Source organism: Pezoporus occidentalis, unplaced genomic scaffold (genome assembly GCF_034315485.1).
Source record: "Pezoporus occidentalis ecotype Australia unplaced genomic scaffold, CSIRO_AGI_Poc_V1 ctg4, whole genome shotgun sequence".
Taxonomy (NCBI): domain Eukaryota; kingdom Metazoa; phylum Chordata; class Aves; order Psittaciformes; family Psittacidae; genus Pezoporus; species Pezoporus occidentalis.
The window spans coordinates 19,580,045-19,718,386 of record NW_026915724.1 but is presented as its reverse complement, the minus strand read 5'-3'; the positions used below and the strand labels follow the sequence as shown (position 1 = coordinate 19,718,386).

The window sequence follows — 138,342 nt, the reverse complement described above, 5'->3', positions numbered from 1 at the left end:
AGTCATAGAGAGAGAATTACTTCCTCTCTCACTCAGCTGTGTTGTCACCGAATGTGGTTTGTGTCTTCACTTTAATGGATATGTAGTTATTTATACAAAGCTCTATAAAGTTATTTAAACAACTTACCTAACAGAGACTTACCCAACAGTCAGTGTTACACAGAGTTAGAGACCCTTGGTTTAAAGTCCGGTTTAAGAGCCTGAAACAATCTTCCATGGTAGCTGTAAATAACTGCTAAGCTAATAGGAGAAGTGCTATACATACATACAGGGAGAAAGGTCTTGTTTTGCCTTTTGTGAGCATTACGTGTAGCTTAGGGATGTTCAGAGCTGACCTCCAATTGTCCCTGTGAACATGCTGGAGGAAGAGCCTGCTTGAAGGTTTCTGCTTTGAGACTCCAGGGGTTTGTTTCAGTCAGTGATATACCTATGGAGTAATGCTAGGAGGGGTTTGAGAACATCAGATCATGAAAGTGGACTTACCTGCAGGGTTGGAAAGCAGCCTTTGCAGAAATCAGTAGTGCTTATAGTGGACTTAGTCATCAAGTATCTCTTGATGTTGGATTTTTAATACTGTGTTTATATGTTGTTTAAGTTGGAGTTACTGATACAGGGAAGCATTAGTTATATATGTCCCCGTATTGTAATTTTAGAATGAAAACCAAAAATGTAGGATTGTCCTTGAAGCATTCATGAAAGTATCTCTATTTCTTAGGGAACAGATCTAAATAACTATTTGTATATCTTTAGGTTCTTGTTACAAAGAAAGAAACATTTATTCTTGTTCCTAGATGCTTCTTGACCCATTTGAAAATGTGACTAGGAAAAGGACTGAGTGACTGCATTTCAACTAAAGATATGATCATAGTAGGCTTGGGGGAACACCTACCCCCTCCTTTCCAACAGGAAGGATTTAACAGTCCGGATTTCTTGCTCTCAGGATCATTTTCATAGACTCTGGAAGACAGGAAAATATATAGGCTTTACATCATGGGCAGATCAATAAAACAATTGCTTTATTTCAGTCTTGGCAGGCAGTGGGATGCTGAGCAACCTTTCTGGAGAAACCCAGAAAACTATACTTGCAGCCTGGTAGATCCGATGGCCGCACAGAGCTCTCTAGAGCAAAACCAACTACTTAAATTCAGTCTGCTACTGAATAAGTAACCCATGCAGACTCAATGCACAAACCTTTGGTGCTTGTAAAAACTGAGTTCCTGTAATTAAGGAGCTGCTCAACTCTGCGATAGTTTCAGTGCCTGGATATGTTTAAAATGCAATGTGACATGAAGGAAGGGGAAGAACAGTTTTTGAGATCATACTTTCATTTGTGCTCCTAAGCCTAACCATTAATTTAGTACCAGGTCTTATTTCATTCCAGGTTTTCATTTTCTCAGTTACCTGGGGTAAATATGAAGTGGGTTTAAGCGCCACTTAAGCGGCATTGTTTCAGGCTTGTGCTGAATTAAATCAGGATGTGAAATCAGGATGTGGCCTAAACTGTAGCAAGTACAACATATTTTTCCACAGTTCTGTTTTCAGTGCTTATGTCAGTTTATGCTGACAAATACTTCATGCTTTATCTACTTATCTTTTTTTTTCACTGTTGTTTTGAAAAAAGTATGGTTGATATTTAGGCCTGACTTAATGAATTGAGTTTGAAGGGTTTTTTTTCCTTGTCTCAGCAGCAGCAAAGTAGTTAGGACAGGATTAAGATACATAATTACGTGTAAAAATAAATCAGTTCAGTCACTCTTTTGTGAAGGCACTGCATTCTGCTCCTTATTATATTTATGCACATGAAGTTATCATAGTTTCTAACATGAAGGCTCACAAGCAGTCTCCTTCCTTCTGATGGCACTTTTGAGCAGTGAGACTGCGCAGCCATGCTGCTCTGGTACATCAGGTAAAGGCTAAGACAACGCAGTTTTCAGTTAAACCTTAAAAGAGCCCTACAGCATCCTTCATTTATGCTATATGCATGTAGGAGTCATATCTGCAGTTGCGGTTTGGGGAAGGGCTTCTTTATCAGTCTGTGAGTGGGGCATTTTTCCTGGGGGGTAGGCAGCAAGGCTGGATGAGATGTTTACAGAACGGGGGCTGAAACGGTCACAGACCAATGACCATGCCTTTTGCATGGAAGTCAAAACCTTACAAGCAGTGTGCCACTCCTCCTCTGCAGCAGATCTATTGCTCTGTGAGAGCTCGGAGAGCCAAGTGGGAGCACCTCACATGCAGCCTGGCAAAGGGAGGGTATGTACCTCCTGCTAGAGGGAGCAGGTTTGGGAGAAACCTGCCTAGCCAGGGCTTTCCCTTCATCTGGCACACTGAGCTCTCCTTCACCAGTAGTGGTCTTGTCAGTGGTTCCTCATCTGTGCAAAGGGCAAAGTACAGTGGCATTTCAATGGGGAAATTTCTTCATCTACCAAAGGGGAGAGAGAATAATAGGGCCTGAACTGCTGAGTCCATGTAAGAAAGACAGGTGTTATAAGCACGGCTCTGCTTTAGAGTTACATTGGGTGTTTGGCCTGGTGATCATGAAGGGTCTTACCTTCCCTGGTGGGACGCTTTTGGTGATGTAGGAGGTCCAGCCAAAGCAACAAATCCAGCAGCACTCCATTTGACATGTGTGTCCCCTTTGCCCAGCACACCCAGCTCCACCAGTGAAAGTAACCTTGTCAGTAGTTTAGTTTGTGAGATGACTCCAGTCATGTGGCATTGCAATAGACTCAAGACCTTAGTTCCTTTGAGTTCTCTGTTCTGAACCTGGGTCTTCCCCAATATTCAAGGCAGCAGCCTTCATGGTGCAAATCGAACCCTGTGACCACCATGCCTCAGCTGACTATGGAAGAGAGGGTAGTTTTGTCAATGTGAGACCTATGCCAGCAGCTCTCACAGAGGAGGGCTTCTCACCCTGATATAATGGGTACCGGGCATTTCCAGATCAGAAGGTGCCACTCATGATCCCTGTTTAACCAGATATGCCTCCCAGGTACCAGATTTGACGTGGCTGTTCTAATTTCCAGTTCTATGTGAAAAACTTTGTTTTATTAAAGAACCCTTGTCTGCTTAAAATGGTAATTAGCTGCCTACCACCACCAAGATTTTGATGGAGAACTTTTAAGTAAATATTATGGAAAAAGTGTTTGCGTAGGTTCAGAATGCTAGTTTAGTAGAATGGCAGTGTAATATATTAAAGAGGTTTTGCCCAGGAATGCTGGATGCATTAAAGATTACTTTGATAAGTTGTTAAGCTAGATGTCTGTGGAAAGAGAAGCAAATTCTGTGTTTGGTACCTTGGTCTTTGCTGTACAGTGTATCCAGTAACACGAATATTTACCTTGTACATTATTTTCTCTGGCTTGAGAATTCAAATATGTACTTACAGCTACACTTACAGCTGTATAGCTGATCATGTTAGTATTATAAGGACATTCAGTTTACCCAGTCTTGCAACTAGACTGTTGCCAAGGTTGTGACTTAGAGTCAAAGAGGAGAAAACAGGACTCCAGTGAGATTGGTCAAATACACAGTAGGTGAGGCCTTAGTGAGTCAGAATGATTTGGTAAGTGACATGTTTTTCATGATGCCTGTATAACAGAATGACTAAAAAAGAAACTCAAACTCCAGTATGAGTATGAAAATGAAATGGGAAAACTCTTTGCTCATATCCTGACCGACTGGGAACAGTCCAGGTCCAGTATTTGAATCCCCGTTTTGCCAGCCCTTCCTCTAATGTTCAGGGATCTGCACCAAAATAAATGGTATTCTATGGGTCTGTTCCAGGCTGTCATCCACAACATCTGAGATTAAAGAACAGTAGGAACATTGACAGCAACAAAATACTTCCAGTTTGAGATAGAAATAACTTTTAAACAAAAGGAGGAAAAATATTTCTCCCTGGAACTCAGCCCACAAATGGGACATCTCAAGTACATGAAGTCAGAGTTTAAAATGAAGATCTGCAAATAATTTTAGCTATATGGCTTTTGCTGCACATGTTCTAACACAGAGTGCTTGCTGCAACAATAGTGCTGTGCAATAAGTACTTGCAAATATGACTTCTGTCTCTGTTCACATTCATAAGTCATCATTAAAAGGCTCCTGTAACATTAAGTGCAAGTCTGCTGTTAAAGTGATGGTTGTAATGAGAAAAGGAAAAGATACAGGGTTAACATTTAAACAAACAGGAGGAGGTGATCCATGAATGATCAATCAAGATTATTTTCACCCATCATTGATTTAATGTGCAAGTCAAAAGTTTTCTTAGTAAAGAGAAAGCAGCTTTGGGAGATGATTGAACTTGCAGTGAAATGTCATTTTAATATTTGGCTAAGCAGAAAAGCCTTATTTTAAGTTTGGAGGGGGGTAGCAACCTATTTTGCTGCTACTGTTTCCGCTCAGGCAGACTTTCAAAGTGTAATCAAAACTGTATCTATCATATAGTGTGTCTTTACCATGCTCTTGCCAAAAATATTTCTATGTAAATCAAATGTTTTTCTTTCTAATGGGAAAGAGTGCTATGACCTCCGGAGGGCACACAGCCAGAAACTCTTCAGTTTTAATCTCAGCTCCCGTGTGGTTTTTTAGCTGGTTTCCCTTCTCTGAAGAGCAGCAATAGCTGCCTACATAACTTCTCATCTCTCAGGATGGGTCCTGGTTGTTATCTGGAATGTGGAAGGGAGCAGGGAACCATCAGGGCCCATTAGGTCCAATATTTGGTCATCAGTGGAGGAAGGAGGAGGAGCTGTCCTATTGAAGCTCCACTGTGTCAGGTTCTGTGCACATCAACACTGCCAAGCAGTACCTGATTCAGACCTCAGTATTATTCTTTTCTGGACTTGGTTATATATTATTTGAATATGGGAGGATTTCTGCCTGAATGCCTCCAGTGGATCTGCTTGCCAGCTACCTTCAACATTTTCTTCACTGGTAGTAGCATTTGGCCTCTCCTGAGCCCTGATAGTTTACTCAATATCTATATAAAGCTGTCTGCTGTAAGTATAGGCCTCTCTGCCAGTGAAAGCCCGTGCAGGGTAGCAAAACAGTCGCAATCAGCCTGAAGTCCTGATCTTAGTCACTCAATGATGTTGCAGCACAGCCTTGACAACAAAAGCTATATGCAGAAAGGTATTTTGTGGAGTGAATGTTTATCTTGCATATTACTTTTAGGTCACTATTTCACCTTTAAATGCTCTGTATGACACATTTGTGTCTGTACATTTAGTATCAGTATTGAAATCTGTAAGGTCACTTCCAGGGAAAGAATGAATCTGCTTGAGTAAGGATGACAGATGGCTTCAAAAAATTCAAAAGGCAAAACAAGAGAAGATTAGAAACAGGGCAGTGCTGCCCCTTGTCAGGTGAGTCTGTCACCTCTCACCAGCTGCAGAATTTTCCAGCTGGTTCCCAGCCTACAATGCCCTGGCTGCAGCCCATAAGCTGTGTTCACCTGGTCCCTCCACAGTACTTGTGCCCTGTGCAGCACTGTTGATCGAGGCTGTTGCTTCTTGTAGTGCCAAACCATGAGCTCCACTGGCTCTTTCTCTCTCCTCGTCTGCTGGCACCCTCCAGTTCATAATACCCCCTTTCCTGCAAACCTTTGCCTTTAGCTTTCCCAGCCGCCATCCCCTGTCCGGGGGCAGCACACAGAGGACAGTGCTCATTAGAGGGAAAAGAGGAGTCTTGATCTATACACCTCTTTCCCAGGTAGAAAAAGCAGGGGGGCACAGAAGACAATAAAATTTGAACTTGATGGTGTTACTTCAGTTTATTTTTTTTGTGTATGTTCTGTACACATCTGAATGGATTGTGCCAGGTGTATCAATAGCAAGATCTCTGATTTCCAGGAAGTTTCCTATTTTTGCTTTAAAATGGCTGTCAGAGTTCTGGGGTTACATTATTAAAACTGACTACGGAGGAGTGGAATCAATGCAAACTCTTGATTTCTACATGAAATATTAAGTGAACTTCTTGATGAAGCAGATCAGCAGAACTTGAAGTGTGGTTTGATCTGAATTTTCCTTCGGGTATATTTTTTTCTTTTATTTTTTTTTTTTTTTTGGTCTCAGTCTGATTACACTCAGTACAGTCAGTTCTGTCTTGCCCTCTCTGGGAATGATTCTTTGCTTGTCTCCTAGAATTGCTGCTGACCTCAGCTACCTGATGCTGCTTCGTTCTGTATGGTTTTCCATCATCTCATCACTCAGCAAATGAGCGGCCAGTGCCTTTCTGAACATACTGTTCCTATTTCAGCCAGATTTCACCATCTTGTTCCACCTGTTACTAACCTTTCTCCTCTAGCTATTATGAACATGAGCAGTTATATTTGGCCTATTAGTATCTTCTTTCAAGACCGGGAACTTTCTCCATGTCTCAGAGAATTGCAGCACAAAGTAATTTGGGATTCTAAAGTAGAAAATACACAGATAATAGCTTTCCTCATCTGTCAGATATACTGATGCCACCGTATTCTACACTGCTGTCAGCAGCACACTGATTTCTGTCATTCACTGCTATCAGAAGACGCTAATAATCTGTACTCCATTTTTAAAACTAGTAGCTTTCATCTCTCTAGTCAGTTTGTTTTCTCCATTTGGCCTTTGCCCTGAGCCCAAAGCAAAGAATTTTGATCTTTGTATTAACGTAAATTCTCTCCTTCCGTCAAACACCTCCCCCCTTTCCCCCCAACTTCTATTACTACTAGTTTGCCTCCTTCTAACTCATACCAGTAAGATCTTAATCCTTCTCATCACTTAAGAAACCCCCTATAACATTTGGTCTGGGCTCTCCGTCCTCACTATTATTGCCCATCGCACAGATTTCCTGCGCTTGCTCTGTAGCGGGAGCCCCTCTGCACTCTCCTCTGATCAATCGCTCCTTTCATGTTGACAGTCCGACTGCTTCCTGTTAAATCTCAAAAGCTCCCTTTTCAGTGGGTGAATCATGAAAGCACTGTTGTTTCATCTTCCTAGGTTTTTCACCAAATACAGTTGAAATTTTAATCTTTATTAATCTTTTTCACTAAGTAATTAACAACACAATTACTAATGCTTTCCTTTCTTTTGATATTTTTTTGTGTGTCTTGAACTTGGTACCATCTTGTGTACTAATTACTGCTTATATACTAGTTATGCAGGCATTTTCCCTGTTAGGATTCTTGCTTCCTTTAGTCGATAGTGATTCCCTTTCAGTACCATTATTTCTCTTCCATGGCAGCCCAGAAAGATTGAATCAGACAGTGATGTTTGGTCCCAATTCCTTCTGCTCTGCAATGGTGTCAGCTTGGACCAAAATTATTTCAGTTGGGTATATTCTGACTGGATCAGGAGCTGTGAACAGATTGTCTTGTGCTGTTCTTGGATTCATGGAGCTTAGATAGAAACTGGGACTAGAAAGGTGTGGAATGTAGCACAGGCTGACATTGCTGAAATTGGCTTAGAAAGCTGAGAAGAGGCAGGCTTGTACAGAAATGTGCCAGGAGAAAGGGAATGTGCTGACTTGCATAGCCCCAAAGCTAAGAGCAGGATGTCTTGGGATGCAGCAGATACACAAAGGGTTGCCTGGGTCAGACAGCTTAAAACGGACCTATCTGGAGTGTGGAATAGGCTCAGTTCCAGACAATTTAAAACAAGAGTTGCAAACAAGCAGGCTTGTTGCATAACTTACGCACATCAGAGAATGAGCCACTGGATCAATGCCTTGCCACTGATGGAACCACAGATGTGCAGCCAGAGCCAGTTCACTTTCATGACTTGCCATACCAATGCTAATTCTGCCAGGATCTGGGGTAGGGACAGATGAATCCTCCCACAGGATGCTGTAAAAACATCGACAGAGCTACACAGCTTACTGCAGTGTTATAAACCCTAAGCACTACATCTGGAGAAAATGAAAGAGTGTAAATGCATGACTTCACTCATGCAGGCACTTGTATGCTCCCTTTCTCCCCATGCTTGACCATTATGCTGTCATTCTCCATTATGGTAAGCAAAAACAATGGGAGTGTATTGAAGGTGCCCTTCCGTCAAATTAATCCTACACCAGAGAGCCAGTCTGGCTGCGAGCTGAGGACAGGGAAAATCCATGGCTGGAAAAGTAGCACTATTTAAAGGCGTGGAGGTCTGTTTGTTGGCATGCTTGGGCTGTGGCATAACAGCTCTGCTGAGAGGGAGCTAAAAATTGGCGAGACTGGTATTTGAGGGTAGGGTCGGGCAGGAACCTAAGCAGGAGCAGTCCTAATGTGTAGTGCAGATTTGGTATGTTTTATGTACCACCTAAGCAGGAGCAGTCCTAATGGGTAGTGCAGATTCGGTATGTTCCTATGTACTACCCCTACTCCCCCTACCTTCTACAGTTACTTAGGTTTGGCAAATGCTAAACCTCTAAATTAGGCTTAAAACTTGAAACATTGCTTTGGGTGCTTTGGCACTGAAGAGCATTCTATGGAGCCCAAGGAGCTCTTCCACAATTCTCCACATGTCATAGGCCTAGGCTATACCTGCTATGTAGGGCTTTTATGTACAGCCATTTTTCTGTTGAATATTTAAAGACTGTTAAAGAGGGGGCAGGTCAAGAGAGAGAATGCATAAAAGTTGTACATTGCAGGTGTTTCACCAGGAATGGCAGGTCCAGATTTGTCCTATGACCTTTCCTCAGCTGGGGGAATTTTGATGTGCAGTTGCTTCCTGAGTTACGTAGTGAAGGAGTTCATTCCTTGCCTGCACACACTGCAGCCCCATCAGCGACTAGTTATAGCTGTAATGGAGGTTATACTTGTGCTCTACTGGATGTATAGTGGAAGAGCCTGTAGATGAAGGGCAGAAAAGAGCCTCATTGCCTATGTGTTCTCAAAACCTACAGAAATTCACCAGCTAGAAGTTTAGACCCAAGTGGAACTGGAGAGTGTAGACAAACTCTCTTAGCTATGTCCTTGCAGAACACAGTACCCAAACCTAATCAACAGGAAATCAGGAAACCAGCAGTTTAACTCTGAGTTTCCATTAAATACAGATACAACAGTTGCTCTATTAAGAAAAAAAAAAAAAATAATGCAATAATCCTTAATAACTCAGGCCCTATATTAGTAATTGCCATTACAACTAATGCAGCAGATGAAGTCCCATCACCTAGTTTGTGTCTGCAGTTCACCAGTAGTATATCCAATAAAAAGATAAAATTTTGTATACAAAAATGAGACTGATGTCAACCATCATACTAGGAAGGGAAACCTCTTAACTGGGCAAAAAGAAACACCAATAATAAAGGTATGTACAAAATATAAAAGGAGGTGGAAAAAAGAAAATACTGAACCCAGTTTTACAGTTCAGTAAGAACACTTCCTAAGAGAAAAGGCAGGCCTGGCTTCTTCTGAGGAATTTTTTGCTTTACCAAAATGCGCAAAGTGCATTGGGCCTTACACTGAAGGAGCCTGTTGTCAAGTGCTTCAGAAACATTTGAGTTACAGAGCCAGGCACACATGCTGTCTCCTTCTGTCTTTCCTTGTCCTTCCATGAATCTGACCCTCCTTTAGAAGTCCAGCTTCAACAGGAAGAGCAGAAAAAGGTCTCAGTCTAGAGTAGCTTCTGCTGCAAGAGCCTTCAGCTTTCTCAAGCTCAAAAAGAAATTGCACGCAGGTCTCTACTTGCTGTATGTAAGCTCTGCGTACTGAGATGGAATGCAAAAGGCATGAATCTTATCAGACATGATTCTGCACTAGTTGCCACTGTGCTTGTGCTTAATTCAATGCTGTCCACCTTTGCTAAACATGTTCAGCAGCTGGAATCAGGCTGTGAAGGAGTGAGACAAAAGTGAGGCCCAAAGACATCATCGCAATGTAGACCACATATGACTTTAGGTTGGAAATAACAATGAAGCTGTTAAGCTTAGCCTAGAACATTAGCTATGGTATGTATCTTCTAGGGAAAAAAAAAAAAAGATAATAAAAGGCCACTTCAGAAATCAGGCATGTAAGCACTTAGGACAGTAAAAATACAGTTCACTCTGTAAAGAAGCCCAAGTTCAGGATGGATTGAAACATGGAAGTTTTTGCAAAACCTGTGCACCCTTGCTTATAGGACATTGGTAGATGATGAAGTCATTTGTTACCTTAGTTATCTCATGTTCTCAAAAACAGAAGTTCCTTTCAAACACTTTAGGATGGAAACAGATCTTCACTTGTTAAAAACTGAGTTGCAGGCATGGAGCCAAAGTTTCCCTGTCAAACTTGTATGAGTACTGGATTTACTTGTATGGATGTAGACTGGGATTTGGCCAATACAACTTGTCATAGTCCCAGGTGTTTCAAATGGCAATAATGTGCTTTAACTCTGGCTAGCCATTAGGGTGAGGACTGTCTTGGGAGTAAGGTCAATATAATGTCACTGAACTCAGTTCCTAGGCTTATAAAACCAGTCTTGCTGAGTCTTTGACACTACTTTCACCTATGTGATTCATGCTTACATGGGCACCTGCAGCTATAATTACCTGGGTTGAGAAGCTCTTTGGGAACTTCTCTGAGGGCTCTTAGTAGCTCACTAATTTGTGCTACTCTAGGAATTGATTCAGACTTCATTTCCGCTTTCTCTGTGTGGAAGAACTTAGCCTGCTGACACATTTAACCCAGTCACTTCCAGCAAAGTGCGTGTGTCGGTTCTGTCCCTTCACGCATGGTGCCAAAGCAAGAGTCCAACGTAGAATGTACTTCTTTTGCAAGACATATTAAAAGCTGCATAAGATGAGCTCATTTAAGCCACAGTTTCAGACATCCAAATACAAGACAAGTTCTCTGAGGGGGCATTATAGCTGCAGACACCAGCGTACAGAGCTGTAGGCTGTGCAGCATGACTGACGTGGAACAGCTATCTTACTTATTCATCTGTGTCTGGGAGGGTCAGCAGAAATTCCAGCACTTCCATAAGGGAACAAAATCCTTCTGGTACTTTAAGAGAGGATTTCCCTGATTCTCCTCACAACACAGCAGTGTGGAAGCCTTACTGCTGCTAAGGCAGACCGCTACTGAGGCTGGAAGCTAGCAATCTCACCTGACTGCTTGGAGGGTTCTACTGGGTGTGCATAAGTCAGCTCTAGTCAGAAGCATGCAGACCATATGGTGCCCAGATGATGCATAATAGCGTTTATTTAGTGGCCTGGAGATATGATGATGCACTGACTGGCAAAAGGAACAACTTTGCTCTAAACAACAGTTATGCTTGTGTTTGCTCTTTTGCGATACCATGCCTGGGTAATGCAGCCAAGAGGTGCATGGAGGAGCTGTGCATACTGTGTCACAGAATGGTGATTAGCAACTTGGTGACAACATAAGCCAAAATGCAAGATAGAGCACAGCGTGTAGTTAGCAAACAAGGCACAGTTGTCTCCTTTTGTCATTAGGCTGTGGGATAAGAAAGGATGAGATGGCCATGGAATATTCTGTTTGCCACTTGTTATCTAGAACACTGCTAACAGAAAGCTGCTAAATCAGCTTAGCCAAAGCCAGAGGTGAAAATGATGTTCTGATGAATTAGAGAGGGCCCAGCAAAAGCTGTTCAAACAGAGCTTTTGTCACCCCCACTGGAAAAGTGCTTATTACTTTTATTATGGAAATGCCTTAAGACATTATAATTTCACATGCACACAACCGCTGCCTGTTTTGCTAGACACTGTACAAACACTGAGAGAGAGACCTACTCACCTGTCTGGAGCTCTGGGAGCATTGTGAGCATTGGCACAGAAGTTGCTCTTCAGGCAGCTTTTTGCAATGTAGTAGTAGGAAATACGTCAGCCTAATAGCAAAATTCTTACTGAAGTCAACTCAGGAGTCTCTCTCCCAATAAAGACATAGCTTATTTTAGGAGTCCACACTACTTCTGACTATGTATTATAGGACAGACTGGCTTTGCCCAAAGTTTCTATCTTAACTCTGCTTTTACATATTAGTTGGCTATGGAAATAGCATATTGTATAAGATTATATAAAACAAGATTGTACTGTGCAAAGGGCCCCAATTTATTTACTCAATATGTCTCATGGTGTCTGGATGATTACATACAAAAGCCAGGGGCAAAAAAAGCAATAAAAGCCACAAGACAGTAGAAGTATTGTTCAGATAGCTGTGTAATAATATTAAGCAATTTAATTTTCTGTGTTGAAAGTTAATTACTTACTTTAGGGAAAGGCCAATTTAACGTCTTCAATCACCTAAGTGGCATAGATTCATTAAAAGGAACCCATATTAGAAATAACTTCATGCCACACTGCTTTTATTTCCAGGGATAAAACTTCTTGCCCCCTACCCCTAGCCAACTTTTGTTCTAAACAGATTTTTTGCTGTCCTTTTCTCCATAGCTTCTGGGAGGTGAAAAAAAGCGCCTGAAACAAACCTTTGTGGACCGTGTAAGGACATGCCCAGATATTACAGGTGTCTGACATCAGCCACAGATAGCAGATAAATGCAAGGAGATTCACCAGATGAACATTTCAACTGCCACAGAAATAAAGTGGGGCAAACTGTATAGGAAAGTCACTAATGTAATAGTGATTAGAGGCTGAAACTCAAGGAAATTGTACCTTTAAAAAACTACAAAAGTTAAAAAAATAAACAAATGAAAGACCAAAAGAAAACTAAGAACAGCAGAGTCAGGAAATGAGCCAGAATTACTATTGGTACGTTGGAAACTCACATAATGTTGCTGAAATGACCTTTTTTAGGTGAGCCTCACTGAATTCAGTACAATGCTCCTGTAAAAGGAAAGCCTGTGAATAGGCTTAAGGGAGGCATGGAGGGATTGGAATAAGAATAAATAACTAAAATAAACACACCCTAACCTGTTCATAATAACAGCATCTCCCAAATGCTTTCCCTGCTTTTATAGTCACTTTCAAAACCACCAGTAGGTAACAAAAACATTCCTGCAAAGGGTGTGTGCGAGCACTAAATCTGTCACAGGTAAGAATAATCCAGAATCAGTCACATATGTGTAAAGTACCCTTGGAGTCTGGAAAGTGTTTGTGAAAATAAGCAGCCAGCACCCCTTTGTTTGATATTTGCTCTCTCATAGTAGTACTTGAGATCAGTGGTGGAAGAGGCACAATTGCCAGCCCTGAAACCCTGGTGTAGGGTAAGATCTTCCAGGTGTTGCCAATAAGAGTATCAGCCAAAACAGTCTCCTATTTTCCTAGCCTCCTTACCTACTGCCCTCAGCTGACAGTTTTGTCATGTGCTGCCCTACTGCCCTGCATCCAGCCATGTGCACAAGAATCTGGTTTGAGCCAAGAGCCTGAAATCTATGAGGTACTGATGTCCCATTTAGATACTGCCAGCATTTTCAAAGCACTGAATTGCTCCTTAATCCCGGAGGTGCTTGAATTTTTACTCATCAAAATTTGCAAAGCCTGCCTTACAGCTTATTAGCTGCTTTGAATCTTATCTCAAGCTGAGGCCCAAGGTGTGGTACACAAAGCAGGGAAGGGAATGCCTTTCTCACTTCAGGGCCCCAACCCTTAGGCATGTGTAAAGCTTGTAATAGGAGGGGTTAGACCCCTGTCCAGGCCCCTGGACATGTGGAAGGCATTTGAGTGTTTGCATAAAGGACAGGAGGAAAGGGGGGTGAGAAGGGGAATGGGTGAAACATCACATATAAAACAACCCTGGAAGAGCTATTGTGCATTGCTAAAGTAAGGAGCTACCTAAAGAGTTGCCTAGACATTGGTGTCCAGCCCCTGTAGAAGGCAGACTACTGGGATCTCAACAGACAGTCATGTCTCTGATCAGCTGCATCAGGAAATACTTCAGTGCTTCAGCCCTTATCTTCTCTCGTCTTTCTGGTATTTTAGTACTCATCAGTTTAGATGGCTCCTCAGTTACCAAAATTCTGTGTCTGGAGTTTGGGGCAGAAAATGTTAGGGGCTGCAGGCTACATGCATTTCAACAGGAACAGAGTACACTCAAGTACTTCCTACAAGCCTCATCCCTGTCTTCTGATGGCTGGCCCATCCATCCACATTGTAACTTACCTCCAAATTTGGCTCTAGTTGCTACCAGGTTGGGTTTCTGATAATCACGCAGTTTTAACCAGCACTCCATGGCAACAGTTTATCCTCCTCTTTGCAGTTCAGGTGGCCTACAGTCATCTTCCGGTAAGTGAATCAGAGTTTGGCATTTTTGCAGTATATTCCTCACCATTTCATTCAAGTTTGACGATTTCTTTGCCGTAGGTCTACCATGTAGTAGGACTTCCACAAATACAGTTGTAACAGTGCTGCTGTTCTCTGCCCCACCTATGTAAAGAGGCAATGTACATACTAAAAAGCAACAATAAACACTGGTGAGACCAATGCAGTGTGTGTACCTACACCTATTATAGCAGAGAAACAAGTTAAATTCTAAGATTGTGTTGAATTAGTTAAAAAAAAAACCCAAACAAACAGGTCTGAAAGAAATGTTGTCTTCTGACAACAGAATTACATTACTACCTTTTTTAATTAGCAGAGGAGGGGGCAAGCAAAGTTGAAGGGTTTAGATTCATAGCCAAGTTCCCCTGTTTGCCAACCGGATAGCAATAACTGTCATCACTGATGCTTTGCACAACATGTGTCTCAGGTTCTAATACATATACAATACCTTATCCCCTGAATCAGTAAAAGAAACAGACAAGAACCAACTATAAGTAATTTTGTTCCATTTAATTCTCTTCAAAATATGTACCACAAAGTTCACGAGCTTATCTTTCTAACATGAAGCTTGTCAACTCCCCTTTTAACTGACTCCAGCCCTGTAGCTTTGAAGCTCCCTAAGGCTGTGGGGCACAGAGCTCAGCAGATTTCTCAGGAAACCTTGTATATATGGGGGGGAGGGGGGGGGGGGCACAGCAGCATGCAATGATTGTGGTCTCGCTGTAGCTTTTAGCAACCATTTCCAGTGTCACAGTGACCTGCTGTTATTTGAAAAGGAAGTTTCCAGCTGCAAGTATCTTTAATTTGCAACTCCTACCTCCTCACTGAAAGAAGCCTGCTGGGCCTGGTATGCATCCCTGTTAAAGTTGTGTGGACACTTTTTTACGTTCTTAAACACTCAGGTTACATGAGACCTCTGATCTCATGGTGATTACAGAGGAACTCTAGTTAGGTTTGTCTTCCACAGCTAATGAGTGCTGCTGAAACAAGTTTTATACTTTGGCAATGGGATCTGTTGAGTGGAACTAGCCATGAGTCAGCAATTAGCTAAGGTTGTTTGAATAGCGATATAAACCATGCCTGCAAACAGTCCACAAAGGTCATACCAAGCGCCTAGCATTTAGACACCACTGCCCTGGTGATAGGAATTCTCGTAAGACGCTCACATTTTTTAGACCAAGTATCATTCTATTTGACATTTGGATATCGTCATATTAAATACCCCCTACTTGGTATCTGGGTGACAGGAAAGAACGCTTGACATCATTGGTACTATTCACAGTGAGGCATGCCTGCCAGACTGACAGATGCTGCTCTCTCCCCATCTAGGGGAGTTAGGCACTAAAATTAGTAACTATTAAAGCAAGCACACTGAGTAAGGATCTGCTGAATCTCACCAACAAGAAGTACTGAGGCAGAGGTAAGGAGTCACCACTGCTCTTTCTACGTGAGCTTGGGCTGTAACTCACAAGCAGGGACAGCACAGCTTACAAAATGACTGCCCCTAGGGTGGAGGTGGACGAGTTGCTCAAGAATAACAAGGTGCTGAGCCATGGCAGCTCACAGCACACCCCATTAAAGCAGAAGAAAGGCAGGGGCAACCTTCGCTTGTTTTGACCTGCGCTGACAGCTGGGGGGCGGGGGGGGCGCGTTAGGCCAGATACAGGATGTGCGAGACAGTTCCCTGGTGATTCCCAGGCACTGCTTCTCACAAATAGCCCTAAAGAGGAAGACGTTTACAAACAGCCCTGGAGAGGAAACGGTTTATAAGCTAAAACTCATTTAGGGTTCAGCTCTGTTGCCCCTGCAACCACAGGAAACAAACATACTAGCCCTGCTTGTGAATCACAGCTTTTGGGAACTTCACCTTGAAGAACAGGAAAGAGTCTTTCTTCAGGTAGAATTGATCACTTTAATCCCTTCTGCTGGGATCATTGCCCAAGATCCTTCATTTGCCAAAAAAAAAAAAAAAATAAGGGGGGGAGGGGGGGAAGAATCACAATTAGAAACAGCCGCTTGTGATGGTTCCACCCTCCCTCCTTCAATTGTTCAGTGGTTTAACATTCAGCCTGAATACTGCAGACCTACTTTTAATTCTCTCTTCTAGCTGAGAGGATTGAAGGCCACATTGTTTCAGCCCTCCACTCAAGTGGCCTAGCTACAAAACAACTGAATTAATAATAATAAAAAGAGAAAGGCATCCCCCCACAAACGCCTTCACGTTCTGCTGACCCACTTCAATGAGAACATTTGGAGACTGTGTGGCTCTTAGGGTTTTGCCAGGAGTGAGAACTGCAATTAGTCTCTAAAACCAGTGTTACTGGTTCCAGGCAGACACAGACTTCAAGGCACCTTCTGCATCAGAGGTGAGTGGGGGTTTAAAATGTCTTCGCAAGAGAAATCCCAGGCCTCTGAACTACCTACCAGAAGTCAGTTTTTATCAGTCTCCCTGACATGTTTTTATGAGCATTAAATGCCACTAAACTTGGGAGAGTAAAACAAAGATTGTCCCCAAGGCAAGGGGAAGAACAATAGCATTAGTGAATTACCATTCATCATCGCAAGACCAAACAGCATATAGGCGTTGCTATATGGCAACATCATCGCCCTGGCCCAGAAGCGAGAACTGGGGTTTTAACAACTGCCTTTTATTGCTGTAGATAAATACCAGCTGCCTCACTCCCAGCATCAACAGTTCAGTTTGTATCACAAGTTTTAGTCTTTCATATGTAAACAAAGCTATGCAAACATATAAATTTGAATGGGGAGCGGGTAGTTTTTCAAAGCTGATCTTACAGAACAAGAAGGGTGCTTACAGAGATGCTGAGAAATGAAATGTACGAATGTGTATCTGGTTTGAGTTACAAGGAAGGCCTTACATCCCTTTGAAACCCAATCTTTTCCAAACATACACCACATGTGCATTTGTACATCCATGACTGTAACAACGGCTGGCAGATAACCTCTTTTTACTCACTTCTGTAATGAATGAATTCGATTACTGCCATACAAAAGCTGCAGTTTGAAAACTCCCGGCAGCACTAGTCCTTGTTGTGGTAGGAGGAGAACTTCTGTGGGAACTGAACTGCTCTTTTTTATCTCTGTACACGGCAACAAGCGAGCTCTTCGGGAGTCAACGACAAACTTGTTCTGGGAACCGTTTACCCTTCAGCCAAGCCAGCGCCGGGAGCTGCGATGCCACCTACCGATGGCGCTGGGAACTGGCCTCAGGCCCCCGGCTGGCTCCCTGGGGAGCAAAGCCAAGCCCAGGCTTCCGAGCAGAAACTGCACAGCTTTTTCTTACTGGTACCAGTGAACGGCTTCTACAGCACTGTCCTCAAAAGACGACAGCCCTCGTAGGTTACTCATGGAAGAACAGTTTGTTTCTAAAATAACCACTGTCCTCTAACGAAGTTTAATACAAGTTCAGTTCAGAAAAGCAGCCTAGCAAGAAACTCAGCACTCTCTCCACCAAGTGACATTTATCCTGAAGGGGTAACAATGTAATTCCTCGAAGTGACAGAAGCAGCATTGATCACCCTTTCTCTCAAGGCCAGAACACTAAAACCACAAGTATTCTGATCACGGTAAAGTTGCTTTCTGGAGCCAATCTGCTACGCATCCCTACCACAGGAACTGGAGGATATAATTATGAGAAATAGAACAAAAAGGAATGCCTCCTTTTCACACACCCAAAGCACCACTCTCAGCAGAAGCTCTTAAAAATATATTGTACATTGTTTCATTTAGGAAGCAATAGTGTAATTTTCAGACAGAGAGAGCACACCTCCCCTCTTTATCCAGACCCATCCTCATTGTGATTTGAAAAAAGGAAAAGAAAGAAAAAAAAAAAAGAGGCTGCAACAAAATGTAATGAAATCTATATTGTTAGTCCTGCAGATCTGGTAAGAGGCATCACTCAAGCATTCTACTCGTATATGGTATGTTTCTAAAGACAAAACCAGGATTTACTACAGAAGTTTTTAACAGCAGTATTTATATTGTGCTCAGTGTCATCAAGAAAGGGAGGCGCCAAGGTGGTAAAATAACCCCTCGTTTATATCCATAGGATTTAAAATGTTTAATGTGCAAGTCCTGGACAGAAATTATTAATTTACAACATAGTAGAATTTGAAGGACAGGGTTTCTTCATTGTATGTGCTCACAGTAGTAAGTGAAGTTGCTGAAGTACAAACATCAGTATACTTAAGTGACTTATGCTTCATTTTTAAGGCAAAAATAGGTAACAACACAACTGCATATAGTTGCAAAAATATTTACAGATGATTAGAGTCCACTTCTAGCATGAAAATTTTAATGATGAGCTTAATATAGCAGTGTTTTATTTGAAAAGCTACCATCAAAACTGTGAAATGAATCTACCTAGAGTGAGTAGCACTGACATTTTTACCTGGGCCTGTACACTCACTTTGTCCCTGAACCTCTATCACTGTAAGCTGTCCTCCCTCCCTGGTCCATGTACAATCTTACTACAAAGGCACAGGTGTGCCTGAGCAGGCCCAGAGTCCACAGAGGTAAAAAGCTGGAACGCTAAAAATGTATGCAAAAGGTCCCAACAGAAAAAAAGAGAAAACAGATCCTGAGAAATAAAACTAATGGGGGGGGAAGGGAGAGGAGGGGAAAGCTATCTGCAGTTATCTGAGGATCTGCTCAGTCATCCTTGTCTTTTGCTCCATGTTTCAGGATGCGTGTGAACTCGATGTAGTTGAAGTTCCCCTTTTTGTCGATGGGAGCCTCCCTATACAACTCATCTACCTCCTCATCCGTGAACCTGTCTCCCATTGTGGTGAGCAGCTCTCGCAGGTAGTCTTCTTGGATGAACCCTAGAAAGAAACACAAAGGGGAAGCTGTTTCTTAGCCAAGCCTTCCAAACCAGTAGAACAGACATACTGGCAGACCTGCTAATACGTGTTTGCACCAAGAGTCCAAAATATTTTCTTACTGGATTCTAAAGAAACTCCTTGAATGCAAAGGGGAGGAGAGGGACATTTAATGCAATTCATACAGATTTTTGAAATGAGGGCCTGATCTGCTGTGATCCGGTAAACACCTATTTCCACCCACTGATCTTTAACAGCTGAAAGTGGAAAAACAAGTTCCTGCCACTACTAGTCTTCTTTACACAAGCTGTTCTCTTAATTCAATTATATTTTTCTTGACTTAATTAGATATATTTGTGTATCCTCTATAAACTAGTTTCCTCTGGGGACTAAATAACCATTGGCTGGCTCTTCACTCTACACAATACTGTTACTGGAGGCGGTTTACGTAGATACAGAGCTGCTGGCAAGTGTCCAGGGACAGTTTATAACAGAAAAGACTTTCAGATGGGATTGAGCAAGTTAACTCAGAAGGGAGGAAGAATGTTTACTTGTTGAGATGTAGAGGCAGAGAAGCTAGTAAAGAAAAAGGTACAATATATCAAATTATTTATGCAAAAATATTAGCAGATGATTTTGGAAGAAAGCAGTTGCTAAGTATGTCCTGTTAATTCAATTTCAGTAGATGGGTAGAACCACCAGTTGCCAAACAATTCCAGGAAAGTTTTGAGATGAAAAAATGGAATGTGAGTAGTAAATAGTAGACAGAAGAATGCAGAAACCAATTAATGTTGAAATAAGACCAACCATGCTTTTAAATGCACAATAGTTGCTTCATTTGATAAAGAAATTGGTTACTGAACTTCAGTTGGAGAAATATCAATAATGGAATAGAGGAGGTAGAAGTATGTTCCAAAAAAGAATGTGTAAACTGTGCAGAACAGCTGGAAATCATATGCAGACACCCACATCAACTGATGTAGATTCAATGAGAATGTGACAAAAAGAAAAAAAAAAAGTAGCTCTGTTTTGGAAAGAGAGTTGAATAACTTAAGCAAACAAAATTCATTTGAGAGACAAAACCAAAGAGGGAATCGGGACTGAAAGGCAGTGAACATGGCAAATTATCATGGGGTTGGTGTATGCTGCAGGGAAGGGAAAAACGTGTTTCAACATATGCTAATTAAACCAGCATCATATCCCAGTGTAGGCAAACCCTTGACTGCTGACTCCAAATGAAGAAGGCTAACAGCCATGTTCTACTTCAAAAATTCGGGGAATGTTCAATTAGCCAGACTCATCTTAATCAGGTCAAACTCTGGAGTTGTCTCTTAGCAGATGTGCATAAAGAAGGGGGAAAAGCAGCGAGACAGATTAGGTTTTCTATTTCTGCAGTCCTACAGAGACCAAGTGCTGAGAGATGACAAAAGGATTAGTATTCAAAGAATGCAAAGCCTTTGGTGCTCCAAGTTTAGCCTCAAGGAGACAGATTGCTCCTGTTTGAGCAGCTAGGTGTTTAAACACTGAACTAGGCTGCTAGACTAGGAATACACTAAAAGTTTTAGCAGCACCAAATTGTAAAGCAAATAGCAAACCCACTCTCCCTCACACACAGATTCGGTGTAGATGGGGAGTAACAAATTAATGAAGCAAAAATTAAGATGCAGGCAACACAAAACAGATGACAATGCAGGATCAAAGATCAGACATAACAAATGCAGACAGATATAACTTTTATAGTTATCATTTATAGTTATTATATACTATAATACTATAGAATAATTTCATAGTACTACACATGATTGTAATGCTAAAGCAATATACTCAACTAGATTTGCAATACAGGAAATGTAAGTAAAAACCAGCAAGTACAACTGCCTTGTCCTCATCAAGAGGATCTGATTTGTATTATACTCTTTCAAAAGAACTACACTAAGGTAGAGCTAGAAAGGCCAGTAACACACACACACTCATGGAGAGTACAAAGTGGAAAAACAAAACCAAAAAGGTTTGACATAACTGGAAACCCTTTTGTTTATGTTTAAAAACAACAAACTTATCAGAAGGAACTCAGAGACTAAAATGAATAAAAGGCAAACATGATATGGGTTCTACAAATACATCACAAATACATACAAATTTTGAAGACTGTATTTTGACTGCTATGAACTGAAAATCAATAAAACAGCATAACTATCTAACACGTTTTCTGGTTAACATTTCAGGATGGCGGTGGAACCATTATCCTCAAATCATCCTAGGACTAGACTAAAACATTTACCACACAGAGTTGAAAGATAATAAGATCAATCTTATCAGTACCTGTGGGCCTGAACTAGTAACTTATTATTTACATAGACGTAGAAAGTTACTGTTCAAAAGAACTGTTAGCACAATAATTTTCTTTATATGGTAATTCGCAGGCTCTTGTTTTGGTGCACACAAAAAAAAACCTGTAGCACAGTGAGTCAGACTACCTGTGGAGAGAAGATAATTAACCTATTAACAAAACTTCCTTCTCTAGGAGATGGTAAAGATATCTTCGTTCACAGGGAGGAAGTCAATTAACATTTGAAAAGGCCTTACCAACAGAAGGCCTGTTTACCTACACCTCAGCAGGAAGGGATGCTCTTTGAAAAGGCAAAAGGTGCTAAAAATACACAGACTGAAAATAGCTGTTTGAAATGGAATAATATCATTTGAAAGGTTCAGAGCACATATCCACAGGTTAGACTGAAATACTGTGGAGAGTTGTGAGGTAAGTTATAGGTACGGTGACATCTCTAGTACAGATGCTACGTAATTTTGGCATGCACTAGCAAGTCGTTCACAGCATGTCAAAGCGCTGATATCCTGTGATTCCACAGAACTGCCCTAAGGATTCACCCTCACTTGCTACACACTTCTCCCGAATCTTAGCCTACATGAATAATAAATAAGCTCTACCCTCTAGATTACAGGTGCAACATTTTAAGTGTGACACAGTAAAACAGATCTGCCTTTTCCTTTCTCCCCATCTTGCTATGCAAGTCAGTTCAACCTGTAATTTCTGTCTTCTAGATGCCACCTGGTTTTTATCTTCAGATCACTAAAGTACAGCCTTTCCTGCAACCTGGAAACAAACTGAGCTGCAGGTGAGGGCATGACACATGGCATTTGCCATGAGAGCTGTAACATACACAAGGCAAAATGAGGTTTCAAAAGAGTTTATGTAGCCTGGACACCTTGTCTTGAAATACTAGAAACATTGAAGAATTTGGATGCATCTCAGACCTCCTGCAGGGACTGGACACACTCAGCTGTAATACAGATTTCACATCTGTTACCTTTTTAATGCTGTAGAAAATCACATATTTCCAGTTTGAATTCCTCATATCCTTAGAGCAAACATATCTCATTTTGCACTCAGATGAACATACATGCTGCCCAGTTAAAACACTTTTATTCAAATACTCACAGAACAACATTGCTAATAGACCTCAGTACTCACACAGAACAGCCAGACAGTTTTTACTCACACTCAGTAAAAGTCAAATTCTTACTACTTGGTAGAATGTGCCATCTAGAATTACTGTGTCATACCTCACTTATAATGGTCCAAAAATCAGCATACTTTTTAGAAATCCAAATAACACAAAAGTACCATCTCCCTCCTCCCCCCCCCCCCCAAGTGTCTGAGTTTCTCCTATGTACCTGTTGCTTCTTCATCGAAGCAAGCAAAAGCATTCCTGATTACGTCTTCCGGGTCAGTGCCATTCAATTTCTCCCCAAACATTGTGAGGAACATTGTGAAATTTATAGGGCCTGGAGCCTCATTCATCATGGCATCTAGGTATTCATCTGTTGGATTCTTTCCTACAAATAAAGGGATTCATAGTCGGTTTAGCTTTCAAACTAAAAGTAACCTGAAGAGCATATCCCAGACTCCATTATTCTAACTGCACAAATTTGCCTGTCAACCACAAACAGAAAAGTGACGTTACCAAGAGAGGCGAGCATATCATGCAAGTCCTCTTTGTCAATGAAGCCATCCCTGTTCTGGTCAATCATGTTGAAGGCCTCCTTGAATTCCTGAATCTGCGACTGATCAAACATCGCAAACACATTGGAAGTGGCGCGCTGAGGGCGCTTCTTGGTGGTCTTTGTCTTTGCCTTTTTGCTGGACATGTTGGCTATTTGATGCTAAGGAGAAAAATAAATACTGTAAATACAGTAAAAGCAGGACTTCTTAAAAAATGTACTATAGTTTAACATGAAAGTTCACAGAAAACACCTCTTACACACTTCGTTTCCTCTCATCAATATATTTCCCTAATGAAGAAGGAAAAAATTGAAGTAGAAAATGCAAACAAATGAAAGATAGACTCCTAAATAAAAAAGTCACTAAAATAAGACATAAGTTAATCTTGAATTTCAGTCTTCAAAATGATAGCTTTTGTGTGGGATCCCTTCTTGATACATGCACCTGCAAGAAGGAAACTACATGAAGAAAGTGAGGTTTTGAAAGCTGTTGTTAAGCCTGTGAAAGAGCACTGTATGGATATACAGATGGGCGGACAATAAATGAGTACAATATTAAATAGGGAAAGGAGAAACACAACTCAGTTGACCTGAACAAACTCTGAAGTGCCTATACTTGGCACCTGACAGTTAGTTGCCATTTTGTATGATGATGGGTTTCTTCCTTGCCTTGTCTTGCATTATTTAAAACCACCCTAAAGCTACGAGAAAATCAATGCAAGCTATTTTTCTGTTCATGCCAGTAAGTTCTGTCTGACCTCCATTTACTATTATGTATTTAATTTTACCCAAAATATACTACAGGTCTGTTGTACCTGAAAGCTCACGTCTGCTGCCTACTCCTTTAAGCAAAAAGGGAAAGCAACCAACTCATGCCTCTTCTGCTCATCTCCCTAGAAAAAAACTACTCAGAAAAAGCCACCTTCAGCTGCAGCACTCGGGCTGTGCTCGGGTCTGAACAACACAGAGCAATGGCCACACTTTGGTCCATTATATTGCTACCACTGTCATTTAATTTACCTGTTGCTGAGCCTGCTAATGTTTCCATCACACAGAGCTGAGGAGCAGGCTCTTAAGATTTTATAACACGAACCGGGGCAGACTGCATTATGCTTTTAGTTTGGGTGGGAGGTATTGACGGGGGGAAACCTACAGGTAGCCCCTCTGAGCTTTAACCACACAATGCTGTGACTGGAAAACAACCCGGCAGCCACCTCTTGCCCTAAGCTTCGGCGTGTGGGGAGAATCAAGCTCGGCCGACACGCTCAGCTCTCCAGCGAGCACAGCACTCAGGAGATTTAATTAAAAAACAAATACTCTTTATTTCTGCCCCCAGAAGGCTGATCTCTGTTCTGAAGCAGCATCCCGCCCTGGGCTATAAGGGCGCATGGAGCCTAAAAGCTCTCGCCCTCCCTACGAAGAGACGACGCCATCGGTTCCCCTCAGCAGCTGCCGCCCCAACGGCTGCCGCGAACAGTCGCTGGCTCGAACGCGTCTCCCAACGCTCACTCTCCACAGCTCGTCCCCGCCCCCTCACCGGCAGCACCCGGACCCTCCCGGCCTCACCCCAGCGCTCTCCGCGGTGGCCCAGTACGAGGGTGACGCGGAAGGGAGGAAGCGGCGGCAGCAGACCGGCTGCTTCCCGGAGAAACCATCGTGCTCCGGAGCGGCGGGTGGGGACCAGCGGCGGAAGGAAAGCGGGTGGCGGCGGGAGAAGCGACGGAGGGCAGCGAAACGGCACCGAGGCCTTTGTCCTAACAACCATAGGGCCCCTCACCCTCCCGGGGCGGCTGGCTCCGGGCGTCTCCGCAACGGCTCCCCCCCTCGGACAGCGTTGGCGCAGCCCGCGGGAAGTGGCTGCTGCCGATGCGGAGCCCTAGGCGCCGCCCGCAGGTGCTGGGCAGCGGGGAGGGAGGGAGCCCCGAGCGCTGATGGGAAAGGGTAATCCCGCACCCGAGCCAGGCAGCGGTGGTGCGGTGTTGCGGTCTGTGTTTGTGTCTGGAGAGGTGGTAGCGTAGCTCCAAAGGGCTGCTGCGGGTCAGCGAGTTTTTCCCGTGTGCTTGTTTTTCATGGGTCACGTTGAAGACGGAGCTTCGGTCCGTGTGTCTGAAGCCTCTACCGGCGACCGCGGGGTTAACAGGTTGGTGATGTGCTAGCAGTGGGGTAAATGAAGCCTCGGGAGGTGGTAACATACTGAATTGACTAGTGTAAGGTGTTACCCTTACAGTATTCCTCGTGTTTCGTTTAAGGGATCAGAAAAACGTCTAGTTCGCATCTTTTAAGTCTTGTAAATGCGCGCACCTCTCACAGAGTAACAGACCCCTTGCAGGATTTATTCTTCCTTATATTTTTTTTAATAAACGCTGTGCAGAAAATAATATTGGGTGTTCCCCCCCCATTTATTCGTATAGGATCTCGAAGTATGAGGTCTTTTTCCTTCTCACTAGAGAATGGAGTCTGAAATGAAGTCAGAAACTGCTTGATTTTAGCCTGACTGCTTCTGCATTTTTTGAAATTCCTCTGAACAGAATGCTTATTCCCATTTTGTATATTGAAGTACCATATAAATCACTTGGGCTTCAAGAAGCAGTTGTTTAGTACACAATAATTACGTTGTGAAGAAAGCTGCAGTTCATCATTCTTTTAACTAATTTTCTGCCTGTTACAAGTTTTGTTCATACACAGTATCTTGGTAAACGACGCTGAAGTTAGCATGAATTTATTTAAGGAGGAAAGGAAAAAAATAGGTGAACAGGCTTTTGCTGAAATTACCAATTATATTTACAAATGTAAATGGTTACATTTAGACACTGTACAATTTAGAAGTTGCAGGCCCAAATTTGAAGGAAAACACTTTAATTGTTAAAAGGCCCAACTTTCTTTCTCCCCCTCCCTCAAACTAGAAGAGTTTTCATGAGGTCTGAGAGTTTGGCTTAATTAGCTATAGGAATGATCTGGACAGGGCTTTTAGCAGCCTGGTCTAGTGGAAGGTGTCCTTGCCCATGGCAGGGGGGTTGGAACTGGATGATCTTTAAGGTCTTTTACAACCCAAAACATTCTGTGTTTCCCTGATGAATATTGCTCTTCTAAAATGTGCCTGAAATTGCAATTGGGAAAAATTAAAAACACAAACTTTGCTGAATTGAGAGCATCCTTATGGAAAAAGTCTGGAGAAAAGTGCTCTGTACTTGCCAGAAATGGCACGTAGTTTCCAGATAATCATATGCAAAGCATGAGTGGGCAGAAAAGCAGTAGAAACACGAAGGTAGTAATAGAGTTATTAAAATGCTTTGTGATAATGTTGAACAACTGAATTGTGAGTTGAAATTTAATTATTAAAATGGTTATTTGATAATTTAAAATCCTTTCATCAGTTACTATACATTGAACCACACTGCAAACACGCTACTTTATGTTTTATTGTTTCTTATGCTATTAAAAAGGTTATATGAAACCTGCCACTGTGGATGTTGTTCCTAGTGTTTAACTTCCAAAGATGTGAGAAATAGGTACAGTAATATACTAACCCAGTATGAGATCAGTTCTTACTGCAAATTGTGTGTTTATCTTTTAAAGCTTTTGTCTCCGGTTTGTCACATCATAATGAATTGAGAAGCAGTTGCTAAATGCAAACCATTTTCTGCACTATTCAAATCTGTATAATGCCTTTACAAATGGTTCCATTTTACTTGATTGCAGCATTTACAATGCCACCAAAGAAATTTAAAAGGGAAAGAATTTGTTTTGCCTCTTAAAATATTATATACGTAATATTTTTTTGCCCATTGACATCATCTTGAAAAGGGAAAAAAAATAAAGGTCTTTTTGGTGACTGTATTAGCTTGTGCTTCATCTCTTACTTAAGAAGAATTGTTGTGATGGTCTCTCAAGTAAACAGGACTTTGTTTCTGCTGTGTAAACTTCACTCTGGAGAGGATACTGCTTGAGGATGGTACCTGTGAGCTGCCCGCAGCCTTGAACAGCTGTGACTGGGCATCCTTGGCTGATGCTGAAAAGCGCACTGTAATCCTATTCCCTGCTGCTTTACAGGCTGGTTTTGAGAGTATAATGAAGCCACATGCTCCTTTCTTGAGTGTGCAGGCTCCTCTGTGCTCAGGTGGTGCTCCTTGACTGCAGGGAGAGCTGTGCTTGCAGATCGCTATCTGATGGGACTGCAGGCCTCGTCATGAAGATGGCCTTCGGGCTCTTCTCAAGAAAACAGTCCAGGTACATCCTAGGGAGAGCGTGTTCTGGAAAGCCCAAGGTTGTAGTTCTGCTAAGTACTTCATTCAGCCATCACATGGTGCAGAGTAGAAATGCTTCGCTCCAGACATAAAATTGCTGTGCAGAAGGGGTACCCCACAGCTAGCCCGCGCAGTTCGGGCGCCGGGGGTTCTCCCTCTGGCTGTGGTGCTGGGAGGATGCTTTGAGTAGCTGGTGGTGCTGTAGCACCAAATAGTGCCTCCTAGTGATGGACTTCAGTTTCGCACAGCGTTTGTTTTGCGGGCTGCCACGTGCAAGAATGTAGCAAAAAGAAATGTTTATTTCTCAGTACCGCATAATTTCTTGCATAAACCGTACAGAACAGGAATTTATCCATTCTGAAAAACATTTTTTTCTTTTTAATGCTGATCTCTTAACTCTTTCCGTTTTCTTATTTCTACTTTTTCCTTTGTAACTCCTTCTTTCTCATTTATGTCAGTCTTGTTTAAGAAAAAAACCTTTTAAGCAAAATGTATAAAGTTTTTCCATTCTTTCCATCAAAAATACTCAAATACTTTTGTGCTGTTGGAATGTTTTCCTAGGCTTGTTTTCTTTGGATTGTGTAAGAGCCTTCAAAATCATGTTTCATGCTGAAGTTCTACAGCTGTTACAGACAGCAAGCAATTTACAGTAAACCTTTTCCGTCATTTAATTTAATTTTCTGTGTTTCCTCACCTCTGCTGAGTTATGATGACTATGCAAACATTTGCGATTAACTTGGTTGCTTAATGAAGCAGAGTCAGTCTGTGTCATTTGATGTTTCTTTGGGAATCTAATTAATGTCACAGGAACAGCTGCACTGGCTCACAGTTAAAGTCTGCCTAGTGCCCTAGCTGTAAAGAGATGTGTGTTCTGGATGTGGGAAGTGGGGAGTCTTGGCCATCCTTTGGTGAGCTCCTGTTTGCACGGGCTGTGTCTGCACTGTCTGCTCCACAAAGGCAACTGCCCTGCACGAGTGGTGGCCAGAGAACTGGTCTGTTTGAGGTCACTGTGTACTGCTTGCTCACTGCAAGACCAGAAAAAATACCAGGATCATCCGCAGCACCTCTCTTTGGCCCTATAAAACAGTGAGGAGCAGAGCAGGCATGTTGGGATTCCTCAGGCTGGAGTTTTGTGCAGCATTCAGATCTTGCTGCCTCCTAAGGAGGTGAGAACCATGACGTGGGGATTAAATGAGGATGTCCACGTCTCATCCTGAGTTTTCAGCAAGTCAAAATTAGGCATGAGAGTGGGGAAGGGGAAGCCCAGCAGCTGCGTCCTCTTCCTGCTTCTTGCATTTCTTGGTGGAGCACCCCTGGGATGTGTCTGCTGGTTTCTTGGATGCCTTCAGCAGTGCTGTGAGGTCTCTCCTACCGGGTGTCTGGAGAGTTTTATTGTGTTTTGTTGTTGTGTATTTTTCTTTTTTTATTTCCCATGAAACTTGGAATCATCAGGTGTTTTTAAAATATCTTTCTGTACACTTCCTCTTCTTTTTGGAGGAGAGAGCACACTGTGTACTTTTATCCTATTTTTAAGGGGAGGGCAGCAGCAGTGGCCATATGTAGGTATTTAGGGCAGAATAAGAATCATGGTAGCCTGTGATATCTTCTCAGAATTCTTTCCCAACCTCTGCAGGTGTTAGCTCATGGAGGAGTAAGCCATCCTGAGCCAGATGTATTTGGTAACCTTTGATGAACTTCTTTCATGAGTTTGCCTAATATGTCATCCTTAAATTGGTGTAAATTTAGCATCTACAATACCCTTCGCAGGTGGTTTTGAATTCCTTTGCAAGGTTGTTATTTGTTACATGAAGAACTTCACTTTACTAATTTTGAACCTACCTAATCCTATTTTTATTTGATGCTCTCAACTCTGTACTGGCAGAAATGCTAAGGCTGAACTGTATGTCCACCTTTTTGGTGTTACTTTTCCTTCTAGAGAGTGCTTGCATATTCTGCCAGCTGTAACAGAGTCCTGCTTAGGTAATTTTTCTTGTGCAAAAGCTATTTCATACTTATGGTCATTGTAGAAGTAAGACTAAAGATACGCATAGGAAACAAAAGAGTCTAAAAAAGAGACACTAAATGAAAAAGCATATTTGTGATTTTCACATTGAATTACAAATTAAAAACGTGTCAAAGTTGGGTGGAACTTTTTGTCAGTTAAGAGATTTTTTTCCTATCATATTATGACTGTTCAACAAAAGTTGCAAATGCTAATTGCAGAGGTTAAGTATTGACAGCACAATCAAAATCAAATATATCCATTGAAGACAGTTCTAGTTCAACAGTCATTTAACAAAATCATTTTGACTGCCCATTGCTTCACCTGGTATTTTGGCTCATCTCTGCCTTTCTATCCCTTCTTCCCTGATTACAGCTGGCATCTGTTGTGTTTGTCAAGCTATCCCAAGGGCAGCACTGTATCAGTCAGAGTGACAGTCGTTCTTTTTGTGATGCTGCAAGTGTCACAGAACTGTTCTGGAATTTCTCCAAAAATAGCTTTAGCACTGTGATCCAAAGGGAAAAAAAAGGTTTGAGAAGTCGTGAGGTAAAGAAGGATTCTGAATGCATGTCCTCGCTTGGGTCTCTTGGAGGGCTTCAGAGCAAGGCTTCTAACCATCTATGGGGTATTCCCTGCTTTCATTCACAGACCTCATGAATAGAAGTGGTGAGTTACTGGTAACTTCTTATGTGCACAGGTGAGGAAAAGGAGAGAACGTTTAAGTTCTCTTGAGCATTGTATGGCAACGATATGACAGGGCCAAGGGCAAGGCAGAGAAATTTAATGCAACTTAAATAAACAGTCTCCCAAATGTTGTAAAACAGGAAAAAAAACAAAACACCTCAATATAATGATCTAAATCTGCAGCTCAGTCACTCTATGAATAAGCGCTGAAATGTGTTTGATGGACTGGACCCAGCAGAGAAGGTGCTCCTTGCATTTTGCATTCCCAAGTTCAAAGTCCATTATACGTAACATTTATATTTAAGAATACAAATTATTTAAAAAAAATATTGAAAAGTATGTCTTGGGCTGTTGGCTTCTCCTAGGAATTTGTGCCTTGCTACCTGTTCTCTGTGATAAAGAAGTCACTACACTGCCACTTGTGTTGTATGTCTGTCACTTGTTTTTTGTCCCAGCTGGTAAGTTGCAGTAATTTTAGCCAAATCTTTGTGTGTTTCTCTCACCCTTTTTGCACTAGTTTTAAGCAGAAACATTGCCAGACACCATGATTCCACAATGTTTATAAGTGAAATGCAAAAGTAAGTGTTAATAAGGCGTTCTTAGTTAGAAAAGGGTGATGTCTCTGGTCTTTCAAACACATGTAAGTAATTCTGCTAACCTAAGAACATACCTCTTCGCCCTCTCCTTCCATGTTAAATTAGCATTTGTATCTCTCTGACAGTGTGTATGTATAAATAATAAAATGAAATGTGCTCAATGTTTGGCTGAAGGTCTAAAATGGTATTTTAAAACATACTCGGAAAACAAGAGGGAGCGTATTCAGTCAGGTGTTTGGCATATAGAAGGTAAGCTGTTACCAGTTTTCTTTAGCTGATACCAATGCAAGTTTGGTTGGTGGAGCAATTTCAAAATGAGCATGCTTCTTGTGAGATGGTAAGATGCTGCCAGTATAAATCCTATTGCGTTAGAGGTGGTTAGCTCACAATAAAGGAGGAGGAATGTGAGAAAAGTAAAAAACCCAGTATCTGTAAGATACAACACTAAGTCAAGGCTCAAGTTACTTGTTTCTGATGCCAGCTCTATTTCAGCACATACTAAGGCAGGGCCTTGCAGACCTCATTTTACACCCACTCACTTGAATATGCTAGACGAAGGCTGGAAATTCTTGCAAAATGCTGCCTTTTAATTCCCAAGGAGCTATGCATTCACAAAGAAAAAACCCAAAACATAGTTCAGTATTTAGTGAGGTTGCACTCACTGATACCCTGAAATAGTCAAAGTGAGGAAATTACTAACCGAGGATTAAATAAACCTTGCAAAATTGAGCAGTGATGGTGTATAAGAATACTAAATGAATGCTCCTGTCACATACCACATACTCCTTTAGGTGCATGTCTTGTAGTCTTGACCTGCCTAACCCTGTAGTATTTGCAAGTGATTTTCAGTCTTTATCAAAGTGCAAGGCTGCCTTACTAGGGGGTGGAATCATGGCTGCATGGCAGAGGAATCTGCATGCAGCCAGTTGTTGGCATTTTCCAGGAGGCAGTTTGATTTCCTGTTCATTACCTGCTTCCAAGAAACACATGAACATCTTCCCTTTGATTTATTATATTCATACAAACTGCATGACTCCTTACGCCCTGTGATGCAGTGTATGTATCTATTATATATGATCTGTTCTCTAGGGAATATCGTGCATTTGGTCTGAAAACATTCCTCGGCAATGCTTTTTCTGTGATGTTGAAATTTGAAATAGAAGTTATTTTTTGCAAGGTTCAGTGCAGCAGTTCCCAAAGGGTGTGCTGCCGCATCAGCCCACCTGCTTTGTTTGCCCACAGCAATGGAGCTTTCCCCTATATACCCAAAGTGGGTGGTCCTGGGGAAGGATGTGTGCATGGTCCTACAGGCTGCAGATTTAAGCAGGAAGAGCAGCCATTGCCCCCCACTTTTCTTTTTAAAGATGAAAAATATTCTATCTAATATATCAAAAGTTTAGGAAAATGGTGATCTCTGTGGAATTGCTGCTCAGAGCACATCAAAACTGAGCTGTGTGGAATCTCCTTCTTTCCCCCCGCCCCGTATTGCTTTTCAACATTTCATGGTAACTTACTTCTAAGCTGCATTTTGAGAGGCATTTACCGATTTCATTTTGCCTCTGTATTTTTCCTGGTTCTGTAATTCTGTTTCTGAGTTATTGTCATCCTAAGTAACTTTTCCTCAGGAGGAGGTTATCTAAAAATATCAGTCAAGTGTGAGAAATGAAGCAAGCCAGCCAAAATAGGAGCATGGGTACACAGGCAATACCAACTGCAGATTAACTGCTGATACCTAAAATGTTCCTGACTCTGCTTTGATTGTTATTCATCCGTTATTTGGACTTGGATTGCCTGAATGCCTTCACTGTGGTAAAAGAACTATTTGCAGCCCTTTGAAACTCCCCAGGAACATGCCAAATAATGGGTTAGTATTATTCCAGACATAAAAAGGCCACAAGGAACATGATGACAGGATTTCAGATACTTTTCAGCTTTTTGGAACAAATACGCTGGGCAGGACACAAAGACGTACTGTTACTGATGTCTTCTGCCAGGATGGGGCCCCTTGTGGTGTATTTTGTTTCTCAACACACGCTGATGATCCTAGAAACAAGTGGTCTAAAGATAGTTCTTAGGTCAGTGGGGAAACAGATCCTCACTTCAAAAATGTACAGACACCATCTCTGTGACATCAGTTAGCTGCTGACCTAGCATGTTAAGCTTCATGTTGTGAAATGCTTCAGTCATCCGATCACTGTGTGATAAAATATGGTTTTATTTCCTTAAACACAGATAAAGAGCCAAATCAAGTGTATCCTGAGTGTTAAAATGTTGCGTGTTACCAGTATCTCCAGGAACATTTATGGGGAGAAGCAGCAGACAAGCATATACTGGCTGCATGTCAAAAAGACACCCATTCTGGAGGTTTCTCATGCAGCTGCAGTAGCTCCTTGGCTTCAGTTTGGCCTCTGCGGATGTAGCCTTAGAACAGGGTAAATGGGTCATGCAAAATAAATCACCACTTTTCAGTAGTGCTTCACAGGGCATTATATATCACTATAGATGTAGGGCTATTAAATGCGTGCATCTGCTGTGTAAATAGTTTTTCATTGTAAGCTTAGTCTGGTGTGGAGCTTGGAGACCATTATATATGAACCCCAAGGGAGAAAAGATTAGGCTCCAAGATCTTGACTGTAAACTGCAAAGCTAAATCATCAGAATCTTAAGCTGTTTCAGTGACCAAAGTTATTTTTATTTTTGGAAGTGGATTATTGATGACACATCCCTACAGCCTCGGCATGCAGCCTCAGCTGCCTGGACGTCCCTTGTGGCTTAGCCACAAAGTGCATCTGATGCTCTTATATGGACTCCTGGCTGGCTGTTGGCTGTGTAGCCTTCCCCTGCTAAGGGGTCTGCGTCTGCCTGCAGGTTAACTGGTCATCTATGTTACAACACCAATACTAGGAAAACCGGCACTTGGAAGGGTGTCATTAGTTGTACTTGAACAACCTTGGAAGGTTTTTCTCAGCAACACGTCTTCCTGAGCAGGTATCTGTATATTAATGTGGTTCCCCATCCCTACCCCCTCATCAGAGGAAGCAGCTGAGACTGTAGCACCCACATGGTGCAACAAGGAATCCAGTGGCTATATCCCAATTTTCATCTGGCTGCTCAAAAGTAGAGAGCGAGCAGCAGTACAGAAGGTTTCCAAGTGGTCAACTTCCTCTCAAGGAGTATCCTGTATTTTCTTTTAAGTAACTCATTTATTGTTTAAAAATCACTACTTCAATACTTCCAGCAAGAAAAATCCATCTGGCATCTGTGCCAATTACTCAAAGTAACATACCAACACCTAAAATTTACTGAGAAGATAGGATCAGGAAAAGACTGGTTTGGGGATCCAGTGTTCATAACAGAAGGAAACTGACCCTCTGAATCTTGCACCATTTAGACATTCAAAGGGAAAAAAGAATCAAGACAGTCCAACATCTATCTTTTGTGAGGGCTACTTGCATGTACACAATATTGAATTGCAGAGAGGTGACAAAATTAGTCAAGAAGTGACAGCATAACTGTTCTTTGGCTTAATGTTACATAGCAATGGTGCAACAAGACAAGTGTTTCCTAGATCTACACACTGTTGTCTGTGTCACATGGGTACTGAAGGTGAAAAAGCTTCCCTCCATACTTGTAAGCTACCTTCCCCCCCAAAAAATATCAACTGTTGCTAGAACCTTGAAGGCAGCCCATGGAGAAACACCTCAGCAACCACATTGCTTTTAAACTGTCTCAGTGATCTTCAAACACTTGAGAAAAGAAGTAGGCGCAGCAGCCTGAAGACATGCACCAAAGAATATGGTCTGTGTGGGAGAAAGAAAAATTGAGGCTAAAAGCTCCAGGTAACAGCCCAAAACTGGAAGAACAGCTGAAAACTTGTTTTAAGTAAGCCCAGAAGGGGAAGAAAGCACCCAGGAATACCAGAACATGCCTACTAAGTATACTTTGTAAAGTTAACTTACTTACAGAGCTAAAGGCAGAACATCTTCAGGAGCTGCCACACTAGGAACATAAGCGAGATTAAGCCAACCAGGCCTCCATAGTACCATATGGAAAAATGAGACAACCCCTCTGTACAGTATGAGCTGCCCCAGCCTTTACAAGGGTAAACTTAAGACCCCTCTTCCTTGGGATCTGAAGTAATGTGAAGTGGCTGAGGGCATAGTTTCTGGACAAGAGGTCATCACTTAAATATCCCCCTTACACTTTTCAGCTTGCAGTAACCAAGAGAATGAGACCTATTGTAGGAAACAGTCCTGCTCAGAACTCCGAGAACAACCTTCCTCTTTTCTTGGTATTTGAGACAATAGCATCAGCACAGCTGTTCCTCAATTAACAATTCTTGCTTGGTTAAAAGCCATTTTATCAATGTAGTAAGGAATATTTGTGATCTCTTAAAAAAATTGAGAGGGACTTCAGCATCTATATATAGGTATTTACCAAGTTAATTCTCATAACTTCAGTGTCATTCTTATCTGCAGAACAATGAAGCTTTAGGTAGGTTTTCTGCCATGTACTCCTGTTAGTGCTAGGACAGATGCTGTAAGCTCAGATTCCTTTGCACAGGCGTCCTTTAGCAGAAGGGAAAAAAATATGTCCAATCCCCTGCTAATAATCTGGCAATTGCCAATTTTTCATGCTGGCTAACAGGAATGCAAATTTTGACACAAAAGTATTGCTAAAACCCTATCAATATTAAAAGGAAATAAAAGCTGGGCACGGTATCTGTTGGCAATGAGGCAATTGTAACAACCTTCCCCAGCCATTTTTCCTAGTGAACACATAAAAAACCCAAGGTAAGAGATTTCTACAGCTGCATTTTTAAAGTCGCAAGCACACACTGCAAGGAGCATTTCGGAACTGTGACACCAAACATTATATAAATGAGTTTTCCAGCTTGATTTGCAACTGCAAGTAGAATTCAATTTCTATTACAACAGCATAATAGAAATATTCTTCACAAAAGACTCTGAGGTATCTATATAGCAATCTTTATTTCAAAATGGCATTTATTACAAAAATGTAAAAATCCAGCTAAACCAGAAACATTGAGATTAATTATTCTGGACTAAAAAGTCCAGGGATCTTTGTCCCGGTATCCTTTTCCTCGCAATCTTTTCCCCTCTTCCAGTTTGATTACACAGGTGCAAATGTGCCTAAATGGCCTGGAACAGATAAATACATTGAGAAAGGCAAAAGCTGTAAAGCTAAATGCATGCAACAAGTTCTATCAGGAAGAAACCCTCAAAAATAAACGTAAGTGTAAAGTAGAGATAATCTGCAGGTATCCAGGGATCCACTCAGTCATCCTTGTCTTTTGCTCCGTGTTTCAGGATGCGTGTGAACTCGATATAGTTGAAGTTCCCCTTTTTGTCAATGGGTGCCTCCCTGTACAACTCATCTACCTCCTCATCTGTGAACCTGTCTCCCATTGTGGTGAGCAGCTCTCGCAGGTAGTCTTCTTGGATAAACCCTGGAATACAGTGTACGAGGACATAAGAAAAAGGAGTTTTTATATTTATCTGCTAACAGATGGATGATAATATATTTCCCTGAATTCTTTGTTTCAGTTAAAGACAGCTACAGTCTTTGTTGCCAAATGAAAACAAAGACATTAAAGCCTATTACTACAGTTGCAAATTAATTACAAGCATCTAATTAAGTCAAGCCTCTTAGTGGATTTGCCTGGTATCACTACTTCAAGTAAAGGCCATCTTATGATTTGCCTGTGTTGTTTCAGAGAATACACAAATTTGTCAGTATATGCACCGGACCTTCTTCCCAACAGCCAAGCTATACTCCTAGTAGTACCAAAAGCCTTTAACAGTTGTGTATTTTACACAAAAGGGATCTGTTTGTCTTGAATATTCCTAAAGAAAATCACTAAAAAAAAACCCAAAAATTACAGAACGTGGCAACTACCAATGTTCACCAAGTGCATGAAAGCACAGTTTGAAATACTTCAAAGATTTGAAATTGATCTTAAATCAGTGGCAAAACTCAGATTTACTAGACTGGTTGCGAAGAACACATCTGGGCATTGTTTATACAACAAGCAGCCTTATATAATTTCTGACTTCTATTAGCACTCTTGTGAGTCACACAGAGATCTTCTTGTATTTGGTTTCTTCTCCTTTAAGTGCAGTTTAACAAAGAGAAGGTGGGTACAAGTTGCCAACAGAAAACAAGTTCTTCATAAAAGCACAATGGCTTTGAAGGCAAGAATTCCCCTCACAAAAGTTGCCTTGAAGCTGAATTTTAAGTTAGGAAAAATTTAAGACCCTGGTTCCCAAATCAACATTTTTTATTACTTTTTTTTTTTTTACCTTCTGCTGTCCTGAATATTACCAAAGGGCCAGAAGTTTAGGATCTTAAGTTTTATAGTGTTTGAAAAAGTAATTTCAGCTGATGGGGACACAGGCATGATTTTTAGTTATTTCACCTACCTGTTGCTTCTTCATCGAAGCAAGCAAAAGCATTCCTGATTACGTCTTCCGGGTCAGTGCCATTTAACTTCTCCCCAAACATTGTGAGGAACATTGTGAAATTTATAGGGCCTGGAGCCTCATTCATCATGGAATCTAGGTATTCATCTGTTGGATTCTTTCCTACAAAGAATGGGATTCATAGTCAGTTTAACTTTCAAACTAAAAGTAACCTGAAGAGTATATTCCAGACTCCAACTGCACAAATTTGCTTGTCAACCACAAACAGAAAAGTGACATTACCAAGGGAGGCGAGCATATCATGCAAGTCCTCTTTGTCAATGAAGCCATCCCTGTTCTGGTCAATCATGTTGAAGGCCTCCTTGAATTCCTGAATCTGCGACTGATCAAACATCGCAAATACATTGGAAGTGGCGCGCTGAGGGCGCTTCTTGGTGGTCTTTGTCTTTGCTCTTTTGCTGGACATGTTGACTGTTGGTTCTAGGGAAACAGAAACATACCCAAGATTTAGCCTTATTAAATCAGACTGCAAGTCCTTGGGAGAGGGGTGGATAAAGGAATATCAAATTCCATGTTGTATATGTGAATTTGCTTGTAACAATTGATTATAAACATATTACTTAGTATCTCTGGCTTTATTTTCTTTCACTTGCTACTAAGCACATTTTCCAGACTCAAGGACTGGCACTGCAGGCCAGTAGCAGGCTACATTAGGAAACCAAATCAAATAATAAATTCACAAAGTGAAACTCACACAGTGCTTTTGTTGCTGATTCAATACTTTATCTGTGCCTTCTGCAAATTAAGTCTACTTACTTAGCAGTTAAGGAGGCACTGCTGACTTATCATGTAGAAGGATATGGGCTGCTAACCTAGTATAGTGTGTAGTGGTTAACTAAATCAAGCAGTATGCTAAACTAACATTTGTCAGGAGAAGTGTATTTTAGGCTCTGAGTAACACTTTGTTAGAATAGCTGCCATTAAAAGAGCAGCAAGTCTCAGGACACAGAATGACCGTGGCAAGAGGCTGTGGTTTTTGTGCAGATTTCTGCATGGTGGTGGGACAGAGATCTGCCAAAGAACTCCTACTACAGTTCTTTCATCACAGTCAACTAGGGGATTGTGTGTGGTGGAGAAAGGACACCGACTTGGTTCAAATGAACTACTTTGCTATTCTGTTACACAGTGGAACTATTACACAACACATATGCAAATGCAAGCACACTCTCTTTAAAATAAATTCACATAATAGTTCTAGAAATCTGAAGATTGTTTCTTTTAAATTATGAACCTTTCAAAACATTTATAAATTCTTACAAAATCTTTATATAGTTTTATGTATCAAATATACTGATTTAATTGTTTCTCTTGAGCTGTCAAATGAAGAAATAAATGTGGCATTTCACTTGTTATAACACCGAGATAATTAGGATAGAAGAGAGGCTTTCAAGTTAACTCTTTCTATTTGACTGGGAAGATACGATTTAGCCATCAACTATGGTTGACAGAACAAACAGGAAAAGCTGAGTCATTGACTCAAATGCAAACACAAAAGACCTCAACATTACTATTGGATCAGAAGAAGATAAGACACTGCTTAATGCTGTTTCCAAAAATCTTCTTTCACCTCTGCGCTTTAGTTTTACCTAGTGCAAGCAATCCATGCTGCTGTCATCCTTTATTATGCCCAAACCAAGTGTTACGCAAACATGTTCTTTCTGTCCTCTGTTGACTTTTACAAGGAGCAATGCATCAACTGTGTCCTGAAATAGGACAAATTTAAACTTCACCTGCAGTCACAAGAATACCAACAGTCTGAAATTTACAACAAGTATTAATTTTGTAACTTAAAAATTATCTGGTCAGAAAAGCAGTTTAATCAGTCACAGTACACTTCTATTTCTTGGACAGTTTGCTCAAAGTTACACTATTTTCTGTTAGACTCCTGGCAGGAAAGGCTGAAGTCACTAACTGTGATTGATTCTTAAAAAAGGGAGTAAATTTAAGTAAAGTAACTCCCATACATGGTTAATCAATCCCACATTCAGGCAAAAAGCAGTTAGTTTTTTCTTTGTTTGCTTGTTTTTGTTTTTAATTAAAATAAAATACATTTTACCTTGCTTTTTATCAGGTACCTGACACGCTGTACCAAGCATTTGGATCATAAAAGGATATTCCATGGTTATGTCCTTCTCAGTCTGTCTACAAAGAGCGTTACTGATCTCCCCAGCTAATTCCATGCTTTTAAATCCTACGTGCATATACAACGTTCCTCTGACGTATAAAACAAACCATTATGTCCCAAACTAAAAATAGCTTACGAAATGCAACCACACATCCTTCAGCAATGAAGTTGTCTTCATTGCATTCACAAACCACAAGCTATCAGAGATGTCTGCTCTCCAACGAATACTTCAACAAATAAACATGAACTCCTGACATCTAGATACTTATGAAGACAATAAGGTACCTTGCTTTCAAGCTGCAGTCAAGTTGGGCATACCTTCAGCATTTTTCTTACCTCAATAAAAGTACTCATGCAAATTACTGTTAAACTCCAAATTATTTATAAAGTTCCACTACCCAAAAATAGTGTCAGACAGTTTTCAAGGATGTGGCCTGAGTTCACTTTGCATGTGCTGCCAGGCAGCACTCCCAACAGGCTGCTACCTGCAATTCTCTCATGTACAATTCCATCTTAGTCAAGAGGCTGCAACAGAAGCAGACTGCTGCCAACTGTACCTGCACATGGCAGGAGAGCCTCTTTTTAATTGTTCAGAAGATTGCCATACCAGAACACTGTATTAGAGAAGAGAAAAAATTTGGTGTTTGCATTATTATTCCCCCAAGTTTCTCTCCAGCAGGCTAAAGAGGCAGCTGTATGGAATACAGATGACACAGCTCCTTCACTTTGAGAGACCTGTCAGCCTGCATGTAGAGAAACATTAAGTCTCAAGAGACTGTGGTGCCTTTCAGCACAAGTTTGGTGCAGCTGTGCCATTTGGTGCACTCCACTCTGGGCAACTCTATCAGAAAAAGGGTGATAAATTTTAAAGTCCTCAGACAAATGAGGACATCAATACAGTAGGCCAAAGAGATCCATTCATGATGAAAAGGTTCCAAGTGTTTACATGCAGTATACCTCTCTGTGTACAACAGTGACTGATGTAGTGAGCCAGAACTAACTTGAGTCAAGCACTGGGCCCACTAATTTTAGAAAAAATAATATTCTACCTAATAAATCCAACAGGTCATTTATATATAAAACCCCCCAATGCTTTTATAATTGTAATATGGTAAGTATAGGCTGAAAATAGAAGAATCTCAGTAGATGTAAAGTGGAAATACTTCACATAAGATAGTACAAGTCACGACAGGCAAGTTTAGTCTGCTTGAAACTGTGATGCACTGAATGGTCTGGGACTTGTTTTGGAAACAGTTCAAGAAACTTCTAATGCAAAACCTTGCCTGTAAAACTTACCATAATATATTTCCAAAACCATAACCTTTACTTGGGAAGATTTTAACATATTAAAAAAAGAAATAAATAATAGGTAGTAATAGCATGTACTGCACTCTGTTGCTTGCACAAGTACATTCATTTCCTTTGTTAAGCAACAGCAATGGATATGAGACACAGCACACACAAACACGGAAGCACAGAAAGTCATCCTATGGCCCTTATCTCTGGGCAAAGGATAAACCCCAGGAGGAGACAAAACTGAGCAACTAAAGAGCCTGAGCCAGCCAGTAAGATATGAAATTTTATAACCCACCAGCAGTGCTGCAGGCTGGATCTGTTTAGAGGTAGTGACCAAAAGTTATGCTTTAGAAAATACCCTCATGTTTCAACATTTTTTTTTATAATGATTTGGGATGCCTATAATGCAAGATTTGTTCCAGTATTAAAGGGTGACTACAGAGAAAATGCAGACTCCCTTTTTACAAGGAGTCATATGGAAAAGACAGAGGTAATGGCCACAAGTTACTCCTGTAGATATTCTAATTGGACACAACAGGAAATTTTTTCCACAAAGAGAAATCAGCCACTGGAATAATTCCCAGGGAAGTGGTGGATTTCCCACCACTGGACACTTTAAATATTCAGCTGAACAGGGGGCTGGGACATCTACTCTAGGTTATGGTTTGTCTGGAAAGGTTGGATCAGATGATCCTTGAGGTCCCTTCCAACCTGGGATTCTATGAGTCTATGACTGAAATAAAAAAAACAAACATCCTACAAACAAAACAGCCACATAATAAAGCCCCACATCCCACACTCAGGAAAGCCTCTACATGACCTAAGATAACAGTCATCTCCTTTCAATCACCATATTCAAAAGTCAGCCTCAAAGCTAAATCCCAAGTTCTGTCCACATAATCAATTAACAGTATCAGGTACAACCATGCATCCATCACAGTACGGTGGTAGCAGGAAGCCATAAGACTAGGGCACTCTGAGCTGATCTGTAGCAAGGTTCAATAAAGAGCAGACTGCATTTTGAAAAAAAGGGAAATAAAGACCACGCCCTCCCAGTCTTGAAAGTCATTTTAATGCACTCCTCACGAATAAGCTCTCCTAAACCTTTGTACAGGAGTCAAACCTGCCTTAAAATCCATTGTCTGATTCAACAGGGCCTCTGCGACTCAGCGGAAACCACTACGGGCTGTCCCTCAGAGCTCTGTCGCTGCCATGGTTATTTCAAAATGTACGCAAGAAAGAGGAGACTCACGGCCTCTCCTCCTATCTCTGCCTCTTCAGCAATGGCAGCTTTCACACTGGCCCTTCTCCTGCTCTAACTTATGGTGAGGAAACGGCTGCAGAGTGTCGATGCGGCCGGAAGGCAGCCGGTCACTTCCCACGGGGCCCTTGTGCCGGCGGGCATATCCACAGTAACGGCCCCACCGACACATTCACAGGGCCGCACTGAGAAAGCCGCGGGGCCGACGCAACACAGAGCTCCAGCGAGGCCCGGCAGCACCGATGCGAGAGCAGAGAGAGGCTGTCCCCGAGACGGGCAACGCCGCAAGCGATCCCCACCCGGTTCCTCAGGCGGCCTGGCCCGCCGCACCCCAGCTCCAGACCCCGCAGGTGGACGCTGCAGCACCCACCCAGCGCCAGCCCCACCTCACCTGGCGGCTGCGAGTGAGAATCCTCGTCCTAGCGCGGCAGGAGCAGCGGCAACAACAGCACTTCCGGAGAACCCGCGGCCACCGCCCCGCCGGCGCAAAGGAAGGAAGACGTGGGCGAGACCATCGGCGCGAAGAGGCGGAGGGGTGGCGGCGACGCCCGTCGCTTCGGTGTCAAGGTTATACAAGCCGTGCCAAGAAGAGGCCCCAGCGGTGACTGTGTGTTTCGCGCTTCCTCTTGGGAGTCTCTAGCCTCCCCGGGAGCATGAAGTCAAGGCCCGTGCTCAGCCTCTGTACCACCATGTCTCCCCCCGGCGGAACGCAGCACTGGTACAGCGCTGTGTAGTCACCGCATTCCTCGGACAGGGAGGCGGAGGAAGTGCCGCGTCTGCCCTTATAAGGCAACGGCGGGAGTTTCCTGAGTGTCCTGCTCGCGGCGGCGGGCGGGGGCCCATCCCCTCGCCCTGCCTCCCCGGCAGCGCGCGGGCGCGGGCCCGGGGCGGGCGTTACCTCAGTGTCGTATCCGCCCCGCCCATGCCGGCCCCTCAGGGCCTGCCCCGCCCGGCTCCGCGCATCCCTCCCGCTTTCCCTGATAGCGCCAGCCGCGAAACGCCCTTTCCAGCCTCGTGTGCTGCCTTTCCGGGACCCAATTAGGAAGGGTTGCGGTGGCCTCAGGGCATCACGGACCTCGACTGCTCCCCTTTTCTGGCAGAAAACCAGAGCATCTTCCCAGCTGTCTTTCGCCTTGCAGGAGCGGGGGAGCCGGGAACCGGCCCAATAAAAGATCAAAGTGCGTTTTATAGTGCTGTCGTGCTTGCTAGGGAGGGGCTGTGTCGGAAGAAATTCCTAAGAAATAGGGCTTATGCCGGTTTGTTGTCTGTATGTCAGCCCATCTTCGAATAGTATTTGCTGCCTCAGCTGATGGTGGCAATAAAACAGGCGGCCTGAGGCCTTGGGTGTATTCAGTTCTCCCATGGTCTGTGAAAACAGTGACGGATTACACCAGTTTCTGACTTGTTTTTGAGGGAAATAAAATAGAAGGTTCCAGGGAGACCTTAGAGCAGCTTTCTAATGCTTAAAACGGCCTACAGGAAGTGTGGAGAGGGACTTTTTACATGGCATATAGTGACAGGACAAGGGGGAATGGCTTTGAACTGAAAAGAGGAGAGTCAGTGGCAAAATTGACATGTGATTTATCAGAGTTAGCCCTGACAAGAGCAGGAATGAGAATCTCTATCTGTATTAGAGGTATTTTTGTCCAATGAAATAAATAATATCCAGTAACAATGAATTCCAGGTTTTTTTTCCTTCAGAAATTGATGCAATACTAACTCAGTGACTTACATTTATTTTCATTACGTACTCCAAAATAATTTTTTGGCATACCCAAAACTGGAATAATCAAAAATGCATGATTAAAAGAGCAATCAAAATGTGAATAATGAATATGTAGGTACACCTGTCAGAAGAAGCCTTCATACCTGGTATCTGTGTTTGAAGTGTCTGGCTATGAGCAGCTGCCGGGTTTAATATTAACATAATGAATAATATGTAATACATTGACTAACCACAGAGGACTTCAGCCTGTATTACTAAATCACCACAGGTGAGTTTACCTTATTGCCCTTTGAACTTTTGCAAGATTTTTTTCTTCTGAATAATTTCTTAATGGGAAAAGGTGTGCAACCTTTTATTTCGGAAAGTAGGGAGAAATTTAAAGACTCAGTATATTTCAGGCATCTTTAGGAAACACAGATGGCAGTAATATTGATTCGGGAACAGCAATTGTGCTTCCAGAAAAAAATGATTAGCCAGTTATAAAAAAATATGCATGATTCATTTGTAACATTCTTCATTAGCTCTCACTAAACTTCTTCAGACTGTATAAAAGCTTCGTGAATTCCACTTTACAGATGGTGACACTGAAGCACAGGTGGGCTAAAACAATAATACATAAATGCTAATGATGTGGTTTGGAATGTAAAAGGGTTTTCAGTCAGGTGAGAAGTTTCTGAGTTTTACTTCATTGAGATTTGGAAGCTTGCACACTTCCAAAACTCCTGTGAGTCTTTGAACACCTAAATTACTCTAGAATCCACCTGAAAGTGACTTATATGCTACTTCCTCGGAGGCCAGGGTTCCCTAAAGGAGGAAGTTTTCCAAGGCTGCTTTTAAACTCTTGAATATATCATAGAATCACAGAATGGTTTGGGTTGAAGGGAAAAATTACCAAGTAAATAATAACAATAACAAAATATAACAAGAAGAAGAAGAAGCAGCTTAACACATTTGCAACAAAGGTCAAGAGAATATATTATGGTATTCAGTTATATAAACAATAGTATAGTCAGACTATTAAATAAAATAAACCAGTGAAGCTGGAATACAGTTACAATCTGGGAGTCGCCAGTACTGACAGCGAGGAAAGAAGAAACATGCTTTGACTTGTTACCAGCTCCAGCAATCAGCACACATCTTCCACACTACATTGAATAACAGGAGTTTACTTAAACAGTGCAATTCCTGCTGGTATCAGCCTGTGGAAGGTGAGTGCCACATGACAGGCCTGGTAGTGCCATTCCTAGGGCATTCCTGGCATGAAAATATGGCCCTGCACCTCCCTGACCTGGGAAGACATGCCTTTGGAGAAGCCAGAGGTGCTGCCTCTTGCTCACTCTGTGCAAGCTGAGCTGTTTTAGCCTTACTATCCATTTGCTTCTTCCACAACTCAGATGTCCCACTCACAGTTGAAGTAAAGGAGCATTTTGAAAACGCAAAGCAATGTCAATACACTTAAGAACAAACTAAACAAAAGCACTGGCTAAGCCAAGCTGCCATTCCGTACCACGAGGCCATGAGCAATAGCGTGTGAAAGAAAGAGAAGTGGCCACCATGTCTAAAGTGTTAAAAAAGGGGACTTGGATGGGCTCTCCAGCTGTATCTGTGCACTGAGATAGTCCTCTGGTTTGCTGAAGAGCTAGTAACTGCAAACTAATGACTAAAAATACAGTTACCTTTGATTACAGTGTGCTGTGTCAAATCTTACCTTTCTTGCTCTTTCCAGAGACTTCTATCACGTAGGCTATATCACTTTTTTCCAGCTGTGGTTAGTACTACAGGAACTGTTTTTAGTTTGAACAACTCTGCATTCTCTTTAATTTCAGAAACACATCTCTCTTATTTGGTACTGTTGCATTATGTACAAAGTAGAATTGTCCTTCCCTTTTGGGGCAAAAACTGGTTTGTCGTTCCTCTTTGGGACAAAACCTGGCTCCAATGCTGAATGCGAGGAGTCAAGCCATGCACTTGGCATTGCAAGCACTGGAAGCCAAAGGAACAGTGGCTCATCCATCCTCATAGCCCATTCTGCTCTGTGACAACTTCTGCCCCACCCTACCTACCTGTGGGTGAGTTATGCATGCTGTGCAGAATGTGCACAAACTCAACACAGATGCTGTGTAAGCAGGCCAGGTGTGGGAGCAGCACAGCCACATTACCACAGCATTGACTGTGAGGACTCCCGGTCCTCTCTGTTTGACAGGTGAGATACCCTCCTCTGCTTAGCAGCATTCTGTCACTTATTAAGCCCTTATTGTAATCCTTATCCTGGAGTTTATATATATGTGTTATACTAGAAATGGTTTTTGTTGTTGTTGGATTTATTTTTCTCCAGGTTCTTCCCTGACTGCTGTGGGTGTACTACAGATGAAATAACTCTCAGATTGTATGACTGTGAGGGTGGTGAGGCACTGGCACAAGTTGCCCAGAGAAGCTTTGTCTCCCCCATCCCTGGCAGTGCTCAAGGCCAGCCTGAACGGGGCTTTGAGCAACCTGGTCTAGTGGAAGGTTGTCCCTGCCCATGCCAGGGGGGTTGGAACTGGATGAGCTTTAAGGTCCCTTCCAACCCAAACCATTCTGTGATTCTATGATTGTGCTTTGCTCCAGGAGGAAGATGACTGATTTATTTACAGCAGTAGTCAATTGCCTTCCTGTACTGTCCTGACCCAGCCTGGGACACCACAGCCATACAGACACTGTGTACCTGGACCCAGAGTCCATCCCCACGGCAGCTCCCTCTCGCCCCAGTGCCAGAAACCCGCACTGGAGCCCTGCTGCTGACCGCTTCCAGGCTCTGTGGAGGCTGCTGAGGGAGAGTTACTCCCTCTGAACTCTCGAGCTGGAGACGCTGCTGTCACTGCAAGCCGCCATGGCTGCTGGCGGCGGGCGGGAGCTCCGGTACCGGCTGTCACCAGCAAGGGGAGCTCCTCATTTGGGTAGGGACCGAGAGACAGGAAGGGCCCGGTACAGCCACGGGCAGGAGAGGACCCTGCAAAATGGCATCAAATCCTGCTGTGGCCTGGAAGAGAAAGCGGAAAGACCCTATCAGTGCCACGGGCTGTGGGGTGACACTTGGGGTGCGTCCGAACTCATTCTCCTGTAGCAAGCACCTGCCTACCTCCGCCGAGAGAAGTATCTTACAAAGTGAGGATCTGCCTTGCTGTCCTAGCCCCTCTTTGCCCTGATTCAGCGCTGCTAATTGCTTTTTCCCAGTCACCAGAAACATACAGAAGTGTCTCCAAGCTCTGGCAGCTCCAGCAGCTTTCCCAGCTAAAGCTCTGTGAAAGCTGACATCACAGTTTCACCTGTGGTGAAACCCAAGCAGCCTCTCTGGTTTCAGTACAGACTGGGAATCAGTGTGTTCCTTTTATGGAAAGCTCAAATACGTTTTTCTGGGATGGAAAACATTTTGTTTTATGGTATTGCAATCAAAGTTACAAATGCAATAAGAAGCACAACATCAGTAATCAACAACACCTGGGGTAAATATGCTTTCTGCTTGTAAGCAAAATTACTTTCCTTGTTTTCAGCAGAGATACCCTATGTGAGCATGACAAGCCAGAGCTAATCTAGCACTCAGACAAGATTTGCAAATCTTCCTCTGAAACTGGATTGAATTTAGAGGAGGCTTGAAGGAAATTTTTAATAAAGCTGGGTTGAATAAAATACCCAAATGCTTGGAAAGTATACAAAAACAAATAGTCTAGAGAAGGCCAACAGCTGGAAGAAAAGAGTTTTGGGGTGAGTTTCATTCAAACCTGAAAGCCAATGAAGAACTCATAGTTTATGAATCCTTTTCAGTGAGACTTGAGGAAATAAGCAATGGACAGCAATGAACAAACAGGTAAGTTACAATGGCAAAATGAGCAAACACAGCAAATTAAACCCACGCTCACAAGGCTCTAAGTACACCTTCCTTCTCTAGCTGTGCTTCCTAGTTCAAGTCTACCTGGATAGCCCACAGGAACATATTAATTTTGAATTTAAGAAGAACGTTTTGTCTCCTTTGTGTAGCACAGGAAAAATAATGAAGACTTAATGAGGACTGTTAAAAATTCATGAAAAACAGAAATACTTTTAAAATCAAATATGTTGAATTTTTCCTGTTTGTAAGCCTGTCCCACTGAACCTTCTCTGGATGTTCTGCTTGCCCCCAGGACTCCACTGGCTGCATTGCCACCTATGGGAGGAGATACCATTTTTTCTGTTGATGAGCAGGGAAGATGCCTCTCACTTGGGCTTTGCCAACAGACAGAACTGTTCCCGTCTTCCCTAGCAACCCAGCAGCAAAAGTAATGTAATTGCTCCACCGGGAATTTCTGGAGCTCATCAGCAGCTGTTATTAACCCTCTTGCAGTCATTACTCAGATGTGCTTGGTCGTCAGTGTCTGCTGGCATTACCAAAGGGAAGGGACATATTCCCTCTGTATTTACTCTGTCAGCTAGTGTAACAGTCCCTTGAGAGCTGTAACGAAAGAGTACAGTTTTAAGCAGATGCAGGAGGGTAAGCAGAAAATCAGTCCTGTGTCAAGAAGCCACTAATACCTTTGGCAGGGCTGTGCTCAGCTGTGCCCTGCACTTGCAGCTAGCGGCTGAGGATTCATCTTTCAGCTGTCTGCCCGCCATCATGGCCTGAGCAGCACACACCCTTCCACTCTGAAACCCAACTTGGGCCTTCTGTTAGTGGGAAACATAAAGTACTGTAGTGCACTTAATAAGTACATTTTTTCTATAGGCAGAATAAGAGGAACCTGATATCAGCTGAAAAATGTTCATTGTGCACTTTAGTTTCATGACACTTTCAGACCTGCAGATGTAATGATAAAGAGATGTACTAAAAATTTCAAGGTGTCTCTGAATGGCTTGATGAAAACTGTTTCTTCACCATATAGAGATAAATACAAGACAGTACTAGCAAAAATCTTTAATAAAAATAATATGTTTCTTGTCCTGAAATATTCCCATTTCTCCCCAGTGTGAACTAATTGCACAGATTTTCCCCAAAATCCTGTTGGAATCTGAAACTTTCAAGAAGTTCAGCTTCTGCAAGTTAAGTAACCTAAAACTTTAATTCATAAAGCCATAGAATGTGAAAATAGGCTTGAACTGTCCAGTTTGATCTTTCCCTTGTGGTTAACTTTAATTTTCTTTGGCATTTGGCCAGAGTAAAATGATGTTTAAATAGCTTGGAGTTTCTTTTTTGCAAGAGCAAATACAGTAACTGTGGCTAAACGTCAAAGAATTGCCAGGAGGTGATAAAATCAGCAGATGGGCTCAAATTTGGACTATCTCGTAGTAAGACACATCTAATGGACAAATGCTTCCCCTCTGCTTTTCATGCAACTATAAATAGTAAACAAAGATATGCCCTGTATTTTTGCTGTGCATATCTAGTCCTTGGGTTGGTATCAGCTTTATAACACATCAAATCATATGAACTCCAGACTCTTCTAACTTTATCTAATAACTGTGAGTGTCATGGGTCTGTATCGCTGTTCTAATTATTAGGCTTATGATTATGCTGTTATCTATAGGAATGTTTCTAGTTAATCCAAAGTGTGTGTGTGTGTGTGTGTGTAGAGAGAGAGATGATAATTCCAGAGGCTATCTCTCTTCCACTGTTTTTCCTTTGATAGATATAAAGATTAGGAATCGTATCCATTGGGGTTAGCAGTGTAATGGGCCATGGAGAGTGGAGTCTCTTGCAATAAAGAGATTGCATTGCAATTATGTTAGTAGGCATTTTGGGATCATGTACTATGCATGCCTACCCAGAAAGAGTACAGCCCTCTGTGTGTAGTTCTCTAAATTACTCATCTAGCCCATGTTAACACAGAGGGGATGCATGCTGGAGGAACTGTTATGAGCAGCACAGAAACAAAAAGTACCTGGGCAAAAGAGGGTTTTCCACCCCATTGACAGCTCACTGCCAGCAACAGTGAGATCAAGTAGCAAGGGCATGAGCTGACAAAGTTTTTTATAGTACATTTATCAGAATAGTTCAGAAACTTACAGAAAGACAAACCCCAAGATGCTGGTATCATTCCAGCTTCTTGAACTGGAGACAGCTAACATTAATTACAACAGAAATGTACATAAGGACACTAGAACCAAAGACATTCAGTAACAAAAACGCAGAATTATTAGTGCCAGATCCCAGGCAGGTTTCAAATGGCTGCCACACTGTCCATGAAGCACATTTGCTAGGTGAGCAGGAGAAACCCAGGCAAAACAAGATCACCTGCCTTCCGTGTTATTGCTGAGAATTAGATTGTAACATCTTCCTTGGCCAGTGAAGTTAATACTGGCACTCAGTAGGGGTGGTATCTGTTCTTCTGAACAAACTCTCAGAGAAACTGCAAGACATAACTCTGCAGCAACAAAGTGATTGTAACTCAACAGGCTGAGAAAGTTGAGCCTAGAGAAGAGAAGGCTGCATGGAGACCTCATGGCAGTCTTCCAGTATCTGAAGGGGGCCTACAAAGATGCCAAAGAGGGACTCTTCATCAGAGACTGTAGTGATAGGACAAGGGGTAATGGGTTTAAACTTAAATAGGGAAAGTTCAGGTTAGATATAAGGAAGAAGTTCTTTACTGTGAGGGTGGTGAGGCACTGGGACAAGTTGCCCAAAGAAGTTGTGAATGCTCCATCCCTGGCAGTGTTCAAGGCCAGGTTGGACCGTCTTGGGCAACATGGTCTAATGTGAGGCGTCCCTGCCCATGGCAGGGGGGTTGGAATTAGATGACCTTAAGGTCCTTTCCAACCCAAACCATTCTATGATTCTGTGATTCTGTGAAACAATTCAGAGATGAACTTCGGAAACAGATCTCCATTTAATTGTACTACAAGGAAAAGAGAGAAAAAGAAAGGAAAAGTTACAAAGCCAATTATGTGGCAGAATTTTAATGTCTGTAAATTTGACTTGGATGACTGGAGTTTGAAATACATCTCTAGTGCTATATTCTCTGGTTAGTCTTGCACATATTTGGTTCTTATGTTGTACCTCCTTGTTGCCTTCCACCTCCGTGGGTAGACTGAAAAGCCAGAGATCACAGAGCAGAAAAGCCAGGGAGAGAATAGTCCCCCGTGTGCCCAGGCCCCATCAGTGCCATTCCCTGAGATTGTATTCAGATTTGTCAACCCTACGTCTGCCTGCCCAGGTTCAGAGTGATAAAGGTGAATGAATCTTTAGTTTCCCATGAACCCTTAAGTCCGCTGTTATTAAAACCTGGATGTTAATAAGCATATATGCAGCTCACCCAGTGCATGCTGTTCACAAGCTCCCTGAATACTATATCTTACATAGTAGTGCAAACCCTGATTTATCTTTCTTCCTTGAAGTATTTTGGGATTCTTGATAGGTGTTTTTCCCAGGTAATTGCTTCTCCTAAGTTAAAATTATTTGAATTCCAAAATCAGTTTGACATTACAAGCTTGTTTTAAGAACTGGTGCTGAGAAGGGACTGAAACTAAAGAGCTTTGTGAATTGTACAGCTGGTTTCTGGTTGCTCATTACTTCAAAGTTATTTTCAGTGAAATAATGTTATGGTTGTATCTGACACTTGGAAAGAAAAACTAGAAAACAAATAAGGTTTTGCTATGTTTGCTAGAGATTGTGAATGTCAATATTGCTTTTAGCAGTTTCCACTGATCTATGCAAATAACCATGTGGTTGATTAGCTAGTCTGAGCTTGCATTTAGAATACTGATCTATTAATTATACACATAATTTCATGTCTATACACATGTATACACAGTATTTCAAGATCAGTCTGCTAGACTGATCTTTGATGCTTTTGAAGGAAAGACTATTTAAAATAAATTTAATTTATATTTGCAGTCTTCCTGCCTGTTTTCCCATCTGGTAATAAAATAATTCTTTATGGGCCAACATTCAGATTTTTTTTGTATTTAAATATTCAGTAGATAGGTAAAAAAAAAACCCAACTGTTCTTTCAAATGGAAAGGGGTCCAGTTTAAAACATATAGTGATTTACCTTTTAGCTGAGACGGCCACGAGAGATACTATACGTAAAAGTTTTGACATAAGAATATAAGAACTGATGAAACATTTTAAATATATATAAGTATATATATAAATACATAAAATATATTTTAAATATGTAAATATAAAATTATTTTTTATATTTTATTATTATTATTTATAATTTAAATATATAAGTCTGTTTCATTTATAAATAAAAGTTAAATGAAGTAATACTTAAAATATAAAATATCTATAATATCTTAAATCTAAAAAGGCAATTCTTTTGAAAGCACATCAGCATTTGGAAGATTTTTGACAAATGACTTCATATGGGAAGCTTGAATCTTATATCTCTACAGCTCTGCTGTGATTTATGCAAAGAAATTGTAATCATCATCTGTCAGGAAAAAAAGAGAGCAAGAGAATGTTCCCCCTTAAATTTGCATATTCTAAATAAATTTGTTTTACATATGCCTGTCAAACTTACAAGCACGCATAAAATCTTCGTACAGTTTCCACACAGAGATTGAGCAGTGACAAGATGTGGAAAGACTCAAAGAAGCTGGTGTGAATCAATGCAAAGATTTTTAATAGAAAGATTTTCAGCTCAATTGGACAATGATTTGTTTTCAACATCTGTTTGAAATGACTGAAGCCCTAAATGAAGATGAGAAGCTGAGTATGCAGAATGGGCCAGGCTGTACGTTCAACAGTGCTACAACCTGTGCTTTGCACAAAAGAATAGGTCTGTGTGTCACTTGTTTCTGCCATATGTCATATCTCTGCCTTTTAAGACCTTATTTAAGGTCTCAGAAATTGTGCTCCTGGGAAACCATTTATCTGTTTGACAGCATGTAGAATGGCAACTTTATATATATATATTTCTAAGACTAAATAAAGCATGCCAAACCATAAAATTACAGAATGGTTTGGGTTGGAAGAGACCTTAAAAATCACCCAGTTCCATCCCCTCTGCCACAGGCAGGGACAGCTTCCACTAGACCAAGTTGCTCAAAGCCCTGTCCAACCTGGCCTTGAACACTGCCAGGGATGGGGCAGCCACAGCTTCTCTTGGCAACCTGTGCCAGTGCCTCACCACCCTCATAGTGAGGAACATATGTCATTCATAAAATATAAACATATATCTTATTTTGGCTGATGCTGATCCCTTTTGTCAAGACTCCAAACCTGAACTTGAACAGAAACATAAGAAACTTGTCCTGCAGAATGGATGGAGAAACAAGAGCACTGGCTCACCACATAAAAATCAGAATTGATCCATTTCAAAGTTAAATACACTGCTGCCCTCGTGGAATATGACTGCACTGCAGCCTGCAGCCGCCAGCTATATAGCAGATGGTTTAAGTGACTGGAAAAAAAACAACTATTAAAATAATTTGATTAACGCTCTAAATGCTTATAAAAAAATCCTGGTGGGTTTGGCGATTGTTTCAAAATAATTTGCTGCTGCAGCTTACGCTGATGATATTTGAGCTACTTCATTTAAAGCTAAATCACACATGGTGAGTAAGCACCAGGATGATCTCTGACTTGTGCCTTCACCCATCAGATCCTTCTAATCTCAGTTCCTTCTTCTCTTCAGTGCATCTCCTTCTCTTCTGCAAATACTAAGCTCCAGTCTACTTTTCCCTCTTTGTCTTCACCAGGTCTTTTTGCATCATGGTCCCAAATTCTGGAATAGTTTTTAGTTTGTAATTTATGTTTTAAATTCGATGGCTCTGTCCATTTTTTTTATTACTTCTTTTTTTTCTATTAAGACATTGCCACTAGCCTTTCATTGAATGGAAACATTTGATTGATTCGTAAGTATTTCATCAATCAGCATGAGGATGAGTAAAATGAAAGCTGTTATTCCATACTGGGTGGTAAGTTTGTGTTAGCTATCTGAATGATTGTGTTAATGATTATTGTAACACCTGAGGCAATTGCTTCCTATTATTGCAACAGTGGCTTAAATCTCAGCAAGATGATAAGAGGATTTTTTAAATTGTGATGAAATAGTGTGGTTAAAAAGATTTTTGACAAGGAAAGGGGAAGACAATCATTACAGAGTCCCTGTTTAAGTGTCTAGGCACCCATGAGGGACAGAGGGGCTGCCCATGGAGTACATCAGGGCAGGTCCTGGCAGCCAGGGCCAGTCCTGTCACCCCAGGCAGGAGCAGGGCACTGGGGCAGCCCCAGCCCCAGGAATCAGGCACCAATATCCTGCCCAAATTACTTCACTCATATTTTGAAGTGTATTATCTGCTTCTAAAAGCTGCTTAACTAAATGGCAAGAGCTAAAATATTATACCTTGGTCAAGTTTTCTGCCAGTGGGTTGTCTGTGGTTGGAGGGACTCTCTGGTCCTTCAGCAGTCATGTGTCAAGGCATCTTGTCCAGTCTTTCCAAGATGCAAAACTAAATACAGTGAGGGTAACAGAAACTATCCAACATTACTGGAATAAAAGTAGCAGAAACTATCCATTGTTACCGAAATAAAGGTTTTGAAGGATCTGTGGTGTTTAGGAAAGATTGGCAGATACAATATGAGACAACATTTAACAATCTGTTTTGATATGTAATTTAAAATGACAGGAGATACTATGGATTGTAAAACCATGTAAGTGCCAAAGGCATTTAAAGAAATGCTAAGGATTTTCTGTGGAATAGCTCCAGGAGTCTGCCATAGGCTCTCAGGGTGAGGTTTTAATATGAAAAGGAACTTTTAAAGTGTTATGAAGGAAAATAAATAGTGCCAGCAGTGAGCTTGTTACGGACACTTCCAGTTCCAGAGAGGCACTGTGGAATAAATGTTACTAATAATGGTAAGGCAAATATTTCTAAAATTTATGAAAAAATATTTTCCATCAATGTGTGTTGGCAGGCAGAAGGAAGCAGCATAGACTGGTCTCTTCTGTGTGTGTGCTGGTAGTGAGGAAGCTGAGACAGGAGGTGGAACTGTGCAGTCCTCCTGACCACAGACATCTGTACATGGAAGACTCAGTGATCAACGCAGTAGTTAACCTGAGCGCACCCAGTGCCGTGCAGTGATGTGCTGAGCTGCAGGTATGGGGTGGCCTTCAAGGCTGTGTTGCAAAAATGAGAACATATAAGCCCAATATGGGATGTTTGAATAGCCTATCAACTATAAGCCTTGTTACATTCAAAAGAGCCAGTCAGGTTCAAGAATATTAGTTTATTCATATGCAAAATATGCAGTTCTTTTGGATTGCTGGCAATAAATGCATCAACTGCAGAATAGCGGTACAGCACTTAACAATATGATTGCAATCAGAAGCTCAATTTCCTGGGTCAAAACACTCTGTATAGCCAAGGATGTGAGTCTTAATAAAAGGCATCTCTTCTAGGGAAGGCAAGGAGGACAAACCTCTCTGTCCCTATGATTTGATGTTGAATTCTCATTCCCCAGCTAGGTACAAAATCAGGGTACTTTTATACCTCATTAACTATTATTACACAAAGCACTGTGGGTGGGGCTGCGGTCAAACCTCCTGTGCTTGCTGTTGTGTTGTATAGAGCAGCTGTACTTGGGAGCAGTTGCTGGTAACCATTTCTTGCATGATTTTGCAACATGAGTGATGACACAGATAACGTTTGTGTGTTTTCAGTTATCAAGAGGAAGAATGAGACCACATGGCTTCCACCTCTCTTCATGCTCCTCCCTGGTGCCACAGCAACACAAACAACCAGACCTCCATCTGGTTTCCATGTCTGCTGTGGTTACCCTGGGCTCCATCACCCACCCTGAGCTTTTGATTTTACACTGTTCTCACACTTCCAATATGCTGCCCACATCCCTTGGCTGCAGGTTTAGCCTTGCCAGGTAATTGCACAGAGGAGCTTGCAGGCAGCTCCCACTTGGTACCATCACACTCACACCACTTACACCACCTGCGTAGCTTTGAGTGTGTCCAACAGTGCAAACAGAAGGTCTCTGTGAACATCCCTTCTGTTTGACAGCAGAAATTATAAATAGAGTTGGGTTTTTTTTTTGGTAAGAAACTGCTGTGATAGCTTAAATGGCTTCAGCAGAGAATCTTCTCCTCCTGACAGGGTCAGTATGGTGTGCTGCATGAGTTGGAGTCCTGCTTGATGCTACACTGCTTGGGTTTCCCAGCATATAAGGGAATGTAAGCTTTTCTATACTATTTTCTTCTTATAGTGTTAGCAGTAATACTTTATGTTTTGACTAATACCTTACAGAGCGTGAGTGCCATTATTACTGGGAAAATAGTGGACAAGCATCTCCTGATGGAAAACAAGTGGTAACATTTAGTACTCCTAGTGAAAAACTTGCACCAGTGTTGGTTCATTTCATACCTATTTCCCCCTACTTTTGTATGCTAAATAAAATCTGAGAAATACCTTTCTTATTTAATCTTTGTTTTAATGTAAAGCAGCAAGGGGAGGGCTAGAATCAGAGACTGGCAGTGCAGGAAATGGCAATGTCCTCCTTTTTATCCAGCCCAGCCTCCACATCAGTGAGGAGAATCTATCTGATCAGGAAACCCTGAATGGAATTTCTATCCATATCAAGGAGATAGTGGTCTTGTACTTGTTCTTCCAGGTGTGTGGCCAGACTCTCAAGCTGCAGTAGGCTGCTCCTAATCCCTTCTGACTCCATGTGAAATACATGTACTGCGAGTGACACAGATAATAAACAGAAACAAAGATTGAATTCATCTGGAGATTAAGAGCTTCTCATGGGTGAAGGTAAGGGAACACAGATCTTCCATGTGTTCAGTGGGTTATGAAGACAGCTAGTTAGGGTATTATAGAGAATAGCACATCTTCCCAAAGGGATATTTTTTAAAAAATGGGAATCTATTCAGAAAATTTGACTCAAGTTTGAAATAAATTCCAGAAGACAACACACATAATCAAAAACTCTGTTCCTCAAAAAATGCTTTGCTAGTTTTATGTAGGATTCCACTCTAGTGAAAGAGATTGACTTGGATGCTGTGGAATTTGACTAATACCCACTGCTAGAGGATGCTGTAGTTCTTAAAACTTCAATGGGCAGTCTAAAAAGCTATTTTTTTTTCCCCAATATGTAAGGTTCTAAATTAATCTTCCAGATATCCCATTCAAAAAGGCAAACTGGTCACTGGCACTGTGTAATTCTAATTAGCAGAAGACAGAACTAACATTTTCAGTCTCTCTCCCAGGACCAATGTAACTAACTACATGTGGAGGCACAGTACTGCAGCGATTCTGAAACTTACAGAGATCCAAGTGGTTTGAAACATGTACTTTGATATTCAAATAAGAGTTGAGTAATTTAAAATCTGCTGTGAAAATGATCTCATTTAAAGCCAGATAAAAGTATGTGTAAATTTAAGTGAAATAATGAAAGAACCCAAAATATGTTGATGTCACACTCTATCTCCATTTCTTTTACAGAATAAACAAGGGCAGCCCAGAATTTGAAAATTGTATTGGCCTTGGTAGTGCCATTGTTATACCCAAAAAAACACTGAAAATGTTGTTTAGGTTTTAATATCCCACCTGTGGTCTATACAAATTGTATTGCAGTGAGAGCAGAGAAGCAAGTTTTTAATTGTTTTCATTTGTCTACATCTCTCTGAATTTTTAAAATGTAATTTGGATGTCATTAAGACTTTGAAGATGTCAATGCAAATGACTTGTGGTGAAGGAGTAGATCAGGAGTCTATAATAGAATACAGGAATCTCTCCACTGAGGCCCCTACCATCTCTGATTAATAATGTGTATTAAAGCCCAGATTCTATAGCTCAGTGGCACTGCCATTGCACAGACTTTCTGGGGGGGGAATAAAAGGTTATATGAGGGTTCCCATTTTTCATTCTGCCTGTTGCAGGTTTGGCTATTTTCTTGAGCCATGACATAGTTTCTATGACTGTACAGCTTTTCGTTGGCCAGGCTTTCTGTGCTTGGAAGCAAAGATCGAAAGCCCATATGGTTAATGTAGCTGAGGCATGTGAACTTACTCCATAGTGTAGTATCTGGGTGGGGGGGGGTGGGGGTGGGGTGGTGGTGTTAATGGCTCCCCAGGGAATAAGTAGACAGTGGGAAGAACGAAGAGGTTTCAGGTGGAGTCAAGGCAGTGAGGTGAAGAAGAGGGCACTTATGAACCTCTGAAAAGACAGGGACCTGCTGGTCTTACCCAGACCTTCAGCTGGTGGTTCCATACATAAAGAAGAAGGTCTCAGCAGAGAAGGAGGATCTGGAAAGTTCTCAGTTGTGTCATATGGTGGGTATGGTGAAAAGTGGCTATAGCAGAAATGAAAGGGTTAATATTTCTGTCGATGCAAATGTATAAAATAAAATTAACTAATCACTTGTAATGGAAGTTAAATGTACAGTGCTTAGCAAAATCTGTATTTACAATGAAGTCTAGGTGCGTTTCACATACTAGACTTCAGATGATGGAAATTGTTCTGTTGTAATATTCAGCCACACTGATTGTACATTTCTGTGCTAAAATGCTGTGACCAAAATTAACAAAGACAAGCTCATTTAGTTATCCCTAGAGGTAATACTGATTAATTTAGAAATAAAAAGTTTGGTCTTTGAGCTGTATTGTTTATGTCTACTTAAATGCCTTATGAGGTCATGTTCTTAATTTAGTGTTTTATCTTAAGATGATATAAAAAGTAACACTATGTCAACGGAACAAAGAAAGCACATTTTTATTGAATTGTAACACACATTGTATAGCTTTATAGAGTTTTGCTGTTAGCTATATCTACTCTATACTGTTAACTATAACTTCTCTATATTGTCTGCCATTAAGCTGAAATACCTAAATTACATGCACCATGGCTTGGCATTAAAAAAATAGAAAGAAACCCATAAAATATTTATATTCTTGTAGCATGGCAAAGGTCAATACTGGGACTGATCTTTCCTAGTTTCTGGTTCATGACACAATATTTTTTTTTCTCTTCTAGATGTAAAAAATCCTGGAAACAATTTTTAATAGGAATGCTGATTTCATACAGAATTTAGTGAAGATACTTAGAAGAGACAGCTGTCAGTGTGAAGCTTCTGTCATCATGTCTTTGCACAGAGATAGCACAGGGTATCGGTATCTGACTCTGTCTTTCTCCCTCTTCGATGCTATATTTATCACACCCCTGGCCATAAAAGGTCTGGAGTGGAGCTCTGACATTCCAGTGACTGCAGGCATTATTTTTGTTCTGGACCTTATGCCCAGTCCTTACCCCTCATCCTGGCTACCTCTTTCTTTGCTGGCTTCATCGTCATTGTATTTTTCTGCTATTCATCCACTTGAGACCTATTCCATTTGCTGCTGTTCATTTGGGGCCTGGTAAGTGTTCCTTTATGACAGAAGACTTTATGTTTCAGGTTTCTTTAATCTGAATCTGTAATGCTGAGTTCATAGTAGCTCCCTTTGTTCTTCTGAGCTCAGCAGTTATTTGAGGAAATTGTAGACATGAACTGAAGACATCTAAGGGTTCAGCTGTGAAACAAAGCAAATTAGTGTGAGGGTTCATTCATTATCCATTCAACTATCCTCTCATATTGTCACAGTACTGTCAAAAGAAGCATGGGTTACTGAGATACAGAAGGAATTTGTTGAGTAACCTTCTTGGGCTAAGAGAATGTGTAAATAATCTAAATACTTTCTAGTTGCATAGGTTTTCCTGTGATTTGTAAAGCTATTGGCTGAGCTGAAGGAAATGTATTTTTTTTTCCCTGTTTACAAGAGTTCCTGGGTTTTATCTATTTCACTGTTTTCACTGATTGATGGAGTAGATCTTTAGAGAATTACAAAGACTCGTAAACAGTGCAGGAGGTAATGCAAATGAAATCACTTCCTTTAATGTGTAGGTATGACCTATGAACAAGTACAGAACTGTCTGCTTAGCAGTAATTTTTAGAATTCAGTTCAACAGCTACTAACATATAGCTCCAAAAAGTACATGTTCATCTAACTATGGCCACTAACATTTTAGGCCAAACTCTGTAGTTATGAAATGCTACACAGATCTCATACTAAAAGGGGGCTGATTAGTGAACACAGACTAAATGCGTGCAGGTAGCACAGGTTTTATAGAATTTAAGAGATTGGAGTCAATCCGATAATTGCAGTGCTCCAATTAAACCCAAAACTCTTAGAAGGTTGATTTTCTCTTCAACTCTAATAGCATCAGATTACTATATCTGATCAGATTAGTGCACCGAACTGATCCTGCCCTGTGGGCAATGCTTGATGTTTCAGAGGAAATAAAAAAACATAACTCATAGTGTGATAAAATACCTATGAAAGGAGTTTCCTCTTCTATGAGGAAACTCTTCCATGAGTCAGTGTTGTCATTTGAGTTGAACCTGTAGAGCTGACTTCATGCACAGTTCTGCCTTACTGCCTTAGTTTTTGCTTCTGTTATAGATGACTCCTCTTACTCCTGAGGACAGTGAAGTCCAGACCTTGTTTCTAAGAAAAAGGTTTCCTTTGTACATTTAAAATATTCTGACTTTAAGTTCTCTGCTTGTTCTTTTGCTCTGATAAGATGTAAATGAAATTTAACTTCTCCTTAATGGGCAACACATGTAGTGCTTTATACTTGTGGGTTGCCTTCCTTACTTTGAAGCCTGGAGGGTTGTGGGAATCCCTGAGCAACAAGACTTAATTGCTGTTAGCGCTGTGGCTGCTGTATCCATGATGAAGCCAGACAGTGCTGCAAATGAAGCTGGTGAAGATGAAGGGAAACATCTATTCTATAGAAGAAAAACAAGATGTTCTCATGTTGTTTCCCTTTCAGTGTACAAGACAATATTTATATGTACTCCTTAACTTTGCCTGGCAGAGATCACAATGTCTTGCAAACCCTAAACCTAGCTCTGTGGAGCTGGGAGGGAAAGCAAGGAAATAAAATAGAGACAAAGTAATCTGAAACTAGGGAAATTGAGAGGAACGATGCACTACTGGAAGCTAACAAAGTGAAATGAATAATAATACAAATAATCGATAGGTATTAAAAACATGGATGCTAGACAAAATAATTGGATTCTTTAGACTCACATGAAAAAATAGACAGCAGGAGAAATGAGGGAATTAAAAAGGAACATTGGCTTTTGCCATGGAGAACAATGAGCTAACACCCTTTCCCATTCCTCCCCTTTCCTCAGATAAAAGTAAATGCATAAATTGGTCTCCTTGAAGTCACATTTTTACTGTGATCAGGATATCAGATATTTCCTTTAAGTACTTAGAGACTTCTAAATTACTTTCTTACTTGCTGACTTTCTGCAAACAAGTGATCTGTTCCATCGCACAAAGAGCAGTTCCCTTGAGAGAGCTCTGAAATATAAGAAAGTTGAAACATTGGGGTTTTTTTTTCATAATTTGCCTTAGTCATGGTGAATACCTCTGAGGAGTTACCAAAGAGAATAGTTTGCAATTTGCTGAATTGCTGTCAGAACCAAATAGTAAAGAAAAAGCCAAGGAATGAAATCCAGGAAGCTTAAAGACCAGGGAAAACATATCTTGATTTTCATGAAAGCATGATTACACTCCAGCTCTGTAAGTGCATTTTATGGCAAAATATCACATCATTGGTCATTAACATGAACAAAACCAGAAGCAGAACAAGTTTCCTATTGTTGTGATCGATATTTAAAAACTCCAAATCCATGAAACAATAGCAAACACCTCTCACTATTGTTTTTGTATCTTTTATAAATTCTTCTGAACATTTCCACACTGTAGCTCATTTCTATTCATAATCATGTATCTTTTCAGGGACATGTAAGCTTAATCACACAAGTGATAAAGGTTATCATAGGGATTTGTAAAGGCAAGCTTACACATTAAAGAAGAAAAGGTCAGTTTTAGCAACAGCAAAATAAACCAGCAACAAAATAAAGATTGAACTGCCAGCTTAAAAACAAGCAAAACTAAAGCAAGGGAAACCCTTTCTCCATTCAACCCTCCTCCCATTTTGAGAGGGAAACTACCTCTCACTTGATCATATTTCCTACTACGAGCAACTGCAAGACAATCTACTGATCAGTGTGCAAAGTAAAACTTAGATGGAGCTATGGTCTGGAAGAAGTTTCTTGACAATATTGAACATGACATTCTAGGTTATAAAAAAAAGCCATTTGGACTAAAGAACATGGTATTATTTTACTCATTGCATGCAGACTGCATCCCTAATCAAGCTGTGTAAGTATGATAAGCCATTTTAAATGGATCTCTGGTATCACATACAGAATAATTAATGTAATGCATGTTTGCAGAAAAATGTTTTTAATTCACTATTAAAATATTAAATGGAATCTTAAATTCAATACAAAAATTTGATTACCAAATGAATGATATATTCATGTATTTTTATTTCAGCTAATATAACCTTGTTGGAATTGCTCATGCCTTTTTAAATAATTTATTACTTTGTTCTCTCTTTTGTAATTTAACAAAAATATTTACACTATCTCTGAAGAAGCTGAGCACATGAAATTTCAATAGTTCACAGTAATGAGTGGAGAATTTGAGCACAGAAAACTTGAATAGTCTGCAATTACAAGACCAACTACAAATGAACAGACAAAATAGTGCAAGATTTTCTGGTCATGATGAATGACATATGAGTGTCTTGAAACTTAAATACAAACCCCTCTTAAAGTCTAAAGCATGTCATAAAAATATAAGCCTTAATTCACTGCATTTGATTTCTGAAATTTTAAGTTCTGTGTTAGTTTGTGTGAAGTTGTGTATTATTTATATGCTAACTCAGAATTTTCTTTGAAAACAGTCCTTGTCTGATATGTTCTTTTTCAGACACTGTCCTGTTTATTTACATTCAGAAATACAGAGAAAAAAAAATCATTAGAAGGCACCCATGATGTCTTTACCTTTCTACCAAAGACACCATGAGCACTATGACCGTGCATATCGCCATAAAGCACTGCAGTCCACTGTAAGCCAGTACCAAAAGGAAACAAAGAACAAATCTGCTGTCTATGCCCAAGGATCTACAGCTTACACGAGGGGCTCTGCAGGCTATCGCCATGCATCTGCAGGAGACTTCAGCCTTGAGTCCTCAGCAGCATATAGTCATGGCTCTTCAGCCTATGACCTAGAGTCAGCAGCCTACAGCTATGGATCTACAGCCTATGATCACTCTGCTGCACAAAGTAAAAGATCTGCTGCCTACAGTCTTGACTCTGAATCCCTCAGCAAGAGCTCAGCTGCCTACAGCCATGGATCTGAATCCATCAACAAACTGGCTGCAGCCTACAGGCTGGGATCTGAATCCTACAGTCTCGGGTAAGTAAATCCATTATATTCTGAAACAAAAACATCCAGCCACCTCTCATTTAAATCAATGTCAAAACTCTCCCCCTCATCCACAGAACTTGTTTCTGTAACTTGGCGTTAACGTATTTTCCAAGCTTGGTGTCTTCCTTTGGCTTTGGCAACAGGAAGGACTGCAGTCACCTTAGTTTGTTGTACTGATTCATGTCCAACAGTTGGACTGGCATAAGAAGAGCCCTGGCAATGCTGATGTGGCTGAATGATGACATATTCATGCTCCAGACTCCTTAGGCATGAGCCACCCTTCCTTCCAAGTTGTTTAGCCATATTAACACAGCTGAATTTAAGAGTCAATGTTGCAACAGCTTTTGGGTTGAGGCTGTCTCTTATCTGGCCAGACTGGGGTAATAAGAGAACTTATTACTCTTATTACAAGGGGAAATCCTGCATGAGCAATTTGGTGGCCTTCTATGACGGGGCTACAGAACTGATGGACAAGGGTAGAGCAGTTGATGTCATCTACCTTGTGCAAAGCACTTGACACTGTCCCACACGACATCCTTCTCTCTAAATTGGAGAGACATCAGTTTGATAGGTGGACCACTCAATAGATAAAGAGCTGGCTGGAAGGCTGTATGCAAAGAGTTGTGGTCAATGGCTCAATGTCCAGCTGGAGACCAGTAACGAGTGATGTCCCTCAGGGATCGGTGTTGGGACGGGTCTTGTTCCACATCTTTGTCGGTGACATGGACAGTGGGATTGAGTGCGCCCTCAGCAAGGTTGCCGATGACACCAAGCTGTGTGGTTCTGTTGATACCCTGGAGGGAAGGAATGGCATCCAGAGGGACCTTGACACACTTGTGAGGTGGGCTGATGCCAACCTCATGAAGTTTAACCATGCCAAGTGCAAGGTTCTACACCTGGGTCGGAGCAATCCCAAGCACAGCTACAGGTTGGGCGGAGAAGAGATTCAAAGCAGCCCTGCAGAGAAGGACTTGGGGGTGTTGGTCAATGAGAAAATGAACATGAGCTGGCTTCAGTGTGTGCTCGCAGCCCAGAAAGCCAACCGCATCCTGGGCTGCATCAAAAGGAGCGTAACCAGCAGGTCAAAGGAGGTGATCCTGCCCCTCTACTCTGCTCTTGTGAGACCTCACTTGGAGTATTGTGTGCAGTTCTGGTGTCCTCAACATAAAAAGGACATGGAACTGTTGGAACAAGTCCAGAGAAGGGCCACGAGGATGATCAGGGGACTGGAGCACCTCCCATATGAAGATAGATAGGCTGAGAAAGTTGGGGCTGTTCAGCCTGGAGAAGAGAAGGCTGCGTGGAGACCTCATAGCAGCCTTCCAGTATCTGAAGGGAGCCTATAAGGGTGCTGGGGAGGGACTGTTCATTAGGGACTGTAGTGGTGGGACAAGGGGTAACAGGTTAAAACTTAAACAGGGGAAGTTTAGATTGGATATAAGGAAGAAGTTCTTTACTGTAAGGGTGGTGAGGCACTGGAATGGGGTGCCCAGGGAGGTTGTGAATGCTCCATCCCTAGCGGTGTTCAAGGCCAGGTTGGACAGATCCTTGAGTGACATGGTTTAGTGTGAGGTGTCCCTGCCCACGGCAGGGAGGTTGGAACTAATTGACCTTAAGGCCCTTTCAAACCCTAACTATTCTGTGGTTCTGTGATTCTAACTTAGGGCTGGTTATGCAAGTTTGAGCTGACATGTCCGTATATCATTAAACAATTCTTCTTTGTCCTAATGATTTCACTTCTATGTTGAGTGATTCAAGAAACCAAAATTTTCATACAGCATATTGGCTGAGGCATACTATTTCCAAAGTAAGAATACCACAAAGAAGTGTTCATCTTGCATTAGAAGAGCAGCTATTCTTAGCTGCCATGTTTTTTGTTTAATTAAGATAAAGAAGTTGTTCAAGTATTACATTAGCAGAATATTTTAGATATCATAGCCTCACATTATTTGTATGTATCTCAGAAATTTACAGAAATTAGGGGTATATTAAAGTAAGATTAGAATAGCTGTTAGCAATAGAAGAAATATTCAACAAATTATAACCCGAAACACCTGCTTGCTGTTATATTAATGTAGAATTTAGAGTATTATTAGCAGAACTGATCAAGAGTTGTCCATTAGAAAATTTTAATTTTGAAAACTGAATATTCTCCAAGAATATTGGATGATGGAACTTTTTATGAATTATGGGAGTTTTGGACAAAACCACTGAGGGAAAGACAAACTGTACTGCAGTAAACTATACATTATGATTACAGCCCTCACTTGTTTTTCAGGAGTTCAGGGTCAAGTCTCCATTTGCCATGGTCTGTTCATGAATTTGAATCTCAAGCTGTTACAGCCCAGATGAATAACTTAACTATTTGACTGTCTTGGGCTGAGTAATACCCAGTCTTTGTTGTTTAAACAATTTCACTTATGCAAATAATTAACCACTGAGTGTAGCAGTGAGAATCTAATTTATAATTTGCTGATGAAGGGAAGCGAACAGGAGATGCTGGAACTGAGGGCTGTTTCCAGAGTAAGTTGGATAGGGGAAGATATCCCAAATTTCTGCAAATGCAGCTGTGCCTTCATGACCCTAACCCAAAGCCTTCTCCTTCTCATACAAAATGTTCCCACAAGAAATGGGAACATTACTTGAAGTTGAAAAAAAATACTGAAAAAAAGTCTGCTTCCAAGTCGCAGTTATGTACTTCAGCAACTCTGGCTTCTCAGATGAGTTTCTTCTGAAACCTGTATATTCTCACCAAGAGCTCTGTCATCAGCAAATTAATTAATATTAAAGGAAATGGAGTTGCTTAATTGGGAAAGATGGGTTTCCTGAAATTTTGTTTGAGATAATAGCTTTTGTTTTAAAATAGTATATTTTGTGATACTTCTAAGCTCCTCTGTCGTACATGAGTTGCCAACAGATTGGTAAATTATTCTGGTAATCAGAGATAAGAATATATCAGATGTATCTTCTTTTTTTTCTGTGGTCCTGTCCTTGTATGGGATGTTTGAGAAAATCGCTGCTGCTCTGTAAGACTAGGACTCAGGAGATTCAGGCCACACCGATTCAAATCTCTCTTGCACAAAACCTAATATATGAGAGAATACAATTCTGAATGATAATCTCAATATTTAAGTTAATTTTATGTTTAATATGGCCTCTGTGTTGGTATTTGGTTCTTGGAGCCCATTTTGCTGCAATTTGCAAGAGGTAAATTAGAACAAATGATGTGACTATGCAGTTAAATATAGTGCAAATTCTAAGTAATACTTTCCAAATTTGTACTGTGTTCCCCAGATAGCCCAAAACACTTTGAGGGATAATGTGGAGATAAAAAATATCACTAAAATAAATTGGGCAAATCAGACTTTCTGTTTTCATCCATATCAAAGGAATGGTGTAGGAAAAAAAAAAGCCCCCCACAAAAAAGGGAAAATGAGTCTCCAAACTCTTTCAATTTTCATAAAGTAGAAATGGTCTTGAATTGAAATGCTATGTCTAAATGTCCTACAAGAGTGGTGGTTGCTTGAAACCTGAATGGACATATGAATCCAGCTAAAATTCTTTGTCTAACAATTGATTATTGCATATCACTGGATTTTAATATCAGATCTATGTTTGTGTATAATGGATGTACTTTTGTGGATAAGCCCCATTAAGCCCAACAGGAAAATACACTATTTAAATACTATAGTCACTTCTTATTTTTATTTGAAGTAGCTTTTGCTAAACTTCATTATGCTTGCAAAATTTAAGTCTCATCCTTTTCTGTAGCTACCATACAGAAGAGAGTGTTCATAAAGCAATGGTGTTAAGGTGCAGATGGTGCTGTATGAGGAATTTATCGTGGGAAAGCAGTGGAGAAGGACTAGGGACTAGGTAACCTGCAAGACCATAACCTGAACCCAATTCTCTGATGTCAAAGCTTTGCTTGAGCACAAAACGTGCCCAGAGCATGGACACAGACAGCTTGAAGGAGCTGCAGCTTGCTTTTTCATGAGGATAGAAGAGTATCCATTTGCAAGTGGGCTGTCCCTTCCTCACATTTCAAGTCTTCACACCATAAGAGCTTGAAGAAGTAAAAGGGAAGAAACAACAACTGGCGAAACCAAGAGCAAGTACAGAAGCTTGCAGCTTTGCTGGTTACAATTTGCCAGAGCTGCAAAACCCTGGTCTCCTAAAAGAAAGCATCACCTTGTAATGTTTACCACTTCACACCTAGCCTCCCTACCAGCTTGTGGGGCCATCTCTAGCCATATGCAGGCAGGGTCTGTAGAGACGAGGGGTGGCATCTCTCTCCCACGACGTGTTGTTGTGGCCACCCATCCTCTTCCATGTTCCATCCTCAGGGGCTGCTCTCAGGTGGGAGAACTTTTTTTCCACAGCACTGCTCCATCTTCTGTGTGCTTCTGAGAAGCTTTGAGGCAGGTCTGTCGAAGCTGCTTATAGCACTACAGGCCCGTCAAACAGGAGTCCTGGATTAAACCCCTTTACCTCTTCTTCGGAAGCTCCATTCAATTGCCTCTGCTAAAACTTTTACTGTTTTATCATGAGTTGTTTTCCTGGCTAGCAGCATCAGGTAACTCCATTTTGTTGCAGACAGTTTATCTGCCACCAAATGAGAGACATGCTTAGAGAGAAAATAGAAGTTATTAATGTGGCTCAGGCATTTGCATATAATTTGCAGGTCAAAATAGCAAGGAACACATGGTATAATTCAGGTGAACCAAGCAAACAGAGGAGACATGCCTTACTAAATTGCAATTAACTAGGCTGCCAGAGAGTAAGAGTGAATGCTTTTCTGAGCAATATTGTAATCAGGATCGGGGCAGGGCTGAGTAAATAATGCACTTTAAGAAACATGAGAAGACTATGATCTTGGCACTGCTCATCCTTTGATTTTTTTATAGGTGAGGGTTAAGAAGGTGGCTTCCAAACGTCACAGCCGAGCATGGAAATCATTTTAATGAGACCTGCTATGTGGAAACAATTCCCCTTTTAAAAAATTTGTTGTGGAAGCTGTGTTAGCGAACAACGTGATTATTGCCAGCAATATTGCCTGAGCCTGTAACAAATCTGTCATCAACTTAAAATTAATATAGTCACCAGAGAGTGCCTCTCATCTTTAGAGCCTGGCTTTGAAGAGCTTTCTTCTGAAAATCCTTTTTTTTTCTTTCCTGTAACTGGGTTTTCCAATCCATTGTCTTCTCTTTCTGTGAGCAAATTCAAACATGGAATGTTAGGAAAGAGACAGATGCTAGAAGCAGATCCTGGAAAATGCCTCTTGGTTAATGGAGCTCCTTTGGTGGGTACAGCTGGTACAGCCATTGTGCATACCAAAATGCATTCTTTTCTGTTGTCAGAATAAAGTGAGAGAGATATGTAACAAAAGCATGCTGAGGACAAGATACATGATTTTCTAGAGGCAGGTGCCTTTTCATCCAGGGGTGGAATACCTAATAGGCTGTTATGGTCCATATTTCTATGTTCACTGAGTACAGACTCTGTGCAGGGTGGGGAAACCTGCCCCTTCAGGCACAGAAACAAGGGCAGTGCCAATATATTGAAGTATATTTCTATCTGAGAACACAACATCAAAACAAAACCTTCTGCTTGGGATTTTTAGAGGCCCTGTGCAGTCTTGTTGTCTTTAGCTCTTCTATTGGCCTAGAAGGAAAAGCTAATAGCATCTATCTGTTTTTTATATCTGTACAGGACAATGCCTGTGTCTTTAGCATTTACAGTCAGCCAACTCCCAATTCAGTGACTGAGAAAGTAGGAAAATGCTGGTGTTGATATTTTAACAAGCTGAAAACCATTAAGAAATGAGGACAGTAGGCTTGGGCTATCAACCTTGATAAGGCAGTACTGATAGTATCTGACCTGGAAAAACACACACATACACCAGCTAGGCATATCAAATGAGGCTAAAAGCTGTTAAAAGGTCATGGTACTGTTCCTCCCTGTGAAACTAGAGAGCACCGATACCCTGCTCCTTCTCCTGCAGGGAGATTCTGTTCCACATATCAGGTAAAAGGTTGGAACATTTTAAAATAAAGGGCAAGATTTTAAAATCTGGTTCAAGAAAGCAGAGTCCCCCTTTGGTCTACATAAATAATGGCTGTGGAGTTTGTTTTTTTGTGTTGCAGAGGAAGAAATAGTAATAACAAAAAAGGAAAACAGGGAAATAAACCTCATGACAAAAATAGTGATCAGTTTGTTTTCCTATGGAAGAGCTCCATTTGAATGTGCATTTCTACTAGCCTCCATATACTTCTGCCTGAATGAAAGCAAATGGTAGGAAGGTTTGGAAAGGAGAAACATTTTCTGCTGCTTTGAATTTATTCATCTCAGCTCTTGGTTTATGCAGTGCAATTCTAAAAAAGATTTGTGAGTGACTCTGGATACCTGTCAGAAAACACCAGCTGGATGCTCTGATGTGGCAATGAAGCAATTAGGTATTTAGGAGCAGCTGTGAAAGAAAGTGAAAATAAACCAGAAAGCATATTGTCTCAGTGTGTTAATCTAAGGTATGCTCATAGCTGAAATACTCGCTGCAGTTCTGATCATATCATCTCAGAAAGTACAGTCTGAAACCAGAAAAGGGTCATATATCGAAAGAAGGGTAACAGGAGATGTGGAATGCCTTCCGTTGGGAGAAGGGGCTCTTACTTTGGGAAGTGCACAAATGTGGGTATGTAACATTAAAGTATAAAATAGTGAAAGATGTGCAGAGAGAAAAAGAAACAAATTTCCACACAGAGCATCATGTAAGCACAGAAGAGATTATAAAGTGGCAGATTAAAACAGGTTCAAAAGAAAGTGCTATATTCATGTGCTACAGTCTGGATACAACCTCTAGCTCAGGATGTCCTTAAGTCTTTCCTTGAAACCAAAAGGATTTATCAAGGGAGGTATTTCTCTACATGAACTTTCTTTTTACCTGCCCTTGACCAGGAAGAGGAAACAGGCCTAAAAGCACCATTGGCATTATTCAGTGAAACACTTCTCACCAGGGTCTTGCTTGGTCCAGGTCAAGTTTCTTAGGTCCCTGTTTCTCAGACTTCATTGTGATGGAGATCTCCAGCATTAATCTGAAAGCTTTGGGGGATATTTTCATAAAGCCAGCTGTGGTGGGCAGAAAAAAATGAAAATGCGATATTCAACTTCAAACACTTGAAGTGTTTGGTTAAAAAAAACAACCACCAAACAGACAGAACCTATAGCAATTTATCCTTTCCTTTTCAAATAATTTTAGAGAGTTATAAGTGAAAAATAGGGGAAAAAAAAACCAAACACACAGAAAAGTCACCATCAAAAGTTCTAGCGGTCTAGCAGAGAGTAATGGGAACTATTATATGCACTCCCAGTTAATTCTCTACATAAGTGTGTAATCTGGACCTTAACTGAAAACTAAATTGACAGGACAGCCAAATTCTTTAGGAACAAAGATCTGGTCTGCATTTAACAGTGCTGAAAATGCCTGAGCTGAAATTTTCACCACATTTCATCTAATTTTATGAAAATAGAAACTTTTTGACATTTAAAGTGATCTGCAAATGAAGATCCTTTTCAATCTCAAAACAACCAGTAATCAAGTGGCCTCCTAAACAGCTCAGCCTAGTGTCCCTAGGAGATCTGTTTGCAGTCAGGGTCAAAATTCCAAGTTTGTCCCATTTTAAAATAGGACAGCAATAAAAGTCACCTGCTTAGTAAAGAGCTGCAGCTTCTTACAGACTGTAGTTCAGGTATGAAAAATAATGAAAATACTTTGCCTTTGACATTTCTTACCACCTATTTGATGAGTTCTCCCAATGCATATGTTGTTGGCCGTAGTGACTGCACCACATTGTTGTCCAACCCAAGAGCGGGTCCACTGCATGCCCTCTTCCAAGTTGTCTCTTCATTTTTATTTTACTCTGCCTGGACTGTTCCCAGATGTCTTCTGCTTGTATTTCTGTCCCTAAAGTTGGATCTACCTCCCTCTGACTCTCTCCCTGGCTGCACAGGGCAGTGCCTGGCATCAGACCCTGGAGGAGGCAGCATCACTCACTTGTAGACTTGCTCTATGCCTTGGCTGATCCAGTGGTACCTGATGTGGTAAACCTTTGGCCCCAGTCCTGGATGTGTGCAACAGCTCCTCTCTGGCTATGCTTCTGTTTGTATGGGAACCAGAATACAGGGGGAGGGAGGTATGAAGGAGAATGAGTACAGGTCTGCTTTTAGCCCCTATACTGGGTATTTCTTGACAGTGGTGCTGTAGGCTTGGAGGTGGTATCTATAAAGTGGGCACCTGGGAGCACAGGGGAGGGGGCTGCCTCACTGCTATGCCAGGCAAGCCAGATACAGTCAAGTCTGATGAGAAGTGGACTAAGCAGAAAGGAAGGGAATCTTACTTACAGTGCTGGGAATGGCAGGGTAAAGAGATAAGGGCTGGAAAGCAGATGTGGGAGGAGATGTGAAGTTCAGTCAAGGAACTAGATGGAGAAGGAGAATAGATGATAGTAAGAAAGCCATTAAGAGAGCTAGAGAGCAGGAGACTGATTTATCAGGCATTGGGTAGGAAGACGATTTGGTCTGAGCAAAGGGACAGGCACAAAGAAACAAAGGAAGGAAAGATCAGAGAATGAAACCGGACTCATGTGTTTTCACACACACAGTCTCACATGGTAGATTATCAACACATATTTCAGAAATTAAGCACTCCTCCTGGTATGACTTGTGTTGGTGGCAACTCTGGAGCTTGGTACTTTCTTTCACAGGGTTGCAGCCAAGGGAAAACATTAGCCCAGGCATGTATCTGTAATCTTACATTATGCATGTGTAACATTCTCAGGTACCCAGTATTAGCATGAGTTCAGATTATATGTGTACAGCATGTTATGTAGAGACACCAGTGTAAGCTACCCAGGGTATGGAAGCAGGTTAGCCATGTATGGGCTAATGAGCTGTGCAAAGAAGCCACATGCCTTAATTCTGTCCCTTTACCTGTGCACATAAGGGGTAAGCTTATGCCGTGTAGACAGACACCCAGACCAGAAGCAGACTCACGTATGATTTCCCTTGGTGATGTTGAGACAGATGAATAGACACTTTGGAAGTTAATATAAGGCTGACAGCTAATTAGGCTATTCCATGGGTCTGTGAGTTAGAGATGTGCTGCATTAGGAAAGGAGGACAGAGTTATTTGGAGCTAACACAGTTTGTAACCATGTTAAAAATGAACCCAAAATCGCTGCCTCAAATATGCTTCACACTGTTCAGAATCCCTCCTCATCTGGTGGGGAAGGGAAGCCTTGCTCTTCTTTCTCTCCACTCATTCTCCATTTATCTGTGCTATGTGAAATGGTGTTTCTTCACTTAGCTCTACATTTTCAATGGATTGGGGTGGTATGGGAGAGCAGTGGGAATGGCTAGTTACTGAGCAGTACTCTGCCCAGCAATTTCTGTAGAGATATTTATGTGCAATATTACTTTGATTACATGTGCACACCAACATTTTGTTTGAGGACTAGATAACTTCAGGACTGTAAATTTTGGAAAAGTAGAGATTATGAGTTCAGGTACAATCTTTAGAATTACTCAGTGGCCTCACCAACTTCAGGATCTACCAAAACTGGGTATGCCAACTCTCCAAGTCCCAAACCAAGAAGCTATTAAATGTGCATTGCTATCAGGTATAGTGTTTATTCTCTCTATTTTAATATCACAGGGCATCAGTATTACATTAGTAATGATGAATTTGTCAAAAGTGCATTTATTTAATTGTTTAATAACTCTGAAGATAGGGCTATGCAAATTGTATTTTCTTGCTTATCTAGAGAGCAGTGATTTTTAGTACTTTAATCTTATTTTTAAGTGTTTCTTAACAGCTTTTTTTTTTCTTAATTTAACAATATTATTTTTATTTCAGACTGAAAAATTCCAATTTAATGATTGAAGATCAATCCTATAAGATGAGTCCCAAAGCAAAGAGAGCAAAACAAAATTTCATGTCTGAGGGCAAAGAGAACGAAGCCATAGACTACTCAGTGCCCATATTCACTGGACGGTATGTTCATTTTCCTTTTGTTTGGTACTGTCTTTCTGACATTTTTTTAACAAATTATAAAAGAACATCTATTAATCTTTTCTCACACCCATGGATCTCAAGGTGATTGCACTTCACACGAGTGATAACAAGACAAAGAGAAGTCAGCTGATTGGCAGAAAATGAGACAATGATCATCCAGAGTCAGGACAAATGAACCTAGGTGTCTGGACTTTGTTTTGTACACAATGCCAGGGTGCTTTCTATGAAATTAATATATAATTATAACCCTGCTTACTGGAAACCAGGCAAAAATGTTGTACACATTATTTAGTTTATTCTTTTGGTTTTGAGGCAGTTCTGTAATTCAGTGCCTCTTACCAATCATTAAATATAGAAATAATGAAATGCTGTGTTAATATTTTGTCCTGGCACAGGGAAAATCTGGAATGAAGCCAAATACTTTCTCAAATCCATTGTAATGATTCATACTGATCTCACATGTTGGTATTTATTGCATGATTACTATTGATGTAATAGATCTTACTTCAGCAGTGTCCTCAATGAAGCTGAATGCGAACTTCGTGTGGAAGCCAGACCCAACATGAGCAAGGAGCCTCCCCTGCCCTTTTTGGGGTATGGCATACTGATCTTATTAGGAGTCTCTGGCAGCTCGAACGTAGTCACTTGTTCAGATTTATATATACCAGGTTGTGGGGTGGAAACCTGGTTCCTGAGTGAAGGTCAGGAGAAAAATTTCTGGCTCACTTGCAGTTGAACAGAACGTTTCTTTCAACTTGTCTTTCTTCTGCCACACAGCATTTTCATGGAACACTTCCAAGCTGTTTCTGGGAGCCAGTGTTTTTCTGTCTAGTGCTTAATCAACACCCAGTATCACTTCTTCATTGTGTCCAAACTTGTGCTAATGTGCTAAAATGGGTTCCTCCTTGTCAGTGGGAGACATTACTGCTCTGGCCTTTTGAGTGTTTGTGATATTTTTGCAGTTTTGTTATTATTTGCCTTCACTATCTGGAGCAATTTTTTTCTCACCCCTTGTATTCCTGTGTCAGATTCATTGCTCTTTGATACAAACCACATTTAGAAGCACACACTGTTGCCTTTTTAAACCGTTGCTTTGGAGTTTCAGCTATATCTTCTGTGATAGAAGTACATAAATATGTCTCAGACAAAACTTACAATGACATATTTTCAAGGCTTCTCACTACCTTTGCATCTGTGTGTCTTCCTCAGGCACAAATCTCATCCCTTCTTATTGTGTCTTGAGTCTACAAAAGTAAAATTTATAGTGTTGGTCGATAGCTGAAAGTCATGACTAATGGCTAGGGATAGTGTGTAGCGTCATTTATTTGTGTCTGTGCAATTATTTTGGCTTCCTGCATTAAAAGACCCTGTCAGATTCTTGCATCATTGTTACTATAGGGACTGTTACGTTGGGGACTGTAGTGACAGGACACAGGGTAACAGGTTAAAACTTAAACAGCGGAAGTTTTGATTTGATATAGGGAGGAGGTTCTTTACTGTGAGGGTGGTGAGGCACTGGAATGGGTTGCCCAGGGAAGTTGTGAATGCTCCATCCCTGGCAGTGTTCAAGGCCAGGCTGGACAGGGCCTTGGGTGACATGGTTTAGTGTGAGGTGTCCCTGCCCATGGCAGGGGGGTTGGAACCTTTCCAAGCCTAACTATTCTATGATTCTATGATTCTATGATTTTGTGCTTCTTCTTACTGTTTTTGGTATCAATCTTACTTTTTGCACACAGTAACTCAGGAAATTGTGTGTGCTTTTGTAGCACACTAATTTTTATTTTTAATTTTTATTAGTAAAAAAGTATAAAAAGAGATGATGATTGTTAGCGTGTGCAACTAAACATGGCAGGAAATGGTTCGTGTGTCTGTTTTAGGCTTTTTTTCTGCTGGCATCACGTTCATGACTGCATGCCAAGACTGCAGAAGTTGCATGCCACGTTCCTGTCAGATGCTTATTTTTGTTTGAAAGATAATAGCTGAAGCCCATTGAACCACGTGCATGTTATATGTCATTCCCAGATTCCTCTGTGAAACTGATGTGTTGTTTCCTATGGGCAGATAGCTTTTACAAGGAATAGTTATTTGTAAAGGTCAGGTCTCCATGGATTCATTGGAACCGTTGCCTGTGCTGCTGGATGACCTTCAGCACCATGTCACTGTTTCCGTTATTTGGTTCTATTTCAGAGCCATCAGGTTCTGCTATAGAAAGGCCCCTTGCTCAGATTATTCCATTCACAACTATTCTTCTTGAATACCTAGCCTAATTCTAGCAAGATAAAATTTGGACAGACAGACAGCATTCTATATAACAAAACACCCAGAGCTTGATTTAATGCCATGGGTGCTAAAGATACTGGATGTGTCTCATGGAACTATTTGCAGCCACTAACAAGCCTATGCCAAAGGACCTGCAGATGGGAGATACCCTTTAAATAATGTTTGGTGGGTGCCATATGGGATTTGATACTATTGTTCCTCTTTGAAAAAGATTTTCTACTGAAACCCCTGAGACCTGACTGCAGAATCATTTCTTAACTGGTACTGTGTACTTTTTCTGATGCATTCATCTTTTCAGGGAACATGTTTCTCTTTGATCTGGGAAGATTACAGCAGGGAGAAATGGTTAGCAAATCCAAATATTTAATACCGTTGATGAAAAGCATCTGGGGACCACTACTGTAGATGACTATATTGAGTCCTATATTAGTCTGAGGATATTCATGAGCCCCCAGAAGATGCTTTATGCCTTGAGGAGTGGGTCTATCCTGTGAAGCTTCTGAGATTTTAACTACTGTGATTAAGGAGGAAATAATATCAGCTTGCCTTTCAAAGAAAATTCCACTGACTCATTTAAACTGAATGTAGATAGCTACATTCATATTAATTAAAGTGGGTTTTGAAAAAAATCTTTAGAATCTCTGCCATATATCTGCAGCTTCAGACATTTGTGGGGAGAGCTGTTACACGTAAGTGAAGGGATTCAGTCATCCCACTGATGCTTTTAATGATCATCTTGTTAAAGAAGCCAGAAACACAGAAAGTTCAAGGCAAAATTTGAACACATGAGGGAGTTCAAAGCTCTGTGCTGTTAAATAAGTTTTTCAGTCTTCTGAGCAATTTTTACACATAATTAAGTTTACAGCACATTCTACTGCTTGGATGTCTTGCATCTCACTGAACTGAATTTTAGCCCAAAGATAGCGGGCTGGGCAGTAAATTATGGGCTTGAATCCAAATTTTCTTGAGTGTCGACATGTGCTATCAGATACATAATATTAGCAATCTTAAAGAAAACAGAAAAAAAGCATTCATCCTAATCTTTTCACTTTGCAGCAGTAGTAAGCATTTTATGATAAAATAGCGAGGCTGTGTTTGAGCACATTCTGGAAATAAACAGAGACTGCTGTCTCTACAGTACTTGCAAGATGGCACTTAACAAGAAGTAAAATAGAACCTCTTTTCTGTGTGCCATCTAATGTTACCCTAAAGTAACTAAACTTAGCAGAAAGATATTAATCCTGCTCCTTAAGTCAAGAAACTGTCATTGGCATATGGAATACTATAGCAGCTTTTATGTTCTGGCAGTGCCAAAACAATACAGCTGCAATGGTACTTCCACATGTATGTATGGAAACAAGATTGGATCCATTGAGAGTAACTGTTTTTTTCATCTCATCTCTGTAAGAAGCCTGAGGAGGATGCTTCAAGAAATCTTCTCAAAAACATTTGGAAGAACAGCCACCCTACAAACAGGATTGAATTTTCTATGAATAAAGAGAACTTTTTTGTGATATACAGTAATGTGTTCTTTTGTATAAATCGGAGATGAGGACATTGTTATACAGCTACAATTACCTGCTGCCCCTTATGTCGTGTTGTTATGAATACTACAGCTGTAAGTCAATAGCTTAAGATTTGTGGGTACATCTTACACTAATCTTTAGACTGATGGAGATATAAAACAGCAGCAGGATAATAGTTAAACTGAAAATGTGTGTGGCGTGGTTACACAGATAGCCACCAAAAACGGACATGACTTTAAACAGTGAACTACTCAGTCGTTCTGCAGTATCCTGCCATAGAACCATAGATTGGTTAGTGTTGGAAAGGACCTTAAAATCATCTAGTTCCAATCCCCCTGCCACTCACTAAACCATGTTGCCCAAGGCTCTGTTCAGCCTGGCCTTGAACACTGCCAGGGATGGAGCACTTACCACTTCTTTGAGAAACCTGTTCCAGTGCCTCACCACCCTCACAATAAAGAACTTCTTCCTTATATTTAACCTGAACTTCTCCTGCTGAAATTTAAACCCATTACCCCTTGTCCTATCACTACAGTCCCTAATGAAGAGTCCCTCCCCAGCATCCCTATAGCCCCCCTTCAGATACTTGAAGGCTGCTATGAGGTCTCCAGGCAGCCTTCTCTTCTCCAGGCTGAACAGTCCCGACTTTCTCATCCTATCTTCATACGGGAGGTGATCCAGTCCCCTGATCATCCTCATGGCCCTCCTCTGGACTTGTTCCAACAGTTCCATGTCCTTTTAATGTTGAGGACACCAGAACTGCACACAATACTCCAAGTGAGGTCTCACAAGAGCAGAGTAGAGGGGCAGGATCACCTCCTTCGACCTGCTGGTCACGCTCCTTTTGATGCAGCCGAGGATACGGTTGGCTTTCTGGGCTGTGAGCGCACACTGAAGCCGGCTCATGTACATTTTCTCATCGACCACCACCCCCAAGTCCTTCTCTGCAGGGCTGCTCTGAATCTCTTCTCTGCCCAACCTGTAGCTGTGCCTGGGATTGCTCCAACCCAGGTGTAGGACCTTGCACTTAGCTTGGTTAAAATTCATGAGGTTGGTTTTGGCCCACCTTTCAAGCATGTCAAGGTCCCTCTGGATGGCTTTGAATTGTCCCTCTGGTGCTGTTTTGAATATATCTGAAACTGCTATAGCAGAAACATATTATGAAAAAGTGTCCACTTTAGTTGACTAATTTGAGAGAGTATAAATGGAACATTCTCAGCATTTTCCAATGGGATTCTGCTTTTTAAAATTCTTTCAGAGAAGTGAGTATCAGTGGGATCACAGACACAGAAGAAGAAAGAATTAAAGAAAGTGCTGCATATGTTGCCAAGAGGAATCTTTTTGCCACAGGTGAAGGAGTTAGTGTCAGCAAGGTGGCCAAGTCAACTTCTGAAGAGGAGCATCATGAAAAAAAATCAAGGAAAGTAGCAATCCGGGAGTCTGCGGAACGTGTGGCCCTGAAGAAAAAGGTAAAAAGAACAGAAATGAACACCTGAGCTGTAATCAGCATGGGTCTTTTTTGTTTGGTGTTTGTGAAGTGCCTAGCACAGCAGGGTCCCGATTTACACCATGGGCAATCACAATAATGGTAGTAAAAACCAGTGTTTTTAATGGAAATCTTTTTAATGGCCTAAAGTCTTGTTATCTTGGTGTCAGATGGGTAAGAAAAGAGGCACTGTGCTTGATGGAGGCACCAGGAACACTTCTGCTGTGCTGGGAGAAAGGGAGGGAGAATGAGGCTGGGGAATGCTCTTTGGTCATGCCAACACCTAGTTAAATGGCACAGCATCCTTCACCTGGACAATGGGTAGTTGCTGGACAGAGAAGAAAGGTGCCAGTATACATGACTTACCAATAGGAAGGTGATGGGGTCATTTCTGGATATTTATGGCCTAGGAACAAGCTTGTTACAGGAACTTGCGCTTGTTACTAGGCTTGTTACTAGGAACATAGTGCTTATCCCAGAGTCTTAATCACAGGGTGTAAATTAAGGAGGGAATTGCCAAAGACATCTGGAACTGAAGCTCTAATTGTGGGTAACTTTGATATTATTGTGCAACTTCTTAAAAAATTATACTCAGTGTGTACTTACAAATACGTTATGACCAGACTGGCAGAATATATCAAGCACAAATATATTTAATTTAGCAAATGTATTAATATTTTGAGCAGAAGAATTGGCAATATGCTTACAAAATATCCTCATGACATGAGGTTTAAAAGGGTGCAAACACTTTAAAGGACAAGGTGAAGATTCAAAATCATCTCAAGAACTCAGAAACAGTGAAGGTGACATATGATAACAACCAGTGGAAATTACTACACACAGAAGGAAAAAGAACAAGTAAACAAGGAATGCCTGGCTAAGTAGAAGTACCTGAGGATCTGGGACTTGTAAGAGGTCACAGATTTAATGTCAGCCAATGTAAAGTTAGTCGTTATATAAATACAAACAGCATTCTGGAGTGTGTTAGCAAAAGTATTGCCATGAAAACATAAGCGGCAATTACTTAATCGTGTTGGAGACTGTTAGGCCTCTGATAGTGAGTGGTCAGCATTTTATGAATGTTGAGGACAAGCAGAACCTTTCCAGAACTAAGAAGCAACAATTGCAGGGAAAATTGGAATTGCAGTTTATAAAAGACTGAGATGATTATGAAAGCTGTCTTCTTCTAATAAATGTAATTTAGGGATCTGTAATTCTCCATAAATGCGAAAGTCAGGGCAGAAGATAAAGAGTTTAGTTTGGAGAAAACAAGATTTATAACATATTCAATTTTTTTTCCAGCTGTGTGGGTAGCCAAGCAGTTGAAATGGTTACCCCCAGGAGGAGGAAAGTACTCATAAGCAGGAAAGGTTTGAGAGCAGTTCTGACAGATGTGATCTAGTCATACGCAGCCATGCATTGCAGAAGACGTCTGAGTTTCAGACCTTGTTTTACTTTTCACTCTGTATTACAAAAAATAATTAAACATGGTAAATTATTTTACTTAGGGTAGTTTAAGGGGAAAAAACCCAGTAAATCAAATTACCTATTTTGGAAGTAGAACTTCTGAAAGATTAAAACTTTGTTAATACATTCATATTAATAATTTGGACTTATAACTGCCAGACTTTATAATCAGAAGTTTCTTTTCCAGATAGAAGAGACTCAGGCATTCCACAAAAAGTTGAATCAAGACAGTCTTTTACATGCTCCTGAGTTCGTTATCGAGCCTCGTTCCCACACTATCTGGGAAAATCAAAATGTTAAATTTCATTGTTCTGTCGCTGGCTGGCCAGAACCCCGTGTTACATGGTAAGTTTGTATCTGTCTGTAGCACTGAAAGTCACCACATAACCAGTATCTGAAGTTGTCTCAGTGAATGTGGTCTTTTGTCTGGAAAGATACAAGTCCAATTAAAAAAAAACAGGTACAGAGGCCTCTGTTGCATAACGATGATAGGAATACATAGATTATTTTTTTCATAGAGACATCCAATATATTATTTCTGTCTGCTGATGAAGGAAAAGCAGCATAGTGTGATTTTTCATCAGCATTATCCTCAAAATAATGTTTCCAAATACTTTTTAGTCTATGAATGGCATTAATGTCCCTGAAGCATTAAAGCGTGCTTTGGTTATGAACGAGCTGTTTGGCTGCTGAGCAGATACTGTACTGAATCTCCATGAAACTGAGATCTCATGGTGCAGGATGCTCATAGCAGACACATCATAATTATTTGAAGTCAAAGACTGCAGATAGATCCAAGACCACTGAAAGCTTTGGAGTCTGTTGGAAGCTTTCTATTCACTTAAATGGTCTTCGGACAAAATCATTACTGTCAGAACTCCAAGATATACTCTTAGTCATAGCTGAAGGTCTAATTTGACTCTTGCATTAATGTTTACCCTGACTGGAATTGAATTAAAGTTAATTAATAGTGACTTGAAGCTTCACTGTCTCACTGTCTATTGAGCTGATCTTTCTTGTCTGCTTCATATTATACAGATACCAACCAGTAATTAAGATAATAGGTAATAACTTTTTTTTTTCAAACATAAAATGAGATTTGATGCTTATTATTTAATTTAGGAGATTCTTTTAGAATGTGTATATAAAATGTATGTTTGTGTTTATAAAATGGACAAAGAATAAGCCTGCGTTCATCATTAAGCATTAATTAGGAGTAAGTCCTATGGAGAGTCTATTTGTGGAGACAACAGAAAACATCTACAATATCATGATGTCAAGTGATACTCATATTCTGCAATTTACTACTTGAATTGATTAAAGGACTTTGTATTTATCTAGTTCTAATCTCGGTCTTGATAAAAAGTGCTACTAAGAAGCACATTAATAGGCCGGAGCCGATGCCTATGAAGTCACTTGATCTCTCTCCTTAGACTGTGACAACCAATAGCCAGGCTTTGCACACACATTTTCCCCATCATGTAAGCATTGCAAGTGTCCGGTTTTGACATTCCTCCTAGACAGGATTCCAGACAAACCCTCTGGGTCTGGTCTCAGCTGGACTTAAGGAATGGTCAGCTATGTTCTTGGGTGTAATCCAGCTCTGTAACCTGAATCCTAACCAAGAACATGAGAGCTGGGCCATTTTCACTTCGGTTGAGATTCACCTTATCCCACAAACCTGACACGGATAAACCAAGCCTTCAGCTGTTCACCTTTGCTCTCACTGTGAACCAGCCTTTCATCTAAGTGCTAAATGTGGATGGTAGAAATTAATGCATCATTCTGCCATACATCTGAATTCCAAAGGGATTTCAGTTTGCCACAGGCTACTAATGGAAAAAGAGTTCACAGCCATTTCAGCAGGTGTGTTTGCTCTGAGATACAGAACAGTGCTGACCCAGATCTGTCAGCTTTCTTCAGCATTTATACTGAAATGTCATTAGTGTATTCCAAACAGTCATTCTTTGTATAAGCAATGAAGACCTTTTTATGCTGTGCCTGAAAAATTATAAAGCCTCATGAACTCTCTTTAAAGAAAATCTTGCTGTCCAATGCAGCTGTTCTGACTCCCTTGGAAAAAGCATATGGAAAACCCAAGACATTTGAAACCAGTAGCAGGAAGCATAAACTATAAGTGCATAATGACAGTGGGAGGCTGCAGTCTAACATTAGCTAATGACTTGGCTGTTCTGGAATTTGTGTTTCCAGAAATAACAAGTGGTCCTGCAAACACATGAGCCCTATTCTTTCAATAGATGAATATGAATAAGTGAAAATTGAATCAATTATTTTTTACTAACCTGATAATGAAGACAAAAGAAGTGAAAGTCTTCTCACTGCTGGCATGAGTGAGTTAAACCTTGTTTCTGCACAGCACCACATGCTACTAAATGCCTTTGCTGCCAGCAGGATTCAAGGGTTGCCCAGCCCTTTGGAGAAAAGTTAAAGATATTATGGAATCAAGTCCTGTGTCATAGGTTTTCACATTCCCTGAAAATGTTAAGAACATTATTCTGTTTTCTATACTATTAGACACATTACATGGAATATTAAGATGTTCCCGGGCAGATCAGTCTAAGGAACACCATGGCACAAATGAGGTGTGTGCTCCCCAAAAGAAGAATGGTGGTGAATGGATTACTCTTATTGGACCCATGTATTATTCTTTGCTGTCAGTCATGATAATGCAGTAGGAGATCCATAATAAGGTGAAGCACCTCTGCAGCTGTTTGAAGTCCAGAATAGAGAGTATTGCCCTGCATTGAGTCCCTTTTCATAGACATCTTGCTGAGAGGAAGATCAGGATGAAAAGCATTGGGTTTATGATCCTCACTCACTTGGAAAAACGCCAGTGTATTGCTGTGTCCAAATATTTGTAGCCAGGGAAATATTCCTTATTCCACAATACTGAAAGTGCTGAAAGGTAATTTTCAGATTTACTGCAAATATAGTTTCATCTTGTAATATATAAAACTAATAGTATTCTTGGTAAAAATAAAATTGCTTATTATTGACTTGTTTGGTGAAATGGTCAAGCCGCTGGCACCAGATCAGTTCCCTTTCCTGACTGAAAATCATGAGAGATTAAAAATTTAAAATCAGAAATGAAGCAGCAAAGCTCTTTCTTTGGCTGGGTATCTGTTACAACTTGTGAAGAGAAAGGTTTATTTAAGCTGTATGAGATTAAGAAATGAAGATACTTTTATCTTTCATCATTTACATTTCCACTTCCCTTATATATGTACCTTATGGAGAACAGGGAAAGCTGCGTTAGAGGACCCTATCTTAGGAAACGTTCTTTCTTTATAGATCTCAAATCAATCCTAAATGTACTGAGTACAGTTTAGTGTGTAACATTATTAGACCCCTATTGCCATTTTGTTCCGCATTAGTAATACTTAAGACTGGATTCGCTTGAACATTTACTTGGTTACACCACGTATTGTCCAAAATGAGTGACTTTTTATGCAACAGTTGGTTGGGAAGAATTTATATGAACTCTCCCTCTGTGAGTCTCAAGCTGTTTATATAAATTCTGAAATTAGCAGTACCAGCTTGCTACTGGATCAGTACTGGTTCATTCTTTCAAATTACTTACCATAAACTTTCCCTACCTGAAGATATACCTGTACCAGAAAACACATGCAGCATATACTTGTAAAGGCAGAAAAGCTTTTGGCAGCATAACTTTTGCCAGATCCCTCACTGCAATGCACTTTACCAGCAAGATGATTTTTCTTTATCATTCCAACCCTGCTGGGCCTTCTGTCAACTTAGCCATGCAAGCAAAAAAGAAAAAACCTAAAACCTTCTACTTGACATTTTTGTGAATATGCAGGTTTTAAAAGTAGGTCAAATATGGAAACTCAACAAAATGTGTACGATACCTAGTAGGGAAAGATGCTGCAGAATTTTAATTGTTTAAAACTGTCAAAACTCTAGAGATGTTGCTCATGTGACTCCTCCATTTCTTTACAAACAGCAGCGTGAAGCTCATGATAGTATAAACTGATTCTCATCCCATTCAATACTATTTTCTCCTGTCAAAAGGGTTAAAGAAAAAGGGAGAGAGATTAAGCTTCTAAAGACATGTAATGTCTTCCCAGGAAATTAGACTGCAGTTTACCTAGGAAAATATGAAGAAGCTGATGTTTTATTTCAAACATCAAGCACTTGACTTTTTAAAGCACAAAATTACACACTTCCGTTTGTGACATACTGTTTTTTTTTTTCCATAGGTACAAAAACAACGTGCCCATCAATGTACAAGCTCATCCTGGCAAGTATATCATTGAAAGCCGATATGGGCTGCACTCACTGGAGATTAGCACGTAAGGGAATACTAAATAATTTAACAGAGAGCTCAATCTGAAATGTTGTCATAGATTAAGACCTGCAAAATGCAAACAAATCTCTTGGGATGTAAGAGATATCAAGTTTGTACATCTGAGGTGAATGTTGTCTACTAAAAGTTAAAGCAGGTCTGGTTTTCCTCAGTAGGGGATATGGAATTTGCCTAAGTGAATTTATCTATACTATTATCCTGATTATGGCTGAGTCAGAAACATGTAGGGCATTGTGATTACTTTTTCCATTTGTCTGCTGCATGAGTACACTTAAACGTGAGAAAAATCTAGTTCAGAGTAAAAATACATAACTGTTTCTGAAATATGGTGAAGTTCCTGATTCATATGGAAATGAGGAACAGAACTGAGATGTCCTCACTTACATACAAGAGAGATTTTTAACAGTACTCATCCTCCAAATGGGATTTTCCTTTCAGTCACTTTTCATTAAAAATCTAGAAAACATGAGACCTAATCACTTAATTTGACAATCAGCAACAATCTAGGTTTGACAATTTAGATACTGGTAGGTGCCCATTGAAAATATATTGATATTTACCATTTCTACAACTTCCACCTTAGGCATCTCTCCATAGAATACAGTAAACTAGAGATAATTGAGAGATAACTTAGGTAAATATTATCGGACATTTTTTCCTATTTCTGCTGTATTGTGAATTTCAAATCTGTAAGTGGTATCTGAAGAGAGATATTTATTTCAAGCACTGCTTTCTTAACATTTAAAGAATGCAGCCATTAGTAGCTACAATCAATCCAGTGTCCAGTGTGTCTGTCTCCCAAGCTTTTACTTCTTTATAGATTTTACCCAGATTTCTGAGGGTTTCCTTAATCTAAAACATAGGAGAGGCTATACCAAGGAGCAAGCTGGTGCCCTGCCTAATGATTTCTATCTTTTTAGATGTGATTTTGACGACATTGCTCAGTATCGGGCCTCTGCTATGAATGTTAAAGGAGAAATTTCAGCTTTTGCTTCCCTCGTGGTAAAGAGTAGGTTACAAAATATTTCCTTTGGTTTTTTTTTTTTTTGTTAAGATGTACATTACCACTTTTGGGTCTGGGGCTCAGAGAACCTTTACCTCATGGTAACAGTGATTGGAGTTGTTCATTTTCTGTCTAGGGTACAAAGGAGAAATTGATGCAAGTCTTTTGCATTCTGGAACTTTTTCCATGCCTCTGGGACGTAAGTTGCAATATATGTTTGTTTGACACATCCATTTACGGTTGCAGCATCATGTCAAATGACTAAGTAGAATATTATTTAAAACAGAAGCAGGTCTGATTTACAAAGGGGCTGAATTCTACAATTTCAGATGGTGCTAGCCTCACCTGCAGGGGAAAATGTTTATGGGAAAGGGAGATAATGATCTGCATATACCCATTGGTCACAGGAACACTGACAGCTACCTCTTTAGGGCAGTTGTGGAAAAGGAAAGTGTTTCCCTAGGTTTTATCAGCTGAGCTGTTTCAAAAGAAACATGGAGGCCCCTGTGCCATGTATGTGCAGTACAAGTACAATGCACTTCGTATTTTCTGTCTGGAATACTGCACAACTTGGGTCACACACCATCAGGAAAGATAAATTCAGGAGCAAGTACAGAAACAAGCTACATGAATGTCTGGGAGAAAAGAGCTCATTTTATATTAAACCCCTAAATCATTAATCATAAATAGAAGTATTTTTAAATTATTAATCAAACCTTATGAGAAAATGATAGAATACTGCATCTGAAATTGTGGACACTCTGAAATGAAATTCTAAAGGAGCCTCTCCCTTATAAAATGAACTAGCTGTAAAAACTAGGGTTGCATGAATAAAGAAATAGTTGATTCTCTTCGGTACTAAGGGTTTAGATTATTTAACACGGCAATTACCTGTGAAGATGATGACTTAATTTTTGCTATTTTTACCCTAAACTTTAGCTGAGCTTGTATTCATAATCATTGGGTACTTTTGCTTCCTACTCTTGTCACAAAAGGAAGGAAAAAGTAAACAGATGGATTTTTTTTTCATTATACAGTTGGCGTTACCCCTCATGGCTATGCTTCCAGGTTCGAAATCAGCTTTGTCGACAAGTTTGATGTATCCTTTGGGAGAGAAGGCGAGACGATAAGTCTGGGCTGCACAGTTGTCATCAATCCTGATATCAAGCGCTTCAAACCAGAAATTCAATGGTACAGAAATGGTGAGAATGTTTGACAAGAAGAAATATAAACTTCTTTTATATAAACCTTTACTCACTTCAGCATAAGTGAATGTTATGATTTGGTCATCACTGTCTCAGATTTTCCAAACAGTAATATTTTCTATTTTTCAATGCAAAGTACTTCAAAATTTAGCATTTTGAAGTGCAACCGATGAAGCACCCTGAAAATGTCTTCTAGGGATTTTTTCTGTCTTAATTTTTTTTTTTAAATTAGAAGCACTTCGATCAACTGCAACATCTGTGTGTCCCATATGCACAGCCCATATAGCTTTTACTAATTATTTATATGCCAAAACATTTCTTAAGTAGTTGCACAAATGTGTTGTGCAACAGCTGCTAAAAAAGCTGTTGCTTTCTGAAGTTACACTTTGAAGACAAAATTGGCATGAGCACAGAATTAGCTGTACTTTATATTTGAGGACAGGAAGTTGCATAATAAGAATGGTCTCTGTGCATTTCCAGTCTATTCCAATATATTCCCTGTATTCCAAATGTATTCCTCAGTAGATCCAGCTAGTTCTCATTATTAAATTCCCTAATTTCTAGGTGTTCTGATTACACCATCCAAATGGGTCCAGATGCACTGGAGCGGGGAGCGAGCTGCGTTAACACTGAATCATGCAAACAAGGAAGATGAAGGTCTTTACACTCTACGAGTGGTGATGGGAGACTACTATGAAGAGTACAGTGCTTATGTCTTTGTTAGAGGTAAGTACCGTCTTGTGAAGAGAATTCACTACAGAAATGAAGAAAACATGCTGGCAAAATCAGTATCAGACATTTGAGGTGCTTTTTTCCCTAATAAAAAGAGAACTATTACTTTCCATTAATAGCTTCTAGCAATATAACTTCTAATTGTTATTTCTGGGGAAAAAAAAAGGATTTTTTCATGAAAAGGAAAAATCTACATCATAACTTAAAAATGTATTTCTGTAACCATCTGACTGCTAACTAAACTGCACTGTTTTTGATAAAGATTTTATGCACCATTTGAGGGGTTCTCTCTAATGCACAACGTGGGGAAAAATATGGTGGAAGGGAAACACAAAGTTCTGCACCTGGAGAAGAATAACTTTATGCACCATGATAGGCTGGGGGCTGACTGGCTGTAGAGACGCTTTTCAGAAAAGACCTGAGGGTCCTGGTGGACACCAAGGTGAACATGTGCCCTTGTTGCAAAGGACAGCAGTATCCTGGACTGCATTAGGAAGAGCATTGCCAGCAGGTTGAGGAGGTGGTCCTTCCCCTCTACTCAGCACTGGTGAGACTCATATGGGCTTCTGGATCCAGTCTTAGGCTCCCAAGTACAAGAGAGACATGGACTCACTGGAGTGAGTCCAGTGAAGGGCTGTGAAGGTGATTAAGGGCTTGGAGCATCTCTCATACGAGGAAGAGCTGAGAGATGTGGGGCTGTTCGGAGAAAGCTTAGGGTGAGTTTATCCGTGTGTATAAATACCTGACGGAGGAGAGTAAAGAAGCTCTTTTCAGTGCCAGGACAAGAGGCAATGGGCTCAAATTAAAATACAGGAAATCCCATTTAACCATAAGAAAACGTATTTTTTGCTCAAAGGGTAGTTGAACGCTGAAACATGTTACCCAGCCAGACTGTGGAGTCTCCATCCTTAGAGATATGCAAAACATGATTCTACAGAGTCCTGGGACACAAGCTCTAGCTGGCCCTGCTTTGATCCAAGGTTTGAACTAACAATCCCTGGAGTTATCTGCCAATCTTAACCATTCTGTGATTCTCTAAAAAAAAGCAGCAAAGTGTGGAATTAAAAAGTAATTTCTCAGAGTGTTGTTTGCTTGTAAATATGAAAAACTGCTTTTTCATGTAAACATGAAAAACTCTTTGCTTGTAAACGAAAAACTTCTTTGAATTTCTGTTAGAGAAATATTTCTTTAGAGGGAGCCATGGCTATCAGGTTGCATGCTGGTTCTGTATCTGTCTCAGCTGCTAAAAGCAGCTGAAGTGTGTAATGTTAATTCAAATGGGTCTCAAAATTCTTGGCTCTGAGATCATGCCCAGAACAGTATTGTGCTGCTGAGTCCAGCAGAGCTGTGTGAGATAATGGCCTGCTCAGAAAATATGGCTGAAGCAGGTGTTTTCATCACCTGAAGAAAGTACTGAAGTGAGCATCTGTGACAAGAAATAGGATTTGTCTTTCTTGCTTTGTTTTAAATTGTGCTGCCATATAGATAAATGATCACCCTTGTTCCTGTTACATCTTCTAGCAATGCAGATATGACCTGACTGCAAATCCACTTCCACTTTCACCGGAGTATTTTACTAGCCAAGCAGTGTGCTTGCCAAATTCTAATTAGATTAATTCTACATTCCTACTTAAATGCTCCCCACAGTCTCAGCTGGCTAGTATATTCCTCACTGCTCCTCTTAAATTGTAAACAAATTTGCTATAAATGGCTAGTTGCAGTTGTCTGTGTCACACATTGAAACCCCTGTGAATTGATGGAAGTAAGTGATGCGCTAATCTAGCACATAACGTTAGGTCTTTAGACAGGCTTAGGGAGTGTGTGTGCCTCTTCTGCCATGGCTACATGTCAGCATTTGTCAGCAAGCCATCAGGGATGAAATCCTAGCCCCTCAGAGGCTGATCTGAAATGCTGGTTGTCCCAGCTATTTCCTACTCTGTCTTGGAAACAAAACTGTGGTGTTTCACATTCTGTTAAGTGGAATATATGGGCAGTAAAAGCTTTCCTATGGAGATCACTGAACACATGTTGTTGTTATTAAGGTTATTATTTTGTTAATTGGATTGCTTTTTTTGTACATTATCATTAAAATAAAATAAATTAAAAAACCCATATCAAGTTAGCTGTAATTAGAACCTGAACTCGGTAACCTTGGTGCAGCTTCAAAAACTCCACGTGATATTAATCTGCCTATAAGAGAAGACAGTGTCAAATATGGGTTCTTTTTTTTTTTTTTCTGAAGACTACTGTTTTACTTAATGAAGCATGTTAGATTCTCTTGTAAGGCTTTTTTTTTTCTGAAACACAGAAGCATGAAAAATAGGGATTATTGTATATTGAAATACAAAATCCTGTAATGCCTTGAAACATCAAACATTTTTAAGAAGTCTGGGAACTAGATGTGGTGCATGAATAGTATTTACTAGCAAAATATTGTTTTCTTCAGGTATGTACATCTTTCATGTCTATGTCAGGTTTTCTTTTGAAGTAGCTCACAACAAGGTTTGAAAAGTGCATGTAATTGTACAAACTGATGTTATTTTGCAGAGAAACAACCTCTCTTCTTTGGAATTCTCTCATACAGTCTTTCTGCAAAGGTTATTTTTCTCTACATGAAAATGACCCCATCTCACAAATCAACTGTGTAAACAGTAAGATTCCCCAGTGACCAGCGCTGTGCTCTGGTTTTAAAAGCTTTAGATGTGTCCGGAAGCTGATGCTAGAGTCAAGGCCCTTGGACACCAGCAGTCCCGTCTTTGTGATAAACACTTGAAAGGAACATAATGCTTATCCTTAGGAAGGTTATATTCCACAGTGATATATTTGTATGTGTAATATAATTGAACTTCAAAAGGCTTTGATACCATTGAAGCTCTTAACAAACCAAAAACAAACAAGGAAGGACTATGCCTGGAGACATTTTATTCAGTGTTTTATATCCAATGTGTGAATACTTTTAATTGAGCTATTGCCTGATTGATAACACCAGGCAATATAACAGCTTCTTCCTGTAAGTAGAAGAGCAGGTAAATATATAGTCTGCCAAGTTTTTAGTTCAGCTGTGTCGCTGGCAGCTATGTAACCAGAATGCATGTTATTAATTTTATTTAAAATGAGTAGGTGAATTACATTTACAGTATGTTGTAACTTACTAAGCATTTGTAAATGTGGCAAAGAGAAAACCAAAACCTAGAGAAACATTGCCAATATAAAATCCACTACTTTTTGAAACCAGTAATGGAACTTCTTTTTTTGGCTCATTAGGAACAGATTTCAGTCCTTAAAGATTAATAATTTTTAAAGAACTGTGGTTCAGTTTGGAAACATATGTCTCCATCCTCATAGATGCTGATGCTGAAATCCCTGGAGCCCCCGGTGCACCACTGGATGTGCGGTGCTTAGATGCCAACAAAGATTATGTCATTGTCTCCTGGAAGCAGCCAGCTGTTGATGGAGGAAACCCCATCCTTGGATATTTCATTGACAGGTCAGTGAGCATGCCAGACTGGAGAATGTGTATTGCTGTTCATTCTAACTCAAAAACCTAAAAGCGCATTGAAAAGCATGAGATAAAATAGTCTGTCATTTGTTATTTTCATTTTCTTTTACGTTTACCTCCTTTATTCTACATTTGCTTCTAAATTAAAAGTTGTGTTACTGCTCTCCAGTATTTGATCACACTGAAAGTATTTAGGCACCCAAATATTCAGCCAGGGTAGCCCCTAACTGCTTGTAGAGTGAGCATGTTGCTCAAGGAGGCAGGACCAGTCTGTGCTAATGCTAGAGGTGAAGCTTGGGCATCCTTTGCCCCAGGCAGAAACCAGAACCTAAAACTGTCTGGAGCAAGTCAGTAACAATTCCCACAAAAGGGATGCTTGCGTGTGCCAAGATATCTGGGTAGGGACTGTAATAATTCACTTTGGCAGATATTTCATCAGCAATAAAAAGTCTTTCCCGAGCTGCTAGTTCATGTTCCTGTTGACCATGTTGCTGGATAACGGGAAGCCATCTCCACAATCTGCCGCTGGCTCCCTGAACAGAAGTCACTGTGGTACTTCCCTGCTGCTTGTTATCTCTTCCTTCTGCCACAAACCAGACTCCTGCCAGGTGTGAGGCTTTGCAGCAGTGGGACAAGTATCACCCCACCAGGTCTTGTCATTGCAGTGGCTGCAGCCACAGCACTGCAGGCTCCCTTGCCAGCCCCAGTTGTCTTTGAAACAGGGTCCAGCTGAGTGCCTTACTTTAACCCCGTTCACAACCGTCTGTGTGCTGGGCTGGTCACAGAACTGACAAGGGAGGTCTCCATGCCCCAAGAAGCCCATCATTTTATGGGATGTACAGTGGAGCACTGTGTATGATACATGAACTAGTCACCTTCTGGCAACTGCAAAAGATACATGTATTTCCTGAGCCCTCAAGGGATTTAGTGCATGCCCAGATGGTTCTTCATCCCGGACCCCTTGGTGCATCTGCTTTGACGTCATCAGCGTGTAATGCTGTGAGGAAGCTGGTATGGACCAGCCAATGAACATGAACAGATGGTGAAGCTGTAAAGGGGGTGGGTGCCCCAAGTTTGTGTTTCTCCCTTCCCAGCACTGCTCTTGCTATTGGTATTTTTCAGGTGTGAGGTTGGTACCACCCACTGGACCCAGTGCAATGAGAGTCCTGTGAAGTTTGCTCGTTTTCCTGTCACTGGTCTGATTGAAGGCCGTTCCTACATCTTCCGAGTCCGAGCTGTGAACAAAGCTGGGGTCAGCCTACCATCCCGGGTATCAGAGCCCGTGGCTGCTCTGGATCCTTCTGACAGAGCCAGGCTTAGAAGTAAGATGTGCTTTTTGCAGGTTGCCTGAGACGTTCAAGAGGTCACAACTCATTAGAAAAAAGCCCAACCGAGCAGTACGACAATCTATTCATAAGCTTTCGAAATCCCACTAGAGGGAGCAATACAAAAACAAAACCCTTGTTGGAGGCGGCTTTGCCAAGAAGAAATCGTCTCAGTACTACAAAGTGCTCTACCTGCTGAAATGGCTTTGGCTGGCTACAGTGCCATGCTCTGAACTTGCAGGAAGGGGAGAAAAGACACAGGAGAGCAAATTGCCTAAACACACTCACTTCTGTTCAGCCAACAAAATAGCTGAACAAATCCTGTGAACAGACTCTCTCTGAGCCACAGCCAAGGGTAGTTGATTCTGTGCTCATGTAAATATCAAACTTTTGCCATAGCATCAGCAAAATACCAGGGTAGCCCAGCAGACCCGAAGCTCTGTGTGTTAAATTTTGTATGTGAAGGATATTTCTGCCATTGCCTTGTAATGTCCCAGACATTTTGTTTCCAAATCCACCTCTCTACCCATAGACTAAATCATATACCTAAAATCCAGTTATTTCTACTCATTTCTGAAGTTTTACTGTTTAAAATTGTCGATGTGAAGGGGTATTGTATGCAAAGCTATAGAGCTCCCATGGTCCCAGCTTGTATGTCTTAATGTATCATAATGCTGCAAGCTACAGACTGCAGTCAGATGATCAAATTCAAAATAAAAACAAAAGGCCAGAGGAAGTAGGTTTGGCACTGCCAGGAAGCATTGTGCTCAGACAGATATGTGAAACCTGAAGTCTGGGGGAGGCTTCTTCTCAAGGGGGAGCATGGAAGCTGTCTCAGGTGATAAAGTCTGCTCTTGGTGGCCTATTCCCATTACATGTCCTCCTTTCATCCCTCATGATCCTTTTTAATCCCCACCAGCTCCCTCTCTGCTTGCATCTCCAAAATGGATCAGCCAATGTAGGGCGAAGCACATGGAGGTGGAGAACAGCATTTGCAAAAATTATCTCTGAAAGTGCATTGACCTGATTGATAGCTGAATGTGTAACTGCAATAATATGATAACACAGAGGCACTGAGAATGCAACCCAAATCATATCTAGTGGATATGCTGAGTCAGGCTGAGTTTCTGTTTGTGACTGTAACCCATGATTTGAAAGCTGATAATGTGAGAGAAAGCGGTTAAAAAGAGACAAAGAGCAGCCTGCAGGATTTTGGCTGTTCCTTTAATGAGTGAGCTGTTAATCCAAATGAATAGAGTATGGAAAATTAAGTTAATTCTCTGAAAACAATGAGCTGAGTGAGCCAAATACCTCTGTTTGTCACCTAGGTGACATCAGTGACATTTTAGTAAGGAACAGATGTTTCAGTGGATTAAATTTTCTAGCTATATTGATTGGTGAGCTGCTCTCAATATTCAAGGTTGGGTAGCTAGCTTGCTACATGAGCAACGTCCACAGCAGTAACAAAAAATAGAGCTTGCCTGAAATCTCGTAAATGTTAGTGTTGAACCACAAAAGAGTAATTTTCCTCATTATTTCAAAACTTCCTTAAATCTCTCATTTCCGTGATGCCTCTAACGTTTGTTTCAGGTCACCCTTCTGCTCCCTGGACTGGACAGATTATTGTCACTGAGGAAGAACCTGCAGGTAAACATAGCCCTTTTGCCTACAAAAGTCTAATGTGAAGCTGGCTGAGTAATTAGGAAAACTCCCAGTGAGTTCAGTTGACTTGGGCATGCACCCAAAGTTAGTTCTGAGAGTCGATTGACCTTGAATAACACAATTTGGTTGTAGAGGTGAGGTTTCATTATTCAGGACTTAAAGAATAAACATACTTAGAATTAAAAGACTTCATTTAAAACCAATATTTAGAAGACTCTTAACTCTATGTTAAAAAAAAAAAATTAATAAATCAGGTTCCAAGATATATTAGTACTCCTAAATTTTAGTTAAGGCACTAATTTTGACACAAATGTGAAGGATTTAAATCTCAATTCCCTCTTGTATTTTTCTCCCTTGCTCTTCAGAGGGTGTTGTTCCTGGTCCACCTACAGACCTCCAAGTTATTGAAGCCACCAAGAATTATGTTGTACTTAGCTGGAAACCTCCTGGACAGCGTGGCCACGAGGGTATCATGTACTTTGTGGAAAAGGTAAAACTGGACAAAATCAGAATCATGATATGATAAACTTTTACATGTTTGTTCTGTCATCTCTTCTGGACTTTCAGTTAACTTCCCTTTCCACCTGAGATTTTCAAACTAGGGTCGGGAAAGTTATCTTCATCAAGATAACTGTTACTGTAGATTAAGATAAACTAGGAATAAAAGAAAGATGGGAAATAGGAAAGTAGATGCAGAATGTCTCACACACTCTAATATACTTTTATGAATTGTGTCATTGACCTACCCTGGAGTAGACAGGCTGGCAAACTCCTTCTGTAATGAAAAAGCACAGAGAGAAGTCACATATCTATATATATATATACAATATTTATTGTTTTAAAAAAATAGATTAAAAAAATGTGTGTAAAGGAAAGCTTGTCTGGTGGGACAGATTGTTTGGGCAGAGGAATTCTGCAAGATATTCCTGGCATCAGCACTTCCTCCTCCAGCTGCCTTTTCATATTTATCCTCTACATCACCTTTCCATTTGCTTCACCAATTCAAAAAAGATGACTAAATTTATTTTCCAGAACAGAATCAGTTTTAATTTCAGTGTCCTGCTTTTCTGAGTCATTTTTGCATGGCTGCTAGCCTAGAAGATTCTTCATGCCATCACCCTTTTTACTTGTATCTCATGGTTCACAAACTTTTTTATCCATGCTTTTCCTGATCATTCTAGAGGTGTCATGAAGGGAGACATAAATATCTTTCCCATTATGTGTTTTTCATCTCTCTCACAAAATCTGGTCTAAATAAGTGAGTTTCACTTAGCAACAGACTTAGAGAGCATGAATATATGAATTTTGATTTTCCTTGTAAGAAAGCTTTTTAATAACCTCTTGCATGCTGAGTACTGAGTAATAATGTCACATAGTCAGATAATGTTCTGCTGAGAATTTGAAATCCCTCAGAAACCAGAGCCATTACTTGAAATTTCCCTTAATGTAAATCAGGCAAAAATTATTCACTAATATTAACGGTATAAGTGATCATTAGGCGTGATGCAAGAGCATCTAGAAGCAATGTGGTAATATTAGACTTCTGCTCTTTGGATGATGTTGAATGTCTGCAGAACTTATTTTAAAAGTGGTCCAGAACTGGATGTAGTTAATAATAACATCACTTACTGGCAGTGAAGAGGAGTTTAGCTTTGATATATAAAACCCAGTAAGCTTTTATGTACGTTTTCTGGAGTAGGTGGACATCTGGCAGATTCATAAGCTTTGAAAGATGCTCATTCTGTGGAAAGGCCCAAAAAGGGAACATGACTTCTCCATAGTAGACATGCATTTGGTGGTCCAGGTAGAAAGTCTTTTTGAGTTAGACACTCAGCTTTTAGGGACTTCTGTTCCAAACATGGCTTCTGGGTTTGACTGCAGTGCGTTGCTGGCACAGAGGACTGGCAAAGGGTGAACACTGAGATCCCTGTGAAGTCCCCTCGTTTTGCAGTTTTTGATTTGGCTGAAGGCAAATCCTACTGCTTCCGAGTTCGCTGTTGCAATTCAGCTGGAATTGGTGAACCTTCAGAAGCAACTGAAGCCACTGTTGTGGATGACAAACTTGGTAAGTGTGTGGTCATATGTATTAAATTTTCTTTTCAGTTTATGATGTAATTGTTTTGTCTGAAGACAGATAGCTGCCCAGTAAATAATTCACGTATGAAATGTAATCAATGATTTATTCCCTTTAGCTAAAATAATTTTGGTTTGGGTTGTTGAACCTTTAACATGTAGTCAAATGACAGATGCAAACTAAGGGTATTAAGCTGTGAATAACGATGCCAAGATCTGCAAAGGCTGCAAATAGTGAAAGAAAATGAAAACTCAAGGAGGTACAAAAATGTTTTGTTTTACTTAGAGTCTTCACTGAAAATAATCCCAGACATCAGCAGAGTATAACCTTCCTTGTTTGCCAAATTAAACAAAAGTGAAAAATTTAATACTAATTTAATACATGAATGCAGAGACTATTTCCACTGGAAGAGAAGCCAAGATGTTTACCACAGTAAAGCATAAGTAGCTACATCTACATTAGCAATTTGTTTCCAAACAGCAGTGCAGATTTCAATCCAATTCCCAGATTGTCTCTGTTTACTTGATACTGGCTGAGTTTTCAGAACAGTTTGATGCATGTGAGCTACATTCATTAAGAAAAGTCAAACAGCTCTTTCAAAAAACACTTTAGATGCATTTTGCTATTTAACAGGGGCATTGGTTTCTGACTTATTCTGTGGGCTGCACAAATCTTCAATGTGTACCTTACACATTTTCCCATTTAGAAAACTCAAAATCACATTTCTGGTGTAGATGTTCAGCACAAGGGAATAGACTAAATCTAATTTGATGGAAATGCTCTGAATTACAGGCAATAGAGAAGTAAGGAACCTCACCACCAAAGTCTTGAACCTATTGATCCTGTCCTGTTGTTACTTAACCTGTCAGATTACTTAATTTAAATCAGAGGAGTTTTCTGAGGGTTAAATCTGTATTAGTCATGCTAATATAAGAATATAGAATTAATATTCTGCCAAGAATATTCATTCTATAGAACGAATGTCAAGAATAGAATGTCATCCTGATTTTATTTGTAGATTTTGACTGGCTGGTTACTAATTTTTCTGTGTTTCTCTCTCACAGATGTTCCCAAAGCTCCTGGACGTATTATGTCAATTAGGAATACAGATACCTCAGTTGTTGTCACTTGGGCTGAGCCACCAGATGCCAAGGAGCTGGTTGGGTACTACATTGAATCAAGTGTAGTTGGATCTGGTCATTGGGAACCATGCAATAACAATCCAGTGAAAGGCACAAGGTAATGGATTTTCAAGCATGGAAATTATGGTCACCAATTTTTGATTTACTGGATTTATATGCTTTCCAGCCATTACTAGTACTAGTAAAGTTAATCACTCTGTGGTAGCCAGCAAGCTAGACTCACTCTTGCTGGTGAAGTTCAGAAGAAGTTATAAAAATGTATTTCAAACTGTGAGCCTGGTCCAAAAGGAACTTTTAATCAACCTTTTGTCAAAAACATTCAAGGGGCAGGGGAAATGGGGACATTGCTAGTGAAGAAAAGAGAAGCTCTTTTCAAATAATACTTTAGATGCATTTTGCTATTTAACAGGGGCATTGATAAGCTCTTACCTTAACAGGGGCATTGGTAAGCTTCTCAAAGAGAAGCTCTTCACTTCTCTTTGCTCTTCTCAATAGCAAATGGCTATTGTAGCTGTTTGCTATTGTACAGCCTACCAGTCTGATGAAAAACAGTACAGTGAGGAATGGCTGAAATTACAAGTGTGGAAAACTGAACTGCATAATATTTGGAAGCAAAGTCTTATGTTTTGGAAGACAGCTGTAAACATTTCTGGACTGTGTATCTAGAATGTCAGGAGGACATGTGGACTATATCACATTAACAACATTACTTTCTAACTACCCTTTCACTTGCAGTTATCAAGATATTAATGAACATTCTTCAGTATTTGGTATAAACCCACATTTCTTACTGACATGAAGCTCAGTCTCTAGTCAGAAAAATAATCAAGACTTAAAACTTCACAAACTAAATCAGATTTGGTTTTGTTTGAATAAGGATGTAATCTTCAAAGTCTAAAGGAATAATTGCAGAACTTGATCTCAAGTGGATTGATGTCAATGCAGAAGCAGCCTCTACTTATTATGATTGATTTGGCTTATTTGTAATTGCTATCCATGACAACCCTTATTACAAGAAGTATGGCGCTGCTAAATACCCTTGGACCAACCTTGTTTTTAAAAAAGCATTGTAAATGCTTTGAATATCAAAAATACTTAACCCCCCACTTGCTTGAACACAAGCACAACAATCTCCTTTAAGCATTATTTTGTGCATTTTATATTGCAATAGTTGTATGTGCCGATTTATATACTTTGATATATACTTATATGGTTTATATTGTGGTTATATCAAGTGTTGGTGAAGTTTCATGCTGTTTGCATATTTAAAATATGAAACGTAAACTTTATTCACCATAAAAATAAAAAGAGTGTTCTGAGATACTACATATTGTGATGCAGCTACACTGCTTAGGTTCCTATCACTGCATTTACAGTCAATGTGATGTAATGTAGGATGCAGCCTGGCACAGGCTGTCTGTTAACTCTTGGCTTTTCTGATTGAATCAATCTCAGAGCATTAGCTGTAGCTCATAGTTTGCATTATGCAGCATAGTTTGATCTTTTGAAATTTGTTTTCTGCACGCATCTTGGTGAAAGCAAATAATTTTGAAAAGCCTGGCAGAGTGAGTAGGAAAAATACTGCTCTGAAAATATGAATTCAGGTTGTTGTTTTTTTTTTCCTAAAATAAACTGTTAACTTTGAAATACATTTTATTTTCCCCACTATATTTGCTTCAAACATCACTGCATGATTCCAGGACTGGCAGTGCAAGACATGACATTACGAAGTAGAACAGAGAAAAAGCAGCATGAAATAAAATACACTTCAAATAACTATTCTAAAATAAGTTTTGTTTTAAATAAAACATTGACATTTTAAAAAGACAATATAAATATAAATTATTCCTGCCTTGGGAAATATTGTGTTCTCAGAGTGGACACTGGACAAAATTTATGAGGTTTTTTATGTAATCATTAGGTAACTCAGTAGATTATCGTGTCATGTATAGAAGCAAAAATAAAAAAAAAAAATTGGGCACTTTTTAGCTCTTGTACTATGCCCTGTTATGTTTCTGAACACTGCAATTTGTCATCTATTATTGGAAGTGAAACATGGGGACTTGTGCTACAGGTGTCTCTTACTTATGTCATTATGATATTTCACAAGGAAATATAGATGCTATCTCTGCAGCTTTTTGTATTTTTCCATCACAAAATATGGACTTTATATACCAGCAGAAGTAAGGTAGACCCTCTGGTAACATAAAAACTTGAATAGTCTTAAGAAGGAAAGAGTGTTGGTAAATGGTTTATCTGGAGAGATATGGTTTTAGATATTATATTTGTGCATGAATGAGGTGATTAAATACATTCTACATTTTCTGGGCTTCATTTAAGTCACTGAGGTCATGGTTTATCCTCAGTTTTCAGAAATGAGAGTACATTTTATGGAAGAAATGCTTCTTTTCCCACTTAAGATTTCTATTTTCTTCATACTACTTTCTGAGTATTCCTTCACTGATTTGTTTTAGATTCATTTGCCACGGGCTTGTCAATGGTGAGAAGTACATTTTCAGAGTCAGAGCTGTTAATGCAGCAGGGCTCAGTGAATTTTCACAGGATTCAGAGCCTATACAGGTGGAAGCAGCCATTGGTAAGCTATTTTCCATTGCTCTTTTTAATGGCAAATATGTTGGGTTTTAATTAAGAGGTTTTCAACAACTATTTGTAAATTGTTTTGTTTCACAATGCTGTCCACAAATAATAATTTATCCATAGATCCTATGGTCTCACAGGCATAGTTTCACAGTCACTGCACTCTTTTAGACTCTTCACCCTCACCATCCACTCTTCTCCAAGTGTTTCTTGTGAACCACTGTAAGAGAGCACTGCCAAGTTCACTGCATAGGTATCCTGGAAAATGGAATGTCATTCTGATTCCGTAATGTGATATATATCATCTCTAATGCACACCATCCTATATAACAGTCAGTTCCTAATAAATTTCTCTCCATACCTAAACCCAATAATCAGTGCAATATGTCTTTTGTAAAGCTTCTATAACCCTGTGTGTTCCCCCTGTGCTGATGAATTTTTTCTGTTTGCCACTTCCTGAAATAATCCATAAAGATTAATGGTATCGTTGGCTAGAATAAATTGCACGTCTGCAACATCCTCGCTCTCATTTGTGTTGAAACTGGATACCTCACAACCTTAGAGCAGAGAGATGTGGCTTAGAGCAATTTTGTGAGATCGTTTTGAAGGGATCAGAAATATGACTCTGAAGATCTAATACTAAAGTAATCATAGCAAATAAGGGCTACTATTAACTTTCCATATTTCTTCTCTCTGAAAAGTATATGTTATTAAAAGAGCATTACTTGTGAGGTTGAGAGGTATTCTACGCATTTCAAATTTTTGTGAATTCAAGATTAACATTTTGTGTGCAAAACCTGTGATTTGTCATACTTTGGCTGTATTGTTGACTGTACATATTTCTTCATTCTGTTGACTAAATGAAGAGAAAAAAGCGTATTCTAATTCAAAATGTCTTTGCTGTTTTCTGGAAATTATAGGGGGAGGATTGCTTCATGGTGTGTGTCCTGAACTGAGTGGTAAAGCTGGTGGACTAACAGACCGCACTACCATCTGGGAAGGCATGCATGAGTCCTCCCAGCCTATCTTTGACACAGATGCTTTGCTAAAATGCAATGCTAAGTTTAATAGAGACGCACTACCCAGTAGCTCTGACAAACTGTCAAGTACAGGAGACAATAACATGAGAGAAGTGGTTAAGGACACTGTCACATCTTCACTACGAAAAGTTGCTCCTAAGCAGGCAAGTAAGTCTCGATCTGGGGATATTTTGACACTGGAAGAAGTGCCAAAGAAGAAAGATAAAGGTGAGAGTTAATAAAATAAATAGATTTCACTGCTTGGGTACATCCACTTCAGATGTTTGTAAGTTCTGCTCATCAGCTTCACAGGTGAACATGCTCTCCAGTGATTCATCTTCCATCGGACCCATTAAGTGCATGCTCAACTCTCCATTAAGATCATTATGCATGTAATAGTATTGGAAACCACTACAAATGTAGTGCCTACTGAAAGAGAAACACATAAATCTGTTTACTACTTTAATATCTTGCTTGACTACATATTAATGTATCCAAGATATGGTATTATTTCTAAATCACGTCAGTGACTTTTTAGGAGTCTTTGTTATCTCGTCTCTGTGTTATGTAAATGTGAAGGAAACAAAACTTGATTACGATGGTAAGCATGAAAATCTGTATTGTGTTAGAATATAAGATTTGTGGATTTATGCCTAAGCTACAGCTTATCCTCTGAGACAGTGCTAACAATGAATGTTGTGTTGTATCTTTGACTGACAGCAATATGTAGTGAGAAAAACCTATCAAGTTAAAGGCACATGCACAAAATCATGCTTTATGTTTTCAACACCTACACACCCATTGTGCCCAAGAAATGTGGGGCTTGAATTTCATTTAAGTCCTGGTCCCTGGCCAGTGAACTGAATTCCTCCCCAGGCCTCTGAAATGAGACTCAAAAGTCTTGCGCAAAGTGTTGAACAGAAAACAAAGCAGAGGCACCTGGGACTAGCTGGCATTGATATAAAACATTAAAACCAAAAGCAAACATATAAGATGTAGGATTTCCACCAAAAGTAGGACTTCTGGATTACAAGTAGGGCTCTTCACCGGTGCATGATACATAGGGTATGGGCAAGCAGTTCCCCACTAGGTACAGAAAAGACTTTATAAGAAAATGGGTTGAGATGAAGTTAATGTTATCTTTATCGTTTAAAAAACATAAATAGAAAAGAAGATTACACCACGTATTTTTTAATGTCAGTTCCAATAACAGACATATTCCATTTCTGGTCAGTCTATAGTGCCTATGATCACGCCTTCTTCTATTAAGGTAAGATCATATGATGGGTGCAATGATAAAATTTGCACAGTATGTAAATTAGAAAAAAAAAAAGAAGAAAAAAGAATGAATAGATAAAGTCCATGCTCAGAAGGGAAGAATGTGGGCCTATTAAAAAAAAAACAAAAAAAAAACACAAAAAAGACCCAACATTGTAGGTGTGAAAAAGGGTTTGCTTTCAGCAAAAGAAAACAAATCATTGCATCTCCATTTTTTTGTTCCTTTTCCTGTAATGTTAGTTTTAGTTCCTCATTTTTCACAGTTTTAATGCGAGTCCTGATCACTTACATCAGAGCTGCAATTGCAACACATTCTTTCACTATGCATCAGCTTGCTTCTTAAAAAACAATTCATCCTGAAAGCTAATTCCCATGCAGTTTGGAATTCTTCATTTGGTTTATGGAAGCTTTTATCCTGCATTTCTTATTCCAACTCCAGAAACTTCCTTTGACCACATAAATATTGTTCTAATTAGGAAATGCAGGATGGGAGCCACCTGGGTGCACTAATTGAGTGCCAGTCTGATTATTGAAATACTGCTTCCTACTTACATGTATTCACATTGAAACAGCTGCTCCATCTCCACCTTATGACATCATGGTACTTGAGAGTGTTCGTGACTCAATGGTATTAGGATGGAAACAACCTAAAGTCACTGGTGGAACTGAAGTTACTGGCTACTACGTGAACTATCGTGAAGTGGTTGATGGAGTTCCTGGGAAATGGATGGAGGCCAACATTAAGGCCATTAGTGAGAGGGCATACCGGGTAAGTGGTTAACTGCTGTACTTGATGTGGGTGCAGACAGTATTTCCAAAACAGATCTCAAAGACAGATTTCGATAAGTTATGGTTCAGTGTACAGATTGCTGTTCAGAGGGTTTTATACCCATGATGATACATTTATTCAGTTCTATTAAACTTCTCTGCAAAGCTGTTTGTACACTGATCTGTTAGTCTGGCACCAGCTCTCATCTGTGAATTCACTACTCTAGGCATGACCAATTTTTCATGTCATGCCCTCAACAGACGGCATTCCTTACTGGGTTTGGTGGACCTATCCCAGTTCTTACTGGTGCTGGAACCAGCTGTGTACCAGCTGCACTTTCTGATCAGTTCTTGACCTAATTTAGAGGTAGTGCTAGCTACAACCTTTTTGAGCTGCTTTACAAATGAAAACCAGTGCCAGGACTGAGTTTTACCCTACTGTGAGGACAAGTCTTGCCTTAAGTGAACTTGCTTGTATCATGAGACAGATTAATATAACTGTTATGCAGCACACTGCTCCCTTCCTTACTACCCAAGTGTCTATTAATGGGAAAAGTGGTTTAAAGTTTGGTGTGCTAAGACCACTCATGTATGCTCTGCCACTGATCAGAGGAAAAGCCAAGATAGTTATTGCCTTAGTATGATGTAAATAATGCTTTTATCTTTTCATGCACACAACACATGTTCATATGTTCAATAAAGCCTTAATCCAAAGTTAATAAGTACTGTCTTACTGATTATGCAGATTCAAAACCTGAAGGAAAACATGGTGTACCAGTTCCAGGTAGCTGCTGCTAACCTGGCAGGGGTTGGGACACCTTCCCAACCCAGCCAGCCCTTCAAATGTGAAGAATGGACCATTGCTGTACCTGGTAGGATCCTGAGTGGGAGGTGGAGGTTACTCACTGCCCAAGGGTGCCCTGTAATTAATTATCCATCAAAGTTCTCAACACCTTCAGTTTCCAGAGGAGTCAAAAGGCACTGAAGTTCATACCCAAGCTTGAGTCTCCATCACTTTGATTTAGTACATTTACAATGGCATATTAAACAACCCCTACGTAGTCAGCAGCATTTTACAACAGCTTGTACTTTCATTATCTTTCCTGCTTGGTTCTTTTACTGTGTCTGTCACTTTGCTTCCTAGTTTAAATGGTAGACATAAATATCTGTCTAAGATGTAAGGCAGAGAAGAATGAGGTCCTGTAACCCTTGTCTAAATGTATCACATCAAGGCCATATTGCTGGCCTGTTAACACTTGTTGAAATGAATGAAAACAGCCTCTCTTGACTTCAGTGGACTTTAGAGCAGTCCTTGAAGCAGCACATTAGCTTAATAATTAACTTATTTCCCTGAGTTAGGAGATTATTTGTCAGTTTTGTTTGTTCGTGAATATTTGATCAAGATACCAATCTCAGCAAATTGGATTGTTTTTTGGGCTAGTCTTTTTAATAGACATAGGTTGTATTTATATCAGGTCTAGATATGACACAGAGGAGCTGCCCATGTTATGCCAGCTCTGGGTGTACAGCATGTTGTCTAGTTTTGGATTCTGAAGTTTTATGCATTAGCCACTTTGGGATTTATTTTGATACCACAACTCTAATTTTTACCTTTCAGGGCCACCCCATGATGTCACATGCTCAGAAGTTAGGCAGGGCTCTTTGGTTTTACTGTGGAAGGAACCAGTTTATACAGGCCGTAGTCCCATAGTTGGTTATTATGTCGATATGAAGGAAACTGAAGCAAAGGAGGATCGCTGGAAGAGTGTCAATGAGAAGCCACTTCAAAATAAATACTTGAAGGTAAAGAGCTTAAGATTCAAATACTGGTATAACAGCATAACCTTGATGAAGTCAGCCTTCAATAGCATCATCATGTTCTGATCGTGGCTCCATTTAATGAAATAGTAGGCTATGTTGTGTTGAGGATACACACAATGTAATGTCTGTATAGTCAGACAAGACAGTAACTCAGAAGAAAATCTGGTATGACAAACCTAAAAATAAAAGAAAGCACTGCTAAACCCAAATACCATTCTGTAACATAGGAGGCATCCCTAACATTTTCTGGCTCAAAGGGCAAGATAGATATCACTACACAAAAGCAGATAGCATAAAACCAGATGTTATGATAATGTGGCAGGTGGTTCTTGAGGATACAAAGTACCATCTGCTCACGTTTCACAGCAAGTTAAACCCAATCTTTGTGCACTATTATGTCTCATAATTTTGTGGAATGACTTCTAAATAAAGGGTCAGCAGTGTCTCAGTTCTAGAGATACACCTGAAGTAGGTTTGCTAGTTATATGCTTTTCAGAATATTTGAAAGACAGCTCACTTTAAAGTATCATACTTTCATATGTTTTAAAGGAGTCTTAACAGGTGTTATAATGTATGATTCCTCAAGTCACTACAATTAAATCTGTACAATTAATTGCTCTCCTGTTTCTAAATAAGTATAGCTGGCATTTATTACTGTGATAATTTCATTTTTAAAGGACAGAATTTACCTGCAGTAAAAGATTGTGATGTTTCAGAGGTCAATGTAAATAAGTTAAAAACATCCTATTCAGTAACAATGCTCCTTTTGCAAAGAAATCATAGAATCATAGAACGGTTAGAGTTGGAAAGGACCTTAAATATCATGTAGTCCCAAGCCCCCTGCCATAGGTAGGGACACCTTCCACTAGACCAGGTTGCTGAAAACTCCATCCAACCTGGCCTTGAACACTGCCATGAATGGGGCAGCAACAACTTCTCTGGGCAACCGGTGCCAGTGCCTCAGCACCCTCACAGTAAAGAATTTCTTCCTAATATCTAATCTAAACCTTCCTTCTTTGAGTTTAAAGTCATTCTTCCTTGTCCTATCACTACATGCCCCTCTAGATTTCTTGTAGGCCTCCTTTAGTAATGATGCTGTCTAAATATTAGCTATGCATACACGGAAGGAGCAAGCCATGCAGATTAGTCATGTCATTCCGGAACTGAAAAAAAAAAAACAACAAAAAAGGAAGAAATACTTGAAATATTTGTCAACTGGAAAAGAAGCAAAGCAAAAAAAGAAAGGAAATACAATTGTCAAGTATTCAGACTGATCTGTAATAAGCATGAAATTATAATCAGTGTTTTGTAACACATGGTGCATGTGTATTTGCTCCCTCCAGATAGGTGGCCTAAAACAAGGTGTGAGCTATGTGTTTCGTGTGCGGGCAATGAACCAGGCTGGTGTTGGGAAACCATCAGATGTCACGAGCCCTGTTGTAGCTGAAACACGACCAGGTTTGTCAGAAATACTTCCTCTTTTTCATCATATTTAAACAGGTTCTTGTTTGTTTTTACGTACAGGCTGCACGTGAGCAGTCCCACCCCTCTCAAGTTAAACTGTTTTTCTAAGTAGGAAATGAGTTGTGGGTCATATCTTACTTTCTTGTCTGGTACAATTTTATGTCAGAACAGATTTTCTTACCGTAACTACAGCTTCAGGAATATAAAAAAACAATTATATTGTAAGATTTGCGTATATCATTTGCATAAGTAGAGGACCCACTAGGATCAGCTCAACCACAAAATAGTACACATGTAGATTTTGCCTATCCTATAGAAAACCTGTTGTTTAGTTTTTCCTTTCTTTAACCTAGTAACGTGCCTGAGAAAAGGGTACAAGAAATTACCTTTTTCCCCTTGGCCTTTGAAATAAAGGCTTTAAAAACATAATGAAGTCACTTTGGAGACCCCTTTCAGTAGGAATTCAAGTGCAACTGTTTGCTGGAGTCACCCTTGAAGGTTGGCTCTGTATCTGCAGATACGGCATCCACAAAAGTAACCTCCTAAAATGTACTAAGAAAGGACAAAAGACATATTAAAAAAACTATTTTGGAAAGCAGCCTCTTGGTGAGGCTTCTGCCTTTCTCACTCAAAACACACAAATCTCAAGACCAATCATACAGTTTTATTTTTTAAATTACCACAAGTGTTTTGTTGTTGCCCAATGAATGCTGCCTTTATCACCATTTTGGATAGAGACAAAATATTGTTAGGTGTCTCCAGACAATTCCTGCTGGAATTTTCCTTTTGGCAAATGTGTAAAATATCTAAACAGTTGAGATTTCTAATCAGAGAATGTAAGTAAAGAATATCCAAATGAAAATATTTGCTTTAACGCGAATCGTACCAATTGTCTGTATGCAATGAAGTGTGTAAATATAATTATGTGGTACTTTGCAACCACTTTCTCTTGTTTGAAAACCACATTTAATTTTTACACTTATCTCCTAAAATTTAGTTAAAAAAACACACCCCACCAATCCAGGCTAGTTTTGAGCTGTAAACTTGTCTTTAGACAAAAGTACTTTGGCGTGTGTGGACCTCACAGGAAATAGAGTAAACCCAAGAGCAGACTGCAGCTGTTCCCCACTGCTGCCCTTAATTCTTGTGCATCTTGGTGCAAAGCAAAATTAGATTCTGCTCCTGCATCAGTCACTTGAGAAGGGCTTGAAACTCAGAAATTAGGGAAACCCTGTCCCATTCAACTTTTCTGACTAGCTGCATTCGAAATGGTACCATTAACTAGTGTTTTGAAGCTTTCTGCTTTATCTTCATGTTATCTCTTCCCTTTCAATGAAATATACCACTCAGAAAAATGGAGATTTTATATGACATCTAAGTATTTTGTTTCTCACAATGACTTTAAGAGACGCTCTGAATGATACGTTGAAACCACTGAGCTATCTAGAGGAGGGAAATTAAGGCTGCTACTGCTACAGGGGCCTCTTTGGCTCTACTTTGTAGGACAGGTGGAGAATTCTGGTCAGTAATTTAAAAAGTTTTTTTTTTACTTATATAAATATTACATATATAAATGTATATAAATATTACAGGTAAACACCTGTAAACATTTCTGGAAATAAATGCAATGTATTGTTATAAAAATGAGAATACCTTAAAACAAATATAAAAGATCCTGTCCTTCAAATGAACCTTCTGGCTGTAATTCTTTGCACATTGCATAATCTGCCATCAAAAGATTTGTGTGCTAATGATCTACAAGAAACAAAATGCTACCAAATGTCAAGTGATGAATATGCATATAAAAAATTAAATTATAGAAAAATAGTGAATATGCTGCTGCCTGGTAAAATATTTGTGGACCTTAGATTTCATTTATCATATATTGGTACTTAATGTGCTTTCTTACTGTGAGGGCTGGTAAATAACAGTAACAAAATGGGAATATTAATCTCATTTTCCATTAAATGGTTATGGCAAGTTATAAATACTAAGAAAGCTGCATGTACAAAAATTGTCATTACAGGAGCTACTCACAGTGTTGGAAAGGACGTTGTATAGTATTAGGATGATAAAACACAGAAATCTGCTTGGATGCTTGAGGCTCATTAAGAATTATGCTAAAAATTAAGCATTTAATCTTAATGTCAGGAATAAGGATTTTGTCTTTAAGGTACAATACTTTGTGGAGGAAGTGTGTCATTAGCATTCTAGGCAGCCCAGAACTGTCTTAGGCTAAGTAATATAACATGAGTGTCTTATTCAGATGGGAGACCCAGCTCAGAGCTGTTCAGAAAAGGAGTCTGGATGTTCTCCAGCACCTCTCAGTGCACAAGCCCTCCCTGACATTCTGACAAGGTGTTGAAATGAAAGTTAACACCACAGATGATGAGCTTGCCCAGCTGCCCGAATCCCAGACAAAATTCCCTCAGCTTCACTGGTGTGCAAGTGGGCAGGATAGAGGTGCCTTTAGGTTTCTGACCTGGGATTCATCCCCAGAGCCTTTTAAAAGACAAACTGGGTCACTTTATCCAGCTCAAGGACTTCAGGTACTGGCAAAACAGGGTGGGCAACTTAAGTAGCTAATTGCAAATATTCACTGCTTTGTGGGCTCAGGATTAATGCTGCAGACGGTGGCAGGGCTGGATGCCAAGCACAGCAATTAAACCAACCTCCCGGAGTGAAGCCAGTGCTACTGAAAATGTGCCTCTATTGCACAAGTGTTCACTGCTGCGGCAACTTGACTGTTTCCTCTTCTGCCTCCTGAACCTCTTTGAACACCCACAGTTGCACAGAGTATTCCCTTTAGAGCTCTTATGTTATTAGGGAAAAAGGAATTCATGTGGCATAATGAAAGCTCTGACTACCCTTTACCATGGAAAATATTGCTATTTAGTATTTCAAACATTTAGTGGATTTAGATGCTTCCTTTTCTTTTTTTCCCTTCATTTTTTTTTTTACAGAACAAATATCATGACTGTCGTGTGCTTAGGCTTGCTCAAATAAATCAGTTGATTTACAATGCTCTTTAATCTGTGGATTAGAATAAGAGCTGTTCTTGAGAATTGAAGACTGAGAATGCCAAAGTTTGAAGCAATTTATGTGCCAACTGAGAAAATGGCAAGGATCTGCTTAATCCACCCTATAAATGATATCTATATAAACTTGTCTGCTGGTTTCTCTATCCGGAATTGCCTTGTTCTGCTCTTTCAGGAACCAAGGAAGTAGAAGTTGTTGTTGATGACAATGGAGCTATTTCCTTGAACTTTGAGTGTGATCAGATGTCTCCTAACTCTAAATTTGTTTGGTCCAAGAATTATGAACCGATTGAGGATGACACTCGACTGAACATTGATACCAAAGGCGGAAAGTAAGAACCCTTGGGGACAGCAATAGTCTGGTGTTTGAGTGATCTAGACCGAAATCCATCCTTTTGGATGTATGACCTCAGTCAGAGTTACTAAAAGGCTCCTTCATGAACATGCTGTTCTCCAGCAAGTCCTATGCAGATCATTTGGAAATTGTAGCTTGCACAAAAAAAGTCAGACTTCCTGCTTAGGCAATTTAGTTATGCTTAAGAATAGGGAGAGAAAATCTGTGCTCTTTCATCTTATACCTTGTCAATCAAGGCAAATTATTATTATTTCTACTGTTGTTATTTTAATAATACATATAGTTATATTTTAATAATCCTCAAAGGATAAAATTATCTGGCTGCTTGCAAAATGCTTTTGCCATGTAACACTGTTGCAATCTTTGGAGGTGCTGGATTAAGCAGGAGTCTCTTCTGATGGTACTACATGTCCTGATTTGGAAACTTGTATAATGCTTCACAAGCCTACTCTGTTTCTTCCTGCTTTTAACAGAGAGGAAGCAATGGCAAATGCACAGGCTCACCCTATGAAGCGTCCATGCACTCTTCTAGTTACAGAAATCATAAGAAAAAGCCCTGTGGCTCACTCACCACACTCATGGTATTGAGTATGAAAATTGAATCAGCCTGTGCTTACAGCATCCTTCCACACTCATCAAAGACTTGACAACATAGAATCCGTAGAGTATCTGAAGTTGGGAGAGACCCTTAAGGTTGTTAAGCATGCTTGAGCTAGTTTAAACTAGCTATCTCCAATGGTTTTGTCACTATGTTAGAGTTGTGCCGTCTTCATTCGTACCACATATGATAGGACCTAATGTAGTTTATAATGGCCAGAGCCCAACATTTTCCTGTTCAGTCAGAGCAAAAGCTAATACAAGACTATTTTTATCTGGTGTTACAGACATAAAGAAGGGGTTCTGTTCAGAATGATCTCACCTCTTTATCAAAATGTTTGTTTGTTTTCTTAAAGGTCAAAAGCTACCTTTAAGGATCTTGGAGAAGATGATTTGGGAATTTACTCTTGTGTTGTTACAGACACTGATGGAGTTTCATCAAGCTACACGATTGATGAGGAAGGTAGACACAATGTCTATTAAGCATGCCTGTTTTGCTTTCACACCTGTTCTTCCCTGCTGCTGTGCCTCTCAGATGCATGAGGCATGCACACCTTATATTACTTCTTTTCTGCCTTTTGCAGAAATGAAACGTCTGCTTGCTCTGAGCCATGAACGCAAATTCCCAAGTAAGTGAATCAAACATGTCTGTAGGGAAGAGCTTTTCATGCAGTGGGGTATCACAAAGCTCCTGTCACCGTCAGGTGGGGAAGTCATTACTGTAGTTTCCAGGGAAAGTAGTTTTGCATTTAAAATCTAATTTCCTTTATCTTTTCCTTTTTTTTTTTTTTCCCAGTACATTTGTATATTACTGATGTTCTTCCCAACCTGTTGCAGGCTATTGGTCTAGGCATGTAATAAGTCTATACAGCAGCTGAAAATAAGTATACCATCGGCTTTGTTTCTTCTGCAGAACAGCCTTTTATACTTACTCAGCATACTTAACCTGTTTTGAAAACCAGAAGTTGAAAAATTCTCTAACTTTGCTCCAAATTCAAGGTTAACAAAGCGGGCAACTGTAGAAAATTCAGCTGTAATGATCTATCTATATATATAACTTTCCTGTTGAAAATTCATTTCCTCCCTCTTTCCTTAACACTTGACAATATGAACATCATTCCTGCAGCTTGGGACGGTATTTTTGTCAACTCCACAGGCCTCCCATACCTTTGTGATATCCTGTACTATTACCAGCACAATTTGGTTATTTTCACTGCAATGTGAATAATTGGTGAAAAAAAAATAAATAATGGGTTGTGTAATGAATCCTATTACACACAATGAGATGAGACCTAAACCTGGTTTCATCTTTTCCCACAATATTCTCTTTTTTTTTTCATTGCAGTCACTAAAACTCTTATCTATATTTTAACATCTTCAGCTTCGTGCATACACTGTTGACACTTCTGCCAACTCAGCCCATATCGTGCCTCTCAGCCCAGTCAAAACTTGGCTGAAGAAATGGCCTGTCTTTTTGCCTACATCACTTCTCTTTCTCATTTCCTTTCGTGTCTTTTTCATACCAGCTCTACTCCTGTCAACATATTGTATCACCTTTTGACATCTTAATGACAGTCTAAGCATCCCCTTGTTTACTCCTGCTCCTCCTAGTTCTTTCCTCCTAATTATGTCTTCACACTGGAAGTTAGTCACCACAAAACCTTGCTGTTGTCACATGTCCTTACTTGCCCTGACCCTTCTGAGTGCTATTGCACTAATATAACTATATATAACTAATGTCACAAAATAAGCTCCTCAGGACACAGATGATGCCTTCTTTTTTTGCATTGTATTAGCTAACAGTACACTTCTAGTTGTACATGAGCTTTCAGAAGGCACAAGGCAGAAAAGGAGATCACTGCAGAATATATCCTTAAGGAGAAAACTGTCTTACTTGCTTTGGTCACTCCAGGCCCTGTTGACACTATAAAAAAAAGAAGTTGAGATTCATCTGGTCATGCTTATGAGGCTAGAAAAATACTAACCTCCTGTGGATCAAAACCTCAGTTCTATCTCCAGATAATCTATTTGAGGATTACCCAAAATTCTTAAAAAAGAATTAGTTGCTAGGTATTTCTGATTCAACATGAGCTCTTTCCTGCTGCTTTCTTTGAACTTCTGAACTGCATTAATTGAAACTTCTGCTTAGAAACATCTGCAGCCAGTAACTCTGTAGGAAAATGGGTTGCTTGAATAACGCAGCCTTTTACAGAACACAACTACATATGGGTGTGATAGTCTATTGGTTCTAGGTAAAAATAAACTGTTCCAACTCTACAATTTAGTAACTGCCTGAAGACTCTCTGTCAAGTGCTCACAGTAATTTGTGATGCTATACAAATAGGATGTAAAACTTTGTAAGCAAGATGGTTGGGAAATGCCTGAAGTAACTGTCATTTGGTGCTTATAGAAATATTTTAAAATAAGATTTTGTTCATGGAGGACTGTAACACAGATTCATCCTTTGTCTCACTTCATGAGAAGTGATCAGCCTGTTCTCCAAAAAGAATCCTTCTGCAACCTTTCAGCCTTTAACAGCTTCTGAGATACCTTCCTTTCTCCCAAGTTAGACTAAGACATTCATAGTTAATTACATGCAAATCAAGTGTGGGTTTAATCTTGCCGTAGAGCTGACAGTGAGACAAAGGCAGTGCAGCCTGATTTCTATTCACATCCTCTCTCTCTTGCTTCCACTGGCTCCTGTAGCATTCCAGTTGTTTTGTTTTGAGAAATTATGCAAGACCTGAGATTCCTTCTGTTTCTTACAAGCAAAGTGATGCACTGGGTGAGGAAGCTTCACACAGACCATTTGCACTGCTGGGGCACACACCTGTGGGTTTGTTCTTTGCCTTGCTCCCTCATGGTAATTCTGTCCTGCCAGGCTCCGGGTTTTCCTCTCTCTGGTTAAGCCCGTGTCATTTTCATTATTCTCTCTTTTTTTTTTTTCTCTGTCACCTCACCTCCCAGAAGCCTTATTTTCACCAGAGACAGGTCCTGTGCCACTCAGGCACCAAAAGCACACATGCTGGTGTTCGATGCTGTACGTATGGCAAAGGGATGAGCATGCAAGGAAGACATGGGGGACCGCTACCCCCAACTTTGTTTGGTAGTGGGGTAGGATGGCAGCTCTGCTCCAGAAGACACCCCAGTTGCTTAGAATGGTGCAAGTAGAAAGATGGTACATCTGTCCCAGTCCTCTCCTGCTGCAGATGGGCCTTTGCATACACAGAGCTAAAGAAACAACCCTCCCTAGGGTTTGTCTGGAAGGAGGTGTGTCTTTATGCTATCACCAGACTATATCATCAAGCATTTTGCAATGTGTTTGTACACTGCCCTCAGCTGTTCCATGTTACACCCTAGCAATGCAGACTTTACACTGCTGTGAATGCAGAGACTGGGGGAGAGTTCACATACAGCATATGTACTCTCCAGAGTATGATTTTTGTTGAGAATCTGAGAATCACGTCAGACAACTGATGGAAGCTGATAAAATGAACAATATGCCCCAGTATCAGAGTCTAAGTGCTTATGCTTAATGTTGCTGATTAAGATATCTTAACAAGCAGTTAAAGTGAGAGCAAGCTGAGGACTTCTACTAATTAGAACAAGGAAAAATAAAAAAGAATAAGAAATACTAATATTACATACAGTATAGTACTCTTCACATTATTTTGTTTTTCCTGCTAACACAAGGAGTTGGTCTACATGTGGGGGATTCCCATTATTCACAGGTAAACAAAATGTACTGGGGAGACCGAGGGGGTGTTGTAATACTTTGTGAATTCAGGAGATGGAATTTGCACTCAGCAAAGGATCAGAGTGCTTACAGAAAACTCCCAGTCTGCAGCTCAGCAGCTGACTTTCTGATCTGTCTTCATGCTTGGGTTTCTTTTTGTGTTTTTCTGCTGAGTCAGTTCACTGTCTTACAGTAATACTGTTAGACAACTCATTAAACACGTATCTGCACCATACAGATGCACATCATAGAATCATAGAATAGTTAGAGTTGGAAAGGACCTTAAGATCATCAAATTCCAACCCCCCTGCCATGGGCAAGGACACCTCACACTAAACCATGCAACCCAAGGCCCTGTCCAACCTGGCCTTGAACACCGCCAGGGATGGAGCATTCACAATTTCCCTGGGCAACCCATTCCAGTGCCTCACCACCTTTACAGTAAAGAATTTCCTCCTTATATCCAATCTAAACTTCCCCTGTTTAAGTTTTAACCCATTACCCCTTGTCCTATCATTACAGTCCCTAATGAAGAGTCCCTCCCCAGCATCCCTATAGGCCCCCTTCAGATACTGGAAGGCTGCTACGAGGTCTCCACGCAGCCTTCTCTTCTCCAGGCTGAACAGCCCCAACTTTCTCAGCCTATCTTCATACTGCAGAGATGCTTGCAGTTTACCTTTGAAATAGCCTTGTATTAAAATGGAGCATAACTCAAATCCTGAACACTTCCAGTCTGTACAGACCTGGTTGAATCAAAAGATTAAATCTTGTCTGTCATCCTATGTCTATGTGGGTGGAAAGGCATTCTGTCTATATGAAAAGCTATCATAAGCTGGTTACCTTGCATGCAGTAATCAGTATGAAAGGAAGAAGTGGCTTTCTGTTTATAGAAGAAAACAGTTGTTGGGCACAGGCAAAGTATATGCTTCATTCTTCTCTTTCTTTCTAGCTGTCCCACTTGCCTCTGAGTTGGCAGTGGAAATCTTGGAAAAAGGGGAAGTGAGATTCTGGTTGCAAGCTGAAAAACTGTCTGGCAATGCAAAGGCCAACTTTATATTTAATGATAAGGAGATTTTCAATGGAGAGGTAAGTCTTTTCATTGCTTATATGTGTTTGCATTTTTATAAATACCAATGGGTATGAATGTCTGTCTCCAACATTCTTCCAACTAGTGTTCCACACTAACGCATTTTCATGAGAAACAGGAGAGCTATGATGCTCTCATCGAGAGCATCATTAGAAAGAGTCTGTCCATAGTTCTGAGCTCCAAATAAGTTATTCTAGACGCAGTTTACAAAGTGGAGTTAAATGATTTCCTACCACCTTTGTGAGTACCACACATTCTCTTAACTAGTGGGACCCATAGGAGGCCCAGGTAAGCAGCTACTGTGGTCTGCAAGGAGTCACTGCACTAGACCAGATTCATTCTATCCTTCATCTATAGCTCTAGAATACCCTTGTGGTTGGTTGTCATTCTCTCTGCTGTCTGGAGGAGTTTATTATATTAAGCAAGGATTCCCAAGTGCTTGTTTCCAGCAGCAGGACTTGTTACTCCCAAAGACATGGCATGGCATGCTTTTGTTGCAACACTGATATCAGGTAGAAGGCAGAGATGGAGCATTCTACACAAAACCTTATAAAAATACAACCATCCTTAAAGAAAGTGTTATTCTGAAGAGATGCAGAAATTCTGAAAAAGAGCACAGTAATCACTGTACAACAGGCATGTCACGTGCTTGTATAGCATCAGTAAGCAGGCTTCACCTTTAACAGATTTCTTATTTGGTTGTACTAGAGATAGTGCTAGAGATAGTGGAAATCTGTATACAGAAAACAGAATTTCAACCGAAGACACCATATAACATTTGACAAATATTTGCTGATTCTGATACCTATTAATTGCTTCCTTACTTTCCATTCCTGAAGAAATATAAAATGAAAGTGGACCAGAAGACTGGCCTTGTTGAAATGATTATGGATAAACTTGAGGACAAGGATGAAGGGACTTACACTTTCCAACTGCAGGATGGAAAAGCAACCAATCAGTCCAGCCTTGTCCTCATTGGTGATGGTGAGCTAATCTATATTGCACAGTAGGCTGGAAAAATAATACTGAGATTACCTCAGTTGTCATCATTGCTTTCCACTGTTTTCAATACAATAGATGTTCCAGTGTTTTTTCATGTCACAGTACTTGCCTGCCTCATATAGGACAGGGCATGTGTGTGAACTTACTTAAATTTTTAAAGTGCTGGCAAGAAGGGGAATTGTTATAAAAATGTAAATATTGCAGCCTGTCAGAGTTTGCTTTTCTATGGGTGGAATGAAAATTTCCCCTGTAAGAAGCCCATTCAGTTGCGAACAAGTAGGCTGCAAGTTTTAGAGCTTGAGCAGCTTGCTAACTTTGCTGGTGCTCATTTGCCTTCCTACCAAGAGCATAAAGCAGCTGTATGATTGGGGATTATGCTTCATCAGGCATGACACATTAAACTCCTGATGTCTGCAAGCAGCTAGGGAAGTTGAGTTAGCTGCAATCATCTGTAAAATGTCCAGTGAAGACTTGACCCTATGGCAGGATCCTTAGTGACCTCCAAAGAACAGAGTTGCAGCTGTGTTCAGTACCATACAAATGGCACATGATGGTTAACATTGTATTTCTTACTATTTTAATTCCTAGTATTCAAAAAGCTGCAGGATGAAGCAGATTTCCAGAGAAAAGAGTGGCACAGGAAACAAGGTGATAATATGGATATTTGTATGAATCTCATATGTGTTAGTCTGTTAAGAGTTTGTTTATATTTACATGTTAATTTGAAGTAGATGGTGTTTGTTCTGTTCTATGGTTGATTACCTTCTGAAAGAGAAATAGGAAAAATAAAACTACATTAAAAGATAACAAATGTGTGAAGAAAAACACATTTGTCTTTGGGTTTGTATCATGAATACTATTGATGTGACCTTTAAAAATACATGTGTTATTTTAAACAGGTCCTCATTTTGTGGATAAACTGGGATGGGAAGTTACTGATGACTGTAATGTGATGTTGAAATGTAAGGTAAGGGACAAAGAAAACATTGAGTACAATGTTCAAAGCACTTTGACCTAACACTACTTAGATGGTGAAGGTGGGAAGGGACATGCCCTTTGCTTTTATACCAATATGCCCAATGGTACAGAACCTCTGAGGACTAATCACACTGGTGTCACTGCTCATTGTGTGTAACAAAACACCTTGAAAAATAGCTTGCACTTTTTTTTTCAGGTCTGTCAGCCACCCACCCAGGAAAAGGCATCTGAATAAGAATGACAAGTCTTTGTAAACCCTGGGAATTTCTCTTTTTTGGCTGCTTTACGTGTGTAGAAATCGCTGGACAGGGTCCACTGGTTCCCTGGGCTCCTTGAGGCTGTTAGCAGTCTTTTTCTCTTTTTATCCCTGCTGTTTTCTTCTCTTGCAACCCTTGTTTTAAAATGGAGGCCTGCAATAACTCATTGCTATCAAGTTGTAAAGCTTGCTGTTCTGAGAGACTTGAACAGGCTAACCCATGCAACACTAAGTTCCCCTACTCAAAGAGAATAATTACAATATGGTTTTCACCCATCTTAGGTGGCTAACATTAAGAAGGAAACACACATCCTATGGTACAAAGATGACAGAGAGATAATGGTAGATGAAGAACATGACTTTAAGGATGGAGTGTGTACTCTGCTGATATCAGAGGTGAGTGACTGTCCTTGTTAGTCCTCAGCTGAATTTAGTGTTGTGAATTCAGATGTATGATATGATCTAATCTGATATTTTAGCAAAACAATCAAAAAAGGAAGTGGGTTTTAAAAATGGAAAAACAAGACGTCTGTGTTTTAGCTAAAGCAAATGTCTGTAACTGCTCGCTCAGATTTTCAGGAAATGATGACAGAGGAGATAATAAGCTTGTCACTTCCTCTGCATGTCATTTTAACAGCAGAATGAGACCACATTTATGTTTCAAATGGCATTTGGAAAGCACTTGTCTCTCAGGCTTTCAGAGGGCCACCCTCTTGGAGTCATCATAGAGGTCTGGTCCATATCCAGCCTCACTGCAGACTCCTGGGGAGTGAACTGCATTCACCTCTTCATCTCTTCACTCTTGGCTCTTTGGCTGTGGAAGAGAGGAAGAGTCAGGGCACCCTGGGGTTGGGGACTTCCCCGTGGCTGTAGCCCAGGACCCCCAGGCAAGGCCTATCCCACCATCCCAGCCAGGAGCACGGCAGCTGAGGGCGCTAGGGCATCCCCAGCCCTAGGCATCAGGCACCTCCCTGGGGACAGGGATAAGACATCAGCTGGGTTCTGAATTCTAAATTTTTCTACAGTAGCTGTTCTGAAAACTGGTTTTATTGTTATAATATTGCAGTTTTCTAAGAAAGATGCTGGCACTTATGAAGTCATACTGAAGGATGACAGAGGAAAGGACTCCAGCCAGCTAAAGCTAAAGGACACAGGTCAGAGACACTTTCTTCATGCCATCAGTCACACCAGCTGACAGCCTGACTGCTTGCCTACAAGTGGGTTCAGGGTAATACAGGCAACTGCATGTGTCACCCTCCTGTGGCTTTGCTCCTTCTGTGTACAAAATCATCTCATTAGAAAAAGCGAGATTTTTCAGTTCAAATAACGTTTGAATACAGCTTATTGTATCTGGATTCTGTACAATGATAACAGGCTTCCTCAGGGGGCCATCAGTAATGTAAGTCTACAAGTATAAAAAAAAGCTATAGAACCAGAAAATGTAAAATTATTTCACTTTTTTATTGTTTTGCCATTCATTTATTTAGGGGCCTTTCCACTCATTGTGATTACTATATTTTTAAAATTTCACTTAGATTTCTAAGCAAGTGGAAACAAACCCTGTCCATTAGAATGTATATAGGTGGGTTGGCATTCCAACTGAACAGTGTCATTTACCAAAAAAAAATAGAATAATACAGGTTTGTTCAGCTGCAGCAGTAATCATCGAGGCTTCAGTTAAATGAAGACTGGAAATTATGGAATAAAAGGCTGTATTTTTGCATCACACAGATTTTTAATATACTTTTGATTTCTTTTTCAAATCTACTGCAGGAGAATATTTCAGAGCCAGTAGTTGTCCTTTTATTGACTGTGCTTGAGTTGCAGACAACACAGAGTCTTAGTCTCTGGGTTTTATTTCCACAGCTTTTGCAGATCTGATGAATGAAGTATGCAGAAGGATTGGTAAGCACTTAATTCTCTTTTCCAGTGAATGACTCGTTGTGACACACAATGAGTGGCTGCATGGCTGTATAAAACCATGTGCTCTTCTTTCAGCTTTATCTGCGACAGACCTGAAAATCCAGAGCACAGCTGAGGGTATCAGGCTGTACTCCTATGTTACTCATTATGTGGATGATCTGAGAGTAGGCTGGGTGCACAAGTAAGTACACAAAACTTGGCAAAAGTCAGTGCCATTTTGTTTTGGTAGACTCAGGGAAAAAAAATGGATATATGAAGGAGACATTTTTCATGGGTCCCTCTCTCATATGAGTTAGTTTCAATGAATTACATCCATATGAAACCAGTACAGGAGTCAGGCATTGGTGGTAAAACGGCCTCCTGTTGTTTTCCTCATGAGATGGATAGTCCCGTGCCATGGGATGCTGTCAGGGCTGTGTTGCTTCAGAGCACTTCCCACCTCAGGGATGGAAGCTGCATTTTTTCCTGAATCAGTTTTAAGGAATGATGCAAACACAACCTGAGAGACTGACAAGCTTTAAAAGGCCAGCTCCATACTTTCAGAGATACCTAGCCTGGAGATCTGCTTGTCTAGAAGCCACAATTCACAGGAACTGGGACAAGCAGGCACATCCTCTTAACACATGGGCTCACATTTAGGAGGCAAAGCAAGTTCCATCGTGTGCCTGGGGCAGTAAAATCCAGACAGCCCCTCCTGTGAGCACTACGGACCTAACCAAGACAGACAGAACTGAGATTTTTAAAAAGAATTTGAATGCCCAGCACCCCATAAAATTAATGGGAGTTGCATATCCATATCCAGGAGACAGCTTTGAATTCTCAGCCAGCACAAACAGTGTGTACTGGAAAACCCAAAGAAGTAAACAACTTAGATCGCTTCAAATGTATTATTACTATTCTTGCTGTTTCACTTCCTGAGGACATGGTAGCAGTTAGTCTTTAGAATGGAATGTGAATTATTGATCTCTCAATAGCCAGGATCTGCTGTTGCAGGCTGTCTATAATTATTTACACTGATGCTATTCAGTAACTCTGTCAGAGAAATGAAAGCAGTTTGAGGATTTCCTGATTCTTGGCACCCATTTGGTGCCAAGTATCACCAAAAGTCCTAAGTATTTCAAAACTATAAATGAATATAAGATATTCTGTGTTTTTCCCCTCTTAAATGTATTTTTCTTTCTCTATCTGTGTCTTCTCTATTTAATTTTTAGAAACTAATTTCATCTTGAAGCACATCAAATTAATCTAGCAAAAAAAGTTCTTTGTGTCTCCAGTATTCTTGAAATTATGAGCTTAAACATCAAAAGAAAATGAGTGGCTTATTTGACAAACATCTTTCGCTTCCTCCAGGGCAATTAACTGCTGAGAAATTAATTAATTAACTGCTAGGAAGCTGAGAAATTGATATATTTTGTAGAAGAAGATGTACGTAGGTCAAAGTAAGTTTAATTGTAAATGCCAAAGCCTAGCAGACCGTCAGAAAACATTCCAACTGGACAAACACCATTTGTGACAGAAGTGTGGTTTTTTTGTAGGTACAGCCCTGTACGGTTTTGTTTTGCCTAAACAGAAATAAACCTATGCTAAAAAGAGAACTTGAATGTTTGAGGCTGTATGGATTACCCTTCAGAGATACGGCTTTTAAAGCCGTATAACTCTTTTACAGCTCAGGTCATAGACTAAGATGCATAACCTTTCTGCAGGCTTTGAGGAAAGCTAGACCTTGAACAGGGAAAGACTGCTATATCGATTATGTCCATTTGGCCCACAGCTTTAGCAAGAATTTGAATTAAGACGTTTCAGAATATGGTGGCATACTATAGCAGCTTGGAAATCTGCAGACGTACTCAGTGACTCAACATGAACAAATGCCATTTATACTCCAGTAAAACAAAAGGGTAACATTGTTCTGTGTTTTTCAGTGATACCCAGATTAAGTTTACAGACCGAGTGAAGACTGGTGTCACCGGGGAGCAGATCTGGTTGCAGATCAGTGAGCCAACTCCACAGGATAAAGGCAAATACACAATGGAGCTCTTTGATGGTAAAACAGTACACAAAAAGACAGTGGATCTTTCTGGACAAGGTAGGCCATTCCATCTGCTAACATCATCTGTATGTGAGCATTAAGCTGTGGTAGGGTAGGAGCATCTACAGCAGTATCTTGCTACAGACCTGTTACCCTTTGGGTTGTAGGGTCTGTGTGCACACCTAGCAGCCTGGCAGTGTTTGTGGGGACAGTGCAATTTGCTTTCCCCAACCTGTGTTCTCAGATCATAAATTATGAAGGGCTTTTTCCTATTCCAAATACCCAGTTACAGTTTGCCTGTCAACCCAGCTTCTGAGCTATCTTACAAAATCCCTTCTGTTACTGGCATTGATTGGCAGCTTTAAATACAAGTTGTAGCACTGAATGCCTTCTGTATCTCTCCCTTCCAAGTAATATTCGGAGGAGGAACTGAAGAACAAGTTTGTTCTGTTACTTTCCTACTGTTATTTCTTTGATGGATATAATGAGGCTCCTTGTAATTCAGAGATGTCAAGACCTTTCATCATCATGATGAAGGACTGTTAGAGGAACAGCTAAAATTATTTGGATTGACTGTTGGAAGCTTTTACTCTGAGAGACATCTCAGATCCTAAGGAATAGATTAACTCCTTCCAAACTGCTGAGTTTCCATTCCCAGTCATTACCAGCCCTAAAGCTTCACTTAGGGTCTGCAAGCCCTGTGTAAGGGCAATAACCTTATAATCATCTCCATGTTGCTTCTTCTGTACTCTATCTCCACTTTCTGAGAAAAGAGACGATGTGTTCCCTTTCAAGTGGGAGAGGCTGACCTCTCCAATGATGGTAGCTTAGCCTGAATTAACAAAGGAGATGACAGTTTGCTGTCTGATGGCCATCAGTGTGACACTTCAGAGCAGATGAGAAAAAGAAGTAGCTTGTATTCATTAAGCCAGTGTTCTCTGAAGTGGGGTATGTGCAAGATGAGCTGCTGGGGTGCAGGAAGAAAATATGAGAACTTCAGTAGTACATTTACATAATTTATAAACAAATATACATAGATTGGGGATGCATACTCAAAAAAGTGTTAGATAGGGGTGTGCGATCAAAAAACTTTGGGAGACCACTGCTATAAGCTATTATTTAGGTGGTGAATTGTGGGTTTATTTCTCTCATTTGTGAAATTACTTCAGCCTATTTCTCTCCTATTTCTTTGTCTTAAAGCTTGACTTTTAGAAGAAAAAAAAAGTGTTTATGCATTCATATGTATATATAATAGCTGTCTTATACAAGATGGCCTTTATTAGTTGAACAATTCAGTATTTTAATGCTTATGCAATTCATATGCATCCATCCATTAATATATCTTTAATGATGCCACATCTTTTTTTTTTCTACATTTTTAATTGAAACTGGTGATGATTTATCTCTGAATCTACCTTTAAAATCAACTTTTCTCTTTACAAAGCATTTGATGATGCCATTGCTGAGTTCCAGTCACTGAAGTAAGTATTATGCCATCTAAATATGGTAATGGTAGCCATAAAATAGTAACAGTATTTGTTTGTTTTGTGCTGGAGCTAACTATATCCTATAAAACAAATATTAGTCCTACAGAAGCCTGTAGGAGTTTTGCATGTGATTTCTTTGCTGTAACTGTTATGTAACAGATAATGGAAAAAAAAAAAACCAAAAAAGCATTATTGCCAAATTATGAGATTTTCCTTAACAGATTAAAGGCAGTTGAAAAGATAAGCTATTTTTAAATCAGTCTAAGTAAAGTTTAACTGAAATTGAACTTTCCTTTTTGTTTCTTTCAACTCTAGGCAAGCCTTAATTGCAGAGAAAAGTAAGTGGGCCTTCTTTGACAATGTTTGCCATAAACTGTTTATGAAGATTTTCTTCCTCTCGAGGAAGGATGTGTGTTGGGAAAGAGAGGGCATGCATACATGCATATGTGCATGTGCTCATCCTAAAATGAGTTTGACCTTATACCAAGGAGAAACAAGGAGAGCAACTTTTTAGTCATTTAACATTGGTGCAAATCGTAGCTCATCACATTATAGTTATAGGTTATGTTGATTTTTCCCATCTAAGCTCCTGTTCTCATTACCAGTTAGTGTGCTCTAAAAATTAGCTTTGTTGCTGATATCTCTCATACATGTCCTCTGCACAAAAGTCACTTTGTTTACAAAGATGGAGGAAATAACTTGGCTAGTTTCTAACTATCTAAAATGTCAAGTGACAGAAATGAGTAAGAAAACAGCAGTAGGTTTTGCATAACACAGATGCCTAAACACAGATCCCTGAATCTCCTCATACTTCTCCCTGTGTGTCAATTCTGATATAGCTATTAAAACAAATGTAGGTATTAATTACTTAAGGAGTAAATAATCAGAAATCAACTCGAATTAAGCTCAATATTCTCCCTATTCACAAAAAAATACATAGAAAAAAATCTAAGACATCAGAGAATTCTCCCACTGCAGATGATCTTCAGACATGTATAAAAACTGGAATTTGAAAAGTTATTGGAGAAAAATGTGTAGAGAGATCTGAGCTAATTAATCCTGGATATATACTCCACATAGAGCAGGGCTTGGCTATATACAGTGATCCCTACATGTCCCAGCTGAGACAGTGCAAAGAGATCAGTAATAGCCCTGCCCTGGACACTTCCTTTCTAACCCTGGACCATTTATAAGGGGCTGGCATGTTAAGTGACATAACACAGTCCCGTTTCTCGTCTCATAAGGCTGCTATCTCTGTGCTCCAGAGCACATCTTTTACAGAGTACATTAGAAAGGAACATTCTGTATAGTCATTTCCTTCCTCTGTCAGGCTCCACCAAGACATATAATGAACAAAATCCATATTCCAGAATAAGTGTGCCAAAGCCTGCATATGATCAGCTTATTTGTATTTGTGTGAGATTCGTATGGGACTCTGAGCTTAAAACTAGGGCAGATATCAACCCCATTTACACACAGATATGCACAAAGTGGTGGAATTTCACTGTTGCCGTCAAGACTGAAGTCTGTCTTTGCATTTAGATTTAAAACCTCATCTGAACCACTTCATTAAGTGTCATTCATTTCCTTTTGGAAAAGCAACATTTTTAGTTTATGACACTAAAAATTTAGATTACCAGATCTCAAAAATTCAGATGTCTTTTGTGCAATCAGAAGTAACATTGAATTGATAGCAAATTCTGCATGACACATGCTCTTTGGTCCCCCTCTGCAAAGTGATTGACACCAACTATTAACACATCCTTTGCTGTGATTTCAACTTTTTCTTAAGTCCAAATGGTGTGTGCTAAGAATGCTGAATAGTTCTCTGCTAGCGGACACATTAGAGACAAGTTGTACATAGATAAGATAAAAGGAAAGAACTAGAGGGAAACAGAATCTGGGACATAGCTGATTTTGAGACACTAAAGAAAATTATGCTTATTTCCAGATCGCGCACGGGTCGTCGGAGGTTTGCCTGATGTTGTCACCATTCAGGAGGGCAAGGTACAGTAAATTAACTGAAGCTTTACACAACAGGCTTGAATGCCTTTCAATAGCGGGAAAATATTAACTTTTTTTTTTTCTTTAAAATCTGCTACATTATTTATTCATTGCCTGCCTTCTGTACATAATTCAACAGCCTTGAGCAGATGGGTTTATGAATTCAGGGCAGTGTCTTTTCTTAAGCATTAGATAAAAGTGAGAAGACAATGTGAGTTAAAACTCCTTATATAACCAGCTCTTTAAAAATTCATGCACAGGTTTCACAGTTAGATTTTCTTTTATAACAGGGTATCAGGGAAGCTTAATTCCTTTTTCTACCAGATAGCTAGTCATCCTGTGTCTTTTGCAGTTAACTTTCTTGCAATGTGGCAGGATAATTACACCTCTCAAGGCTGGCTTTTAAACTGTGTAAAAATAGTAAACCAACTATTAGTAATAAATCAACTCTCTTGCCCAGACAAAAGGAGAGAGTTTTCTCTATTTCATGAGTGTAAAAGAGAAGCAAGTCAAAAAAGTAACTGGTGTTACACTTGATTATATTAACAGAGTTTAGCTGAAAGAGTATTGTGAGGCACTCCCAGAGGAACACAGCTACATTAGTGCTTGAGCACAGAACAGATGACCCAGAAAGTCAGTTCTCAGTCTCGAAACCTTTTCCCAGCACACTGGTTCTACAAGCTGCTGCTTAATAGTAGTGAGACCAAGAAGTGCCGGCTCTTCACTTCCCTCTACCACTAGCCAGTTCCTCTTTACAGTATGTGTGAACATTAAAATAGGGCACGTGAATGTCATTGAAAACCTGTAACATGACAACTACTTAAGGCAGCTTCCTGATGTTTCTGGCTTTATCTGGCAATAAGTCAGCTTGGTTAAAAGTATTTGATTACAAGCTGAGCAGAGTGTTAAGAATCTAGAATTTTGGCCTCACTTAACAATGTGAGATGTATCATGGCCAACAGGCAGTAGGCTGCAGCAGTTCTGGGAAAATTAAATATGTTGGTATTACAAAATAAAATAACATCTGATTAAACCTTTTATTAAGGGATTTAGCAGTTTGGGAAATGCTGTAGAAGTAAGAAGGACTCGTGAGTATTATAACTGTAGGTAGAAGACACAAAGAAACAGAATGAATTTGCAGATTCTCAGCTTATAGTGCTCATGCTTGGAGCACTAATTGTGCTCACATCTGGTGATGAGACTCTCATATCGCTTTGGCAGGGGATAAATTTGGGTAGTTATTATTAGTTTTAAGCTTTCTGCCAAAAGAGAGTTGATATGAAGTTGAGTATGGGCTCACGAAAGCAAAATGTGAACTGTTTATAAAAAGAGAGTTTGTAAAAACTTAATTGCAGAATGTTACCCGGGCACACATTGTCCTTCACAGCAAGAACATTTGTGATGTTTGAACAAATGACTGAAAAACTCTGAGAACTCAAGACAAATATCCTTGACCTTATGTTTCTGGATTGAGTAGATAATCATTTTGATAATCAGAGTAGGACAGAGAATGATCAGGGAAAACAGTGTTTTTTTGGCTGGTGTTGGCTCATCTTCTATTGCTTGCAAATATGCCGGATAAAGGGCAATGCAGTTCTCTGTTGTCTAATGCATGCAAATTGCACAGTCATCAAGGATTTCGAAAAAGGAAGAAATGAGGTAGCAGAGGACTGTCAGTTGCAAGCTTTGATTCTGAGTACCAGTGCAGCCATAATTACAGAGTTATATGAACAGACTGGTATCCCTAGATTGAACTTCCAAGCATATGCATATCTCAATACTGTGACTGTGATGCTATTTATTATCTTCCTGCATGTGAGCTGAAGGATACGTGTGAGAACAAACGAACCAGTGTTTACCCAGTGTTAATCAAACAGTGTTCCAGATGGCCTAAGAAGCTTCCACTGATAGACATAAATGCTCTTCAGCAGTGTGGTATATTTGGAAAAGGCTAAGTGTCAGCTCATATTAGGAATTTGACCTGATAGAGAATACCAGCATAAGTTTTGTGTACAGCCAGCCAAATTAACCAAAGTGGCTCTTTCCATGAAGGCCTGTAAGTGAGTAAAGGGGGTTTATTTTTAAAAGGAGAGGCTAAGGATTCTGACAGGCATGTTTAGACCTACAGGCAACATCTTATACCCTTCTGTCCACAAACTCCCCACTCTACATTTCTGCCAGCGGTAAGTGCCCTCTCAGGTAGGCTGGAAGAAGGGAGCAGGCTCCCCTGATTGAGCTGCTTCAGTTCACTCACTGGCATCTGTCCTGGTTTAACCTTAGCTGGCAACTAAGCCCCACACAGCCACTTGCTCACTCCCCTCCCCCTGTGGGTTGGGAGACAGAATCAGCAGAGTAAAAGGGAGAAAACCCATGGGTTGAGATACAGACAGTTTTAACAGGTAGAGCAAAAGCTGCATGTGCAAGTAAAGCAAAACAAGGAATTCATTCACCACTTCCCATGGTTAGGCAGGTGTTCGGCCATCTCCAGGAAAGCAGGGCTGCATCATGCATAGCGGTTACTTGGGAAGACGAATGCCATCACTCCAAACGTCACCCCCATTCTTTCTTCTCCAAGCTCTACATGCTGAGCATGAGGCCATATGATATGGGATATCCTGTGGTCAGCTGGGGTCAGGTGTCCTGGCTGCGTGCCCTCCCAGCTTCTTGTGCCCCCAGTCTGCTCACTGGTGGGGTGGTGTCAGGAGCAGAAAAGGCCTTAACTCTGTGTAAGCACTGCTCAGCAACAATGAAAACATCTCTGTATTATCAATACTGTTTGCAGCATGACTCCAAAACATAACCCCATACCAGCTACTGTAAAGACAATCTAACTCTATCCCAGCCAAAATCAAAACATATCTTAGCACAAACCGCCCATGTGAGTTTGTGCTAATATGCAAGAGGAATGGTGACACATGAAATAGGATGATACATTTCCCTCTACCACCTGTATTACTCATGATAATCGGCAGTGAAAGGCAGAAAATGTAGTGGGGGGCACAAAGAGTTGCAGTTGCTGGTTTCTCCAAGGCCACATGCCTCAGCGATCCAGGTCCAGACTTGCTATGGGAACTCTTGTGTGGAGCTCTGAAACACTAAGACCCATCTCAAAGAGATGTGGTTTTCTTGCCCAGCATTTTTCAGATACATCAGATTTCCTCAAAGATTTCATCACTAACCACAACAACTTGACAGGTTTCCAGCCATTTCCCCCCCCCCCCCCCAAGCCAGATGACCATTAGAGCCAGACAAGTACCGGAAAAAGGGGATTATTTTGAAGAGGAAGGGTGCCTCTTCCCCCAAGAGTACAGGGCACACTTTTTTACCAGGATATCAGGTTGAATGCAGCATTATAATCAGTAATGTATGAGTAATATGAGTAATAAAGATATACATGAACAAATACAATATCCTGCCCGAAGATGAGAAAATCTGAAACAGATAGGAGCAGACACAGTGGGCAATCGCTTCTCCTTGGCTAAGGTTCCATAATTATAGGCTTACCTTCCCAAAAACCAAAGACTTCACCACCTACATAGTGAATAAGATACATCTCTGCACATTAGTAGCTGGTAAATAAATAGTAAGAGCTGGGAACATCAAGAGGAGCACTGATGTCAAACAGGAGCTACTGGTGCAAGGTTAAGCAAAATGCAGCTATTATAAGGGATGATTTAGAATAGTCATCACTGCTGCTTGAATTTCTTTGAATTAAGGAGTACTGACACCACTTCAGACACCCAAGGTTTGAATGATGCCACCAACAAGGTTGTCTGGAAATGGACATCAGCTCACTAGCACCTTGGAGTGGCAGCTGGGGCCACTCAGTGGTAATCTTTTGCCTGCTAGAGAAGCAGAAGACAATAAAAACATACTAAGCACCTGAAGGGGCCAGTATGCAATGCCTGGCTGAGGCTGAGGTCATGTTTGTATCGAGCGATAAGGAAGAGGAGGAAATGTAAAACTTCTTGTTTTCCCCTTGTTTTTCAAAAAGATGGACTGATACGGCATTCCAAACCACATTCACATTCACACCAGAGGGCTTTAAGAGGAGGCAGTCAACAGCCTCACATGGTCACCATCTGTAGGTGCTGCAGGAAATCAGATAGAGGCCATTTCCACCCTGCCATAACCACCTTTCACTTGGACTCTGCCTTTCCTTTGTTACCAAGAATTATGTGTTGTTGATGGAGGAAAGACACGCGGGATTTATTTGATTTTTATTTTGTTCTCAGAGGTACAAAAATCTTTCTTTTTTTTTACAGAGGTATCCATTTTTTCTATCTGCTCATTTCAGCAGCCTCCTAGGTGTCTCTCTTCTGCCCCATCTTCCACCATCACACTATCGGATAAGAGGCAGAAAGGTGAAAGGAAGGTAGTCTGTTCAATAGATTTCTCATTGTAGATATTATCATGACAGCCTATAAGGGCCAACAAAATGAAGATACTTCCTTCAGTCTGATCAGACTGAATCCAGTCCTTCAGAACACTAAAGGGAAATACTTATGTGAACACCAAAGAAAGGGTAAAGCCTGTATTGATTTACATTGGGAACAGTTTTACAGGACTGCATAAAACAATTCAAGTCTGTTGGAAGAGCTGTCAGGGCACAGCTTAAGAAGTTTCTAAATTAAACAATATAGTCCAGGGACACTTTGTTCTTAGTTATTTAAAAAGGCAGGCACACTTTCTTCACTTCTGGGGTAAATACATAGTGAGCGTAACATGAAATACATTCATGTTAAGTTGAATGACGGTTCACGATGGTTCCTCAAATTCTTATTTCAGCTTGAACATGCAAAATGCTGACAACATCTAATTTTATATTAAACAGTATGCATGGGGAAAGCTCTGATGATGATTATGAGAGCAAAGAAGAAGGTCCATGAAATATTTAAAGGTTTTAATGGAGTTTATGAATTAACTGAGTTCCTCACTTTCGTTTATAATACAGAAGACTGACAAAAATTATTGATTACTGATGATAATATACATCTATTTACTAAAAGCAGGAAGCTAAGTGGGGAGTTGGATCATTTGGAGAGTCAGCTATCAAAAATCACAGCAGATATTTACTGACTGACTTACAATCATTTTGTACTTCTTCTATAGGCACTTAATCTTTCTTGCACTGTCTGGGGAGATCCTACCCCAGAGGTGTCGTGGCTGAAGAACGAAAAATCATTTGTATCAGATGCTAATTGCATCCTGAAATTTGAATCTGGAAAAAACGTCAGCTTTACCATCTCCAGTGTGTCTACACTCGACTCTGGGAAATACTCCATTGTGGTGAAGAACAAGTACGGCACAGAGATAAGCGACGTCACTGTAAGTGTGTACATACCTGAGGAAGAGAGACGGTCTGAGGAAGAGAAAGAAGAAAAGAAAACAAAAGCATGAACTTAAGACTAGAAAACAGAAGTCTGGGGGAGATTTTGGATGATAGGGTGACATAATCTGTGTGTGTAAATGGCTTTCTGCTTTGGCAGGCAGCCTTGGATTCCTCCATTCACTTCACTTTTGTTTCTAACTTGCTTAATTGTGCCAGGGAAAACAGGGCCTTACCTTAATATTTTCTTACTGCTAACTTCACAGAACCTAACTGTGGCATCTTCAGTCAGGCCAAATGCATGCTGGCTGTACACACAGGTCTACCATTTGACCCTCTTCCTGAAGCATTTGACCCTACAACAAAAATGGAAAGGGTGAAGAAGTTTTAATGGAGGCAACTGATGAGGTAGATGGAAAGATAAAAAATGATTGAGGCATTTTTGAGCAGCAGTTTAGATTTGTTCCAACATTGGTAAAGTAGCATAGATGGAATGCGTTAGAGAATTAAATCATGGAGAAACTAGTGCTGGGTTTTGTCTACATTAAGGCCCCTTTGTATTGCTGTGTTAATTTACAGAGGCCTTAGTATGGGTGTCATTTACGTCCATAAATATTGTTTAATCTGCCCATTTGGGGTAAAAGTACTGTAACATAAATAAAAATTATGCTTAGGAGGCCAGAATATTAATGTGTGTGTGTGTCTGCAAAAATGTATGAACTCTCCTCTGTGTTCACAAATAAACTGAATTCACTTCTTTCCTTCCATCACAAGCTTGTTTCACTGTGTCTTGTTTTACTAGTCACTGTTCTGGTAGTTGTGCACAATATTTTAGTGTCTTAATGCTTTCACCACTGTGATTACCTCTACCTTCCCTTTAGATCACTGTTAATCTTCACTTCACTGTTCACGATAAAACCCACAATAGCACCTCTTCACACCTCTCTGTCTGGACTTTCACTGTGTCATGTCTCAACAAGGTATTTTTGCACCTTTAGACACAGCAATAGTCTCATCCAATCCGGTTCATTCATTCAGTTCATTCAATTCATGCTTATGAATTTTTACTGAAGGGTGCTAGGTAAGTATTTTGCTAGACTGAGACCTCAGTTAAGTTAATCCAAACTTAACACTGGAGATCAGAAATAACACATTTTGTCAAGATGTCTTAAAGCTACAAAAAGAATCTTCACTGGAGTGTAATAAGAGAAGTGGTGTTTTTTTTTTTTCAGATAAAAATGCTTCAGACAAAAAAATACATTTGTCCAGATCTGTGAACACACTTACAATGCCATTGATTACTATTAGCTGAGGAAGAACAGAATGTACATGTATGTCCATTCTTCTAGACATATGTGCAATATATACATGTTACAGAATACATATATATGATCAGAAGCAGTCATCAGCCCAATTGCTAATTAAAAATGTCCCATATTAATAATTCTCGTAATTATTAGTCTTAGAACAGCACAACTCTTCACACCAAAATCTAAAGAACTAATGTGTATGTTTTCAGTATAAGCATATGTGTGTGACCTTCCACATACTTTCTCTCTTAATTTTAAACCCTTGACATGTGAAGTTTAGTGTCAGCTAATGTAAAAGGCAAAGTGGAAGCATGAGGGAATTCTCAAGTAATGATTAAAACCAGTTATCAATGGTGAAAGTGGCTATTTTTGCAATTTTAAAATATTTTTTTAAGTCAGTTTCTATAAAGGGCTATTTTATGATCTTAATAATTAAAAAAAAAATTAAAAATCCAGATTTAGATCAGGTTTACGATTTATAACTTACCAAAACATGTTAGCATGTGCTTAACTTCATGCACAAACAGTTCCACTGGTTTAAGGAGGATGTTAAGTTTATTTGGCATAGATAAACTTCCAGGATAGATTTCACATCACAGGTATTTTTAACATGAAATTACGTAAAACTAATGTGTTTTCAGCATTTCACTTATCTCCTAAAATAGTTAAAACTCAAGTATCAAGCTCGATGACACTATTGCAATTTTAAGGTTCAAGTGTGTAATTACGTACATTAATGAATCCATACCTGTTATTAAAAAAGTTCAGACTAGTCACAACAACTGCATATCAAACAGCTTAATTTTAAAATTTCAAGATACAATCATGAGAATATCTGCAACTGGAGATAGAGCAAGATTCTTCTGAGTGTAAAGAACTAATGTAAAATTAACTGATAATTTTGCTTAGTATGACATGAAGCCAATTAAAGGACGATAAGCAGGTCCCTCCATCTTGGTGCCAGGACAACATACACCCTAAAACCAAGTATCACACCTCTTCCATCCTCCACGGTGCAAACAAGAATATGACTTGCTTTTTGCAATACCTGATAACTTATGTTTATTGTTTAGTATTAGCATATTTTTAATAATGAGTGCATTTTGGCAGCAGTTTATTACTACTGCTTTATCTTCAAAAATCTGTTCTCCTGCATCCCATCTTTTGGGAAAATTGTGAGGGAATACAAGTGGGACATTTCCCAGATAACAGCCTGGATCCTACTTCGCTTTGGAAGGTGTATGTTTCAAATCTCTGAAAGTTAGAGAGTAATAGCTGCTCCTAGACATATTCCTGTCTAGGATTCTGTTGTGGTGGTTTCAAACTGAATTTGTGATGCACCCACATTTCTCGCTTGTGCCCTTTTTGTTCTTGCTTTGCTTCAGGTGATTGTGATTTCTGTGTCAGGACAGACAGACACAGTCCAAGGACATGATCAAAATAATGTAACTGTATCTAAAAAGAAAAAAATGACAACAGGAAGCAAACGGAAGGAAAGGGAAAAGAAAGGTAAGAACACTTTTATCTTTATGGTCCTCTACTCCAAGGAACAAACTGGTAAACGTGCAGTTAATAGTCTGTGCCAATCAATATTTCTCTGATCCCAAACATTCAAATTTACAGTGTATCTGCTCTTAACAATAAAAGCAAAGGTAAACCTCAGTGAAAGACATTTAAATCAACACTTTTAAATCATCTTTCTACTGGGCTGTGAGTTCTCATCTTGGCTCACCCGGCTGACACAAGTTTTTTAAGCAATAATAAATACTTTGAAGTTCCTGGATGCAGAGGAAAGACCTCCTAAGCATTTATATATACACAGATGGTGTTATTTTCCAAAGGGAGACTTATTTCAGGTAGATGTTTGACAGTTAACAAAAAAAAACCACAACCCGAAACCCAAAAGGGCCTTGCTAATTAAGAGGCTCTAAATGCCAAAGTGTTTTAGAAAATCCTGATTGTAGAACCACTATTTGAGATTAATCAATTATTCTCTTTATGTCCATATTGAATGGTAAAGTTGGAATTATGGGTGACCTTTTGTCCAATTTAGAGAAAAGGTAGAAAATGAAAAGCTCTCTGGTGTTTCAGCATTCTTACACGCTACAGAATTGTACTGTTCCTTTAGACTTTTACTATATAATTGCTACTTGGACATTGATTTATTCTGCACAATTACCAGTCCCTCATGTAGAGCATTTTAGCTCCAAATAAGGCTTAAATTCCAGCATTATCAGAACATCTGTTTCACATATTTTTGCCTAAGTATTTTTTCTGTGTATACATGTTATATCATTGCTGACAGAACATTTTACACTCTATTCCCCTCCCCTTTCTGCTCTTAAGGGAAGAACAAATATTTAAATACATTTCTTTCCTTTCCTGCCTTAATGGTATGGGTAACCTAGACATTTCTGAGCAGTTCTGTAAATTAGGTGAGTTATGTGAGAAACAATTCTTTACATGTCTTTAAAAAGACATCGGAGACCATAAAGACTTGGGCTTGCTTTTGGTTCTGTAAAAAGTAGTAATGTCATTTGTGATACTGTATCTCTCTCTATGGGTATGGGAAGAGGAAAAGAACACGATAAGGTCATAACCAATGTGAAAGCAAAACTTACCTTATGTACCTCTGTGTTGCTGAGCATAGTAAATGGAGGAAAATCTTATTACTTGTAGAAGAGACTTCTGCGACAAAAGAGACACCTGATATAAATGAAATCTGCCCTGTTGAAAAAGAAAAGGATACAAAAAGCAACCAGCAAGCAGCAAAGAAGACTGGTGGAAAGGCAGCAGTAGCGGAAAAGGTTCCTCAGCACACAGAAAGCTTAGATAAGCAGGGAAAGAAACCACTGGAAAAAACAGGCTTGTGTAAACCCCCCTGTTCTTGAATAAAGAACAAATGGGATCTTGTGATCAGGATGACAAGTCAAAGCTGAGATTCATGAGCAGCCATACCTTAATACAAAAGTTTATTAGTGTTTTTTGTAACATTTGTAATGCTTCATAACTTTAAATGCACAGTAGATGGGTACTTATGTCTCAGTACCACATTACTTGCACTGCAGCAATTTCTAAGTATCTAAACAATGATCCATGTACTGACAAGGTGATTTTACTTACTAAAAAATGTGCATGATAAGAAGAGTTTAATAGAGCAAATCCTGTCCAGAACTGGCCTATTTACTACTCTGCAAAAGAATGGTGATATAAATTACGGGGCTTTGTTAATTGATATTTGTAGGCCACCACAGCTTGAGGCAGACCCTGCTTACTTTCTCAACGAAACCATACATACAGTCCTCTTACTGTCACGTGGGCTGTACTTTTCACCATGACTAGTTTGGCCACAGAGGAAGGTTCCCAGAAACAGAACTATCTCCCATGGATGCAGGGGTGTCATAAGTAGATTTTCTTTTGATCCAAGTTTCTTTCAAGCAAACCTGCTCCATCAGGTGAATCAGGATGACATCTGGGCATTTCACATCATTCAGGCTTAGATAACTGCTTTTCAGTCCTCTCCATTAGTTCTCTCATGGCCTTGGTGAGGTACTGTGGATACAGTATTAACCCATAAAGTATCAGCTGCCCCACATGCTCGTTTCCTTCCATACTTTTTGCTGCAGCAATCACACTACACAAATCAAAACGTGCCTGCTATACAAAAACAAGTGGTGGGAGAAACTTTAAAATACAGACTGAACTACAACTAAGATCATCCTGCTAGACTTAAGTACTGACACACAGAGCTTGATTCAGTTCTACATTGCATCTCGTTCTACATCTATGTATTATAGTTTAAATTAGTAGGAGACTGGAGTAGCCCAGCAGCAAATGATGTGAGCGTAGCTCCCGTAACAGAAATGCACTGAGGAGCATTTCCACACTAGGAGACTTTTAAAATGAGAACCATAACACATGTAGGTTCTCACGCAACTGTTACAGAAAAGGTAAATTTCTATAAAGATGTGAGATTACATCACTCCGCAGAGTTACAGTCTGGCCTTTCAAAACATTACAAAGCTGCAGCTGTTTCACAAAACTCTTAACTCCTCTTTGCCATGGCAATTATTTCAACCTGCCTTACCTCTGTAAAAATCCATCACTTCCTACAACTCCTTTGGGTTGGGAGCCCATCTCCCACTGACACCAACGGCAGCATGTAAGTTATATATATAGAACAGCCTGTACCACTGAGAGCCTGATCCAATTCCTGCAAAATGCCACAGGGGTCTTTTCATTAGCTTTAATAGAAAACAAGCTGGATCTCACACGAATGTTCTAAAAATGTCTCAAATCTCAGATTACAAAACCCATTTTGCCCAGTGTGAAGCCAATGGCAGATCTATCTTTTGTGTTACTGTAGCAGAATTAGGTCTTAGCTTTTTACTGAAAAAAAAACAAGAAGCCAGTATTTTCCTGATACTCAATTGAAGCCTACTGGAAATACTTAAAAAAAAAACAAACTAAAATGTACTAGGGTGGAGGTTTGGGGTTTTTCTGTTTGTTTGTTTTGCTTCTTTTGTTTTGAGGATGGTTCCTCAAAAAGCTGGAAATGCAGTCACACCAGTATTGTTTTACTGGAAATGATTTGCTCTCCAAAAGCACGGTGTTGTGATGCATGGTAAACAAGATATACACAAATAAACATTTCAAAGAATTAGAAAAAGCATTTTTTTTATTATTTAAGCTGTAGTTGCTCACAAATGTATACCAAATATTCAAAATTAATAGAATTGTTGAGTATATAAAAGTCTAATTATGTTTCCATGGTTGAGTAATTTTTCTTGCATTCTGTATATATATGTTCTATTCTTCATGATGACTACGAAAATTTGTTCCAGTCTCTGTTCCATTACATGATGATAGAATGCAAATCATTTCTGAAGCAACAGAATTGCCTATCAAACAGAATCATTTGACTACATTTAAAACCAGACACTGATTCCAATGTTTATCTGAAGTGCCCCTTCTGGATAGTATCTTCTTTCTTGCCTACATATTCCACTCCAGCATGCATTACTCTCTCTATTGAAATTCAAATTCAATTCTATATTCGACTCTATTATAAATTCATATTCTTCCGTTATAACAACTGTATTTAAGAGTGTGAGAAAGTGTAGCATTAAGCTAAATTATCTAATCACTTTCCAAAATTACGAAGTGCTATTTCTGAAGATGAAAGAAGATGTGAAAAAGAGGGTTTTACTTTGTCTTCCACTGTCATAAAGTCATTGTGATTCCAGGTGTCCTTGAGTTCTTCTGAGAATTAATCCTAGATTTGTGACCCAGTTATTGAGGAAGATCTGTGGCCTGAGAGTGACAAACCAGAATTTGGCGATACTCAAAGCCATAATCTTTGACGCAATTAGCTGCAAAGTGAGATCATCCCTGAACTGGTGTAGTGCTCTGTATCCTTGAACAGTAAGGTGAACACATGAATGAGATTCCACATAAGCTGCACTTCCACTGACTAGACAGACATCCAAACCAAATCTTTCCACACAAGTGTTTTGTCTTCCTAAAAGGACAGTAAGTTTTAAGAACTGAAGCAAAATGTTGGCCAGGCAAAAGAGACACAAAAGCTGTAAAGAGTAGAGAAAACTCTTTCTTTCCACGAGGGCTTTGGGAGATGAAGGTACTGTGAGAGAAACGGTGGGGGGATAAGACTGCTGGCAAGGAGAGGAAGGAAGGCACCAGATTCGGCTGCAATCTTCTGCTGACTTCCCATCTCTCATTTCCCATTTCATTACACAAGATGCCTTTCCTGTAATCCTTCTCCTTGTGCACATTTTCAAATGCAACACCTTTCCTTCCCTCTTTCCCCACTTTGCTCTTATACCATCCATTCAATTTGATACAGTTATTTCCAGTTCACCGTTTCATCACTCATGCTAACAGGCGCAGAATAAACCCTTCTTAATTAGGCTGTGATTTTGGCAAGAATAAGGAGATTCATAGCAGGAGGCCTGCAACCCTACCGTATCTATTATCACAAAATGGTTTGTGAAACACCTGCTAATGACTGAATGGAGAAATATTGCTTACATGACACTTGATCCAAGTGTGCCGACTTAACCAAATATCCTAAAGCTACAAACAAGTTCATCAACTAAAGCAGGACTATTGGTGTGCTTAAATATTTCGGTGGCCTGGGGTTACAGTTCCTTACAGGCCTGGATCTGGCTATTAACATTTTAACATTCCTAATTTTTTCCAACTGCTAAATGGAAACTAAACCAATTTGTTACATCCTATCATAATGTCATTTTGATCTCTGAGAAGCTACTGAAACGCTCCTGAGAGGGCATATGCTAGTCATGACTAAGATGCAGAGATAAAGAGTCTCTCAGGTTTACTAGGAGTAAGATGTAAGAGTCTAAACAACAATAAAAAATAAATGTTTAAGGATATCCTGGCTGCTGTAATATGAGTAGGGGTGATGGTGAGCATGGGATAAATGACTGCTACAAACAATGGTTTCTGGGTGTTGTATGCATACAAACAGGCAATGAGACATCAACAATGTCTCATCAATGATGTCATCTTTTTTTTTTCCCCGTATGTGGCCAAAGACTTTGTTTTGTATTAATACATATATATATATATATAATTGTTGTAACAACTAAGCAAAAGGCCATTTTTTCTTTCATCTACAAATGTCAGCAACACATTGAGCTCTCAGGGACCAATGCAAGCTGGTGGTCGCCACATCCCTACGCTTACAGCTCTCTACTCTCTACAGAACCACACTTCTGAGACTTCACCAAAGCCATGCCTAGCACCTCGTATCCTCCCAGACCTGTGACTTACCCCTGGCGCTTTGTATCCTGCTGGAGACCCCTCATCATTTCTTGCCTAGCCCTATGCAGGCTCCCTCTCTCACACATTATTGCTGCTAGACATGATCTGGCAGTTGAACAGCCAGAGAGCCACTGATTTATGTATGATTTATGCTTTCAAATTATTTCCCCATCAGAAACCAAACCAACCAAAAGTAAGCAGTCACTCTCATCACACCCTCCCCTCTCCCTGATGGGGAAAATAACAGTGACATTTCTGGTGAAAAAGCAAAATGAATGCAAATGAGGTGGCAGGTTTCCTCTGGCCTGGAGTCCCTGGTTTCACTACCACTGAGTTATGGCTCAACAAGGACTGCAAATCATGCCTAGATGTAGAGAGATCCTATCTACACCACTATATAGTGTGTAACTCCACACAATCAGAGTGGAAACAAATCTCACTTGATGCAGCTGTGGAAAATGCAAGCCTTTTCTACAGCTTGATCATAATCTATGTGTAAGTGCAAAAGAGCAGAGAATATCTGCTCTTTATCTGGACGTCCATAAATCCATGGGTCCAGATGGGATGCACCCGCGGGTGCTGAGGGAACTGGCGGAAGTCATTGCTAGACCACTCGCCATCATCTTTACCAAGTCCTGGGAAACGGGAGAGGTGCCTGAGGACTGGAGGAAAGCAAATGTCACTCCGGTCTTCAAAAAGGGCAAGAAGGAGGACCCGGGTAACTATAGACCGGTCAGCCTCACCTCCATACCTGGGAAAGTGATGGAACACCTTGTCCTTGGTGCCATCTTAAAGCATATCAAGGATAAGAGGGTTATGAGGGGCAGTCAACATGGCTTCACCAGGGGGAAATCATGTTTGACCAATCTC

The 138,342-nt window shown here is 40.2% G+C and overlaps 3 protein-coding genes across 10 annotated transcripts; 1 reads left to right on the top strand and 2 right to left on the bottom strand.

The window, feature by feature from the left end:
- Positions 1-18,238: 18,238 nt before the first annotated feature.
- On the bottom strand, positions 18,239-24,724 carry LOC134171025 (myosin regulatory light chain 2, smooth muscle minor isoform). Of its 2 annotated transcripts, none has more exons than XM_062632901.1 (4): positions 24,600-24,724; positions 22,997-23,195; positions 22,707-22,868; positions 18,239-19,016 (listed from the first exon to the last, which is right to left on the bottom strand). In XM_062632901.1, exons 2-4 carry the CDS (start codon positions 23,178-23,180, stop codon positions 18,844-18,846), a joined length of 519 nt encoding a protein of 172 aa, XP_062488885.1. In that variant the 5' UTR covers positions 23,181-23,195; positions 24,600-24,724; the 3' UTR covers positions 18,239-18,843. The 2 variants fall into 2 exon arrangements, with proteins under 2 accessions (XP_062488885.1, XP_062488886.1); XM_062632902.1 differs by lacking the exon at positions 24,600-24,724 and adding an exon at positions 24,054-24,185.
- Positions 24,725-35,531: 10,807 nt separating this feature from the next.
- Positions 35,532-42,436, bottom strand: LOC134171023 (myosin regulatory light chain 2, smooth muscle minor isoform). 2 transcript variants are annotated; one of them, XM_062632900.1, is made up of 4 exons: positions 42,136-42,436; positions 37,285-37,482; positions 37,003-37,164; positions 35,532-36,029 (listed from the first exon to the last, which is right to left on the bottom strand). In XM_062632900.1, the coding sequence occupies exons 2-4, from the start codon at positions 37,466-37,468 to the stop codon at positions 35,857-35,859; spliced, it is 519 nt and encodes a 172-aa protein (XP_062488884.1). In that variant the 5' UTR covers positions 37,469-37,482; positions 42,136-42,436; the 3' UTR covers positions 35,532-35,856. The 2 variants fall into 2 exon arrangements, with proteins under 2 accessions (XP_062488884.1, XP_062488883.1); XM_062632899.1 differs by lacking the exon at positions 42,136-42,436 and adding an exon at positions 39,119-39,278.
- Positions 42,437-58,638: 16,202 nt separating this feature from the next.
- MYOM1 (myomesin 1) lies at positions 58,639-135,337 on the top strand. Of its 6 annotated transcripts, none has more exons than XM_062632895.1 (40): positions 58,640-58,793; positions 62,271-62,759; positions 72,682-72,819; positions 77,905-78,115; positions 79,787-79,944; positions 83,841-83,933; positions 84,868-84,956; positions 85,087-85,149; positions 85,988-86,152; positions 86,720-86,881; positions 90,233-90,374; positions 91,509-91,708; positions 93,302-93,358; positions 93,739-93,863; positions 95,255-95,438; positions 96,512-96,686; positions 99,064-99,185; positions 100,108-100,434; positions 102,057-102,253; positions 102,998-103,124; positions 103,871-104,055; positions 105,417-105,531; positions 108,751-108,907; positions 109,884-109,990; positions 110,112-110,156; positions 114,213-114,349; positions 115,190-115,334; positions 115,941-116,000; positions 116,252-116,319; positions 116,869-116,982; positions 117,653-117,740; positions 118,453-118,491; positions 118,585-118,690; positions 120,432-120,595; positions 121,983-122,019; positions 122,341-122,363; positions 123,977-124,032; positions 129,142-129,357; positions 132,054-132,177; positions 133,348-135,337. In XM_062632895.1, the coding sequence occupies exons 2-40, from the start codon at positions 62,332-62,334 to the stop codon at positions 133,557-133,559; spliced, it is 5,361 nt and encodes a 1,786-aa protein (XP_062488879.1). In that variant the 5' UTR covers positions 58,640-58,793; positions 62,271-62,331; the 3' UTR covers positions 133,560-135,337. The 6 variants fall into 6 exon arrangements, 4 of the variants coding, with proteins under 4 accessions (XP_062488880.1, XP_062488879.1, XP_062488881.1 ...); XM_062632897.1 differs by having other exon boundaries at positions 58,641-58,793; positions 100,108-100,125; XR_009967453.1 differs by lacking the exon at positions 133,348-135,337 and having other exon boundaries at positions 58,639-58,793; positions 129,142-130,338.
- The last annotated feature ends 3,005 nt before the right edge of the window (positions 135,338-138,342 follow it).

What these genes read in the sequence shown, in the direction of transcription:
- LOC134171025 (XM_062632901.1), bottom strand. Translation starts at nt 23,180, where the DNA reads ATGTCCAGCAAAAAGGCAAAGACAAAGACCACCAAGAAGCGCCCTCAG. An exon ending in TGATATGCTCGCCTCTCTTG is followed by an intron (nt 22,869 to 22,996) that starts GTAACGTCACTT and finishes CTTTATTTGTAG; the next exon opens with GAAAGAATCCAACAGATGAA. An exon ending in CTTCGATGAAGAAGCAACAG is followed by an intron (nt 19,017 to 22,706) that starts GTACATAGGAGA and finishes GTTTCTTTCTAG; the next exon opens with GGTTCATCCAAGAAGACTAC.
- LOC134171023 (XM_062632899.1), bottom strand. Translation starts at nt 39,263, where the DNA reads ATGCACGTAGGATTTAAAAGCATGGAATTAGCTGGGGAGATCAGTAAC. An exon ending in GGTACCTGATAAAAAGCAAG is followed by an intron (nt 37,483 to 39,118) that starts GTAAAATGTATT and finishes CTGTTTCCCTAG; the next exon opens with AACCAACAGTCAACATGTCC. An exon ending in CTTCGATGAAGAAGCAACAG is followed by an intron (nt 36,030 to 37,002) that starts GTAGGTGAAATA and finishes ACTGTATTCCAG; the next exon opens with GGTTTATCCAAGAAGACTAC.
- MYOM1 (XM_062632895.1), top strand. Translation starts at nt 62,332, where the DNA reads ATGATGTCTTTACCTTTCTACCAAAGACACCATGAGCACTATGACCGT. An exon ending in ATGGACCATTGCTGTACCTG is followed by an intron (nt 103,125 to 103,870) that starts GTAGGATCCTGA and finishes TTTACCTTTCAG; the next exon opens with GGCCACCCCATGATGTCACA. An exon ending in GCTAAAGCTAAAGGACACAG is followed by an intron (nt 117,741 to 118,452) that starts GTCAGAGACACT and finishes TTATTTCCACAG; the next exon opens with CTTTTGCAGATCTGATGAAT.